Source organism: Myotis yumanensis, unplaced genomic scaffold (assembly GCF_028538775.1).
Source record: "Myotis yumanensis isolate MYYU_CA2020_CCGP unplaced genomic scaffold, mMyoYum1.0.hap1 SCAF_1, whole genome shotgun sequence".
NCBI lineage: Eukaryota > Metazoa > Chordata > Mammalia > Chiroptera > Vespertilionidae > Myotis > Myotis yumanensis.
In genome coordinates, this window is record NW_027223752.1 from 77591108 (window position 1) to 77713003 (window position 121896).

At 42.3% G+C, this 121896-nt stretch overlaps 2 protein-coding genes and 1 pseudogene across 5 annotated transcripts; all 3 read left to right on the forward strand.

The window, feature by feature from the left end:
• The first annotated feature begins 20232 nt into the window (after positions 1-20232).
• On the forward strand, positions 20233-46174 carry ARHGAP11A (Rho GTPase activating protein 11A). Its single transcript, XM_070425451.1, is given in 20 exon segments — positions 20233-21043; positions 25719-25789; positions 27587-27683; positions 28189-28442; positions 29882-30045; positions 30699-30845; positions 36777-36851; positions 37461-37628; positions 40329-40458; positions 40908-41016; positions 42817-42955; positions 43567-44060; positions 44062-44136; positions 44139-44186; positions 44188-44253; positions 44255-44431; positions 44433-44576; positions 44578-44679; positions 44681-44713; positions 44715-46174. Coding segments are annotated over 20 exon segments (3066 nt in total). The 5' UTR covers positions 20233-20914; the 3' UTR covers positions 45159-46174.
• Positions 35812-35905, forward strand: LOC139000391 (U6 spliceosomal RNA; annotated as a pseudogene).
• Positions 46175-48924: 2750 nt separating the features above from the next.
• SCG5 (secretogranin V) lies at positions 48925-109955 on the forward strand. 4 transcript variants are annotated; one of them, XM_070425463.1, is made up of 6 exons: positions 48930-49035; positions 50449-50681; positions 92703-92852; positions 97938-98050; positions 105576-105629; positions 109383-109955. In XM_070425463.1, the coding sequence occupies exons 2-6, from the start codon at positions 50456-50458 to the stop codon at positions 109476-109478; spliced, it is 639 nt and encodes a 212-aa protein (XP_070281564.1). In that variant the 5' UTR covers positions 48930-49035; positions 50449-50455; the 3' UTR covers positions 109479-109955. The 4 variants fall into 4 exon arrangements, with proteins under 4 accessions (XP_070281579.1, XP_070281588.1, XP_070281564.1 ...); XM_070425470.1 differs by having other exon boundaries at positions 97941-98050; XM_070425478.1 differs by lacking the exon at positions 105576-105629 and having other exon boundaries at positions 48925-49035.
• Positions 109956-121896: the final 11941 nt, after the last annotated feature.

The window sequence follows — 121896 nt, forward strand, 5'->3', positions numbered from 1 at the left end:
CCATTATGTGGTTCCATTGAGGTGATGCCTCCTTTAGGGCAGAGAGTACCACTCATCCTTTTTCAGTATGTGTGTGATGCTCAGACTACCTCAGACAGCACTGAATAAATGCTGGGCAATCAGTTAATTGTCTGGATCATTATATTGTGATGTGACCAGCACGTTAAGTGTGTGTCCTAGAAAAGCTTCTCTAGAAATTATCATGGCATTGAAAATAAATAGCCACTTAAAGTTATAGAAGCATAATCAGACAGGGCTAAGGCATGGCAATTCCCCAGTTGTTTCACATTGAATGTGCCCATCCATGACTGAACAGTGACAGGAAGGACAAGGAACATTAGATACCCAAGATACTCTTGTTCATGCACTTTTACAGGCTCTAAGAATGCTCTCTAAAGTAATTTCTTCGATTGTGGTTCATTAACAGCCATTAAACAATCCCCTTCTGGCCTTAATTAATGACCTTGCCTTGGAGTTAAAGAGAGAGAATGGTTATCAAGGGCATTATTTGCTCAATTACCCAAGCACCATAGATAATGTGTGGTAATGAATTGGAAGATGGAACACCCAGCCCTTCTTCAATACCACAGTATAAAACCTTGTTCTACCCTTTAAGGTGTAACATCAGTCCTTAGTAAGGGCTTGCATTCAGGGCGACCCCAAACAGAATAAGAGGATGTGATATCTTCATGTTCCTTCCAGTAGAAACACTAAAATTCCTCAGGTATGATAAGGCTTAGATTTCCAGATAATTTCAGGACCAATTACAGAGACTTCTTGTTTTTCTCCGGTTTCTACTCCTTCTCATAGTCTGCTGTTTGGGCATTTCATAGGTGACTTCATCCATAGGCTAGTCATACCCTATGTGGTATAATCAGACCTCCACTTGGAGGGCCTTGTGTTATAAAGCTACATTTTACTTTTGCTTGCTTTTAAAATCATGTTCTATTAGGCTTGGGTTGGTAACTATAAAAGAAATGCTTCTTTTTTAAAGAAAGAAGCAAAGTAGCCTTCATTAGAAAAGAGAAAAATCTGATTGTATTTGAGATAGTTGCTAAGGAGATACTTGGTGTCTTATTGGAAATAGCAAAGCTTCAGGAGTAAAGAACTAAGATGAAGAGAAGTCTATCAGAGGCAAGCACTTCGTCTCTAATAGGAAAAAAGAAATCATGGCATTTCTTGTCGATTTTCTTATGTATATCAGAGAGCTTTCTCTCTTTACTTGAACCAAGGGAAGGGAAAGCAAATCTTTCTGATTAAATCAGAAGTTATCAATAACCTGTGACTTCCTTCTGCCCGCCTATAACCAATTTTGAACTAACATTGGCTTTGGGTCCGAAAGCTATTATAGTGCAAGGGTCAATGAGTGAAGGTGGTGGTGAGGATTAGATTAAGCAGTGGATGTAAACCTCTTTGGAACTCACACCATTTTAAGTGTTCTAATGTTGTACAACTTCTTATTAAAATTATAAGGAAATTAGTGTTTAAAACTGTATGATCTATATAACAGCAGAGGCATGTAAACCTGCATTGCTAGTGCTGAGGAAAGGATCCTTACTTTGTGGTGTGCACAGTATGTGTGAAGGCTTCACTCAGAAAGTGACTCTCGAGGGAGGAGCGTTGCAGGTGGGTAAGAAGGGTGAGGACCTTAAGGGAGAATAAACAGCACTTCAGCAGTAGAGAGGCATTGAGGAAACAGAAGTTAAATCCTGCTAAAAGCAGAGAGGGCAAGCTGGGAGATGTGGCTGGAGGAGTGGATTTAGGCCAAGTCACAAATGCATTGTCTGCCAGACTGGACAAACTATGGGACCTCGAACTTGCCCTTTTGTGCTGAGGTTTGGGAAATTGCTCTCTGCCCACCTCTGTGGGTTCCCCAATCCTCAGATACCAACCTTAGCTGATTTGTTCAGACTCACTGGATTCACACTTTGGCTCATTTTCTTTGTCTGTTTCATTCCAGTTTGGCAGACACTTGTTATGGCCTGATTCTAGCTTGCTGACTGAATCTGCTCCTTTTCAGCTTAAAATAAGATTTCTAGATCATCCCCTTTCTGCATACCTTATTTCTGTATCATTCCTATCCACCTCTCCAACCAAGTGTGTATTTTGAACATTCTTTTCAGCCCTTGACACAAATTTCAAATGACTCTGCAATCCTATTTGAATAAAGGTTTTTGTGTTTTATTTTGTCTTAAAACACAATTAAATAATAATAATAATAATAATAATAATAATAATAAACTGTTCCCTTCTTTTCCCCCTGTGGTATATAATAAGAAGTATACTTGGTCTTTTTTCAGTGGTTCCTGGCACAAAGCTCCTTTGAAATTTCTTGAATGATAGAAATGTCTTTATGTCATTCATAAGGAGCCCCTTTTGAGCCCACCTGAGTTTATGCTAATGAGGGGACTTAGAGTGGGGCCTCTTAGTTCCTCAGGATGAGGCTGGTCACAAGAAAGACCAAGTGATTGCCCAGCCAGCATGGCTCAGTGATTGAGCATTGACCTATGAACCAGGAGGTCACGGTTTGATTCCTGGTCAGGGCACATGCCCAGGTTGCAGGCTCAATCCCTAATGTGGGGCATGCAGGAGGCAGTCAATCAATGATTCTCTCTCATCATAGATGTTTCTACCTCTCTCTCCCTCTCCTTTCCTCTCTGAAATCAATTAAAAGATTTATTTATTTATTTATGTATTTATGTATTTATTTATTTTTAAAGACTAAGTAATTAGAGGGCTGGAACTTCTAGCCACATCCACATACCTCTGGGGAGGGAAGGGGGATGGCTACAGTTTAAGCTCTATAAAAATTCTTGAACAGGAGTTGTTGAGCTTGCATGGTGGTGGACGTACCACATGCTGGTAAGGTAGGACACCATTTACAGAAGCTCCTACACTTGGGGTTCTTCCAGACCCCTACCTATGTACCTTTTCATCTGACTGTTCATCTGTACCTTTTATGCTATCCTTTATAATAAATTGTTAAACATAAGTAACTGTTTCTCTGAGTTCCATGAGGTAGTCTAGCAAATTAATCAAACTCAAGGAAGAGTCATAGGAACCTCCAATTTATAGCCAGTCATTCAGAAGCACATATAACAACCTGGCCTTGCGAATGCATCTGAAGTGGGGGCAGTCTTGTGGGACTGAACCTTTAACCTGTGGGATCTGATGCCATCTCCAGAGAGTGTCAGAAATGAGTTAAATTATAGGACACTCAGTCTCCAGAGGATTGGAGAACTGCTTGGTGTTGTTGGAAAACACACCTCAGACCCACCAATCAATCACATTTGGCCATTTAAGCCTGAATTACTCCTCATCAGTGTTCCCCCCGCCTCAACAGTATTGGCTTGGCAGTCCTTGAAGACAGAAAGATGAATTTGAAACCCACCAAAGTTCCTCCACTCTGATGACTTCATGGTTGTATCCCTAGATTAAATTATCTACAGCTCATAAATGCTACAAATAATGAAAGCTAAATAATATGTTTTGCAATCCTTTTCAAATTTCTGGCCTCTGTAGATCATTTTTCTGTGTTAACACTCTCTCTCTCATAGAGAGAAGGAAATGCCACTGGGATCTTCCCTGCTGCCACCCCCGGAGGCTAATGAGTGCTGATACACTGACTAGTATCAAGGCACCACCAGCCTGGGGAGCTTCCATGGGGCTCCCTCGCTCTAATGAAACAGACAGACTTTCTCACTTCAGTAGGCACTTGACATCCAAGAAACTTGACTGTAGGATTGTGGGGTGAGTTTCGTCTCCCAGTTCACATTTTATGATATCTCGGCACCTGGCTCAGTTCAAATGGTATCACCACCATTGGATGCTTGGCACAGCACTGTTCAAACTCATCCAAATTTTCTCAGTGAATCCACATATTTTCGGTTTGCAAAATGATCAAATCTTGTCTTAGTCTGTTCAAGCTACTTTAACAAAAACACCATAAGCTGGGTGGTTTAAACAGCAAACATTTATTTTTTAGTCTGGAGGCTGGGAAGTCCAGGATCAAGGTACCCGCAGATCCAGGGTCTGATGAGGCCCTTTCTTGGTTCATAAATGGCAGTCTTCTTGCTGTGTCCTCACAGGGTAGAGAGCTAGAATGAGAAGCGACAGTATTATGAACTGAATTGTTTGCCCCAAAATTTACACATTGAAGCCCTAGCCCGCAGTGTGGAAGAATGTGACTGTACTTGGAGATTAGGCTTTTAAAGAGGTGATTAAGTTAAGATGAGGACATTAGGTGGGCCCTAATGCAATCTGCCTGGAGTCCTTATAAGAATCAAGATTAGGTCACACAAAGAGACACTGGGGATGCACATGCACAGAGAACTGACCAAGTGAGGATGCAGAGAAGAGATGGACGTCTACAAACCAAGGAGAGAGGCCTCAGAAGACTTACCCTACCTATAACGTAATCTTGGACATTGAGCCTCCAGAACTGTGAGAAAATTAATTTCTGCTGTTTAAGCCACGCAGTCTGTGGTAATTCATTATGGCAGCCCTAGCAAATAAATACAGATAATAATAGACAATTGTTAACCAGCATTTGAACAAAAAAAGAGAATTTCATGAGATTAAAGTGTGTAATACAAATAAAATGGCACAGTGATCTCAAAGTTCCCCCCATACTTTCAGGGTATTTGGAGGGAAAGAGCACCCCCATCAGCCCTCTGAGAAACTGGACCTGGTTTACTGCCATTACCCAGGGGCCATCATTGAACTATTGACTGTACATTCTGGTTTTCACCTATTATAGATCAATTACTGGGTATTAATTCATTTTAGTGACTCTGAAATGTGTCCTGGTTTATATGACAAGCTATTTGGTCAACTTTATAGGGAAGCTGGGTAACCTGCCTCTCTCCATGAAATCTCTCTCAGCTGGGATCCAAACACCAAGCAACAGTTTTCCAGGATGATGTGCTGAAGGAGAAAAGGAGCCATGTGTCAGTGGCTCTATGGCAGTGATTCTCAACCTTCTGGCCCTTTAAATACAGTTCTTCATGTTGTGACCCAACCATAAAATTATTTTCGTTGCTACTTCATAACTGTAATGTTGCTACTGTTATGAATCGTAATGTAAATATCTGATATGCGGGATGGTCTTAGCCGACCCCTGTGAAAGGGTCGTTCGACCGCCAAAGGGGTCGCGACCCACAGGTTGAGAACCGCTGCTCTATGGCAAGCTCATACCAAAAACACATGAGCAAGCAAACAAATCAAAAGCTAGACTTAGTGCATTATTGTAGGCCTTTGTACCACACACAAACACACACACCATCAGCCTAAAAACCCTCCTCGGTCCCCAAGTCTAAGTGCATGGTGCTGCACCTCACATCTGACCTCTCTTCCTGCATATTGCCTCAAACGGTTTCTAAAGGATTTCAGCTTTTGTGATTTCTCCCATGAAGCCTGCTTTTAAAAGGAATTCACTGGTACTTGGTTCGTCTGCATAAATACATGTGAGCCTAGGGAAGAAACTCAGTGTAATGGACCTGCTTCCCTCAACTTCTCACCTCTGCAGCGAGGAGGAACTTCTTTCCCCCTTTCCCAAGTAAATGTACCTACAGGCAGAACTGTCAGATACAAATAAAAATGTAAAAGAGAAACTATAAAGAGAGTAGATACTAAATATTCCCACCACCAAAAAAAGTATAATTATGTGAGGTGATGAATGTGTTAATAACCTTAGTGAGGTAATCATTTTGCAATATATACATATAGTATATGCATCAAATCATTATGCTGTACACCTTAAACTCACACACTGTCCTATGTCAATTACAGCTCAATTAAGCGGGAATAGTAAAAGAGCAGCTGTAATGAGGAAGATGGCCAGCAAACAACAGTAGCTCAAGGAAAAATAAAATCTTTATATGAAATAACTGGAATCTTGGGAAGTAGCCTCCTAGATGCAATTTTTATTTTCAGCATTTCAGGTTAACACAGACTGAGTTAATGATGTTTTCCTATAGCTCCCAGGCAACTCAGAAATGGCAGGACTCAAACTGGCAGAGATGCACTTGCTGCAGATTTGGAAAGGATGAGGAGGCTGGCCTGGGGTTGTGCTCAGTCCCCCAGCTGTAGATATAGAGGGAAGTAGTACAGCATCAGGGATTGTCTATTGCACCCCAGGCACATGGCAATTTTCACAGGTCCTCTCCTTGTCAGTTTCACCAGTTTGAATCAACTGCTCAATTTCAGTGGCGAACAGGCTTTTTTATTGTAGTAACCCCAGAGGTTCAATGATGGGAAATGAGCTCTCTTAGAGTAGGAGATCATTTAGGAATCCTGAATTCCATTTCACTCCTGGTGTTTATGTTTTCCATGGGAGAGATGAAAATGTGTAGGTTCAGAAAAAGGAAATTTCTGAAACCCTAATGGGAATGTTTCAGATGTTTCCTGCTGCTTAACATATTGTTAAAGACCAGAGAATCGGCTCAAACTGAGGTCCGCTTGTCGGTTGACGAGTGATTGCTGTTTGGAGATTTTATGTCAACTTTATTAAGTCAATGAAGATCAGTACGGACATTTTGAAGTTTCACCTTCACTTTCTTCTTTAGAAACATTTTTTCTCAATGGATCCCTTTTATGGAATTACTTAATGATTTTCTCAACATTATTTAATTATTCAAAAACCTGACTCATGAATGCTTCATGAGCTTTAGCAAGTGGGGTGTGCATGTGTGTGTCTGTGTGTGTATGTGTTCAGACACATGTGTGTGTATATTTTCATGTGTTCCCTTTGGACAACTCTCTGTAAGTTTTCTCGATAACTATGTGCATTGGGGTCATAGTATTTGGACTGTAAGCTCCAAGAGGACTATTCCTAGGTCTGTTCATTTTGAACTCTATTTTTATGTGTATTTGAAACATAGCAGATAGAGATGGTGAAAGACCAACTTTATCAAAAAGGGAAATGGAATTTTTTTGTTATTCATATTATATTATAATTCATACTAGAGGCCTGGTGCATGAAATTCTGCACAGGTAGGGTCCCTAGGCCTGGCCAGTGATCAGGGCCGATCGGGGCCTTCTGGCTGCCAGCTGGGGCCTTCCTTTGTTCTGTGCCGCCTCCTGGTGTCAGCACACATCATAGTGAGTGATTGAACTCCCGAGGGGACACTTTGCATAATAGGCTTTTATATATATAGACTAGAGGCCTGGTGCACAAAAATTTGTGCACTGGCAGGGGGGTTGTCCCTCAGCCCCACTTGTGCCCTCTCACAGTCTGGGACCCCTTGGGAGATAACGACCTGCTGGCTTGGGCCCGCTCCCAGGTGGCAGAGGGCAGGCCCAATCCCTAGGTGCAGCCCCTGGGCGAGCTCAGAGCAGGGCTGATTGGGGAGTTGGGGCGCCCCCCACTTTCATGCACAGAGCAGGGTGGATCAGGAGGTTGCGATGCCACCCCCAGTCACACTCAGGGTAGGGCCGATTAGGGGGTTGGGCCGCTGCCCCCTGTCACACTCAAGGCAGGGTCGATGGGGAGGTTGCAGCGCCACCCCTGTCACGCACAGAGCAGGCCCATCAGGGGGTGGGGCTCCGTATCCTGTCACACACAGAGCAGGGCCGATCAGGGGGTTGGGGCACTTCCCCCTGTCACACTCAGGGCAGGGCCAATGGGGAGGTTTTGGCTCCACCCTGTCACACACAGAGCAGGGCCCATGGGGGGGTTGGGGCGCCACACCCTGTCACACACAGAGCAGGGCTGATCAGGGGGTTTGGGCGCTGCCCCCTGTCATGCTGCTACAGGGGCCAGGAGGCCTCACGGCTCTGCTGATCCCAGTGCCAGGAGGCCTCACAGCTCTGCTGATCCCGGTGCTGGGAGGCCTCATGGCTCCACTTGACACAGGGGCTGGGAGACCTCGCTGCTCCACTGATCCTGGTGCCTCGCTGCTCCGCTGATTCCGGTGCCAGGAGGCCTCACGGCTCTGCTGATCCCAGTGCCAGGAGGCCTCACAGCTCTGCTGATCCCAGTGCCAGGAGGCCTCGCGGCTCCACTGATCCCGGGTTCGGGAGGCCTCGTGGCTCCGCTGATCCCGGTGCTGGGAGGCATATTACCCTTTTACTATAGAGGATAGAGGCCTGGTGCACAGGTGGGGGCCGGCTGGTTTGCCCTGAAGGGTGTCCCGGATCAGAGTGGGGGCACCGCTCGGGTGCCTGGCTAGCCTGGATGAGGGGATGATGGCTATTTGCAGCTGGTCACACCCCCTTCAGGGTGGGGGTCCCCACTGGGGTGCCTGGCCAGTCTGGGTGAAAGGCTGAGGGCCGTTTTCAGGCTGGTGGGTGACTGAAGCTCCCAACCTCTCCTTTTTTCCTTTTTTTTTATTCTGGGATTTATTTACCTTCTATGGCTGTCACTGGAACTGAGAGCTGGCTTTAGCTCTGAGGCTCGGCTCCAGCTCTGAGACCTTGGCTGCTGAAAGCAGGTATCTAGGTTTGTTTGGGTTCTATAATTGAAACACTGTTGCAACTCCAGCTCGGCTGGCAGGCTGAAAGCATGGGGTTTGTTTAGCTTCTATAATTGCAACATGGTTGCTTAGAGTGCAGCTCAGAGGCCGGCAGCAGCAGGCGGGGAACCTTGGCTTCCTCCTTCACTGGAGCAAGCAAGCCTCCTGTTCCCTTCAGCTGCCTGGCTGCCGGCCGCCATCTTGGTTGGCAGTTAATTTGCATATCGCCCTGATTAGCCGATGGGAAGCATGTCGGAGGTACGGTTAATTACCATGTTTGTCTATTATTAGATAGGATTATTAATTCACATTGTCATATTCTGATATTATATTCAAATATTATATTATTTGTATTATGGAATTTTCACAGTGAAAGACATTCTATGAAGGCATTCAGGCTGATTGGACCCATAAAATCAGAAGTCATGAATGGTTAGTCTTCCTATCAAGCTCTTACCCTCCACAGCATCTATTCTATTTCAAATGCATTACCTATTGTGCTCTTATTAATTTTTTTGTGTGTGCCCTTGACCAGAATTGAAACAGGCCAACACTCTATCCACTGAGCCAAACTGGCCAAGGCTTATTAATTTTTTTATTGTGGCAAAAAGGATAACATAAAATTTACCATATTAGCCATTTTTAAGTATGTACTTAAGTAGTGTTAAATAAATTTCACATTGTTGTGCAACAGATCTCCAGAACTTTTTATACTGGTAGAAGGAAACCAGTGAAGAAGGAAAAAATGGAAATGGAAGACCATGAAAATGGGGGGAAATTAATGAAACATGACCTTGAAGTGAAAAGCTAGATCAGCTCAAAAGTGCAGATGGAGACATTAGCATCAGGCAGGTGGAGGTAAGAACAGATGGTCCAGGGCCCACATCTCTCTTATGTACATGGAATCATTCCTTCTTGCACTTTACAGCAAGTCTCAGCAAAGAAGGAATATGGATCAGAATCTTTATTCATTATTAAAATAATAGGAGAAATAAAAGTCCTATGACCTAAATTTCTACTCCTCTCTTAGCCATTTACTTATTTATTTGTTTGTTTGTTTGTTTTCTTAAATATTTTTATTGAATTCAGAGAAGAAGGGAAAGGGAGAGGGAGATAGAAACATTAATGATGAGATAGAATCATTGATCAGCTGCCTCCTGCATGCCCCACACTGGGGATCAAGCCCACAACCCTACCCTGTGCCCTGACCAGGAAAGGAAACCGTGACTTCCTGGTTCATAGGTCAACATTCAACCACCAAGCCACTCCAGCCTGGCATCTTTTAGCCAAACTACAATTAAATCTTTTGTAAAAACCAAGTTTGAATGATCCAAAAACAATAGCAGGATTCTCCTAGGTATTGCTCCTTAGGATTTTCTAGCCAAAGAGGAATCCTAGGTTCATTGATGACAGTGTTGCTAGGCAACCGACTCACTAACATTATCGACCAAAATGGCCTGACACCAGAAATAACCTTACTTTTTTTTTATGTAAAGAGTATAGAATAATGGGGGTTGCATATATTATATACTTTATTGATTTTTTACAGAGAGTCAGGGAGAGGGATAGAGTGTTAGAAACATCCATGAGAGAGAAACATCAATCAGCTGCCTCTGGCACACCCCCTACTGGGGATGTGCCCGCAACCAAGGTATATGTCCTTGACTGGAATCGAACCTGGGACCTTTCAGTCTACAGGCTGATGCTCTAGCCACTGAGCCAAATCGGTTAGGGCATTACTCTTAAGTGCAAATGTAACTCCATACTTCATTTTGCTCTCTCACCTTCCGTCATAAATTTGGCAGTCTTTATGAAAGGGAAAATTTGCCATAAAACACAAAGGATATTTGTTTCCTTAACACTAAAATTTGTTACGTCATTTAGTCCATGATGCAAAAATAGTACCTATGTCCATTTCAGAACAGAAACTGGGGAAATTCTTAAGAGTTGTTAAAGTGGTTGCATTTAAAAACACTTCTATCCATTATACAGTTGCATCATGTTTGTTGCTAGAGAAAAATAGAAAAGGTTTGCCATAGAGAGTTATAAATAGGACTTAAGTATGAACATTTTTATGAGTTTCAAGGGACTGTTTTCATGAACAAAGGGTATTTGAAGGTAATAGAGAAATACAATATTTATGCTGACATTTACTATTAAAGTTCTTGATGATAATGTGTTTTGTGTAACACTTGAGATTTATAACATTTATTGCTTACCAGTTGCCTTTTAATATATTTTTAAAATATATTTTAAAAAAATAAAATATGTTTCTATTGATTTCAGAGAAATAAAAAGTCCTATGACCTAAATTTCTACTCCTCTTTTAGCCTCTTAGCCATTTATTTATTTATTTATTTATTTATTTATTTATTTTCTTAAATATTTTTATTGAATTCAGAGAGGAAGGGAGAGGATGAGAGAGATAGAAACAACAATGTTGAGAGAGAAACATTGATTGGCTGCCTCCTGCACACCCTACACTGGGGATCGAACCCACAACCCCGGGTATGTGCCCTGACCAGGAATCAAACCATGACCTCCTGGTTCATAGGTCACTGAGCCACGCTGGAAGGGCCTTTTTAAATTTTTTTAGAATAGTATTTCTAAGATGGATTATAGTGATTGGGGGAATGAAAATAGAGCTAATATTGCTTGGGTACCACTGTAGTCTGGGAATCTTGCGTACCAGATCTCATTTATCTCCAAACCTGTGAAACAGTTATTTCCTTAGCTACTCAGTACATCTACATTTATTAATTTAGGGAGAGAGAAACCTACTGAAGTCACTCCCTGGTGTGTGGTTCAGATTCAGGACAGTCTCCTTTCCTTTTCCTATGTTTTCTGACTCAGTGAACTTTACTACTTAAACTCCCATTCTTTAAACTGACCAGGTACTCTCCAGTATTTAACGTGCCAAATGACAAGACTACAGCAATTTAGAGATGAATTTGATGTCCTTTATTCAAGAGAAAGGAATCCATTGTTAATGTGAAAAACCATTGAAACCTGTAAAGAATTTTTGTGAGTTTATTTGAGCCATATTGTCGACATATGCCGGGAAGCAGAACCTCAATCAATTGAAATAATGCTCCAGAGAATGGCAGGTTACATTTGTATTTATACATTGCAATCAAAGGAAGGGGACGTAGATGGGTTACATGAAATTCATTGGTGATAGACTAAGGAGGTGGGATAAAGCGAAGTGGGGGGGGGGGGAACCTCTGGGATAGGGTAAAAAGTGAAATGATGGACATATGCTTCTATTACATAGAAGAATACAGGATGGTTTTACATAATTAACAGTTGACAATCAACTTGATAACAATAACAATGAGGGAATGTCCTGGTGCTATTGGTTGTGCCCTGAGGGGTCTGGAAAAAAGGGAAGTTACAAGTTACCCAGTCATCTTACAGATATGTTATCGAGGCAAAAAGACAAATGGGCTCAGTAAAGATCTAAGTTGATCTTTGTCTGGGAAAATACCGGCCAAGGACATGACTACCCACCATAACCTATCTGTAGTTAAATATTTAATTTTCAGACCATCTTTTGTGGCCATTCTAGGTCTCCGAGTCTGTACAACCGTCATGCAGGCCTTCCCTGAACTAGTCAGGCTAGCATATGGCCCCTTTCGTCCACACCATGGACTGGAGGAGTGCAGTGCCTCACAAGCAATGGAGCCCTGATGGACTTGAGGCAAGAATGAGTTTTAGAGAGCATTAGAAGAGGCAACTGTGAAAATAGGGCGTGACTGACCAGGAGGCTGGGGATTTCCTTATCAGGCTAGCAGGTCCTGTTTTCTAGGGTAAGGTAAGCAGCTAAAGCCAAGTTGTAGGATTGTGATTGACAGGTGTTTTCCAAAAGTGCAGGCTGACTTGGGTTTAGATTTGTGATGTGGGCCATGCCCTTAGAGTGGCTTCCATTTTGTGGGTTCCACAATACAAATTAAATTTATCAAATTGCTTTGTTACTCCCCTTTTAGTGCTCTTATTTTTACCTTATCTTTGAAGCTCTCATCAGGCCTTCTCCAATACTCCCAAAATTCCTTGATTGCCTGGTGTGTTGACCTCTAAGGCTCTTACTAAGGCCAGTAATAAATCCATCCTATCTTATCAACTGATGACTCATTCTACAACCCTGCTGGGTCAATAGATAAGATATCAAGTCCTTCTATCAAGACTTAAAGTTCTGGGACTGGAAAATATCAATATGAATAGAAGGCCTTCAAAGTTGCTAAGCCAAGTAAGTAGCAGTGTATACAGTCTATTCGTTAAATCAAAGAAGATAGTACTACTCCTGGATTCTGTATAAAAAGCCAATGAAGATGAAATTGATGAGTGAATTTTCATGCAATGAAATCTAAAGCTGACATTTTCCTTCTCTCACCTACCAGATTAGAACTTTCCCATAGCCCTAACTGGTTTGGCTCAGTGGATAGAGAGTCAGTCTTTGGACTCAAGGGTCCCAGGTTTGATTCCGGTCAAGGGCATGTACCTTGGGTGCAGGTACATCCCCAGTAGGGAGTGTGCAGGAGGCAGCCGATCCATGTTTCTCTCTCATTGATGTTACTAACTCTCTATTCCTCTCTATAAAAAAAACAATAAAATATATTTTTTAAAAAAAGAACTTTCCCATAAGAGCACACACCTCTGTTTTCCTCTGTTAATTTAATTAAGCATGAACGCCATTAGACTGAGGCGGTTCTAATGCCGTGGCAGCCTAAGTAGGTCAACCAAAATGTAACCTTGTAAATGCCTCAAGATTATAAATCAAAATCTAAGGACAACTAATCACAAATGGCCAACTAGTCTTTCAACTGTGGCCAATCAATAATTTCCTTGCTTTGCTTCTGCCTTTTTTCCCCCGTAAAAGCCTCCCCAGCTCCTGTCAGTGGAGTGTTCTTAATCACTTCTGCTTTGGCACTACCCAATTGGAATCCATTTTACTCATATAAACTCTTAAAATGTTTTAATATGCCTCAGTGTATCTTTTAACTTCACTCTATGTAAACTATGAATTGAATGAATGTGAGGGAGAAACTTAGTGAATACTACTTTGGGTAGATATTGGAATGCTCATCTGTTGCTGATAGGTCTTCTCTGTCCTATGAGATATCTTGTTGCAAAATACACTCTCAATTGCCTCCTCAACTAGATTGTTCTTTCTCAAAGCAATGGCTTCTTCAATATCTTTGTGTATTTAATGCCTACTGCAGGAATTACTCAACATATCTCAGGTTGTTGACCACAATTGCTTTGATATATTTCCTCCAGGTAAGGAGTCATACATTCTAATCTGTAAAGTCACCTTCCTTAAAGATCTCTAGAGAAAGGTTTTGGCACATTAACTAGCATCCATCTCGAAGTAAAATAAATGGCTTCTCAAAGGTGTTGTGTGTGCATGTATGTACTTCTGGTACATTTTAAGCTGGCATTAGATTATGTCCCCAAGTAACCTCTTCATCTAAATGTGAACAAAAAAGGGGGTCTGTAGGTCATGGTGGGTAGCCACACCTGTCCCAGGCATACCTCTTTAGTAAAAAGCAAGCCCTGTCCATAGTTCTTGCGCATTGAGGTTAACACACCTTTGAGATGCTAGAAGTAATACCCCTCGAAGGCATAACCACCTTACGAAAGCACACATTCTGCCCAGCCCATGTGACTCAACTGGTTGCAGCATGGTTCCATAAACTGAAAGACTGATGGTTCGATGGTTCGATTCGATTTCTTGGTATCTCTCTCTAAAGTTACTAAACATACGTTTTTAAAAATGCATTTCACTGGAATTTAATTCTAAATGAATATTCAAAAATAGCCATGAAAATTTAAGAAAAAATGATTGTAGTATAGTAAAATTGATTTCACTGTCATTTCCAGAAACTTGGAAAATGAAACTTCACAGTTGGCAAACCTGGTTGTAAAAATGCACTGAGTTAGCGTCTTCTTCTGTAACTTCTGATCAAAAGTCAATGCCTTTGTGACCTAAAGATTTTTTTGTTTGCCTCAGTGGCAGATTGAACTGTTCATAAAATTTTAAGTGCTCACATGGATCCACTGACTAATATTAATAATAATAATAATAATAAAGCATGGATTTAAGGACTTTGCTGTTCTGTTTATTCACAAAATTTATCCTAAACTAGAAGATGTTTTGTGTTCTTCTACTCCCCTCTGCTGGTAATTTCTATGATAACTCTCTCTCTCTTTAGAAGTCAAATTGACAGAACATCAATGGTGTTTTTAAAACCATATGAGAAAAACATGTTGAAAATCATAAAAAATGTATTCAATCTTTTTCTCAAATGTAATTTTTTCAGTCTGAAATTCTAAACATTATTTTCTACAACAATTCCTTGGTCTATATAATTTGTTCCTAGTGTCCAGCTATTTTTTTTGCCTGACTTATATCTTATGCATGGTCAGAAGAATGGAGCTACAAGGAATAGAAAGAGTGTATTTGGCCTTAAAAACTGAACCCATTTATAAAATGAAATAGTACTGCACCACACCTTGTTTGTATTCATCTATTTATATCACAAAGCATTCTCATGTATGTATGTCTCATTTATTTCTCACAGCAATATCATGGTATAGGTGTGCACACTCCAAAACATAAAACTTATTTTTCCTTAAAACAAGCAAAAGGGATCACTGTGTTCAGCCTCATTTAAATTCTGAAATACACTCACTAACTTGGCCCCTTCCACTGTTGCCTTTTTTTGCCATTTTCTCTATAAACCACTCTGCTCCCCAAGTGACCCGTGTCTAATGCTATCAAGGTCTCCCTTAAGAACATAAAGTACCTGAAACAGTTATTCACAGTGTCTCATTACTCAGGATAACTTACATTTTAACAGAATATCAGACTTGGGGGTGGGTGGGTAGGGGCTAAGAGGAGGGGGGAAAAGGGTGGGGGGAACTGGGAGATATCTAAAATACTATCAACAATAAAAAATGTTTTAAAAATAAATAAAAGAAAATCAGAACAAAAGCCAAAGCAACCAGCCCCTAATAGAAAATTAGAGATTAGTGAGAAAGACATTATTAGACAGGAAGGTTTTCAGTCTAAACCAGCCGTGGGCAAACTACGTCCCGCGGGCCGGATCCAGCCCGTTTGAAATGAATAAAACTAAAAAAAAAAAAAAAAAAAAAAAGACCGTACCCTTTTATGTAATGATGTTTACTTTGAATTTATATTAGTTCACACACACACTCCATCCATGCTTTTGTTCCGGCCCTCCGGTCCAGTTTAAGAACCCATTGTGGCCCTCGAGTCAAAAAGTTTGCCCACCCCTGGTCTAAACACTCAAAAAAGTGGTGGCTTCTGAATGAAGGGTGCTTTCAAGGTCACCGGCGTCCCCCACAAGAATGGTGTTGGAATTAGCGTCGTGTGATTTAGAGGGAGCATGAATTTTGCAGCCAGGCCAATCCAAATTGGAATCTCAGCCCTGTTATTCTAACAGCTTAGGACCGTGTACAGTTTTCTTAACCTTTTAAAGCCTTTTCTTACCTGTAAAATGGAGATAGTACCACTTCCTAGGGATGCTGTAGGGATTAATGCCGGGCATGTTGTATACAATAAATACTAGTTCCCTCTGCCTCTTCCCTGGATGGAGCTGCTCAGATGGCAGAGTAATTTAATTTCTGCAGAAGGTTAGAAAGTAACACCACTAGCAATTTTAGCTGTGAGATTGTACAGGTGGGTAAGTTCTTCCCCAGGTAAATTTTCATAGGGAGTATTTCCTAGAAATAGTGCTAAACCAGGCCCCATAGCTGCTTCACTCAGAATTCCTGTAGGTATCAAGGACCCTCGTCTGGATGTGAGATATCCACTTAGCTTCAGGTTTCTCTCTGATAACGCTTTTCATGTGCTGCAAAGCCACTATCTTTAATGAAAAACCACTTCTGCTTGGTGTGGTGCAGAGGAATAGAATCAGTGTAGAGCTGTCCCTGCTGCATGGCCCATGGAAGGACAAAGACAGGTCATGCATTTGAGCCAGTCGACATCATAGACCCAGGAGGTCAGGTGCCCAACATCCTTGAGAAACCATTAACTCTCAGTTATCTATTAACCTGGTCCCATATGTGTGAAGATGTCTCACCAGCTGGGTCTATTATCACCCACCTATTGTTTCTCCTTTTGTCTCCAGGGAAGATTCCACCACAATAACAGCTCCCCATTACATCGAGTTCCATAGACACAGAATTCCATGAACACAGAAGGTAATTCAATGAATTTAAGATTACTGGTAGGGGTTAAGTGGATCTACCCCTCTTTTAATTTTGGCCATAAAAATGCACTGATGTAGTTTATTTTTCTCATCCCCTGTAAATTCTCATCAGAAGTCAAGGCACTGGTGCTTCATGTATTCTGTGGATTATAGTGATAATACTTTACTCCCATGACCTTTTCAATATTCCGTAATTTTCTCAACTGAGCCTGGAACTCTCCTTTGTTTACAGCACCACTGATGTCTGCAGAAGGCACACGGAACAAATAAACACACTAAACTCTTCAAGGGAAACTTGCAAAGATGGGGTGAGGGTCCCCATACTAGCCATGTCACCCTAGCAAGGAAATGGGGATGCTGCCCTTTTCCCTTATATTAAGTGTTTGGAAGTGAAATTCAGGAGAGAATAACTTAGTTCTAAGAAGCAGAGAGAAAGGATCACATTAGAAAGATCCTAGAACAGAGTTCTACACACACAGTACAGCACACTGGTAAAGACTTTCTTCCACTTTTCAGCATTTTATCCAGCTGTCAGAATTCCCTGAGGGCTGAGACTTTTGACTTGGTACCAGTTACAAGTACCCATAATAATAAGAATAGTTAACATCTTGAAATCTTCAATGTTCTTGGCAAAATGCTCAGAATTTCACACGAGTTATGTTATTCTCATAACAACTCTTTGAGGTGGATACTTTAATAATTTCCATTTTACAGAGGAGGCATTAAGTTAGATAACTTTCCCGTAATTAAGTAGTAGAGCTGGAATTCAAACCACGGTCATCTGACTTCATTTCCCCTAGTGTCCATAAAAATTTACCACTCAGGTTACCTGCTGCAGGGAGAATAGCTGACTGAGAGTCCCAAATGCTGGCCCTCTGGACCCACCAAGGCATTTGCTCCATGGGCTGCTCCCGGCCAATGACTGAGGGGTACTAGTGTTGGCCCATTCCTGTGGGATACAAGACTCTTCCAACATGTGACATTAAGTGACAATCTCCCCATCAGCCTGGCCAAAATTTCTTAGAACTGCTGTAGTTGAGGTTCTTTCTATCCTTCCTCCTTTCCTTCCTTCTTTTCTTCCTTCTCCCTGTTCACAGGGGTTAGACCAGCCGTGGGCAAACTACAGCCTGAGGGCCGGATCCGCCCGTTTGAAATAAATAAAACTAAAAAAAAAAAAAAAAAAAAAAAAAGACCGTACCCTTTTATGTAATGATGTTTACTTTGAATTTATATTAGTTCACACAAACACTCCATCCATGCTTTTGTTCCGGCCCTCCTGTCCACTTTAAGAACCCATTGTGGCCCTTGAGTCAAAAAGTTTGCCCACCCCTGGGTTAGACCCATTTCATGATCTAAAGATTCTCCCTACCCTACTCCTGCTTCCTCCCATTTATCCTTCACAAGCACTCCCCCCAATAAATCTCTTGCACATCTGATCTTGTCTGTGTGTCGACTTCTTGGAGAACCCAAACAACACACTACCTCTGCCTTATTCTGGAGAGCGGCATAAACCTCTCTATCCTTGTCTGCTTACTTCAAGGATCAAGCAAGAATTGCCAGTGACGTTTCAGAATGATGGACTGTCCATCCTTGAAAGGCTCTTGATGATTTCAAACTATTACTTTCCTCATACCCACGGTATTTTCTCCTTCTTTTAATGAAAACACACATACAAATATATAATCTACAACTGTGTCCAGATTTCTTAGATCAGAGGGGCCACAGAAATGTTTGGCTAAACCTTGGAGACAGTGTGAGTGCAGAGATGGGAAAGCCCAATAAGCATGAGAAGAGCAGTCCGGAAGGGTGTTCTCAATGGTTTAGGTCAGCGGTTCTCAACCTGTGGGTCGCGACTCCTTTGGGGGTCGAACGACCCTTTCACAGGGGTCACCTAAGACCATCGGAAAACACATATATAATTACATATTGTTTTTGTGATTAATCACTATGCTTTAATTATGTTCAATTTGTAACAATGAAAATACATCCTGCATATCAGATATTTACATTACGATTCATAACAGTAGCAAAATTACAGTTATGAAGTAGCAACGAAAATAATTTTATGGTTGGGGGTCACCACAACATGAGGAACTGTTTTAAAGGGTCACGGCATTAGGAAGGTTGAGAACCACTGGTTTAGGTGAACATGGTGCAGCGAGCACCAAAGCTTATTCCTCAAACACCACCAAGTGCTCTGAAATAACGAGACAGGAAATAATTCAGCAATCAAGCACTAGGACGTGCAGCCCAATTCCCTCCTTTTATTGGGAAGTTCTAATGCATAATGGTATATGAAAGGCCCCTAGAGGATCTGAGACAAAGGAACTGGTTTAAATCCCCACGTTTATTGGATGAGGTATCTGCTTTTTAACGCTGCACGGACCTAGGGGTCTGGAGTCTGTGCACATAGCCATGTTGGCATACAGGTTTCCCTGCTTGCTCTCTTCCCATATCTAGAGCCTTTTAATTTTCATTCTCTAGGTGTTTTGTGTGTTTGTTTGTTTGTTTATCTAACTGTATAAGAGCGGTAGCTGAAAGCTCTTGTTAATTGGAATCCTTCATTCATTCATTCATTCATTCATTCAAAAGGCATCAATGAGAACTTAATTCAAAGTTCTGGGCTACATTTTGTGGGAAGTAAACATGAACCTGGCTCCAGCCGTCTGAAGGGACTCAGACCTAGAGGAGGAAAGGCAAGGCGTACAAATAGATGGCTTCAAAGGAATTGAAATAATTACATCTTAGAATATGGAGAACACCCCGATGGGGTCGCTGCCGATGTCTCAGAATGGAAAGCGGTGAGGGGGCGAGGGGAGGGGGACAAGGATAAGTGCAGTCCTGTTGGTCAACAGGACAACCGAGGTTTCAGCGGTGCGTGGAGCTGGCGCCGGGTTCCTCCCCAGTCCCGGGTCCAATCCCACCCAACGCAGCTTCTGCGGCTGCCGCCTCCCGCAGATCTCGCATCCCTCCTGCACTCTATTCTCTCATGACAGGCTTTCTTCACTATATTTAACTACCTATGCGCCAAGATTTGAGCGTCACCACCAGTCCTCCCAATTGGGCCAGTTTCCGTAGCCGAAATTCCTACCAAACGCCCCTGGGTTAAGGTTACTAAACTCGGCGTTTGTGAATCCTGACTGCACTTGTCCCAATTCGGGTTCCGTAGAAGCGGTTTCTCCGTAGGGGGGCCTTCGGCCTTAGCCAAGTTAAAAAAAAAAAACCGATAAGGTGTCTATTACATTTCCCCAAATTATTGTCGCAGGAGCAGGCCAAATGTATTAAAGTAGTCTTTATAAAGTATTTTCCTCTAAAATATGGCTATGAAGGAGCTAGTGAAATTCAGATTTCTTCTCATGCTTAAAAAAATTTTTTTCCGCACACCCTTCGTAGTCTCCCCTTCGCCCGCACCTCGCTAGACAGGCAGCACCTGGCCACCCTCCGAGGTCCTGATTTTGAAAAACGGAGCGGGCCAATCAGAATGCGGAGCGCTGTTTGGCGCTGCCATTCGAGCTGGGCCGGACGTGCGGTGGGACAACCGTGGCTCGGGGCGTCCCCAGAGGCGGCGGGGCGGCGGCATGAGGAGGGCTTTTGGGCTGCAGCGAGCGCACCAGGATATGCAGGCCGAGGGCCGCGGGCGGGCTAATGGAGGGAAGGGCAGCCTGTGAGACGTGACGGTGGAGACCAGCCCGGGCGGGGACCGGGACTGGAAGGGGCGTCTGAGTAGCCGGCTGGTCCGGCGGCCGGGGGCCGGGTGGGGCGGGGACAGAGACGCACACTCCGCTGACCCTGCCGGGGCAGAAGGGGCCAGAAGTCGTCTTTACAGTTGGGAGAGAGCCGTGGGCAAAGCCAGGGTTGGAGGAAAGGGGATCTTCGGAAGTGGCCGGAAGTGGCGAGAAGGTGCTAACGGGCGTTGGTACCGGGGACCGAAAGGATCAGGGAGGAGGAAGGGAGGTCTTTGTAAGTAGCTGAAAGGGTCGTGTGACCAGGGAGAAGGTTGGCGTAAGTGAAGGAAAGGTGAGGCGTGGCCGGATCAAAGGCTTGAGGGAAGGCGGTCGGTGGACGTGGAGCGAGGAGCCGGGCAAAGCCGTGGAGGTGGCTGGCGGCCGGGGCCGCGAAGCAGCGAGGCGGAGCGCACAGCCGAGCGTGTGCCGAGCGTGGAAGGCTTGTTGGCGAGCGAGGTTCAGGACTCGGGTCCGGCCGCGGAGGGCGGGCGGCGCCTCCGGGATGTGGGATCAGCGGCTGGTGAGGTTGGCCTTGGTGCAGCAGCTTCGGGCCGCCTACGGCATTAAGGTCAAAGGTGGCCGCGGGCAGGGCGAGCGCCGGAGACGGGACTCAGCCGCCGCGGCCGTAGTGGTAAGTCCTGGGGGAGATTCCGGTTTGGGGGTGGGGGGGGGAGAGGAAGCACAGCTTGTACTGTCACTACCAGGTCATGCCAGCATGTTCCTTCTGTATGGACTCCAAAGAGAAGGTGGTTACGTGCGTCTGATTCAATGCAGGTAGCCACCGGCTGGTGTTTAAAAGAATGACATGGCTTATTCTTGGCAGGGGTTTTTGGTCACTGAGAGAAAGTTGCAGGACTTTTCAGTCTCAGCAGCTTGACATTTCCAGGTAGATAATCGGGGGGCATGTAACTGTCCCGTGCATGGTAGGATGTTTAGCAGCATCCCTGACATGTACCCACAAGTGCCAGTAGCATCTCCCAGTTGTGACAATTAAAAATATTTCCAGGTGCCTTTCCCTTTCCCCGCTTTCTCCATCGTTGTCGTCCCCCGCCCCCAACCCCCTCAGACCTGTTACCTTTGCCTCACTCTCTCCTAAGCTCCAAGGGCCCTTCATTTGCTTCTGTAACTGGTTTCCTGAGTCTAAGCAGCCCAGCTGGCTCACTTCTACTACCTCTGTCACTTTCTACATAAAATTTCTCTTATACTTGGGAAGAAAATCCCCTGCCCTCCCCTCCCCATATTGCCAGTTGATTGTATTTTGAACAAGCAGCACATGGGGAAGGAGATACATACCCTGTTGTAGAGTAAGGTTTGAAGAGAAGGGGGACCAGTACATTTTCTAAATGAATCAGTAGACGAGGAGGTCTGACAGAACATTAAAATGCGCTTCAGATAATAACCTCTATATTCACCAATTTGGGGAAAAAAATCATATTTTGACACCTAAAGCTGTTTTTTTAAATGAATAAGATGAGAATCCAGAGTGGAATGATTTAAAAAGCTGTTGATGGCCCTAGCCAGTTGGGCTCATTGGATAGAGCGTATGCCCGCAGACCGAAGGGTTCCGGGTTCGATTCCAGTCAAGGGCATGTACTTTGGTTGCAGGCTCGATACCTCGGCCGTAGGGGAGGCAGCCAGTCGAGGTGTTTCACATCCATGTTTCTGTCTCTTCCCCTCCCTTCCACTCTCTCTAAAAATCAATGGAAAAATCCTCAAGTGAGGATTAACAACAACAAAAATAAAATTACTTCTAAAAATATAATAAGAAAAAAATAAATAAATAAAAAATTAAAACTATATATAATAAGAAGCTGTTGATGATTTTGGGTGGTCAAGGTAAGGGACTTTTGAATGAGACTTATATCTACTGCATCAAGAATTTCATTGTGGACCTGACTGGTGTTCTCAGTGGTTAGAGCGACATCCCAAGCACACAAGGATCTTGGGTTTGATTCCTGGTCAAGGGCATGTTCATGGGTTGCAGGTTCCATCCCTGGCCCCAGTTGGGGGTGTGCAGGAGGCAACCATTCCATGTGTCTCCCACATGGAGGTTTATCTTTCTTTCCCTCCCCAAACCCAACCCCCCTCTCTTACACTCTTTCTAAAAATCAATGGAAAAATATTCTCTGGTGAGGATTAACAAAAAAGAAAGAAAAAGAACTTTGTGAAAAATTAAGTAAATGGAATATAAAGCATTTTATTTTTAATTTATTTGCCTAATTATATGGTACTTTCTAAGTACTTAGAACTGAAGACTGATAAAAGTAAATTTTATAACTTAATAGTTTATAATATCTGAAAGATAATAAGTTTATAATATCTGAAAGATAATAAGTTTTTGGAGAAGAAAAACTACTAACACAAATAATTTGTGTTCTGGCCAGGGGGCTCAGTTGGGTGGAATGTTGTCCCACACACCAAAGGTTGCTGATTCCATTCCCAGTCGGGAGTGTATGGAGGCAACAGGTCAATGTTTCTCTCTCTCATCTCAATAAAAATATATCTTGCAGTGAGGATTTTTTAAAAAATGATGTGTATACCTCATAAACTTTAGAGAAATTGTTTTTATATTCTTACAAAACCAACTATATTTGAGATTTTGGAAAGCCAATCTAGCTTTTAAATATTAACAAATATGTTGCCATATGAAAGAATTTGTACATGGATTTTTTTCACCGCTTAAGAAAAACTGACACCTGTCTTTAGATTCAGATAGGTCTGAGTTTGAATCCTGCTCTACCCCTACTAGATGTGTGATCTTGAACTGCTTGTTTAATTTTCCTAAGCTTCAGTTTCTACTCTATAAAGTGGGAATAATGGTATCTCTCCTTGGGCTGTCTAAAAAAAACTCTAAGATAATGGCAATAGGACTACCACAATGCCTGTCACATGCCACTTAAACTAATTTTAGTTGTTACGATAATAAATGGTCTATATCCTGATTGTCACACTAGAAACACTAATAAAATGTTCTAATAAAGAAATACAGAAGATTATAGTGTTACATGAGTGGGATCTAACAAGATAGGTAACTGAAAACTATATTTCCTTAGTTATTTGGTGTTGTTGGCCAATAATAGTTTTGAGTTTTTTAAGAAAAGAACTAGAAATCTTTTAAGGGTGGTATTATAAATGATATTCCAATACATACAGTTTAAAAAGCATGCTCTTTATTTTATGAGATCACATTTTAGCAGTTACTTATGAAGCCAAATATTGAGAATAATGAGACCTAAGGGAGGACAAGCTCCCTGAATTCTACTTATGTATGACATTTGTAGACATATAATCAGCTTCAGCATCTGATTTATTTTTGCATTTTGCTTGGTTGCACAGTATCAAGAAAATTTTGCTTTACCCAGACAAGGGGTCACCTATGTTAACTTTCTTTTTTTTTAAGTAGCTCTCTTTGAAATGGTAATCGTAGCAGCAGCAAATATTCTTTGAATGCTTGCTCTGCATCAGATTAAGACTTATGTGAGGATACTCAGGCATAGGGAATGTTAATTTGATCAAGGTCACTTGGTAAATGGAAGAGCCAGTACAGTGGGGCCTTGACTTAAGAGTTTAATTCGTTCCATGACAGAGCTCATAACTCAAATTACTCGTATGTCAAATCATAAAGTGAACGAGTGAGACACGTGATGCTGGGCTGATGTTGTGGCGTTCACTGTGACGTTCGCTGCGCCAACTAGCGGTGGGGTATCTGAAGCTGGCTCGTAACCCCAATTTTAGCTCGCAACTCAAAGCAAAAAATTGGCCGAGAGACGGCTCGTATCTCGAAAAACTCGTTAGTCAGGACACTCGTAAGTCAAGGCCCCACTGTATTTAAAATCTGGCAGTGCTCCCTCTAGTAAACAGCTTGCTCTCTTACAGCATTATACTAAATTGTCTTTTCTGTATTCTTCAATTAAATGGAGCCACATCTTTGGAAAAGTGAAATTTTGTTAGTCTGTTGAATCATGAACAATGCTGAATGGTTTCTCATTGTAAATACAAGGTTAAATAATAAATAAGATGCTCTTAAAATATAAGTGCTTCAAGAGCATTCTTGGAGAGCAGATTCATTTAAGCTACATTAACATTTTTGAGATTAGGTATACACACTTATTTAATTTTGTATAAGTAGACACATATACAGGCTTTAATTTATTTTCTTAAATCCAATGAAAAGCTACAACTTTGTTATTCAGTGACACATTTTTAAGAAGTTTGAATGTGTGCACAAAGATATGTGTACAAACATGCAAGTTAACTGACATTTACAATTTTACTCTTGGGATTTTCAAAGTAGTTAAATGAAATTTGAATTAAATGTTTGCAGAATCCCTGTTTTTGGGTAGCTCAGAAAGTAGTTTGAATAGCATTTTCCATGGAGTGTGTAAAAGATAATCAGGTCTAAAAATAACCACTTCTGGTGTAATTTTAGGAAGTACCAAATGAATGACAGGAATTACCATTATCAATTGACTTAGCCTCTTGTTCAAATTAGTATTTATAAGGTGCCAGAAGGAAGGTATAAGGTCAGTATTTTTAAGGTCACTGAAAAAACAGGTAGTATTTTTTTAAAATACATTTTTATTGATTTCAGAGAAGAAGGGAGAGGGAGAGAGAGAGAGAGAGAGAGAGAGAAACATCAGTGATGAGGCAGAATCATTAATCAGCTGCCTCCTACTGAGGATCCAGCCCACAACCAGGTCCTTGACCAGAACCAAAACCCGGGCCCTTTAGTCCGCAGGCCTAAGTTCTATCCACTGAGCCAAACCAGCTGGGGTGGAACAGGTAGTATTTTGAGGGAAACCTTAGTGTTTGGGGACAAATCTGTTTAAGAATTTCATGACTAAACACTAACAGGCTTGATTTTTCCATAATGGCTTTGGAAACCGAGGGAATTTACCACGTTGCTTGAGGGCACTGACTTTATCTTTGCCATCATTGTACTCTTAGCACCTAGCATAGGGTAGTTAATTTTTACAAAATGTACTTGAAAGAGTTGCTTTTTTTAAAGTGTTGTTATTGACTTCAGAGAGGAGGGCGGGGAGAGAGAGAGGAAACATCAATGAGAATCATTGATTGGCTGCCTCTTGCACTCCCCCTACTGAGGATTGAGCTGGCAACTAGGGCTTGTGCCCCACTGGGAATCAAACTGTGACCTTCTGGTTCATAGGTCGATACTGAACCTCTGAGCCACCAGCCGGCTCTGCTATCTTTTTTTATTTGTTGAGGTTTTAAATTTGCCCTAATGTTTAAGAAAATTTATATTATGCTTAATATTTGTGTTAGAGTAACTAAATTTGTCATTTTAGGGTAAAATATTTGGAGTACCTTTTAATGCATTGCCCCATTCTGTTGTACCAGAATATGGACACATTCCAAGGTAAGCAAAGTTTGAAATGAATAAATATTTCAAAGTGGTGTTTGAATGTTTAAAAATAAATAGTTGATTGACTCACACATTTGTTTTGAATTAACAGATGATTTCATTTCTCAGTAGTAATGTAAAAAAAAATTTACTTAAACTTTCATATATTTTAACTTTAATTTTTACTTACTCCCAGGATTGAATTTTAAGGTTTAGTAATGAGTAAATGTTAGAGAGCAAATTATTTTTGTTCTATTAAATTAGAGATTTCAGATCTATACCAGTTCTTTTGCCACAATTCTGATTATATTCAGTAATATACTGAATTACCAATACAGCTAAAATATTGATATTTTTATTTTAGAAACGTTGGGTAAAAGAATATTATGCTAAGATATTAGCGTATTTGTGAATATAAATTACATACCTTGAACTTTTTAATGTTGTTTACTATTTATAAATAATCTTTTGGACTAACTGGATCAGAAATTACTAGGTAAGTTTACATCTTAAGAAAATAGTTTAAATGCATTTAAAGAAACTGTTTTAGCTCTCTCTAATTATTTTTTCCTCTGCCCAAAGTAGGGTTCATTCTGCCTACTCTAGTCCAGTAACCTGGGTTTTTAATTGATGCATTGTCCAAAAGCACTTACTGAGCACCTTGCTACCTTAGAATCATTTTCCCTCAGATAATAGGTGTAGATTCATAATCTTCATTAAGCTTTCCACTTAGTATTTTGCTTTTTAAATAATCTGCAAAGGTTTGTTTATACGGATTTTCAACATTTAGAATTGCAAATTCTAATAATGACTACATCTTTGTCATAATTTTTTGCGTGCTAAAAGAAACAACAAACTACTCTGTCAGTTACCCTCTGCGATGTTTAGTCACTGTGCACCAATGCAACTTTTATCAATTGCTTACAGCTGATATCCATTCTAATTTATTGGTACCAGCTGTTAACTAAGCATCTAAAACTACCATTGGTTGTTAGAAATTATTCAATGTAAAAATTGAGCACACATCTTTAAATATGAAAAAGATTGTAAGGACTGGGGTGTATTTGATTTTCTGAGCGATAATGTTAGAGTGAGAAAAAAAAAACACCTTGCCTTATTTTTGGGGAAACGTAGTAAGTAGATGGTAGATATTTTAAGCTGTGTATGCTGTGCAAGATCCCACGTGGGGAGAGAATGAAGAAAAGAAGGCCTTGGAGCCTTGAGTCATCCTAGCATGTAGAGGGCTGGAAGAAAAAGAGGATCCAGAAAAGGAGTTTGAGAAGAAGCAGTCAGGGAGTCAGTAGGAAAACCAAAAGAGTGAAAAAGTATTTTTAAAATGATCTGGGAGTGGTCAAGTGTGTTATGCTGGTAGGACAAACAAGATGAAGACAATGAATTTACCATGGATTTGGCAAGGCAGAGGCCATTGGTGACTCTGAAAGCGCTTTTTTTTTTTTTTTGAGTAATGGCTATGAGAGTCTGATTGGAGAGGGTGGAGGAGAGACGTGGGATATGAAGGAAGGTAGATTAGAAGCAGTGCAAAAGACAAGTCCTGTGCTCTGAGTGAAAGCAGAGAAACGGAGGATTGAGAAGGATGTAGGTTAAGTGAGTTTACTGAAGTTGTCATGGGTAAAATGGTGGTTCCTAGAGGGAAATTTAGGAAGCAAGTGGCCTTTTATCACAGATTAAAGGGATTTGTAGCATCAGAGCTTCTGTAAGGGGTGTAGTGCCTGGTCTACTCCTGTACTTTGGCAGAATAATGGGATTTAGAAAGGTGTGTTCTGGCCACCTGAAAAGATTTCTCTGTTTCAGTTTTCTTGTTGATGCTTGCACATCTCTAGAAGAACATATTCATACAGAAGGGCTTTTTAGGAAATCAGGATCTGTTATTCGTCTAAAAGCGTTAAAGGTAAGCATATTCTTAAACTGTCATTTTTCTTTTGTGCCATATTTTTGGTGTGGTTTTGTGATTGAACTATGTAGAAGTATTACATGAATTATTGACAGAAATTGAATTTGAAAATAGCTTTTTTCATGGCAGAGGAACTTTTTTCCAAAAGAAAGTAAATCATTTCTGTAATGCTCTTCCCCCCACCCTGTTTTATTGAGGTATAATTCACCAGTACATTTAGGATGTACAACTTGATGTTTTGATTTACATATACATTGTGAAATCACCACAATCAAGCTGTTTATAAAATGCTTTGAAAGTTTAGAGTAGTTTAAAATTCATGGTCCTAGTTTCTATAAATGAAAAAAATTTTTTTTATTATTTTTAGCCTTCTGAAAAGGAGATATATTAAAATAATAGTTAAAAGAAATTTATTTTGAAAAGCTCTTGTACAAGAAAGGATAGTTTATTTGCAATATACTCCTAAGCCCCCAAACACTCAAGATTATTTTATCTATTTCAGAATAAACTGGATCATGGTGAAAGTGGCCTGTCTTCTGCACTTCCTTGTGATATTGCAGGACTTCTTAAGCAGTTTTTTAGGGAATTGCCAGAGCCCATTCTCCCAGCTGATTTACATGAAGCACTTTTCAAAGCTCAACAGTTAGGAACAGAAGAGAAGAATAAAGCTACATTGTTGCTCTCCTGTCTTATGCCTGACCACACTATTGATATATTAAGATACTTCTTTAATTTCCTCAGAAATGTTTCTCTTAGGTAAGTAGTAATTAAAAGTCTCGGGAAATGAGAATTTAATTACTCAAGTAGCTGGATTTACTCTTATAGATAATAAAATTTCATTTGGAGTGAAAACTTTTCTTGAAAGTCCTATATAACAAAACCCTAATATGCAAATCAACCAAACAGCAGAAGACTGGTCACTATGATGCACACTGACCACCAGGGGGCAGATGCCCAACGCCGGACGCTCCTGTGTTGAGTGTCTGCCCCTCGAGAGGGAGGTGACCGGTGGGGGCGGGGCCGGTGAGCAGGCGGGGCCAGGTTGCCAGGCAAGGTGGGTGCCAGCGGGGGCCCCCTGATCGCCCCGCTGGCCAGTCGCCCCGCAGATTAGCTCTGATTGTCAGCCAGGCCTTGGAACCCTACTCTGTGTATTGGGAACAGTCTCTTAGAAAAATTAAAACCTGGCAAGGCTACTCTTAACACTGAAAAAACAGGATGATGCAGCGATGACATGCATGGACTCTGGCTTGTCCATTTTGTGGTCAGCCCTGATTCTGACACTTATAACTGTGTGACAGAGCCAGTTACTTAACTTCTCTCTGCTTCAGTTCTTCCACCCACAAGATGGGGAAAATGGTACTACTGCCTCAGAACGATCATGTTATGTATTACTTTTTATAATCAGGGCAAAAAAAATGTAGCTGCCCATACAACAGCAAGATGCCTTTTACCTATATAAAAAGTATGGTCACTGGTGCATGCAGTGTCCTAGATAGTGAGGGGGATGTCCAACTGCCGGTTTAGGCCTGATCCCCACTGGTCTAAACCAGCAATCGGACAACATCCCCCAACGGTGCAGGCCGGGCAAAGGGGATGCCACCCTCCACCTCCCCCTCCTCCCCTGCATGAATTTTGTGCACCAGGCCTCTAGTATTATATATTTCCTTTCCATAAGAAGTCTATCCTGTATAATTTAAGAAACAATATACCAAATGATTTACTATGTCTTCTCTGTGATCATTATGAATGCCTGAACTGCTTATTGGTGATTGTAGGATTCTTTGTCCACTGAATGGTTTCAGATTACTGTGTTTTTAAAATATTTGTGTTTTGCTCTTCAAATTTCTCTTCTCTTTGCTGTCAATGAGCCTGCTTGTTCTAGACATACTTCCTGCCTTCTAATACTTCAGATTTTCTGTGTGTGGGTTTGAAAATCAGACATACTCAATTTGTGTGGAAAAACAAAGTGTGGGCTCTATGTTTGCATGATTTTGATGATGTGTATCTAAGCACACAGAAGCTGTGTATTTCTGGTTCTGTCTTTATTCAACCTGATCATGTAGATTGATGGATGAAAGGTAACTATATTGTGACTTGTGTTGGACTGGAAAAGTAAAAGGTCTTCAAAATATACTTAATACTTTATTTTAATTTTTATCTTTGGTGCCATCTTGTAAAACCTTTTTTTCATTTAGGTCCAGTGAGAATAAGATGGATAGCAGCAATCTTGCAGTGATATTTGCACCAAATCTTCTTCAGACAAGTGAAGTACATGAAAAGATATCTGCCAACACAGAAAAAAAGCTACGATTGCAAGCTGCAGTAGTACAGACTTTTATTGATTATGCATCAGATATTGGTAAGATGTAGTTGCATTATTAAGTAACTAGAGGCCCGGTGCATGAAATTCGTGCATGGGAGAGGGGGCCTGCACCCTCTCCAATCTGGGGCCCCTTGGGCGATGTCTGACTGCCGATTTAGGCCTGATTCCTGCAGGATTGGGCCATTCGGAAGTCAGACATCTGTCTCACCATCCGGGACCGCTGGCTCCTAACTGCTCACCTGCCTATCACCCCTAACCACTCTGCCTGCCTGCCTGATTGCCCCTAACCACTCTGCCTGCCTGTCTGATGCCCCTAACTGCTCCCCTGCCTGCCTGATCGCCCCTAACCTCTCTGCCTGCCTGATGTCCCTAATCACTTCTGCCTGCTTGCCTGATCGCCCGTAACTGCATTCCCCTGCCGGCCCGATCGCCCCTGACTGCCCTCCCCTGCTGGCCTGACCTCCCCTAACGGCCCCCGCCACCGTGGTTTTGCCCGGAAGACATCCGGTCTAATTAGCATATTACCCTTTTATTAGTATAGATGGGATTTATTTAAGTGAGGGAGATCCCAGCTTCTTCAAGTGAACTATGAAGACAACTGTTAGAAAGTTGGTATATACTATTGAAACATTTCGGGGGAGAGGGGGGCAAGTAGAGGAAAGATCTTAATTGTGAACATTTTCTTTTAGGACATGTTCCAGATTTTATCATGGAAAAGATACCACCTATGTTGGGTATTGATGGTCTCTGTGCTACTCCATCACTGGAAGGCTTTGAAGAAGGTCAATATGAAACTCCTGGTGACTATAAGAGAAAGCGAAGACAAAGTGTAGGAGGTAAGGAGCAGTGACAGTTTGTTTTAGGGAGGTGCAGCAATTTGCTTTATCTGAAATTCGCTTGAACATAAAGACGTAGAAGCTATGGTGTATGCCATTTTGGTGCTTACAGCATAGTTAGAACGGCATGACATATGCATGTGAAAAGTAAAAGTGACAGTATAATCTAATATTAAGTGCTAGATCTTCAGCACAAACCAAATGAGAAAAGTTCCCAGGGTTGTAATGGTCAGGGCTCTTCAAAGAGCCTTCTTGAAGAAAAGGTAGAATGTAAGGGGGATTGGGTGGAGGACCAGGATAATTGTATCTTACTCTAGATGAGAAGAATGCTATGAAAAAATATTTCTGTAAGAAAGAAGTAATCAGTGTCTGTAAAAAGACCAATGTGACTTGAAGTGTTCATCCTAAGGACTAGGATGATATGGTGAGCTCAATGTCAGGCTAAAGAATTAGAACATTGAGTATTAGAGAACCATTGAAGTCATAACATGATTAAAAATACGGCAGTCCTCGGGTTACATCGAACTCGACGTACATCGCCATCTCCCATTTATTAAAAAAAAAAAAAGTTCCATCATTTCGACGTATGTACATATGTACTTAGTTTTTTATTTATTTACCACAAGTAAAGGTCAGAAATTGTTATCTTTTAAATTTTTTTTTACTGTTTCAATTCATTACTGCTGTGTATGTGCTCCATGTGAGTGACGTAGGTGCTTATGTAGGTGGGTTCCGACTTACGGTGAAAATCGCATTTCGTCATGCCCTGGGAATGGATCTCCAACGTAACCCGAGGACCTACTGTATTTTAGAAAGTTATCTAGTTTGAAGAACTGAGACTTGGAGGTAGGGAGAATAGTCAGAAATGTGGGGCAATAATCCAGGTATGAGATAATGATTAGATAGGAATATGAACTAAATAATGTGGGAACATTACCAAGGAAGAAACAAAAAAACCCAGGGTTCCATTGTAGTGAAATCAATTATAATACTTTTCAGCTGCTTTTTTTAATTTAATTTTTTTAATTCTCACCTGAGGATATTTTTTCCATTTATTTTTTAGAGAGTAGAAAGGAGGGATGGAGGGGTAAGGAGAGGGAGAGATATGAGAGAGACACATCGATAGGTTGCCTCCCGCATGCATCCTGACGGGCCAGGGATTGAACCCGCAACCTAGGTACATGCCCTTGATGGGAAATAAAACCTGCCACCCTTCCGTGCGCAGGCTGATGCTCTAAAAGTGCTGAGAAACACTGGCCAGGGCCGCATCTCCTTGATGAAGAAGTCTGTGGCCATATCTCCTCCAATTATCTTGGAAAATTTCTTATCTTTTGAGTATTGGAACCAGTTGTCATTAACTACCCCATTTCTTTTAACTATTGGTTTATATAGTATTACCTTCTATTTTTTCTTTGCTTCCTGTATAAATTTCTTATGCCTTCTGCATCAGTTTCCTAGGGCTACTATAACAAAGTACAACAAACTGGGTGGCTTGAAACAAAACTTGAGTACAACTGCAGAGACCATAATTACAAATAAGGTCACATTCTCAAGTACTGGGAGTTAGGACTTAAACGTATCTTGGAGGACACAATTCAACCCATTAAACTTCTTCCTATCCCAAATGTAGCTATTTTAAGACACAGATTATCTTTATTACCCTACTTCCTTATAGTTTGTTACCTCATCTAAATAGTTTAACACTGGATCTCTATCATTCACTGTTAACTCTCAAATGTCAGTTTCAGATTCATGCAAATTATTTAATAACAATTTTCCTATTTAACCACGTCAGTTCCACATTAGTAAGGGAGGGCCTACTAGGCATTCTTCTTCTTCTTTTTTTTTTTTTTAAATACATTTCAGAGATGAAGGGAATAGGGAGAGAGATATAGAAACAGCAATGATGAGAGAGTATCATTGATCAACTGCCTCCTGCACACCCCCTACTAGGGATTGAGCCCACAACTTAGGCGTGTGCCCTTGCCTGGAATCAAACCCGGGATCCTTTAGTCCACAGGCCAACGCTCTATCCACTGAGCCAAACCAGCTAGGGCTAGGCATTATTCTTTAAAAAATAAAAGTGTAAACAGGACCCCCAACCACTGAGTCATACCAGCCAGACTAGTGTTTATTTTTTATGTTATAGTTAGCCTTCTTTCTTTTTAATACATTGTTTACGGGTAGTTTTTATCGCGCGCTAACAGGTGACGCGTGGCGTGGGCCATTTTTGCTAATTTTTTTGCGCAAATGGCAACGTTCAGTAAAATTATGATAACTTTAGTTTACGTATTTATACGTTACCCGCATTCTACCGCTAGTCTATAAAAAAACGTATTAATACGTGTCCCGAGCTCTACTTACTACCAGTCAATGTAAAATGTATAAATACGTTTCCCGCATACAATGTGTTAATATCAGACTTTGAAATGCCACAAACATCACTGTGATCTGATTTGCAGTAGCTTTAAATAATCTTTTGACTTTTTTTTTTTACTTTTTAAATTGTAGAAAAATATAACAAAATTTACCACCTTAACCATTTTAAGTGTACACTTCAGTAGTGTTCAGTACATTCACATTGTACAACCAAACTCTAGAACTTTTATTTTGCTGTTATAAGAGTTAGTTACTTATTTCTTAACTTTATGCTATATATGACAATTCTCAATAATTGTATTGCTCCAGAATCTACACAGAATTCATGAGTACACTCTTAAAATAAGTAAGAGGAATTTGGTCTATCATAATTTTCCCATTCTTGCCTGTGTATGTGAGTGTGTGGGCTCCTTGGCATTGTCTTTGTGTTAACGAATGTCTTTCATGGACACTGATGCAGCACTGAACTGATTCAATTAATATGATGCCCTGAAATCCTCTATAATAATAAAAGCATAATATGCTAATTAGACCAGATGTCCTTCTGGACGAAGCTGGAGATGCGAGGGAAGCCCAGGTCCCGGGTGCCAGAGGGAAGCAGATGCTGGCATCCAGGGGAAGGAAGGCCTACTCTTGCACGAATTTCATGCATGGGGCCTCTAGTGTATAATTAAAGGCTAATACGCAAATCGACTGAACAGCGGAACAACTGGTCGTTATGACACGCACTGACCACCAGGGGGCAGACACTCAATGTAAGAGCTGCCCCCTGGTGGTCAGTGCGCTCCCACAGGGGGAGCACCGCTCAGCCAGAAGCTGGGCTCCCAGCTGGCAAGCGCAGTGGGGTGGTCTATACTTTTAGTGTGGCCAATTATGCACCAAGGACAGTCTCAGATTATGGAGGGAACAGTTTGTCTTTCCATACTCCTGGTTTTGCTGTGCTGGTCTAATTGTGTTTATCTGCTGTGGCTGAATGTTGCTCTGTGTCTTCTGCTCTGCATCTTGTTTCTCTTCTTTTCCTTTCTTTTTTCTTTTTCCTCTCCCATATTAACCTTGTTGATCTGCCAAGGTTTCATAAAGGTTGGCTTGGTTAGCCATTGCCTGCGAGTTAGAGCATTGCCTATTTTTGGCTCTTTGAGGTTTTCAGTATTCTCCTGGTTTGTATATATTTCACTTGAGAGTGTAAGATTTCTCAATACATAAGGGCACTATAGCTGAGCTTGAATTTACTAGTAAATAACTACGTTGAGTGATATTTGCTGATTAACATATTTAAGAGACTTTTGTTTCATTAGGGGTACATTTTTGCATGAAAGTATTCCTGTTGAAGTCACAATTTCTTATATAGCTAAATCCAGTGTATATTTTTTGGCTTGTATTATTGAGAATCTCTGACTATTTGATTATGTCCTGTCTTTCCTGATATTTTTTTTCCTCTCCTTTTTTATTTGTTTATTTTTGGTTTTGCTTTGTAATACTATGCTTTCATGGTTTTCCTGCCTCTTAAGTCATTTGTTCTGTCTCATTTTTCTGGATTTTTTTCTGACCACCTCTTGAATGTTCCATTCTTTCATACTTGATCTTACTCTTTGTCCTCTATTTATTTGTTTATTTTTAAAATAGATTTGTATTGATTTCAGAGAGGAGGGAAAGAGAGATAGAAACATCAGTGATGAGAAAGAATCATTGATCAGCTGCCTCCTGCACACCCCACACTGGGGAGCAAACCCACAAGCCGGGGGACCAGGAATCAAACCGTGACCTCCTGGTTCATAGGTCTACATTCAATCACTGAGCCATGCTGGCCGGGCTTTGTCCTCTTTTTAAATGATCTCGTTCATTGTCATTTTTAAAAACTACCATTTTTGGGCTGATGATTCCCAAATCTACTTCTCCAGCCCAGATCTTTACACAAATGTATTTATATCATCTCAGTGTTTCGTAGACATGTCTAACTCTTCTTTCATAATGTCCCTTTTTTTTTGGTGGCACCATTATCTACTGACTCAGCAAGTCAGAATTTTCCCCACATCTCACTGTTCACCGAATCTTGTAACTTTGATCTCCTAAATTATTCCTGCCTTCATTTTCCACTGTTCTGTCCCTGTTCAGACCTTCATCTGCTGTCTGGCTAATTTCCACTCTTCCTTCAGGTCTCAACTATTCCTCAGGAATACCTTTGACTCCCCAGTATAAATTAGTTGTTATATTTGTACCTCAGATTATTTAACCCACTTGTCATTATGTATTTAGTATTTCCTTAGTGTACTTGTTTCCTCTCTGAGAATAAGTTCCATAAAGGCAGACTGTCTTGGTCACTGTTGTATCTCTAATCCTAGTGCAGTGCTTGACACATTATAGGAACAAATTAAATACTTGTTGAATGACTTAGTAACATACTTAGAAGAACCTTTAGCTAGTTTGCCTGCCTCCAAGGAGGCTTGCTGCCTCAGGTCTGTCTTTCACACTGCTGTCAGAGCAATTTTTCTAAAATCTGCATCAGACAGTTTTGCCTTTGGAGAAAGAAGTTCAAGTTTTTCAAAATGACACACAAGCCCTCTTCCTGATATAAAAAGAGTTATCTTATGTTCACTTCAGCAGCACCTACACTAAAAATTGGAATGATATAGAAAAGATTAGCATGACCCTTGCACAAGGATGATACAAATTTCTGAATTTTTGTGACTGTGGCAGGAAGGGTGGTGGGTGGAGGTGGAAGAGGATATGTGGGAGATAAATAATGGTGGAAAATAATAAAACAAAAGGAAGAATTAAAAACAAACAAACCACAAGATACTACTTAAAAAAGGCTTATCTCTTACCTTATCTACTGTTCACTGTTTGCTCTAGCAATACCAAACTACTGGTTTCACCCAGCCATTGTAGCTCTGGTTGAGCGTTGACCCATGAACCAAGAGGTCACCAGTTCCATTCCCAGTCAGGACGCATGCCTGGGTTGTGGGCTCCATCCCCAGTTGGGGGCGTGCAGGAGGCAGCCGATCTTTGATGTTGCTCTCTCATCAATGTTTCTATCTCTCTATTCTTCTCCCTTCCTTTCTCTCTAAAGTAAATCAATAAAAACATTTTTAAAAAGATCTGCTAGTTTCTAGTATACATAAATCTTGTGTTTACTTACATGCCTATGCATATGCTGTTCACCTTGCCTCAAATCAACACCTACTAATCCTTCAGAACACAGGCCAGGTTTTACTTACCCTGCAAAGCTTTTTCTCTTATTGCCACTTCCCCTTCCTCAACAAGTAATGCTTTCCTCTTCCATACTCTTTCCGTACATCATAAGTATTTGTTTTACATTTCATTTGGTATTGTATATCTCTTATTTTTTGAAAGAGATCAGAGTATAAGTGAAATGGAATAAAATATACCATTTAGGTTTTTTCCTATTTTGAAATAATAACCTTAAGTGACCTTAAAAACATATGTTGATACAAATGTAGATTCTAGAAGACCACAAATATCAATGTGAATTATTGGTGAAAGTTAGGTAAATGTTATAATTAATTATATGATTATATATGCCTTGCATTTCAGATTTTGTCAGTGGAGCACTAAATAAACTTAAATATAACAGAACACCCTCTGTTACACCTCAACAAGAAAGAATCAGTAAGTGATATGTATTTAATGAAAATTTCTGAGTTATTTTGGTTTAATCAAATCCAATATTTTCAGTGGAGATACTGTACTATAATACTATGCTGTGACTTGCTAATTACATTGGATATAATAAACCCAAAAGAATTTCTTTTAGTCTTTTATCTTTAATCTTCTAAATCATGCTTTTCTGTTTCTTATAAGTTAGATGTTATTGAACATGTAAGAATAACTCAATTTTATTTTTGTTTTAGAACCAGAAGTTTATGAGTATATGTGACCCTCTCCCCCCCCCCTTTTTTTAAATCTTGGTTTGCTTGTGGTTGAAATTATTTAGCCCAGTAACAGACAATTACAATTTTCTTCCCTATGTTAATATTCTTTAATGTGAATTATATGCATCTTTTAGTATATTTTGCTCAAGTTACTACAGCTTGCCTATTTTTATTTTACAGAATTAATGATATTAATTTAGTTTTATAGCATGTATTTGATAATGTGAACATATATCACTCCATTCTTTGTTTAGTCCTAAGTAATAGTTTTATAAGAATAAATTTATAAAGCTTTTTTATTTTATCAACATTGTGGGAGAAACAATAAATTGTGGGGGTTTTTCAGGCCAGCTGTCTGAATCTCCAGTGATTCTTACACCAAATGCTAAGCGCAAACTGCCAGTAGATTCTTCTCATGGTTGCTCAAGTAAGAAAAGGAAGTCCATCAAGCACAATTTTAATTTTGAGTTGTTGCCAAGTAATCTCTTCAGTACCAGTTCTACACCAGTATCAGGTAACAAATGTGATTTACATAATTGGGTTGTAAACATTAACATAAGTGCCTGTTCTGGGTAAAGTGCTATTTCATGTTAATACTGCCCTTGAGGAGCCAGAGCTTTATTTTTTATTAAACCTGAATTTTTATAAAGTCCCCTAAATTTTAAAATAGACTGATCTGTATAATTGACATGTATGTGGTTTATGGCCATGCCCATTGAAAGTTATGAGAAATAACTGGGAGGGAGAGTCTGGCTTCTGTGGATAGCATCAATGCTCAGATTTTATGTGATTGAACATACTGAATTCTACTTCTGGATCTGTAGCTATAGCTGTATTGCTGCCTTCTGTTGAGTTGAGGTTGTCCAAAGTTTGATCATCTCTGAATCCACAGTGGGGTAACTATCATGAGTTGCATGTGGATGGGGCGGGGCAGGGGGGGGGGGGGTTAGAATATAATATTTTTAATGTTTTATGCTCTAAAAGCTTTAAAAAGTTTTTTATATACTGTTTCTTGTAGCATGGCTTCCAGATCCCTTACCATCCCAGCCATTTTCTTCCAAATGAACTATAAGTTCCTAATATGGCCAATCAGAGCCTCCAGGGAATAATATAATTTAATCATGCCCATTTGAGTGCCAGACTTTTGTTAGTGTGGTCTTAGGTTGGGTTGGCTTCTTTAGCATGTGCAACAATACAGTTGGCTCAAAATAACCTATAGTCAACCCAAATGAAATGAAACCATAACTAAGTCTGAGGTCTTCCATCTCATATTTGTCTCACATTTAGTCAAAATGTGAGTAATCTCTACCTCTTTTAGATTTTTATTGGTTGGTTTCTGACAATGTTAAGAGTTCCATTTTGAATTCATTACCTGGGTTAATAGATCTTCTCAAAGGCCTCTCTTGTTTATTTAAAAAGTTTATATTTTCCTTGTTTGTTTTATTAAAAATTGAAAACAATAGCAGTTTGTTCTCTATGGTCCTTAACAGGTTCTCTTGGTTCATTAATGTGTAATAATAAGAATTTTGAGGCTATGTCTGTAGCTTTTTCAGTATTCAGAAGTTGAGGACTTCAATTTATTTCAAAGTAACTTCGGGTTTCGTTTTTTGAAATTTAAAGGCTTTTCCATTTTGGAGGACTTTTTCCAAATGGCACATGTGAAGTGTGGTTCTACCTGCCTTTGCTTATTCGCATTACTTTGTCGCCAAGGATGATCTGCTGACTCCTTTTCTCTAAACTTCCCCCAAATAAGGTTAAACATTCTTGTGTTATTGTAACATTACTATGAACCTGCTTAATCAGTGAATTTTTTAAATAAAACATTAAACAACAGTAATCCTATTATTTTAACTCACCTCTTTGTTGTTGTTAGTCCTCACCTGAAGATATTTTTCCATTGATTTTTAGATAGTGGAAGGGAAGGGGAGAGACAGAAAGAGAAACATCAATGTGAGAGACACATTGATTGGTTGCCTCCTGCACACACCCCAACCAGGGCTAGGGATAGAGCCTGCAACTGAGGTATGTGCCTTTGACCAGAATCAAACCCAGGATCCTTCAGTTCGTGAGCAAACACTTCAACCACTGACCCAAACTGGCTAGGGCTCACTTTTTTTTTTTCTCCTATCCTACTTTCTCAGGCACAATTCAATAAGTTAAATTTGCAAAATGTTTTTTTAAATGTTATAAAGGCAATATTATCTAAAGTCCATGAGTACCTATATACAATTTCTTACATATGTGATAACTTTGCATTATGCCATGTATTCTGGCTGTGCCTTCCTATGATCACTGCAGCCCTAGGATAAAGCTACCTGTGTCATATTGGATACATTATACTGTCCTCCAAAATTTTATTTAGCCAAGTGCACACACCCCAAGGTCACTGTAATGGTTGTATTATTAACTATTTTTATAACTGAAAAACACTTGGATGTCTCTGGGGACCCATGTGAATTTATCAAAACAAATAACAAGAGGGTTCACGCTTGTGGAGTATGTCTTAGGCATAATTCAAATGTAAGTCAAATGTATATGGAGCTTTATTTTATAATTATTTTACTTTTTTCCTCATTTCTTTTATAGTCAATTATAGTGTTAAAATAACTTGATCAAAATGAGCTGTTGTAACCACCAGTTTTTAGCATGGAACATGACAGTAGACAAGTGGTTAGGCATGTGTTATAGATTATTTTCTTGCTAAAAATATTAGACAAGTTATATTCAAGTCATACAGCAGTTGGCTAGCAGGTGCATACTGGATACTCAGACTCTAAATTGCTTTTCAATAGTTTATTTTTAGTAATATTTAATATTATGTATCAGATACTTTGCTGGGCATTTTATATATATTACAATAATACTTATATTTGCTATAGAAATCCATTTTCAAAGCCTCAAGTCATTAGTAAATGGTGAGACAGACTGTCTCGTAAGCTTGTCTTTCTCCAATCCGCAACAGTGCCACTCCTTTGTATTCTTAGACAGGTTTAAAACTCCAATGTGCAAGCAATGGTTAATCTGACCTTTCATTTCTACTAAAAAGAAGAAAATTGATTCTTTTTTAGTTGAGTTGGGTTATTTGGCCCCTAAAATTTTTAAGCAGAAGTGATATGATTTTTCTTGTGGCTTTAAGTCTAATCACTATTAATAATTTATATTTTGAAAAAGAAAATAAGTGTGTGTGGTATATTACATGTGATTGTTTTTATAGTTCACTTTGATACAAGCCCGGAGGTGTCATCTCAGAGTTCACTCTCTCCTATAGCCATCAGTGGACATCATTTGATCAGTACAGATGTACCACGGCGAAGTAAAAGGATTGCAAGCAAAAAAGTTTGCAGGTAATTTATCTAGGGTATTTTCATTGGATAAATATTTGATGTATATAGCTAATAAAATATTTCGTCTTTATACCAAGAATCATAATTTAAAAAAATGTTTTCTGCGTTATTAACCAGGTGCCCTTTATATATTCTCCAGAGAAAGATTCCTAATTTGAATCACTTACTTGCTTGAAATCCTACTTCAAGTTGATATGTGTAATTTTTAAATTTCTGGTTAATTTAAAAAGTTAGTTTATTCTGATGATTCTGGTATATAAGTGACTAACTCTTGTGATAGATGGAAAAATCATTTTTGCGTGCAAATACAATGTGTTCACATATGGTATCTTAAAACTGAACTGATTTTAGAAATATTATTTGCTCTGGACATTCTCAAATTTCATTTTGCAAAAGTTTCTCCAATTTTTTTTCCTATAAACTAATATTTTAAATTCCATTTTTTTTAGGGTGGAATCAGGAAAAGCAGGCTGCTTCTCTCCTAAAATCAGTCGTAAAGAAAAAGTTCGAAGATCTCTTCGTTTGAAATTTAGTCTGGGGAAAAGTAGCAAAGATGCAGTAAGTGTCTATCACCATTACATTGATGTTTATCATAGCATAATGCTGTAGATTTGACGCTGAAAGACCCTCTCAACCCTGCCTCTCCTCTAGCTACTTTCCCATTCTCTACTCCTCTTTATACCAAACTCTTAAACTTGCCTATCTCTAGTCCCTCCTTTTCCGATTCCATTGAGGCTTTCATCCTCAACACTCACAGAAAATATCCTCATGGTCACCCATGAATTCATCCTCACTCAAGCCACTAGACAAAGATCAGTCCTTGTTTGACTTGACCCACCAGCAACATTTGACCTGGCTGATCACTTGCTCCTCTTCAACGTACTTTCTTTTCTTGCTTCAAGGACACTGCTCTCATGAGTTTCTTCCTTCTTTGCTGGTTACTCTTCTAATTCCTTTGCATTGGAGTTCCCAAAGCTTCATCTTTGGACCTCTCTTTTCTTTCTCCACTCACTCAAAGGTGATCATCAATTTTAAACATCATATATTTACTTGAGACTTCCAAGTTTATATCTCCAGCCCAGAATGCTCTCCTGAACAACTTGTCTGTTTCTTAACATCTGCCTACTTGACCTCCATAGTTGGATGTCTATCCAGTAGACATCTCAAGTGTAACCTTTCCCAAATAGAGGTCTGAGATGCATTTCTTCACTGTCTCTATTTTTCCAATCCTACCCTTTCCCCAATCACACTCCTACCTGTAGTCTTCACCATCCAGTTATGGCAACTCAGTCACTTAGGCCAAACCATGCAGGCATTCTTGACTTCTCACTTTCTCTCACACACCCTGCCTACACCATTAGGAATCCTGTCTTAACTATTGCATTCCGAGTATATTGAGATCAGTTTCATCAGTACTATATTGTTAACTTTAAGTCCTGTCATCTTGAACTTGTATTACTGCAATAAGTCTCTATTAGTAGGTCAACCTGCTTCTACCTTGCTGCTGTACTCTAGCCAAAATTACCCTTTTAAAACCCAAGTTAAGTCATGCCATTTCTTGGCTCAGAACCCTCCAGTAACTCCTCATTTCACTCTGGAAAAAAATAAAAAAGCTAAGTTCTTCCATCGACAGCAACCCTGCACACGACCTGCTCCCAGCATCCTCTGAGCCCTCTTCCTGTGTACTCAGCTTCATCCACTCTTGCCTCCTTGCTGTAGGCCAAATATGCCAGACCTGGCTTCAGCCTTAGAGACTGCACTGACATTTTCCTCTCCCTGGAATGTTTTGTTCATGACTCTCACCCTCATTTTTTTTACTCACAGATCATCATCTTATGATCACTCTGTTGGAAATTATACCCCCATCTTTTACCATTTCATATCCTTCTTACCCTACTTTACTTTTCTCCATAACACTTTTCATCTTTTGTATTATATATTATACAATATAATTGACTGATTATTATTTTCTAGTCTAAATCTCTCCACCTAAAATATAAATTCCATGAAGGTAAGATTTTGGCCTTAGATTTTTTTGTTTTTCTTTTTAATTTCACTTTTGTGAATAGGCCCTGGCAAAGACTCATAATTTTTTTTTTAAGTTAATGAAGATGTGAGGCAGTTTTTTATTTTGCATTATAAAATATCAACTAAGAGCTGAGTCAAATGCTTACAGTTTTTATCATACATGCAAATGTATTTGATATAAAATTGGTACAATTTGGTACAATTTCTCAATTATATTATTTTTAATTAACTATAGAATTTTGATAATAAAAATTTATTTTGTTTTAATATTTTGAAAATTAACTGGTTTACTTTTTAACGAAAATGTTCTAATTTTTCTTTTCTGTACAGAATGGGTGTTCTGGTGTCAATAGACATGAAAATGTTGGTCGACGACTTGCAAATCAACAAAATTTAAAAAGTAGTATTGAATCTGTAAAAACAGGCCTGTTTTTTAGCCCAGATAATGACGAAAGATTAACCAAGAAAGGTAATGGTACATTTACATGATACTATTAGAGTTTTACTCAGAAAACCTACTTTAGTTGTTGTTGTTTTTTTAATATATTTTTATTGATTTCAGAGAGGAAGGTGGAGAGAGAGAGAGAGAGAGAGAGAGAGAGAGAGAAACATCAATGATGAGAGAGAATTATTGATTGGCTGCCTCCTGCATGCCTCCTACTGGGGTTTGAGCCCACAACATGGGCATATGCCCTCACCAGGAATCGAACCATAACCTCCTGGTTCATAGGTCAATGCTCAACCACTGAGCCACGCCGGCTGGACTAATTTAGTTGTTTTTAAAATAAAAGTTTTCCAACTTAATTGAGATATAATTTAATGATAAAATATATTTTAAGTAACTGTTCTGAAAATTTAAAATTCATGTTTAAATAAAAAATTTGAATTGGCATTGTGTTTTTCTGTGAACAAGTGGAGGATGCTTATAAATATGAAAGTTTGACTTTTAAAAATTCTTCTCAACAAATCTAATTTATTAGAATTAAATGCTTAGTACCTTTATTCACCGTGTATTTGGATAATAATGTAAAAACTAGGTCAAATATAAATGATTAAAAACCCTGAACTGTTTTATTTTAGGTTCAAAAAAGATCAGTAAGTCTGAGGAACATTTATTGACTCCAGAGCAACTGGATGGAACAAGTTACCGAATGTCTTGGACTGGGCCTAGCAATTCAAGTTTTCGAGAAATAGAAGCAAAAGAAGCTTCTCCAATAGAGGGAAATCTTGAGGTGGAAAACTCTTGTTTGGAGCCTGATATGGTAGAAAAGTCATCTATTAATTCATATGGACTCACCCCTTCTAATGTACACAATAAGCATAATGACAACCTATCCGGAAGCTCTCTTAGTGGGGATGAAAATAACTTGAGTACAGAGACTTTGGTGAAAATTCAGAAAGCATTTTCTGATTCTGGAAGTAAGCTTCATGCATTGATAAATCACAAGCAGTCATCAATTACTAATGTGGGGAAAGTAAAAGTAAATGAAACATCTTCTATAGCATATAGCTCAGAGGAAAATCTATTTGAAAGTAATGATTTGACTGTGATAGAATCAAATGAACACCACACTGGGTAAAAGTGAAAATAGTTTTTCAGAAAGAGACTTCTCACGACATCAAACTCAAAAATTAGATAGAAAAGCAACTATATAAAATGTTATTCAGCTAATATGAAGATGGAACATGATGATATCATTTCATTCAGATATGCCAAATGATGACTTAAACAAGCAAGAATTGCCCAGTGATGAACAGATTAAAAACACAACAGTCCCCAAAGGATAAACTAAATACTAAATTAAAGGAGGAGAATATGATTGAAGAGAACTTGTTGAAATGCCCAGTTCCTAGGGAGGATGCAGCTAACACCTCTTCCTCAGAGCAGATTACATGTGATACAACCAGCTTATCAAAACCTAGGCGTGTGACAATGGTTACACAGGCAGTCACTGGTGGTAAAGTGTGATACAAGGCTATCTGAACATTTACAAGTAACAGAACATGGAAAGGTTTCAGACCACATACAATGGTTTAATAAGCTTTCTTTAAATGAATCAAATAGGACAAAAGTTAAATCACCTCTTAAGTTTTCAGCGCACACCTGTCCGTCAGTCTGTCCGAAGAATTAATTCTTTGTTGGAGTATGACAGACAACCTGTAAGGCACAAATTGGCACATCTTGGTGATACTGGCTTCTCCTCTGGTTAAATCAGTGAGTTGTGACCAGTGCTCTTCCCTCTTGTATAGAAAGTACGTCAAACGATTCCTCAATTTCACATACCCAATCAGGTCCTAAGGAACGGAAGTCTGTTTCATGCAAACAGTCAAATGTTGATGCAGTTACAAGATCAAGCATGGAATTAACTTCTAAATCTTTCTCACAGATGAAGAGGCACCCAGACTCTATGAATGCTTCGGTTGGATCAACCAGAGTTTATAAACAAAAAGTGATATCTGATGGCCAAATTATTAGTAAGGGTCCTTTGGAGGATCTGACAAATCATGATATGTTAAGATCTGTTGTAAATAATAATACAGGCTTATCTGGGATAAATAGCAGGATCCTTAGGAAGCCGTCAGAAAGAGAAAGGGTCTGGTATAAAGGTTCTCCCAAAAATCCTATTGGAAAAGCTCAACTACTACCAACAAGTAAACCTGTAGACTTGTAATTGGTAAATGTTATACTTGTCATTAATGTAAATAAAATCAGTTGGTGATGTGCTTATTAATTTGTAGCTCAGGGTGATTGTTACATGATAGATTTTTAATTTCATTGCACAAGCAACTTGGATTCTTGTGCTTGTATAAATGACTACTTTGTTGTCCTTAATTATGGCAATGTTTAAGACTTTAATTTTATTGTGATGTTTTAAAACAGGTTACACTTTACTTTTTAAAAGATTTTGACTGGCTTTATAAGAAATTAACTTTTTAAAATTGCATGAATTTTATGTCTTAAGTGTGATGGGAAGAGTAGAATAAGTTGTGTCTATTTCCTGTTATTCCTCCTAAGTCTGATAAGGTTTCTACAAGAAATGTTTAGGATATAAAGGGAATACATAAGACTTGCAAGTCTTATTTCTTGAATTACATTAATTTTTATTGTCTTTACCCAAATCCCTAGAAATAACTTGTTTGAATAGCATCTTAATTCTTTATTCCTATTCAGGGCAAAATAATGAGGTTTCTATTGCCTATAGATGTATACAGGGTGTTCACTTAAGAATGATGGCTAAAGTAGAGCAATGCTAAAGTGTGCTTATATAGTGTGTTGCTGCAGGAATAATTGATGACTTTTAAGCCATACTATATTTTTAAAAGTAACTTGCACAAATACATTTATATCTGTTTTGTCCAATGCAGAATTTCAAATTGAGGAATAAACTTGAAAATTTTAAACAAGGTGATTTCTTATATGCACATGATTGATTCTAGACTTGAAATACTTGATGCACCTCCATATTTACCTTGGATTCTTTTGTATGTTTTTTTAATTTATTGAGGTGACATTGGTCAACATGAACATTTAAGTTTCAGGTGTGGATTTCCATGTTACAAAACCTGTATATTGCACTGTGTGCCCACTGTCTTGGAGTCTTATAGTTTGGATTCATACAAAAGCCCATGATGGCTTGTCTTGTGTGTAAATGTTATTTATTTAGCATAGATATTAAAGATAACTTCCTGAAAAATAACTTGCCTGAGATTCTAATGAAATTCAACCCAAATTGTCAAGCAAATCTATATTTATATTTTAAATTATTAGAAGTTACAAATATTTAAGGAAGGAATGTTACTATCAATAGAGGATAGTCTGTGAGTTTTAGAGGAAGGAATATGCAGACAGAATCTACCACTAGAGATAGTTTTGTAAGTCAATTCTTAGAATGCCATATTCAGATGTTGAGGCAGAATAGGACAGCATTGCACACCTACTCAGCAACCAGACTCACAGTGTGTGTATGTATGAGGCCTTTAACCCTTGCGGTCCAATGTTATTTTTGGAATTCAAACAGTCTGGTCCAAATTAATTGACGGGATTGAATGTTGAACTTTTTAATGTTCTTATTGCTCGACATTGGACCTGCTCCTAGCATTTGGTCTGTCAAGTCAGCCTCGAGGTTGGACTGAAAAGGGTTAAAGTCATCAGATGTTCGTTTCACCGAGTTCTACTTGATAGCAGTACATCTCTTTTCTTTCAAAGCTATTTCCTGTCCGTATTCATTACCTAGGAACCAACCCTTTCTCAGAACTAGTAAGTATTTGACTTATTTGAAGACTAAAAATCTGTACATATAAACATCATGTTTATCTGACATCAAAACAGGTTTGTAGTGTTTATTGGCTGTGCATTTCAGTGTTTATGGTATTTACCTAGTAGTAGAGATAGAAAGTATTCATAAACCGTGAGATATATGTTGTCTGGTTCAAAGAAATTTTTAAACTTAAAAATGCGTTAATGTCCTTTTACTAATATATTCATGGGGATGAAATTGTTGCACTGGATGACTAGTAAAAAGGCATAGGAAATTAACTGTAGAAATCATCTGAATTAGTGGTTTTTCTGAGAGATGAATCAATAATGAGAGGTTTTAAAAACAATAAAAAAACCTACCCACATGTCACGCCCATGTTAGCTGAAAGTGAATTGCTTGGAGGTATGGTAATTAGAGAAAAAGAGTCAGGAAATTTGAGTTTTAGACTTGATTTAATCTTTTTTTTTTTTTTGTCCCTCGTGCCCCCCCCCTCCCCCCTCCCCCCCCCCCCCCCCCACACACACACCCAAAATAATGTTCCCAGTGTCATGGAATATTTGATCAAATGATAAAGTTAAAAGTCAAATACTAGTTCTGAGAACCAATGTGCATTAACTTCAAAGATTATTTTAATTGTTCTTTCTTACAAGTAAAGATCTAATATTAATTTGATTATTATGAGCAGCAAACTACAGTTACATAGAACTGAATTAGGTTGCTTGGCAACATCCTATAATCACTAAGAATTTAATATAAGATTTTTTTTAGTTTATCCTCACCAAGGATATTTTTTCCATTGATTTTTTAGAGACCGATAGAGAGGGAAAGAGGGGTGAGAGAGGAAACATCAGTGTAAGAGGCACATCAATTGGCTGCCTCCTGCACACACACCCCAACTGATGCTCTAACCACGTAGCAACACCAGCCAGGGCTTAATATAGGAGTTTGATAATTGTCAGGCCCCAGGATATAGATGGTAGATGTTTTGTTTTTAAAATTTCAGATTTTATGCAACATAACACATTTTGGTGTATTTCAGTCCTAATTTCCATTCATTCACAAAAGCAGTAAATTGTAATAACTTCTCTATTTTTCCCAAGGCACAAAATGAAGATAACAACAATGTCAAAGTAAAATTCAGAGTTGAAAGAAAAAACTTCAATATGGGTGAATAATAAACTCCCAGCTTGGCCTTTGAACCTAGAACTAATAAACTATATTTGTACTGTGGATTGAGTATATCCTGAAACAAAAAGCTGGAAATGGGCATCCACGGAAGAAAAGCCTAGGAAGGAGGCTTGGCTTCAAACCAAAAGGCCATGAGTCTCAGGAATGATTTTTCCTGTCCCCCTCAGCATTGCATGAAATTGCTGTAGGTGATCATGGATTTGAGATAGGGGTAAAGAGATCTGGATTCTACACATCATCAAGTTCCTCAGTTATTCTCAGAACCCAGGTACTTTAGTCATCCCCAGTCTTGAAAAAAAAATTGCAATATTATTGTGTAGTTTTACATTTCAATTTAACAGAAGTTGCTAGCATTTTCTATTTAAGAGCCTGTTTCCCAATGAAAGGACTCCTGAAAGCACCCTGAAGATATACCCTCTAGTGGTCGGCAAACTCATTAGTCAACAGAGCCAAATATCAACAGTACAACGATTGAAATTTCTTTTGAGAGCCAAATTTTTTAAACTTAAACTCTATAGGTGGGTACATTGTTGTTAACTTAATTAGGGTACTCCTAAGGCTTAGGAAGAGCCACACTCAAGGGGCCAAAGAGCCGCGTGTGGCTCGCGAGCCGCCGTTTGCTGGCCACTGCCTACCCTATCATTGCAATCATTAAAAGTTCTTAGGACTCTTCACATTTGTTTCTCCTACCATTGTCCCCTTCCCATCTTACAGCTGAAAGGCTTAAAAACACAAAATGCCAGAAGGTGGCAGAATTAAAGATGTGCTATTGGGGCAAATTACACAGTGGCGACCTGTCACATTGTTGAGATAAGTGCGTGATGAAAAGGTGGGTTACTTCCATAAGGGGTCTATGGAGAGAGGTTCTAGGAGATGCGCTTGTGGAATGCGCGGCTTGAACGCTGTGTGGCTCCAGCTGGGAGGTGCCAGCATCTGGCTGCATTCAGCGGAGGCCTTGCTGAGCGGCCTCCACCTGCTGCGGGCGGGGCCAGGGCGGAGCCAAGATGCGGAGGGAGGTGTGACGCACCAGAGACTCCGACCGCCGCTCGCTGCCCGACCCCCAGCGAGGCCCAGACCCGCGGCAGGCTCCTCTGGCCCCTGGGTGAGTCCTGCGCTGATGCCGGACCGCCTGAGGCCCCCGCACAGACCCGAGGGTTCTTCGGGATGGGGAGTCGGGAAGGGCGTCCTGAAATCTTTGAGCTGGAGGCTGGGGGCAGACAAAGGATGGGTTGCGGGGTTAGGAGGTTCGGCTGCAAGTACGAGGGAAAGAGTACCCAAGGAGGGGATTGTGTGGTTCGTCAAATCAGACCTGTGTTGGTCGGCGTGTACAAGAAACAAAGCATCCTGCATTCGGTGCAGAGGAGGGAAGATGGAGATGGCTGGCGCCTGGCATCTGCCTCTGGCCTTTCTGTCGGAACGGCAGGTTTTGCTCGTTGGGGAACAGGTTTTGTATCCAGGGGTGGCTAGAAAAGGCCTTTTTCTATACAGAAAAAGATAGGGGTTATGAATGTTTCCATTTCAGGGGGAAATGCATAGAGAACGTAAAAAGAAAGGGGTTGCATGGCCCCTGCCGGAGCATAGGTCAGCAGCTGCAGAGGGAAGCTGCGTGAATGTTCGTCCCCTGTTCTGCAGGCCTCAGGCTCTACTGACGCCAGCATTTAGGACAGCGACTCCCCAGATTAGTTTTCTCCCTCTCGCCTGTCTGTCTTGCCTCTCATCACTCACTTGCCTAGATTCTAAGCCCAGAACCGTGAGGTAATATTGCCAACATAATAAAACAATGTAGGGGTTCTGTGCTGGCATGGCTCCAGTCCTCCTTACAGGTGTTCCCACACTTCTGCTCACAACGATCCTACAAGCCAGATGCTTTTCCATCCCCTTTTTGCAGAGAAGAAAACTGAAGATTTTGCCCCAAATCACCCGATTTTGCATGTGACAGAGCAAGCTTGCCTCATCTCCCCTTCCAGGTTGCAGGGCAGACCTGAGCGGTGTGTGTGTTTCATTCCCTCTCAGGATCTCAAATGTATCAGATATTTGCTAAGCTAAAGTGCTCCTTCCACCACTCTGGCCTTCCTGGGATTCTTTACCACCCGTGTCTTCCTAACTCCTTTCTGAAACTCCCTCCCATCCCCCCAGACTCAAGATGTCCCTCTCCCTTTCTCAAAATGGAAACAAGTTAATTTTTGTTGTTTGTTTTAGTAAGAGGAAGAGGGTGGTAGGGTGAGGGGTGCTGCACAGCTTGCAGGGAGCTGCAAAGAGGAGAAAAGACGACTGAGAACTGCCGTTCCTGGCTGACCTTCCCAAGAAGGCTCGTCAGAAGGAACTGGCTCCTTGAGCTGTTTTGTTTGTTTAACACCTTCCCACAGCAGATGTCCCAGCTGGAGTGGACATTTAAGGCAAAAGCAAACTCCTAGAATTTCCCCTCTCTAGGTGGTCCTCAAATTAGTACTTCGCATGATAGCATCATCACAGTTGCCAGCTGGCCGATGGATACAATTTGATCTGATTTCTGCAGGTTAAAAATGGCCTCCAGGATGGTCTCCACCATGCTATCCGGCCTGATGTTTTGGTTGACATTTGGGTGGACTTCAACATCTGCCTATAGCCCGCGGACCCCCGACCGGGTCTCAGAAACGGACATGCAGAGGCTGCTCCATGGCGTTATGGAGCAGCTGGGCATCGCCAGGCCACGGGTGGAGTATCCAGCTCACCAGGCCATGAATCTCGTGGGCCCACAGAGCATCGAAGGTATGTACAGTGCTCCCCACTTTGAAGTTGCCATTAGTATATGTGAAGAAACTCTGCTTCCTCTCTCCGTTTTCCCTTTCTTCTTACCCTACACAGCATATATGCATATATACATCCACATGAGAATATAGGTCCTGTGTCAGCTCTACAGAAAGACTGGCACCCAGCCCAGGTCTTCGCCCATACTGATCTCTCTGGGAAGTTGTGTTCCCAGCTGGCTGCTTATAAAAGACCTTCAAAGTGTAGGACCTGCAGGCTCCGATTTGGTTCTTAGGGATGACGTCATATAAGCCCAAAAGAGCCAAAAGAGGCACTGATGTTAAGTGTTGATGGCAGAAACTGTTCAAAAATATTTAAAACTATAACAAAATGTTAATTAACTTGTTTTAATGTGGCAAGACCATTTCTTCCCAGAAATTTTCTGTCTGGCAATGTGGTTGTAATACTTTTATTAAAAAGCAGCACTTTGTTGTTTAGTGACTTATTTACAAAGGAAATTGGAATCTAGCTCTCAGGAGAGGCCCCTTCTTTCCATGCCTTGCTTTGTGTCCTCCCTGGATCGGAATGATCTCTTTCTCTGCTGAGCTGGAGCCCTAACGCAGTAGCCTGGGTACTGTAGTAGGTTAATTGCTGGGAGTGGGTCCTAAGGAAAAATGCAAATTATTTCCCTGAGTTTTCTCAGAACACACACCCAGCAAGTGTACTCCCTGTGGATTATGATACATAATTTTACCTGAATTTTTAATTTTCTAAAAATGCTTTCTACCATGGGGTCCTGTGAATGCTGTGGATATTGTTGACATACAATTCTCGTTTCTGGCTTGTTGCCCATAGTTTGAAGCCATTGAGTAATACTAACTCTGTGGAGTTCTTGTCTATTTAGGCTGACATTTAAATTGTGGAATGGATTGACATGGATGATGTGAATCAATAAGCATAGCAACCTAGCGAAGGGCTTGAATCATAAAGGGCTTCATGCCATCTGTCGCTTCGAGCACCCCTATACCTTTCAGACCAGCTCTTTGGAGACAGTAAATATGTGCCCTTTTAGTGCAGTAAGTGCTAGGTTAGTCACCCAGCCGTTGTCATGGAGAAGGCTTTCTGAGTTTCTATTAATACCTGAGGCCTGATCATCGATGTAGAAAAACAGCGGCTTCTTGGCATCAAAAGCCTGTGTGAATCTTGAGCCTCATTTTCTCCCCTGGATAGCCAGCTATTTAGCAGCCAATATATGCCAGGCGCTGGGCAGGAGACCGGGGCAGTTCTGCCCTAAAGATTCACTTTTGGGGGCTGGGAGGAGGATAGGTTATCACGATACATCATGGCATGTGTTTTGTAGATGAACAGATAAGCTGCTGCCTTGGAAGCAGAGAATAGTAGTTTATTCTGCTTGGAAGTGGATTGGGTTGTCTGTAAGGAAATGCTTCTTTGAAGAAGCAACATTTGACCTGGGTTTTGAAGTTTGAGTAGGAGTTCATCCAGGAATGGCAAGTGAAAAGGCATGGAGATTTGAAAGAACATGGATTAGGACAATTCAAAATTAATCATTCTGTTTCTCTTATTAACCTTGGGGCAATGTGAGGTCATAGCCATGTTAGGTTCCCCCTAACAGCGTCTGTGCAAGGGATGAATATCGGCTGGTGTTTTGGTATTCTATTACTGCTCCAAATTATCACCTGAACACAATAGCCACTTATTATCTTGTGGTTCCCACTGCTCAGGAGTGAGACATGGGTTTGCTGGGCTGCCTCTGTTCAGAGTCCTAGAGGCTGAAGTGAAGGTATTGACCAGAGCTGCAGTCTTGGCTGGAGCTCATGTCCCCTTCCAAGCTCTGTAAGATTGTTGGCAGAATCCAGTTTCCTGCTGTTGTGGGACTGAGGCCCCCTTTTTCTTGCTGACTGTTGGCTGGGGTCCCTATCCGTTCCAAGAGGCGACCCTCAAGTTGTAAGCTGCATGGTGACCCTCTCACAATGTGGCTTACTTCCTCAGAGGGAGACTATGCCTTTAATCTAATTATAACATAATTTAATTATGGGAGTGACTGCCATCCCCTTTGTCATTTTTAAAAAATCTTTATTGTTGAAACTATTACATATGTCCTCTTTTTCCCCCATCATCACCTTTGTCATTTAACTAGGAATCGATATCCCATTTTATTCACAGCCCACCCCCCCCTCAACACACACACCACAATCAAAGGCAGAGGATTCTGTAAGCAGGTACACCAGTGGGTGGGCATCTTGGGAGTCATTTCAGAATTAAAAAGGAATTGAAATAAAAAGGCTGGATGTTTCCCAGCCCTGAGCCTTGCCATTAATTCATTGGGTATCTAATAATTATTCAAATGAGTGTAGTACTGTTTCAACTCTTCTATTTATTTGCCTTGTTTCTGTTCAGACATTCACTCATGCTAATTCCCAGGCTTCTGACAGATACATGGAATATCTTTTATATCCCTTCCAACATCTATTTTAGGATTTTATTGTGAAGGAGCCAGTTAGAAAAGTATCTTTTCTAATTTTAATAGAACCATATACATCAGTGATGGCGAACCTATGATATGCGTGTCAGAGGTGACACGCGAACTCATTTTTTTGGTTGATTTTTCTTTGTTAAATGGCATTTAAATATATAAAATAAATATCAAAAATATAAGTCTTTGTTTTACTATGGTTGCAAATATTAAAAAATTTCTATATGTGACACGGCACCAGAGTTAAGTTAGGGTTTTTCAAAATGCTGACACTCTGAGCTCAAAAGGTTCGCCACCACTGGTATACATAATGCATGTATTCTGGTGTGAATTTTAACATACATTTAACATAGACTATTACCAAGGATACCTGGCTTTAAATATTTATTAGTGATGTGAACTTAAGCAAATTATTTAACTTCTCTGAGCTTTTATTTAGCTTGGGGGTAGGACTTGGGGAAGCAAAAGTAAAGTTTTAGCATCCATGACTGCTTACTGGGAAATCATTTCTAAATGAATCATCCTCACTTTAGATGACAATTACTGGATCTTGAGTTCCTTGCAGGCAGGGCTGTTCATTGTCTAGTCCATAGCACATAGAAGACAGTTTCCTCTTATTTTGTCTACTCCAATTAATTCACTGTATGATCCTTAATCTCATTATTGAAGATGCATATTATCCCTCAAATGTAGTATTATAAACAAACCTTTTAGTATAGCAAATAGTATCAGTATAAATTGCCATTAGTCACCGAGGTCATATATCCCATGAAAAAAATATTTCCTCCTTAATCCATGTCCCTTCCGGTTACTGCAACATTGCCTGCTCCCCTTCACAGCGACCTTTTGACACATACTGCCTGTACTGCCTCCCCTCCCAGTTCTCTCCTAGTGCATTGTAGCCCACTGTTCCCACACTCCTTTGTCAAGTATCTCTTCTTTTTTAAAACCAGTTATTTATTGAGTTTTATTTATCTTTATTGTTGAAAGTCTTACAGATGTCCCCTTTTCTCCCAATGACCCCCTCCATCCCACACCCCACACCCCACACCCCAAGGAGTATTTCTTGACTGCCAGGCATGCTTTTCGGTACTGAGGAAATAAACACGAACCTCAGAGATTTGGCAGGGCAGAGGAGACATAGCCCTTAAATAAGCAAATAAGTAAAATATAGAATAAATCAAATGGTTATAAGTGCTATAAAAATATAAAGCAGAGGAGGGGGTGGAGGAGATGACTTAAAATAGGGGTGGGGGACTCCTCACTGGGAAGGTGAGCAAAAATCGGGGAGTTGGGAGTGAGCTGTGTGAGATATGGAAGGAGACACTCCAGGCAGAGGAAGCTGCATGTGCAAGACAGGAGCCCCGAGGAGGCCGTAGTTGCTGGAGACCAGAACTCAGGGGAGACTTGATTGCATAGGGTCTTACAGTCCTATGTGGGATGGGCCTTCCTTTAGAAAGGATCGCTCTGAGGGCTGTACTGAAAATATCCCTGTAGGGAGGAGGTCTGGGGTCAGGCCTTGAGTCAGGAGGCTATTGGAAGATCCAGGTGAGGGATGTACTGGCCTAATAGCTAGCAACTCGGTGAGGCATGTTCCATTCTGGGTATATTTTGAAGTTAAGCCAACAGGATTTGCTGGTGGGTTGCAGGTAGGAACTGAAAGAAAGAGAAGAGTCAGGGTGACACCAGGATTTTGGCCTGAGGGACTGGAAAGGGGCAAACTGAGGAAATTCAGGGGGAGCCCGCTACGTGAGCAATTCAAAGACAGAAAGGGAAAATGGAGTATATGACATTCTGAGCTAAGGTGAGGCGAGGTGCCTCAGGGCTTCAGAGCGTCAGGGCAGGACGGTAAGGACAGAAGTTCGGTAACTAGTAGTTTGCTGTGCCATACAGATGGGCAAAAAAGGTTATCTCTGATCATCTCTTATCATGGGCAGGGCCCCTAATTCAAATTCTTCTATGTGATTAAGGGGGCTGGGCAGAAGTTTCTCTTGAGCCTACAGTCTCTGTTGCCATTAGCTCAAGATAATCTGCAAACCACAGAGGCATATCCTGGGGTGACTCATTTGGAATCCCTGCAGTACTCAGTAAGACTGAATATATGAAATCAGGGGAAAATAAATATATCTAGAGGCAATAAGTATGTAAATACTATTTGACATCTGGAACTGTTGAGACATTTTTCCTTTTAGTTCAAGGAAAATATTCCATTTCTATTCTGTTTTTTAAAATAAAGCTACCTAGAAAGTTTTGCCAAGAGCTCCGTGATATTTGCTTGCTTACTTTGACTGTGACCCATCACCATGGCGCAGCATTTGTGCCCTTCATACAGCTACCCATTGAGAAACAGGAAGGACTATTTGCAATTCTGGAACTAAACCAGCAGGGGGCCAACTAGGCCCAAAGTATATCACAGGATTCCTGCCACCCGGTAGCCAGCCTCCTGGTTGTTACTTGCTTGCTCTAAGGCAGTGGTTCTCAACCTTCCTAATGCCACGACCCTTTAATACAGTTCCTCATGTTGTGGTGACCCCCAATTTCATTGTTACAAATTGAGCATAGTGATTAATCACAAAAACAATATGTAATTATATATGTGTTTTCGGATGGTCTTAGGCAACCCCTGTGAAAGGGTCGTTTGACCCCCAAAGGGGTCGCGACCCACAGGTTGAGAACCTCTGCTCTAAGGTGTTCTGAGGAGGAAGCATTTACCAAAAACATCCAGAGAGGACTAGGGGTTATTTTTTATTTCTCCATAGGCACCTTACACATGACTTGGTAAGGAGCATTTTTTTTGAAATGTAAAACAACACAAAATAAAGACAAACAGGGAGCAACGTGGTGTTTTATAGAGGGAAAAAAATGTGCTTTAAGAGCAAAGAGATCTGGGGTTGAGTCTTGGCCATGCTAGTTGCTAGCTTTGGGTGAGCTTGGCAACTTTCCGGAGCTTTACCTTATCTATAAAGTGGGCTTCCAGCCCACGCTCTCACAGCAATGAGTGGGTGCTGTTAGTAGTAACTGAACTGTGGGCCCGCCACCTCTCACTTTGGAGGTTATCCACAGTACATGTTTAATCATTTTTTAAAAATATATTTTTATTGATTTCAGAGAGGAAGGGAGAGGGAGAGGGAGAGAGAAAGAGAAACATCCATGATGAGAGAGAATCATCGGTCAGCAGCCTCCTGCACGCCCTCCACTGGGGATCAAGCCTGCAACCTGAGCATGTGCCCTGACCCAGAAAGGAATCTGGACCTCCTGGTTCATAGGTCAACGCTGAACTGAGCCACACTGGCCGGGCAGTGCATTTTCAGTCTTTCCCCTGACACTGGTTTGATGACTCCTCCGGTTAGCCATACAGTTCACATGTGCTTCAGTGCACCTGTACTGCAGCAGTGCCTCTTCCCTGTAGCTGCTCATTGGTCCCTGTGGCACAGCTAATGGTGGTTGTATTATTATCCCCAGAAACGAGTAAAGCCGCTGGGGCCCCAGGGATTGATTCAGAGAGCAGTTGCTATGGGATAGAGACTCTTGGGAGGCAGAACTGGCTCTGCCGAGGTTGGTCTTTGATGAATCCAGTCTGAAATGTGCTTGTCTTCAGAGTATTAACAGCCTCAGGTAAAAGCAGTTCTTTCCTTCGTGCCACTGGCTCATTTTTGTCACTAATCTAGGCCACCTGAGATCTAGCTCTGCGGTAACACCAGGCATCGAACCACTGAGACAGAAATTTAGGAATATAGGCATTTGATGGTTTCAAATAATTTTAAATCTATACAGTCAGTTCTCTGTATCCATGGGTTCCACATCCACAGATTCAACCAACCCATGGATTAAAAATATTTTCTCAAACTGTTATGTTGTTGCCAATGTGTACTATGTAGTTAGGCCTATGAAGGTTGTGTCTGCACTGAACATGGACAGACCTTTTTCTTGTCATTATTCCCTAAACCAAGCATGTCAAATTCAAAGGCTAACACAGGCCAAATAAATGAAGCATGTAGCCCGTGGGCTGTGAGTTTGACATGCTTGCCCTAAACAATACAGAACAACAACTATTTGTATAGCATTTACATTGTATTAGGTATTATAAGTAATCTAGAGGTGGTTTGAAGTATATGGGCGGATGCGTGCTGGTTACATGCAAGTACTACACTTTATATAAGGGACTTGAACATCCACCGAGTTTGAGCATCCACGGGAGTCCTGGAACCAATTCCTCATGGAGACTGAGGGAACGCTGTATTGCCAAACATAAAAATACCAAAATTCTTTTTTTATAACACTGACTTTTGGGACTCAATTATTTTATTTCAAAACAAGGAGAACTGAAATTATTTCCTTAATAAATACAAGTGGAGAAAGAGTCCTTTGTAAGATAAAGCCTATTTGAAGGGGTGGATGCTAAGAAGTCTCTACTTAGCCAGCCTTTGGCCTTGGTGAAGGAGCTGCAGTGCCTCCAGTTTGCCACAGGGGGGCAACAGTGCTTCCCTTTTGAAGGTCGGAGGGTGGAGAGATTGCAACTTGTTTCTGGCTGGCCTCTCCCTGCAGTTGAAGGAAGGAGTAGGGCTGACTCTTGCCCCAGGTATCCGGACTAAAATCTGTGTCTGGGCTGTCCCCATCCCGAGGAACCAATGAGAGCTGTGGGTTTAAGAGCTATCTTTGCGTGGGCCAGGGCCTCCAGTTTGCCCATGCCCTTTGGGGTTCTGTTGAGCCCATCCTGAACTCAAACCCTTAAAGCAAAGTCCCTGGATGATTTCCAGTTTTCTTTCTTGGGAAGTTGTACAGATGGTGATAAGAAATTGAAAAGGGATAGCAGGAGGTCTGGGTTGTTTTTCTGGGAGGAGGCAGAATAGGGGGATGAAATGATGACTTGTTTTGTGTTGTGTTTAAGGTACTGGGGCACCCAGGTGTGGGGATCCAGAGAGCACTGAGATATACAGATACAGGGGCGATGCCTGGGAGGAGGGAGAGGTCTGGGAGTCATCCCCATGCTGGTGGTGGCTGAGGCTACAGGGATGGACGAGGTGACCCTGCTGAGTACCAGGAAGGGGAGCAGAGCACCCAAGAAAAAGGCCTGGAAGACTCGGTGCATGGGACCAGGTAGGAGAATCTGGAAAGAAAGACTGGGAATAAATGAGAACCAGAGAGTTGAAGTGCAAAGAAAACAAGGAAAGAGTTTCAGGAGGGGGCAGTGGTCACCATTGTCCAAATCAGCAGAGAGGTCACGTGAAATAAGAACCACTGGGGGTGACGTGCTCACTGGGTGTAGCCACACGGAAGGTACTGGGGGCTTGGATGAGACTGAAAGCCCTGGGGGGCGGTGGGGCAGAGGTCACACGGCAGGAGACAGAGAAAACAAGATGTAAAAGTCTGTTACCTGAGTCTCCAGGTCAGGAGGAAAAGATAATAATAGTTTCAGGAGGCTGGGGTGGGGGTGGGGGGGTGGGAAGGAGGAGAGGATGATGTAGAGATGAAGAAGGTTTTGTTTAGGTTTTGCTTTAGAGAGTTAAACTTGACTAAGTGCTCATTGGCAAGAACCAGTGGGGAGGGAGAGTTGGAGATGTGGGATGAGGAGCAGTTGAGAAAGTGGAAGAAGTTCCTGAGGAGATGCGAGGGGATCAGCCCCGAGCACAGGCCTGGCGTTTTCCAACACTGACAACGAAGGAGAGGCAGAAAGATGTGTCTGGATGCAGTCAAATTCAGAGGTTTGTGCCTTAGTATTTGCAGACACACACTATATATATTTTAAAAAATATTTTTATTGGTTTCAGAGAGGAAGGGAGAGGGAGAGAGAGATATATAAACATGAATGATGAGAGAGAATCATTAATTGGCTGCCTCCTGCACACCCCCCACTTGGGATGAAGCCCGAAAAACCTGGGCATGTGCCCTGACAGGGAATTGAACCATGACCTCCTGGTTCATAGGTCAGTGCTCAACCACTGGCCTGGAGACAGGCTATATTCTTTTTTTTTTTTTTTTTTTTTTTTTTAACTATTTTAAATATATTTTATTGATTTTTTTACAGAGAGGAAGGGAGAGGGATAGAGAGTTAGAAACATCGATGAGAGAGAAATATCGATCAGCTGCCTCCTGCACACCCCCTACTGGGGATGTGCCCGCAACCAAGGTACATGCCCTTGACTGGAATCGAACCTGGGACCTTTGAGTCCACAGGCTGACGCTCTATCCACTGAGCCAGACCGATTAGGGAAGGCTATATTCTTTCAAGCTACCTGCTCAGAATTAAAATATGAATGAAATGCAGTCAGCCTCACAAATCTCTGTTCTTTTGTATGCATATCATATAACTTATCTATGTTTTTTGATATTTTAAAATTTCAGACAACTGATTTTAACTTTTTATGAATGTAATTTAACTATTAGTTATTTGCTAATTATATTATAAATAACATTACATAACTCCTAGATATCTTGTAAAATGTAATCCAAGTTGAAAAATCTACAGTGTCATCTTTGTCTACTTTTAACTTCTTAGCAATAAATGGTTTAGTGAGACATAAACCAAGAACAAAAATGGAAAATAATCTTAATAATCTTAGTGTACATTTTAAGTGACTTTGCAACAGTCCTATATAATAAAAGGCTAATATGCAAATAGACCAAACAGCGGAACAACCGAACAACTAGTTGCTATGATGTGCGCTGACCACCAGGGGGTGCGCGTGGAGCATGGTGGGTGTTGGCAGCAGGCGGCAGAGTGCAGAACATGGTGGTTACTGAAAATTCTTTACTTCTGTGCACTGCGGTCCCAACCGGCTCTTGCACCTGCTGCCGGCACTGGCCTCGCTCACACCCACTGCCAGCGGCAGAGCCACTGCTCACACCCACTCCCGGCACTTGACGCTGTTCCCGCTCAGCACCATCAGCGGGTGCGAGTGGTGGCTGCCACCCCCATCACCCCTGAGGGCTTCTCCACCTCCCCCTGCTCCTGAGGGGTGATCTGGGCAGCAGCTGCCGCTTGTACCTTCTGACAGTGCTGGCTCTGTTAGCACCCACTGCTGGCAGCAGCCCCAATCGCTCTGCACCATCAGCGGGTGCTAGCAGGGCCGGCACCATCAGCGCATGGGAGTGGCGGCAGCAGCGGAGAGAGCGGGGCTGCCAGCAGACAGGGGACCGGGGTCCACAGTGGGAGGGGCCGGGTGGGGGTGCGGAGGATGAGCCAAGACCCACCCCTGTGCCCACCGCAGTCTCATGGCCCACAGTTCCTTTCAAGGTGCACGAATTCGTGCACTGGGCCCCTAGTACAATATAAAATATGAGTACAGTCTTACTGTGTGCACAAATGTGAAGTAATGTGAACCCCACAAAGTAACAATTGTCAAGAGTCACAATTTCAATGTAGGAGGCTTAGTTAGTAATTATCAACAGTGCTTATTGCCTTTTAGCGGGTAAGCAGAAATGACTATCATCCTCAGTCAGGGTTGTTTTTAAATTATGTGAAAATTGAATGATGTAAGGTCTTCAGTTCATCTCTTAAATAACACGTGACTGTCTCATAATGGCAGAGAGGTACACAGAAAACCAGCACAGTCACTGAAATTACATTTACTGTGTAGCACCTGCTAATGGCTCTGCCAGGGATCTGACTCCAGGACAAGCTTGTGAAGTGCCCGTTTCCCTGCAGGCTGAAGCGTGGGTGTCTGAGCCTCAGTGTGTTATACAGAAGTCAGTAGAATCTAGATGTGCTTGTCAGGTTTCTCCAGAGAAACAACAATCTACACATATACATACACATACATCAAACTACATATATACATATATACATATCAATATTTAGAAATAAATCTATATATACACACATATTTATATATGTGGGCTGACATGTATAAGATTGGACATGTATATATCTAAAAATCATGAAGTCCATTGCCTTTAGGAGCACAGATACAAACAGATTGGTGGTATGTCTTAGGCCTGGAGGCAGAATCCCTTTTTCCTTGGGGACCGTGTTTTCCCTGAAGGCCTTCAACAGGTCGGATGAGGCTCACCCACATTGTGGAAGATAATCTGCTTTACTCAGTGTCTTCTGATTAAGTGTTGGTCGCATCTAGAAGATACCTTCACAGCAACACCTAGACTGGGGTCTGGCCAAGCACCTGGCACTGTAACCTGGCCCGGCTGACACACATAATTAACATCACACCAGAGTGGATGAGTAACGTCATACAGTGGCCTCGTGCCACTATTTTCCAAGGAAAATGATTCTCATCCCCATGGAGACAGTGCAGTGCTTTTGAAACCTCGCTATTGATTCTGGATCTCAGAGTGTCTTCGTGCACAGGGTCATGCTCCCCCACAAGTTTCTTGCCACAGATTTGGAAAGAGAAGCTCAGAGAAGTGACTTGTAGGGACGCGGCCAGTCTCTGCACGTGGGCTCAGAGCCCTGGGTTTTCTTCTGTTCTGACCAGCACAGTGTGCTGCCTCTGAGGCCAGTGGATTAAAGGGACAGACGTGGACAGGGTTGGTCTTAGACCAAATTGTGAAATCAGCTTATTTTTGTTGTTGTTAATCCTCACCCAAGAATATTTTTCCATTGATTCTTAGAGAAATTGGGAGGGCGGGGTAGAGACAGAAACAGGGGACTCATGGTCAGGCAGGAAGAAGTGGGAAGGGATATACTTTTTAGCCATACGTGTGCGTGCAGGGCGGTAATGGGGAGGGGCGGTGGCAGCGAGGAAGCTGGGAATTTGAAGGATGTCACCAGTTTCTGAACCTAAAAGCATCTAGGGACAGGAGCACATGGTCTGTAAGACTTAGAGCCCCAGGGCCTCCAGGGAAGCGACTGCCTCGCACAGCCTGTCCCTGTGCTGTAGTGCCCACAACGCCCCTCTCTCCTTGCAGGCTCGCAGGCTGCCTGGATGTGGATGTGCTGGGGGCGGCGGTGGCAGTGGGCGCAGGGTGCGCGGGACAGTCCTCTCTCTGTCGGCCATAAACTCGCACATTTGGCACCAGCACGGCTGGGACCCCAGGGGCTGGGGGTGGGTGTTTCTTCAGTCACTAGCATTAACGACATCAGACATGACGTGGGTTCATTTGCACACATCTGGTTGTGAGTTCCCAGGGGGTCGGATACTGGCTCCAGGCTCTGTAGGCTACACTCGCATGGACAGTGGGAAGCAAACTTGGCGCTGCATTTGGCCTGAACAGGGCAGCGTGGGGGTTCTCCAGGGTCCAGACGCCCATGGCGATGGCCCTTCCCACGGGCACTCCCGGCAGGCCCAGGGCGCCACGGCCCTCTCCCCCCGGAGGTGGCAGGTAGTCCACGCACCCCTCTGCCCTGCAGAGGCTGGTGCCTTCCTGATGCCCTCCTGCTGGTGCAGCACCCCTCAGGCCTGTGCCAACCAGCCCCTGGCACGTTTCCCTCCCAGCAGCAGGGACTGTGGACCTGCCGGGGACTTTTCCTTTGCCAAAAGCTACCAAAGGCGCCTGTCGTTGTCTGAACTGAACCTGTGGGTCTTTCTCCTGTCTTTTTCTTTCTTTTCTTCTTCTTTTATTTATTTATTTATTTATTTATTTATTTATTATTTTTTAAAATATACTTTATTGATTTTTCACAGAGAGGAAGGGAGAGAGATAGTTAGAAACATCGATGAGAAAGAAACATCGATCAGCTGCCTCCTGCACATCGCCTACTGGGGATGTGCCCGCAACCCAGGTACATGCCCTTGACCGGAATCGAACCTGGGACCTTTCAGTCCGCAGGCCGACGCTCTATCCGCTGAGCCAAACCAGTCTCGGCATCTTCTTCTTTTTTTTAAAATCCTTAAGCAGATGATGGGAGGGAGCACTGTTCAGTTTGTCCAGACTCTGAGTAGTCCTTGGTCACTGGAGTGTGCAAAACTATGGCAGCCACGCAGGTGCTACTGCCTGGAAACGTCTCTGAAGGGAGGAGGGTCAGAGAGGCTTCTGGCGGCAGCATGCATTGCACTGACTTGGGAAGGATCTCTCCCCGCCCCCCGGGCCACCCCCCCCCCCCCCCCCCCCCCCACCTCACTGTCAGTGAAGAGAGGTCTTGGCGGCAGTAGGTTCTCATTTAACTAGGTCTGTCTCCAGCGCCCTGGAGCCTGGTCAGCGCCTCTGGTTCTTTATGGGCAGTTTTGGTGCCGGTGGGTCTGGGCTGTGACAGGCAAGACGCCACTGCTACAGAGAGTGGTCAGCTCAGGAGATCCAGGCCTGTGACCCGAGTGTAATGACCAGTCCAAGTGCAGCCCTCTCCGCGTGCAGCCTGCCTCCCTCCCCTGCCTCAGTGTGTTCCCCTCTCCTGCACGGGCCTGGCTCCAATTCAGGCACAGGGGCTGCGAGGGCACTGGTGGGACGCCGCCGCTCCCCGTGGGGCCCACTGTTCTCACGTGGAAGCAGTTGGGAATGAGGGCAGGCTGGGGCTAGAGTTTTGCTCTCTCTAGATCGTTACTATTTTCTGTGAGCAGATTTATAAACAGTGGAGGGGAAAGTGTGGGAAACCCAACTGGATGGATGAGCGCCAAGTCAATCCTGTGTGGCTTTGGCCGCTGGTGAGCGATGCAGGCAGGACACCTATGCTCACGTCCTCTGGTTCCCTGCCCCCACCTCCCCAAGCAGCCTTTCAACCGCAGGGTGCACCCAGATGGGCAGGACAGATCACCTCTGTTAGCCCAGTACTCAGAGCATTTGCCTTCCCGAGTGCTGGGCTGTCACTATTGTAGACCCTGATTCATTTTTCATCCTATCAACCTGAATATTAAAGTTCTAGAACCTGGAGGAGCATATCAAAGCTTACTTGACTCCAAGATTATATTTGAAGTGAGTAATTAAGATGTAATTAAAAGATTAGAAAGCACTGTTTTATAATACCTATCCTCCCCCTCCCCTCAAGAAAGAATAGTAGTGTTCTTTCTTTAAATGTGGCTCTAGGAGAAGGGAACTGATATTTATTTTGTAAATATTATGTGCCAGGCAATATATACATGGTTATTTTGTCCTCAGAAATGCTGTGGGATGGTTCCCTTTTACAAGGGAAAGTTGAGGCCCAGGGTTGTCCAGTTGGGGAGATAGGATCTAGATTTGGATCGTGTGTGTGACTATAGAGCAGGGTTTTCTCTCTCAGCACCCTGGACACTGAGCTGAAGAACTCTCTGTCTAGAGGCTCTTCCTTGGTCTCTGCCCGCTTGGTGCCAGGAGAATAACCAGAAATGTCTCCAGATGCTGTCAGATGTCCTCTGTGTGGCCACATCGCCCCCCTGTGGAAAATGACTGTTCTGCAGGCTTTATTTTTCCTGTCACTGCACATTTGGAAGGAAATGTGAAGTTACCTATAAAAGGACTATAGGTGGTATGGATTACTTCTGTGTGTAGTATTTTTTCTCATTCATTCTCTCTCTCTCTCTCTCTCTCTCTCTCTCTCTCTCTCTCTTTCTCTCTCTCTCTCTCTCTCTCTCTCTCTCTCTCTATATATATATGCAAAGTGCCCCCTCGGGAGTTTGACCAGGAGACAGGGAGTTCAATCGCTTACTATGATGTGTGCTGACCACCAGGGGGCGACCAGCTGCGGGGAGGGGGGAGGGCACTGAGGGAGCGGCGGCGTCCCACCAGTGCCCTCGCAGCCCCTGTGCCTGAATTGGAGCCAGGCCCGTGCAGGAGAGGGGAACACACTGAGGCAGGGGAGGGAGGCAGGCTGCACGCGGAGAGGGCTGCACTTGGACTGGTCATTACACTCGGGTCACAGGCCTGGATCTCCTGAGCTGACCACTCTCTGTAGCAGTGGCGTCTTGCCTGTCACAGCCCAGACCCACCGGCACCAAAACTGCCCATAAAGAACCAGAGGCGCTGACCAGGCTCCAGGGCGCTGGAGACAGACCTAGTTAAATGAGAACCTACTGCCGCCAAGACCTCTCTTCACTGACAGTGGGGTGGGGGTGGGGGGTGTCCGGCGGGGGGGAGATCCTTCCCAAGTCAGTGCAATGCATGCTGCCGCCAGAAGCCTCTCTGACCCTCCTCCCTTCAGAGACGTTTCCAGGCAGTAGCACCTGCGTGGCTGCCATAGTTTTGCACACTCCAGTGACCAAGGACTACTCAGAGTCTGGACAAACTGAACAGTGCTCCCTCCCATCATCTGCTTAAGGATTTTAAAAAAAAGAAGAAGATGCCGAGACTGGTTTGGCTCAGCAGATAGAGCGTCGGCCTGCAGACTCAAGGGTCCCAGGTTCGATTCTGGTCAAGGGCATGTACCTTGGCTGCAGGCACATCCCCAGTAAGGGGGCATGCAGGAGGCAGCTGATCGATGTTTCTCTCTCATTAATGTTTCTAACTTTCTATCTCTCTCCCTTCCTCTCTGTAAAAAATCAATAAAATATATTTTTTAAAAAAAGAAAGAAAGAAAACACCAAATGTCAAAAGTGGATATTTCTAGGGGATGTGATTATAGGCTCCGTTCCCTACACACTGTCACAGCACTTCCTGTAAATGTTGGGCCAATGGGGCTGCTCTCTCCATCTGTTCATAAGAATCTTGTCTCTCCTGCTAACTATGAGTTTCACCTTTTAAGAAATGTCTTCATTTAGCAGGCAAAAAATGGCATTTCATTGTTTTAATTTGATTATCAACAAAGTGGCCGTCTTTCCATCTGTTATCTGCCTGTTGCTGTTCTGCTTCTCTGAAATAATGAGTTGGATTGCCCTTTTAGTAGCTCTAATTGTGTCCACCCACTTTATGATTTGCTATTTCTCTTTTTCACAGCACAGGCTTATAGGCAGTAGAGGGAGACCTTGGGCAAGAGTTAGGGGAAAGAGATGGAAGGGGGTGCTTGTATATAAATTGGAGATGAACTAAACTAGAATTAATTGACCCCTAAAGTTGGAAGAGGATAAGAGGGGAGAATGGCTCCTGTTTGAGGTGCACCAATGGTGAGAGGAGGTAGTGCAGAAATATCTGGTCATGAATTTCCCAGGATGGCCACCAGGTGGTGCCACCAGCCCAGGGTGAATTGGTTTCTCTGGTCTTGGAAGGCAGGGTATTAGTGGTCAAAAGGTGAGTGAGGTGATAAGGGGCTGAGTGCCACCACACATATAGGACATTTACTAGTTGGGCATTTGTAACTGACCTGTCAATGTTCACAAGTTAGCATGGTGTGTGTGGAGGGAGGAAGGGCGGGGGGCGGGGAAGGAGGTTAGGGCTGGTTTAAAAAAATATATAATAGTTTTATTAAAATATAATTCACATATTAAACACTTAAAGTCTACAATGTTTTTTTTTATTATATTCGCACCACTACAATAAATTTGAGAACCCCATTCCCCTTAGCCATCACAACCCCCCCAACCTTTATCCCCTTACACTACCCCCAGTTCCCTTTCCCCAGACCCTGACCACACTCATCTCCTTTCTGCCTCAATGACTTTGCCTACTCTGGACATTTCATGTAAATGGAATCATTCAATAGATGGTTGGATTTGGGTTGTTACTTGCCCCAGGCAAGACGCATCAGGGCAGTTGGATAGACTATTCCAAGCGCTGTGACGTTTTCAGGCTTCTTAGGACAGAGAAAACTACCTAGAACAGCGATTACCTGACCTGATAATCAGGATGACCCGGGAAGCTGTCAGAATTAAAGATTCCTAGCCCCAGTCTCTCCAGGAATTTAAATTTTGAAGTTCTGGAGAGTCACTGTTTGGGACCTTGGTCCCACTCCCCAGGGATTTCTGATCATCGTCTAGCTATCAGCCAAGTTATGGAGAAAAGGGAACCTGGTGTTGGACGGAGGCAGGCGAAGCGCCTGGCCTTCCCCTGGAGACGGGCTTTGTCAGCTGCGGCTTCAAACCTAGGGCCGCTCGTGGGGAAGGCGCTCTGCCACGTGGACCTGCTGCGACGCTGGCTCATGTCACAGTGTCCTCTTTGACTCAGGTGACAGCGGTGCATATTTGAAGGCCGTCAAACCAATGGCAGCAGGCAGGCTCATTTCCTGTTCGCCTGGCAAACCTCTGCAACATGGTATAGCGGGAAGAACTCGGAGTTAGGAGCCTGATGCCTGCCGGAATATTCTACTGAGTACTCCCAGGGCTGTGTGAGCACCCGGCGAGAGCGGGTGTGAGAGGCGGCCCGCTGCACAAATTAGGGCGTTGGAATCACGGACAAGATGGCACCGTGGAGAGCTTCTTCCCTCCCTGCCTCCTTTCCCAGGAGAGAAGACTGTGGTCCCAGAGGGGAAGTTCCTCGCTGAAGTCATAGACCAGCAGTTGCTAGTGCAGTCAGGCCAGGGCCAGGGTCAGACCATCTGCCTCCTCTTTCCTGCCGCGCCTCACTCTTCAACGTCTCTTCCATTTGGGACCCGAGGAATCCTATCCAATCACCTTTCATTCTTAGAAGTTAGGAAGTGCAGGCCTAATTGGTCTGTGGTTACCGAGCTGGTTGATTTATATTTGCTTTGGATGAGTAGGAGTTAAAATAATGACAGAAGAAAAATCCAAGATTGCATTTATAGGTGGCTTTTCAGAACAGCCCAGAGCAGATCCAAGTTTTGTGAGGCCAGAAGCTTAGGCAATTTGGAAACCCTCTTTAAGAAGAAGAATACAAAATTACAAATGCAGAATTAGGTCCAGGGCCTTGGAAGCAGTCTATGCAAATGAGGGGCCTTGAATCTTAAGCATCATTCACGTTGCTGTAAATCCACCTCTGGGAACAGTAATCCCAAAAGTCCTAGTCATGCATGTTCCGCTAGATTCTTTCATGTGTATAAATACCATGTGTCCTGCCGAGAACCATTTAGTCATCTCCAGTTGCACGAATGGAGGCCATTCTGTTGACAAATATGTATCAAGTATCTGCTCCACGTACAGAACACGGATGGGACCCGGAGAGGTAAGGAAGCAATGGTTTAATCAAGTGCGTGATCATGGGCACTGACACCAGTCATCCTCCCCACTCTGGTCTGGGCCAGCGATGCCGAAGGGAGCCAGCCTCTCTGTGTGTCTCCGGTTTTGGTCTCACAGAATCTTCTTCCTCTCACAGTCCTCCCTCTCTCAAACGGGGAATGGACATCAAATGAGTAAGACCCTGTGGGGTTTCTGGATGAAAAAAAATGTCAAGGTTTAAGTAATATATTAGCGGTTATGCCCCTCCTACCTTCCCCAAGTCATTTTAAATCGCTGCTTTGAAATGAATTAAAAGTACATTTATTCATCAGGAACACTTTCCCCCAAAATGTGCCTAATACTACTGAAATCATTAGAATAACATGAATCATTTCTATACATATTCTCAAGAAATTAATTTTATTTCCATTTTGGTAGGACAACATCTTCACTCAATTCTCTTCATTTAAACACTCACATTAGCGTTAACTCCTGTATTTAACAACAACAACAAAAGCCACGTTTCTGCCACTTTTTAGAAGGTAACATGAGGTAGGGATATATCTAGTTTAGTGGAGGGTGCTTTGCTGTTTGCTTTTGTTTTGTATTGTTACATGCCATTTTATTGAATTCCTGTGGAGAAGTGAGGAGTCAGACCTATGAGGGTGTAAGTCCCTTGAGGTAAAACCAAGCAGTGTTTTGTGTCTTATCAAAATTTCCCTTCCCATTGGAGGGAGAAATGGCTGAACCCTCCATGTCATCCTAATAAATGCATGTTGGTTTTTGTTGTTTGTTTGTTGTTTTGAATTTTGAGAGTTTTCATTTGAAGGTAAATCTTAATGTCATTAAAGTCACAAATATGCTAATTTAAATACCCAATTCTATGTATCTAAAACACACATGGCAAACATACAAATATCCATTCTCTCTGCATGTCAGAGCCAACCAAACGCATGTTGTTTTTCATGGCAGTTTTACTGGCCTCCGGAGCCCAGCCTTCTGCAGCATTGTAGCGCGAAGGGGCATAGAACCCTCCGGAGAGGTTAGCAGCATCTCCCGGAAGCGCAGTGGGAAGGGTCCCGAGCTGGTGGTTGGGGGCAGCCGGGATGTCATAAGCAATCCCATCGCTCGTGTGTCCCTCCCTGCTGGAATCCTGGATTTCAAACATCCTCACAAGCTCTTCCTCGGTAATTCCAAAACTCTGAACAAATCAACCGTAAGAAGAAAAAATAAACAAATATGCAGAGGAGCTGAAAGATATTTAGGATGTGGTTTTAATTAACATTTTTAAGTTTTCCTTCTCAAAATCTTATATAACCCATTAAATATGAAAAAACCAAACCTCTAAGTAGGAAAGTGGTCAAGGCCATTGCCATTAGAGATGTTGAATTGTATAATAAACAGATAGCTTATTTGTTTTTCTTCTACGTAACACCAAGGGAGTTGAGGCATTGCTGTAGCTTTAAAACACTGACCGGCTGTCTGTTGAATTAGGCGTATGTTGGGATATACCACATAAGATGCAGATACATCCTCCATCAGCCTGTGAGACAGTGAACCTGCTTGCTGTTGTACAGCTTCTAATAAAGGAGCTACCGGAGAAACACACCCCGTGGGCACTCCACTCCCCACACTGCCCGCGGTGGGTTGGAGCCATCTGGCGGCTGCCTGCAGTGTCGTTACCTTGTGACCACCCTGTTTGCCAACTATCCAGGGCCGTTTACCTCTGTTCCCGCTCTGCGGGCCCTTTGGCTATTTCTCTGTTTATTGACACCTGAATCCAAGGGGGAAAAAATGAACATGTAGTAAGTACTACGTTTGTACCAGTTAATCTTCTCAAGGAGGTATTATTATCACCTCGTCTTACAGAGAAGGAAATTAATAGTCAAAGAGGCCAGACAACTTGTCCAGGATCGCATAAGTAGGAAGCTTGTGCATTGTAAACTGGCTGCCACTGAATGTTTGCCAGATTCCTGCAGAAAGCCTTCCAAGGACTATGTTATTTTATCTGTCCTCATACCAACCCCTTAAGATTGGCATTACTCATACCCTCGTTTTATAGATGACGTCATACAGCTAGTATGCTGGAGCCAAGATTCAAACTCCAGCACTCAGACGGCAGAGCCTGCACTCGCGCTCACCGGGCCAAGCCTCCTCCATGTACTTGGGCTGTCCCATAGGGAGACCAGCCACACGTGGCCACTGGACACTTGAAATGTGGCCGATGGGCTCTACGTGTAAACTACACATCAGGTTTTGAAGGAAATACAAAGAAAAGAAAAAGGATGTGAAGTATCTCATCATTCATTTTTTAATATTAATTGCATGTTAAAATTAGAATAATTTAAATATATGGGAGTAAATAATATAAATTCTTTTATGTCCCCCACTTCTTTTTATTTTTTAAATTACTAGACAATTTAAAATTCCCGGTGTGGCTCAAGGAGCAGACTCAGCGGGCACCAGAGCCCTGCTGAAGGAAGGCCTGCTCTGTGGATTGGGCCCCTGCACAGCTGATCCTCCGCTGTGGTTGCAGCCAGTCCTCAGGGCTGCCAGTGGGCCTGGGGGACAATCCCACCCATTGTTGTAGTTGAGCCGCAATGAAGGCTCAGCTGCAACAGGAGGGTGTACCAAGCCCACCAGGAGTGCCCGGCGTGGGTGACTGGGGAGGCTGTGCCACTGGACCTTCCAGGATACATACCTCATTAGGCCACCCTATCAAGCTGGGGAGACAGGGAGGTTCCACTGCGTACAGGGAGGCGACCAAAAAGAGGAGTCAGAGAAACGTCCCAAATGAAAAACAGAACAAAACTCCAGAAAAAGAACTAAACAAAATGGAGATGATCTACTAGATGCAGAGTTCAAAACACTGCTTATAAGGAAGCTCAATGAACTTAGGGGAAGAGTAGATGAACTTAGAACTTCAACAGCATTCAAAGGAACATGAAAGCCATAAAAAGAACCAGTCAGAAATGAAGGATATACCAACTGAAATAAAGAAGAATTTACATTGCCCTGGCCAGTGCGCTCAGTGGTTAGAGAGTCAGCCCACGCACTGAAGGGTCACAGGTTTGATTCCTAGTCAAGGGCAGGTACCTCTCGGTTTCATGTTCGATCCCTGGCCTAGTCGGGGCACATGTGAGGGGCAACCAAACGATGTGTCTCTCTCACATTATGTTTCTCTCTCTCCTCCTCCTTCCCTCCCTTCCATTCTATCTAAAAGCAATGGGAAAATACCCTTGGGTGAGGATTAACAACAACAACAAAAAGAATAATTTATAGGGAATCAACAACCTAGAATCAAAACAGTGATTTGGAATATAAGGAAACAAAAGATACCCAATCAAAATAGCAAAAAGAAAAAAGAATTAAAAAAAAAATAAGGATAGTTTAAGGAGCCTCTGGGACAACTTTAAGCATACCAACATTTGCATCATGGGCGTGCCTGAAGGAGAAGAGAGTGAGAGCAATAAATTGAAAACCTATTTGAAAAATAATGATGGAAAACTTCCCTAGCTTAGTGAAGGAAAGAGAGATACAAGTCCAGAAAGCACAGAGTCTCAAACAAGATGAATCCCAAAAAGCCCATACCAAGATACATCATAATTAAAATGCAAAAGGTTAAAGATAAAGAGAGAATCTTAAAAGCGGTTAGTTACCTACCAGGGAGCTCCTATAAAACTGTCAGCTGATTTCTCAATAGAAACTTTGCAGGCCAGAAGGGAGTGGCAAGAAATATTGAAAGTGATGAAAAGCAAGGATCTACAACCAAGATTACTCTATTCAATAAAGCTATCATTAGAATTGAAGCTAAGGAGTTCATTACCACCAAGCCAGTATTATATAAAATGTTAAAGGGTCTTCTTTAAGAAGAAGAAAAAACTAGATTAAATATATGAGCAATAAAATGGCATTAAATACATGTCTATCAACAATTGAATTTTAAAAACACAAAATAAATGAACAAGCAGAATAGAAACAGACTCTTAGATACAGAGAACATTTTGAAAAATTGCCAGATAGGAGGGGAGTTGGGGGTTGGGTGACAAAGGTAAAGGGATTAAGAAGTACAAATTGGTTGTTACAGAATAGTCATGGGATGTAAAGTACAGCATAGGGGATATAGTCAATAGTATCCTAATAACTGTATATTAGATGTCAGATGGGTACAAGATTTATTGGGGAGATCACTGAATACGTTATATAATGTCTAATTACTGGGGTGTACACCTGAAACTAATGTAATATTCTATGTTAACTGTAATTAAAAACAAAAAACAAATTTACCTGTGTGGCTCACATTATATTTCCCCCTCTCTTTCTCTCTCAATCTCTTATTTGGTTATTTATTGATTTAAAAAAAATTTTAAATTATTTTTCTTTTCTTTTTAAATTAAATCTTTATTGTTCAGATTATTACATTTGTTCCTCTTTTTTTCCCCCCCATAACTTCCCTCCTCACAGTTCCCACCCCACCCTCCTCCCTCACTCCCCACCCACTGTCCTCATCCATAGGTACACGATTTTTGTCCAGTCTCTTCCTGCATCTCCCACACCCCTTTTCCCCCCAAGAATAGTCAGTCCATTCCCTTTCTATGTCCCTGATTCTATTATAATCACCAGTTCATACTGTTCATCAGATTATCTATTCACTTGATTCTTAGATTCACTTGTTGATAGATGCATATTTGTTGTTCATAATTTGTATCTTTACCTTTTTCTTCTTCTTCCTCTTCTTAAAGGATACCTTTCAGCATTTCATATAATACTGGTTTGGTGGTGATGAACTCCTTTAGCTTTTCCTTATCTGTGAAGCTCTTTATCTGATCTTCAGTTCTGAATGATAGCTTTGCTGGATAAAGTAATCTTGGTTGTAGGTTCTTGCTATTCATCACTTTGAATATTTCTTGCCACTCCCTTCTGGCCTGCAAAGTTTCTGTTGAGAAATCAGCTGACAGCCATATGGGTACTCCCTTGTAGGTAATTGGCAGTCTTTCTCTTGCTGCTTTTAAGATTCTCTCTTTGTCTTTTGCTCTTGGCATTTTAATTATGATGTGTCTTGGTGTGGTCCTCTTTGGATTCCTTTTGTTTGGGGTTCTCTGCGCTTCCTGGACTTGTAAGTCTATTTCTTTCACCAGGTAGGGGAAGTTTTCTGTCATTATTTCTTCAAATAGGTTTTCAATATCTTGCTCTCTCTCATCTTCTGGCACCCCTATAATTCTGATGTTGGTACGCTTGAAGCTGTCCCAGAGGCTCCTTACACTGTCTTCGTATTTTTGGATTCTTTTTTCATTTTGCTTTTCTGGTTGGGTGTTTTTTGCTTCTTCGCATTTCAAATCTTTGACTTGATTCTTGCGCTCCTCTGGTCTGCTGTTGGGAGTCTGTATAATATTCTTTATTTCAGTCAGTGTATGCTTAACTTCTAGTTGATTCTTTATCACAACATCGAGGGTCTCCTTAGATTTCTTGAGGCTCTCACTATATTTATCGGCGGTCTCACCAGTCTTTTCGAGGTCCTTACTAAATTTATCGGCGGCTTCTAGACAGTTCTTGAGAGACCTTAAAAGTGTGGTTTTGAACTCTATATCCTCCATTTCTGATATTTGTGTCCTGTTTGTCTCCGCATTTTTTTTTTAAATATATTTTATTGATTTTTTACAGAGAGGAAGGGAGAGAGATAGAGAGTTAGAAACATCGATGAGAGAGAAACATCGATCAGCTGCCTCCTGCACATCTCCTACTGGGGATGTGCCCGCAACCCAGGTACGTGCCCTTGACCGGAATCGAACCTGGGACCTTTCAGTCCGCAGGCCGACGCTCTATCCACTGAGCCAAACCGGTTTCGGCTGTCTCCGCATTTTTTATGCTTTCTTGGGCACCCCCTAGTGGTCTTTGTGCACAGTCTTGTTGTAGTTAAGCCTTGATTGTTGTAGGTAATACTTGGGAGGGGGAGGGGGGCGGGGATTTAACCTCCAGGCCAACTGGCTGTGAGAATCAGCTGTGTCTGCAGTGGGAGAATTTCTGTCCTCTACGGAGGTGCTAATCTAGCCTTTGCCTGAGGCTATCCGGCAAATGCCTCTGTGCAGGGCTTGGGCGGGGCAGGTCCCATGAGATCGACAGGGCGGGCAGAGCGAGCAGTTATGGCTGCTCTCAGTCCAGTCCCCAGAGGCTCTGCTTCTCAGTGTCCCAGCAACTGCTGCAAACCTCGGAGAGAAAGCTGCCCTCGAGTTCCGACCGATGCCAGACAGTCCCACTTCTCCCGTATGAGTCTGGGTCCCTAGAGACTCGCCCAGATCTGGAGCTCAGAGTCTGAGACTCCCTCCTGATTGAAACAGACAACTGCGCCCTCAGCCGCCAGCCCGCTCCGCACGCACCTCCGCACCTTAGAATTTGACTTCTGCACTGCGCCTCCTCTGAGTCTTGGTATGCTTTTCTCTTTCCTTCTAGTTATAGAATTTCCCCTCAGCCAGCCTTCCTGTGGTTCTGGGTGATGTCCATTCCATCTTTTAGTTGTATTTTTGAAGTGGTTGTGCGAGGCAGCAAACTCTGGTGTTTACCTATGCCGCCATCTTGGTTCTCCAATTATTTTTCAATTACAGTTGACATTCAACTGTATTAGTTTCAGGTGTACAATATAGTGGTTAGACATTCATATAACTTATAATGAAGTGATTCCATCCCCCCAAGGAGTCTAGTACCCATCTGCCATCATACAGAGTTATTACAACATTATTGACTGCATTCTCTGTGCTGTACTCACATTATATTTGTATATTTCATGGAGAGGCTGTGAAATTTACTCAGGCCACCATTATTTCTCATCTGTAGTTCTAGTTGAAATTTTGGTTGTAGATGGGTGGGGAGGTTGAAGCCATTAAAAAGAAATCCCAGGCAGAGATTACATGGGTACCTATGACAGGAAGAAGTTGGGAATATTTGTGTGGGATGGGAAAGCTAGAAAACCAAACCAGAAATTTGCAGAGGAATTAGTCTGAGCAAACCCCTCACCCCAAACACCACATGCCCTCCCCTCCTGAGTCTGGAATTAAAAAAAAAAGAAAGGTAATAACTGCTAGCAACTCAGAAACAGAAAAGAATGTCCTACAAGATCACTGTTTGTCCAAAACAAATGTTTATGCTAGCTGTTTATAACAGACATGTCCTTATTTACAGCAGCTTTGGATGGAGAAAGGGGAAGTAGGGGGCCGATAATTGATGCAGGTAGGAATTTGAAGGCCACGTGAGAACGGCCCAGAAGGCCATCCCTGACCCACATCCAGTCCCTTGTCTTAACCTACAGAAGGGTGAAGGGGACTGCCAGGTGAAATCATTGCATCCCCGAGCTATGTACTCCCAGTACAGGCCAGGGTGCTGCTCCCCTGCCAGGGAAGAACCTGAGATAGGAGAGGACACCAAGCCAGTTGATAGATGGGGGCTCTGGGCTGGCACTGCTCTGCCAGGCCCTGCCACCTCCCTTCTCCACTGTCCTGAATGGGCCCATCAGGGCCTCCGCTGCCCCTTTGGCACACCTCCTCCTCCGCAGCCTGTGTCCCCTGGGAAGCCCAGGCTGGCTGGGAGAGGTCAGCCTTCACAGAAACCACTGAAAGGCCTTGAGTCTGGGCAGAGACCTCTGCCATTATCATGCTTGGTGTCGAAGTCATCTCTCTGCTCACTCCTTCATTTTATCCCAATTTCCTAGGCGTCTGCGGGTCTCCTGTATTATTTTCTTTTGTGTTGGAAGCTGTCTCCTTGGACACTTCTTCACTAATCCATTTACGTGGCTCTGGTTTGGGCTCCGATGTCCCACTGACGTTGGTCTCTGCCTGCCTACAGGAGCCTCAAGGCCATGGCCCCGCCTCCTGATCTGAGAACTTGGCATATCCTGCTCCTATCATTAGCAGGCGCACCAGGGGGCCTGGACTTCCTGGTAGTGAAGTCACTACTTTAAGTTAAAAGAGTTATTCCACACTTTGTGCAGCGTAGGATTGTCTAACCATCATGCTGCACAGCAGAAACCCATACAAAAGAATACTGAATGTAATCTGTAATTTAAAAATAAAATCATTATACCAGAGATTCTCTAAAAGGCAAATATAGATAGTATACGGGAGCAGAGTACACATGTTAGTCCTCCCTATCCTGTTAGGAGAGAACCTCACCAAAGGAAAGACACGCTGGACTGGCCGCGTCTATGAGAATAGAGATGTGGGGTGAAGGCTCTAGACAGAGGACACCGTCCATGAGTGAAGTTTCAGAAAGGAGGATATAGCTGGGGACTTTAAATAACTGAACTAGGTGACAGAGGGTTCAAGTTTATAATTTGACGTTTCCACAGTTTTGTCCATGAGCTCACCTAATCCCAACCCCCACCAAAATTTTGTTCTATGTCCCATTATTTTTTTTAACAGTAATTGATAACTCCCTCTGACTCTCATTTTAGTCATAATTTCATCAAGAATCATAGAATAAAGTTTTTAAAGGACCCTGAATGGTCCTTAACCTCAATACAAAAATGGACGTGGCCTTCGTAATAAATTGCCAAATAGAAGCTTCGTTTCAGGCATCCAATAAAGTTACACGAAGGGGCTGAAAGTGCCAGTGCAAATTAGCTATTAAAATTATTTTTTCAAAACCTACGAAATTCACAGCCATCCTAAAAATGCCACATTTTCAAATCAATGGATTTTATTTTAATTTGGGGGGGAGGGGTGGTGTATATGTGTAAGGGAGGGGCTGGGCTTGCGGTGGCTGCAGGAACATCAGTTAAATTCACAGAATAAAATTTGAACTTTTGCAAATGAGTAAACAGCCAAAACAAACACCATTTTGGGGGAAAAAATACACATTTTCTTCTTTTGGAAAAGCAAGCAGTGCCTAAGCAAAATACCTTAAAAGTGAACTAAAAAGCTTTTCTAAAATAAACAACTCTGCTTGTGATCCTAAATTGGGACCATATGTAGATGGGCAAGCCACAAACGCAGCGCACTCCGCGCTGTCTCTGCCTTCGCCGTTTGCGTGCCTCCGAGTAGATGATGATAATGTTGCCTTTGGTCCCCAAGGACCCTGAGCTTTTCAGATCCTAGTATGAGGGGGAAGCAGAAGAAAGAGAAGTAATGAAAACAAATGCCTTTCAAGACAAAATATCTGAACAATGAGTTTTATTTTGCTCCTCTGCCAGCAGGCTCAACTCAGTTCAGACCTCTCCTGCACGTATAGGATGGGGCCGGCGAAGTGCCGTGTGGCTGCCGGTGATGCGGGCGTTGGGAAGACCCTGTGCCAGACCAGGCTGCACTCAGCATTAGGAGTCCGGAGCAGCCCCCTTCCCTGTGAACAAGCCAATTCAGCACAGATAGAATCATTCCTTTGTTTTTCTCAATTACCACACGCTGTGTGCTTTGGGGTCACTTGTCATGGGTTTCGAGAATGAGGATATTGCAACACAAGTCCTCACCATTCTAAACAGCGTCAACTAAGTTCTGTTACTAGGGAAGAGGAGAGTCAAGGCCACAACATCGTCTCTAATGGTAAACCACCTTATGCTCATTTTCTCATCCCAGGACACGTACTTCTGTCCCCTTAGAGCTCCCGGGGTCTCTTCCACTGAGCTGGTACCTCCAGCAGATATGAGTGGATGTGGGTGTGTTTAGACCCTGTAAGTGGACGGCAGATCCTTGAGAGAGGGGTTATGCCGCCTGGTGAGGATGGGAGATGCCTTCCCTTTAAAAACATGGGTAGAATGAGTGCAATGATTAATTCAGTTATTTTGTGCTGAGGAGATACTACTGCTCATACAAAGCTCAGCTATCTTGAGCCCCTGTGGCTCACTGCCCCAAACACAGGACTGTGGGCACAGAATGAAGAATACGTAGGATCACTCATCTGGGCTCTGTCCATTGTGCTGTGAGGAAATGTGGATTGGATAATAAAAGCAGCTCACATTGTGGAGTTCTTACGATATACATACCCGGAGCTGAGCTGAGCATTGTACGTATAATCTTACTCGATCCTTTCACAAGCTGACTATCTCCAAGTTATAAAGAAAAACATTGAGCTCCAAAGAGATTGGGATGCTGTCAGGTTCATGGCAGAGTGTGGACTTGAACCGAGGTCCCTAGCACCAGGCAGCGATAAGAGCGTCTGTGTATAAAGGTTATCTCTTGTCTGTGGGTCCTCAGTAAATGAAAATGTAGTTGCTTTCCAGAACTCTGAATTTTGGGACTCTCATATTTCTCACCAGAAGTTTTCAAAGCGAAAAAAGGTCTTAATACACAGAGTTGAATTTGAAGATGGACAAGTACAAAAACGACGAGTTCTTCTTGTTTCTTCTTTTTAGCTCATTTAAATGACTTGGGTTGAAGGAAGGATGTTAGACATCTACGATGTTAAAATGCCACCCTTCAGTTGGCCATGTCTTCCAGTAAGGGCTCACGAGCAAGGGCTCATTTGTTTGTCTTGCTCCAGCCCCTTCTCCTGCCTCCTTGCTCCAGGCAGACAGCTGTACTGGGAAGGAGAAACCCAAGGTATGGATTGTGCAGGTGACAGATTGGTCCTCTGACCTTTGAGGAGAGAGCCACTTTCTGTGGAAGTGTATGTGTTTACCTCAAGTCGTGGAAAAAAACAAAACTTTTCGGGGCCAGCCAGACCTGCTCCGGTAAGGCCCTCAGGACTTCCTGGGACTTGGGGTTTCCCATCGTCCCCTCGCGCCCACCTGACCGCGTCCTGCCTCAGCCCCTCCCATCCCCACTCCGCAGCCTCTGCACCAGACGTCAGACTCCTCATCTGCCCACTGCAGTCTCCCCTCCGTCTCCCCACTTTCTTTCCTCGTTTCCTCAGGCTGTCAGGAGTCCCCAGGGAAAAACCAAAGGGGGCAGCATCAGTTAGAATAACCCGACTGCTTCAGTCTCCCAGACGTTAACAAAAGGAAAACAGGTCATTGCTTTATAAATGATGTATCGAGGCGTGCCGGAGGAATGAAGGCAGAGACCACAGTGTATTTTTAGCGTCTGCTGTTTGTGGTAACTGCTGGATCCCTTCCCTTCAGCTGAATGGCTGGTATTCAGGAGAGTGTGCCCACTCCCTGCCAGACTCTCCTCACGGAGCTCCTTTTTATGAGGTGGGTGCCTGGCTCCTTGGCACCAGGCTGCCCCATCACAATTCTCCTTTATTGCCCAGCCCTGATGCCCAGTTGCGTGGTTCCACGGGCAGCCCCAGCGGGGCCACGGGCAGGGGTGGGGTATGGATGAGACTGCTGGCTGCGAGCTGCTCAGGGTGTTACCAGACTGTGAGGTGGAGTGTGCAGGGCAGGGGTTGTGTCTGGATGCTCGAAACCGGCCATTTTCAACTGGCGAGCTGCAAGAATTTTTAAAACATGCAATACCTGACTATTTAGTCGGGGGCACTGACCCCTTTTCCCTTAGATTGTCAAATAAATGACAACAGCTAACACAACCATAGCTGTCCGGTGTGAATGAGTCTAAATTATACCTATTTATATTGTCAGATTGGTAAAAAATAGGATATGTTTTTTGGTGTGCTGCAGAATCTTAGTCATTAGTTTATGTGTGCCATGAGATGGAAAAGGTTGAAAATCGCTGCTCAAAACCTTCTGGCATGAGGCTGGCACTCAGTCACAAAGGAACCACAGCAGAGAGAACCACGGCTAGCTCCCCATCTCAGCGTCATGGCCATCCCACTGGTGCCTGGCTCGAGTGGGTGTTGGCCCACCCCCAGGTCACTGACATTCTAGATCCTGAGTGAGCTAGGAAATCTGAGGAGCCCCTTGCTCTGACAGGTCATTCTACCAACGATCGCTCCAGAGCTGGAGCTAATCTAATCACTGGAAGGTGGAAACCCGGTGGAGAGGCTAAGGATGGGCTTCCCACCACCTGTGGGGCTCTCCGGGTACCATCGTGGAGGGAAGCAGTGCTGGGGTCCCCAGTCTCACCAGGTTGCTGAGTGGGTTTAGGCAAGTAACCCAACCCCAGCACTCACTTTCCACTTACAACTGTGAGTGGTAATTCTTGTCCTACTGACCTCATTAAAACATTTTTAATAAGGCTGTAAAAGTACTTTGAAACTTTGGAAACCATATTACAAAAAGGAGGGAAGTGGTGTGGGCCCCATTTATTTTCTTTCTTTCCGACCAACCTTCTATCAAAACCGTCTCCACCAGCCCCAGCCGGGAGGGGCTCTTGCGTTATCGTAAATAACATCACTTGTGCCCTGAGAGATTGCCTTCCTGAGGGAGGTATTTACCTGCAGGTCCCACAGAATTGGTTTGAAGGAGACAGGGTGCTTGTAGTGGGATCCTTTTCTTGTGAAATGTTGAAGTGCCTCTTCAATTAGAGTAAACCTTAAACAAAAGAACTTTGACTTGGCTATAGTTTCCTTATCTGATACCTCAGTGGTATTTTTTTTCCTTTTTGCACCAGCTATTTATTTATTTATTTATTTAATTGGGATGATATTAGTTAATAAAATTATGTAGGTTTCAATTGTTCTATTACATGATACATTATTTGAATATTGCCTTGTGTTTACCACCAAAAGTCAAATCTCTCTGTCACCATGTTTTTGACCCCCTTTATCCATTCCTGCTTCCTCTCCACCCCTCTTCCCTCTGGTAACCACTACACTGTTGTCTGTGTTCATGAGTTTTTGTTCATCTTGTTTGTTCATTTGTTGCTTCCAGTTTTATATCCCGCATGTGAGTGAAATCATATGGTTCTTGACTTTTTCTGTCTGGCTTATTTAGCTTAGTATGCTGTTCTCAAGATCCATCCATGTTGTCGCAAATGGTGCTATTTCTTCCTTTCTTAGGACTGAGTAGTATTCCATTGTGTATATGTACCATACCTTCTTTATACAATCCTCTGTTGAAGGACACTTTGGTTGTTTTCGTATCTTGGCCACCATGAATAAAGCTGTGATGAACATAGGGGTGCATATATAATTTCAAATAAATGTTTTCATATTTTGGGGGTAGATACTCAGAAGGGGGGTTGCTGGGTCATATGGTAATTCTATTGTTAATTTTTTGAGAAATTTCCATTCTGTTTTCCACAGTGGCTATACCAGTTTTCATTCCCAATAGCAGTGAATGAGGGTTCCTTTTTCTCCACAACCTCTCCAACATATACTATTATTTCTCTTATTGATAATGGGCATTCTAACAGGTATGAGATGGTTTTAAAAAGCCTCTCAGCAGCCACACTGGATGTCGCAGACTCTATGAACCTAGATGGTCACTGCAAGATCTCTCTCAGAGCTAATTTAATCTTATATATAATAATAGATATTATAGTGCATGAAATTCATCCCTCAGCCTGGCCTGGTGCATGAAATTCGTCCCTCAGCCTGGCCTGCATCCTCTCCAATCTGGGACCCCCTTGGACATCCCTCTCGCAATCTGGGACCGCTGACTCCTAACCACTCACATGCCTGCCTGCCTGATTGCTCCTAACCACTCTGCCTGCCTGCCTGATTGCCCCTAACTGCCTTTGCCTCGGCCGGCCACCACCGTGGCTTTGTCCGGAAGGACGTCCAGAAGACATCCAGTCTATCTGGTCTAATTAGCACATTACCCTTTTATTAGTATAGATGAGGAAGTCTGGCTCTCTAGTTTTCCAGCCCTTTGCTACTGAAAGTAGTTTGTGAACCAATAGCATTAGCATAATCTGGGAGCTTGTTAGAAATGCAGATCCTCAAGCCCCACCCCTCAGCTGTTCACTCAGAATCTGCATTGTGATTCATGTGTACAGTAAAGTAAATTAGAAGACTTGATTTGCAGGGCCTAAGCCCACTCTCAGTTTATTCATGTATGGACTGTACTTCACTATGGAAAGGACTTGGAATGGTTAACATTAGTAACTTACAAGGGAGGAAGAGACAACAAACTTTAAAAGCCATAGAAGCCTGGACTATTTAATGTAGTTGTGCCACTGAATGCAGTTTAATGCTCAGTGAGAACACACTGCTACAGCACTATTAAGAAGAGGAAAGGTCATATTCCAAAGCCACTGCTTATTTACCTAAAATTCATAGTGAAAAATGTCCTTTAATGTGGTTAAATAAATGAATATTGATGTTTCAGAGGACGTGTTAGTGATCTGGATAATTTATGAAAAATCATCTTCTCCAGTGAGGAAATAAGTGAGATATTACTTTAATTGGAAACCTCAGTTCACTCAGATTTTGTTTTTTATACAGTACATTGGGGGGGGGGGTGGTTAAAATGACATCAAGATAAGGTATTATATCAGAGATTTATTCTACAAACAAACAGCTAAATAAAACCCAACCAGTACAACAAAATTATAAAATTTGGGGCATCAGTATGTATTCAATTTCATATTTGCATTTACTATATACTGGCAACTGATCTTCAAAGTTACTAAGGTAGGAAAATGGATTTGAAACTGAAAGGAATTTTTAATTAAAAAGGTAGTGCCCCTTTCTGAACAAGGTAGTATTGGAAGTACTGAACCCCAGTTGGTAGTCCATTGGAGTCTTGCTGTGAGCTGCCAGGTGGAGATCTAACAAGTTCATGAGTGGGAAAACATGGAGCAGAGGTTGACCAGATAGCCAACTGAAACCAAGCTCAACCATCCACGTGGATCACCATGCAGAGGAGCAAGAATCTAGGCACAAAACAGGACATGGCAACATAGAAAAGGGCTGAAAGCTGTTTTCCAAGATGTGGAAAAGAGCCTCAGTAGATTTCTAGGAAGTGTCCCAATGCAGGCCAAGAAGGAGATTTAAGAGCCCTGACCCAGATCAGACCAACTCAGGTCTCCTTCTCTTTCTTCCTCACTCCCTGCCCTGCATTGCCTCTGAATATGAGAGCTGACTGGCACTTTATTGCCAAAACAATGCAAAGAACACCCATCAATAATTTGATATCTAGAGCTTAGAAATAAACAGCTGCCTGGTACCAATTTTATTAAATGAAGCAAATTTATATAAACAAAACTGGGCTTAAAACTTATTTGGCAAGAATTAAATATTTTCTGTTTATTCTGGAGACATTTTTGGAGTGCCATGGCTGTGATGGAAACAGATAATGCATCATCACAGGGTAGAATTAATTAATTCTGACATAATTTTAAAGATGTAGTAAAAGATCCTATCTTTACCAATGGCATTATTTTCCCAAATCAGAGAGCCTCTAAACCTTGAGACCTCTGGAACTCTTAACTCATTTCTCCCTTGTGCACTGTTTGAAATATCTAATATTTCTACTCATGTTGTGACCACCCTAACCCCAATCCTTGTTTCTTTGTCCCTGAGTTTCAGCAATAGCCTTATGGCAGGTTTTCCTGACTTTCCTCCAACATCCCTTTGCATAAGTGGTCTTCAGAAGAACACTTGAATACATTGGTTTTGAGCAGGTTTACAGGGGTTTAAAAACAAAACAAAACTCTGCAAGTGATTCTGATGTGCACCCCTAGATGGGAACAAGGACTTTAAACTGCTGCTAAATTAATGTTCTACACATTGCTCTCTTGCCCAGAGAGCTTTGGTTGATGTTTACCACTATATAAATTCATACTTTTTGGCTTGGCATTGGCCTTCTCCCCTCCTGTCCAGCTCCTCCCGTCCCCAGCAGTGCTCGGCACTGATGTTCAGACATTTCATGCCCACTCCCACCTCTGGGCCCTCAGTGAGATTTTTCCTTTGCCACCTGTAAGCATGGATTCTGTCTTTCCTGATTCAATTCGTGTCACCTCTTCCTTGGGTTTCCCTGGAGGATTCTTGCTTCCTAAATTTCTACATCATTTATAGTCTATACCATAATGAGTTATATTGGAGAATATGTCTTATCACATACCATTGGCTTATTTTGTTAGCCTGGAGTAACCAATGAGAATGAAGAACCAACTAGAGAGCAGGAACCATGTCTTTCACATTTTTATCTTCTATGGCACCTAATATAATCATCACTATGTTGCTTCTTGGAGGAAGTCCTCCATGTCTTAGATCTGGTTTAGATGTTTCTCCTCCACACACCTGTGACATCTTGCTGTATTCCAGTTATTTTTATGTTATGTATTATAAGTGCATCACAACTCTGCATTTTACTTGTTTGTCTCTTTGCATATCCCCTTTAGACTAAACACTATGAGAGTAGGGCTCACATTAATCTGGTTCATCATTGACCCCCCTAACACATAGTCCAGGGCTTGATATATGCTCAATACATATTATTTAGACTAACAGAAAAAGTAATTATTTAAAGATATGTGTTTGGTTGACACTGGGACAAATGGAACGAATGCCATCCATAGCATCATAACGTTTTGGTTGACTTGGCTGCAGATGTAATAGATCAGCAAATCTAAACAATATAATGAATAAGCTAACTAGCATTTGGTTGCATACTCAACTATATAATTTTCTGATATATAATTGATAATGAGCTTATCAACTCATTATAATTACCAAATTATTTTCTGTACATGGTTGCTTTTCTGGCCTATAACATTCAAGGTCCTGGAGAGTGAAGGATAGATAGCATCTGTTGCTTCTACATGTCTCCCATAGTTCCTACCTCAGTGAGTGTTTCTTGATTCGATGTCATAAACTGTAGTTTTTAAAGAGCCTGTGTTATAGTGTATTTACCTGGTGCTAAACATCTGTTGCCTCCTAACAAGTGCTGCATTCATTTTAATGGCACTGGTGCACAGAGGTAAACAGAGCCTTGGCAGGCCTTCCATAAAGGAAACTGTGTTTGCTTCCTTCATTAATTACTAATGGAGCATTAAGACATGCATTCTCCTTTGTGCCAAGTTGGATAATTCCTGGCACTGAAGGCTAGGGTGCTTTCAAAAGTTGAGACATGTATTGACACACCGGGGAGCATGCCCGATGGCAAGCACAGTGGTGGCTATATTGCCAAGATTGTACAAGGCTTCAAATAAATCAATACCAGGTGTACTGATCTGTCTGTCCAACCTTTTGCAGGTCTTGGGTTAATGTGGGATAATAAATATGAATCAACAGACTATCTCTGAAGGCAGCCACCACAGTATGAATCTGACAAACCATCAGAAAGGTGAAAAATAAAAGGACCATCAAAGATTTACCAAACACTGAGAGTGCAATGCTAATAGAAGAAATATGAAACACAACATGAGTTGTCAGTTTTTACTTAACGTCAATTAGTGACAACTGAAATGAAAATTTATATTCTGGGCCATGTTGACTAGCATAACATCAAAATGCTAAAGTGAAAAGAGAATTAAATAAGAGATTGACAGACACTTATTGGTAGATAAGTATAGACTGGTAGATACTTATTGGTGGCTATTGGTAGATTTTACATATAACCATCAGATTATGATAATTTAAACAGATAAAATGTAAATAAGGATGTAAAAGAATATAATTGAATAATTGACTATATTTAGACATTTATGGACTCTGTAAAAATCCATCATATTTTAAATATTTACATGAAAAATTTACAAAAATAATACTTTTTTTAAATGCAGAAAATCTGCAGGCTACTCTCATCACAAAGCAATGAGATATAATATAACGTAAATGTAAATAAAAACACCATATGGTGCTGTATATATTTGGGGGCTAGAGGAATTTGTAATTAAAGGAGGTAAGATTATCCTTTTAAGGATGAACTTTAATAAAACATAATAAATTAAGACAGAGTGACACAAAGTCACTTCAGAGAGACAATAGAATTTACAGGACACTAAGATCTAGCCATGATCCTATTAAATCATTAACCTTTCTGAAGAAAAACATATGTCAATCTAAAGTGGAGCTGGCCCTAGCTTGTTTGGCTCAGTGGACAGAACACCGGCCTGCAGACTGAAGGGTCCCAGGTTCAATTCCTATCGAGGGCACAGGCCAAGGTTGCAGACTCAATCCCTAGTAGGGGATGTGCAAGAGGCAGTTGATTCTCTCTCATCATTGATATTATCTTTCTCTCTCTCTCTCTCTCTCTCTCTCTCTCTCATCATTGATGTTTCTATCTCTCTCTCCTTCTCCCTTTCTCTCTGAAATCAATAAAAATATTAAAAAGTAAAAAAATAAATAAAGTGGAGCTGGTTCAGCCAAAAATGGAAAGAGAAAGAGAAAGAGAAAGAGAAAGAGAAAGAAAGAAAGAAAGAAAGAAAGAAAGAAAGAAAGAAAGAAAGAAAGAAAGAAACAAAGAAAGAAACAAAGAAAGAAACAAAGAAAGAAAGAAACAAAGAAAGAAAGAAAGAAAGAAAGAAAGAAAGAAAGAAAGAAAGAAAGAAAGGAAGAAAGAAAGAAAGACAAGTGTCAGAAGGCACAGCTGGGCAGGGCTCGGGCTCATCCGAGGAGGAGGGAGCCTCATCCAGCTGCTGGAATTAAATAATATGACAGATTGACAAGACCATCCTCTCGTGGAGGTTAAGTGGAGCTATTGTAGCCTGATTTGGGTTCTACTTTCAGGCACTCCTTTTGGTTTTTATTTTGTCCTTTGTGTACAGGTCTATGTACAAGATGGTTGTGTAGTAAGGGGGCTGGGAGTGCGGGGCCTCTGTACCCCACTAAAGTTAATAAATAGAAATTCATTCCAAGAAATGACTTGCTCTTGTACTGGAAGAGTAAGGTTCCTGTGCCTTATAGTATATTAAGGGTACAAGAAAAGAATTTGTACTTAAAAGTAAAGCAGTTTACACAATGTATATTGTTCTTATTTATTGCTGTGATTGGTGCTCAGAGCAGATTTTTCTATGTATGGAGCATGTAAGTATTTGTTGAAGGAATGAACTAAGTGGGGAAGGACAGAATTACTTAAATTCTGGTGGGATAATTGGTTAGGTATTTAATATGCACTAAAACACAGAGCTTGTGGACAAAAGAATTAACTTTAAAATAGAAAAGCTAAAAGAAATTTCCAAATGTTGGTAGTACTTCTACCCTCTGTTTAGGGAGGCAGAATATAAATTATTTACTCTTTCTGGCTTACTGGCCTGTATCATTTAATTAATTTCTTTTTAATATTTCTCTTCTCCTTCTTATTACATACACAACCTTTATAAATGTCATACTTTCAAATTAGCCTTTAAGCCTTCTTTCTATGTCCTTTAAAAATGTATAACCATGCCTCAGACCTTCTACTCAGTATTTCCTTATTCTTAGAAAACTCAATCCTTTAATGATTACTATAAAGTAAACAGCCAGTATTTCTTAGATTACTAAGAACTGCTTCCTTATGTAATTCCAAGTATATTTTATCAGTCTAATTTAGTATTGGAAGGGTTAAAGGGAATAAAACAGGACAGAGAAACACTTACTGTGCTTAGTAGCAGCTTGTGGCCTTGAGCCCAGCATAGTTCAGATAAGTAAAAATCAACAAAAACTATCTCTCCCTTCTTTGCCTGCCGATGCCCCCCCCCTTTCTGCATTAACCATTTACTCTGTCCTTAGCTGCTCTCTCTCCTAGATTTTTCCTTCTTTACTCTAATCCCCAGAGGCTCAAATCCTTCTCCTCTTTCACCACTTTTGACCTCTCTGACTATCCCCCTGTCCCCCAGCCTAGGGCTCCTCCATCTCAGCAGGCTGAGAGCTTACTACCCTATCTAGCAAATCCTACTGCCACTACCCCATCTCACACTCGCTCCGGAGCAGTTTTCAGCTCTCTTCCTCCCCCAGTCAGAGTAGATGCTGTCCCCAACAGAGACCTACTGTAAATCTATCAGGAAGGGCAGGCAGGTCGAAGGTCTCAGGACCACATAATAAAAATCTGGCAGTCCCTCTCCCTCACCCTACACAGGCCATGAGAAAATGTACTAATCTTGACCCAACAAGCCTTTGTTTAAACTTCTTTGGGTTGCAACCTTATACCTTTAAATTAACCCTAGACTTCTAAAATTTTAACCTAACAGAGCAAAATTATACATCAGGGAAAAACAATTAAAAGTTCTCTACTGTCTTCCCTCTAAAGCGGGGTTTGCCCTATCTTTAAACAAATTAAACAACAGAACAAATACTCTCATGTGTACAGCCAGACAGCACAGAGTAGCTTTCGCTTCACACAGACTCTCACACATTCATACACCAGATAGTCCGAGTTTTTGACTTCTACCAGATATTTACCCAGAGTTTAAACAGTCCACCTGATTCCTGATTAATTTGCCTGAGGAAGTCGTTGACTTCCGGGGAGGTGATCAAGCTCCCCTTCCACTCACTTGGAGTGGGCCTGAATAATTAACGGGGGTGGCGTAGTCCTCTCCGCATCTCTTGAAGTCCTGAAAATTCTCAAGAAAACATTGTAAGGGGGTCAACAAAGATGACTGACCCTGACCCATTTTGACAAAGACAAAGACAACAAAGAACAAAGACAAAACAAACCAGACAAATGCAACCTAAGGTTGCCCAGACCAGGACCCCCAGACGCCGTTACATCCGGGCGGTCGGACTCCGAGGTTCCACTGCGTCCAGCTCTCTTTTGCGTCCTAAAGGGAGCGTTCCACAGACAGATACCAGCTTCTTACCTCCCCGCTGGAGGTCCAGGTGGCTCGTCGTTTTTGGGTTGCAGTTTTGGGAGGAAAACACTTCGCCTCCCTGGGACCCGGGACGGAGACTGGAATGTCCTCTCCTGGGGCGTCCGGGGTGTCCACCAGCAACTTGGCTGGAGTGGATTGCACTGGGGCCTCCAAATGTAATGGGGCGACCCGTGGAGACAACCACCAGGGTCTCAGATCAAGATTTAGGAGCCTTTATTAAGCTGGCCAGCGACTACAGTTACAGTACCCTGCCGAAGCAGTTCCAACTACAGGAGCTACAGCGCTTTTATTTGCAAAACCCACAAAGTTAGTTATAAAGCCTTGTTTACACTATTTGTTCCCGACACAGTACAGCATCAGTACAGTGACCACCTTCCTATCTATGTGTTCTAGGAACAGAGAGCACAGCGTGACCCACCTGGCCGAAGTGCCAGGACATCCCTATCTATGTGTTTTAGGAACAGAGAACACAGAGTGCCCCGCCTGGCCAAAGCACCCGATATGCAGCCCAGCACACTGAGAACTCGGTTGTCTTTTTCAATCGGGAGGGAAACACAAGCTCCCTACTGCTCTGAACTCCAGTTCCGGGCAAGTCTCTGGGGACCCAGACTCATACGGGGAGAAACTGGACTGTCTGGCATCAGGCAGAACTCGAGGGCGGCTTTCTCTCAGAGGTGCTTGCAGCAATTACCACGGGACACTGAGACCCAGGGCCACTTAGGGAAGGGCTGAGGATAAGCCATAGCTATTTGCTCTGCCCTGTTGATTCCCTGAGACTTCACCCCACCCAAGCTGTGCACAGAAGCTTTTGCATATGAATGGCCTGGCCCTTTGCAATCTAAAATTACCTACCAAACTGCAGCTGGGTCAGAGAGACCCAGAACACCCAAAAGAAGGCCCAAGGCCCCACAGCAGCTTGCATTGCTTCACAGCTGGGCCTCATCTGGGCACCTCCAAACCCCAAACAAAGAAGAGGAATCTCTCCATAGCTCCTGCTGGGTAGCCTCAGGCAGAGGCTAAATTAGCACCTCCTTAGAGATCCAAGAGCCAGTGTACCCAGTGGTCAGAGTGGGACCATCCAATTACAACTCCTCATATCCATAAGGGACACACTCAGGGGGCAGACTCAGTGAGCACCAAAGCCCCACTGAAGCCAGTCTTGCCCCATAAGGGTGTCTCCAGCACAGAAGTTCTCCCACCGTAGACACAGCTGAATCTCACAGCCAATTGGCCTGGAGGTCAATTCCTTCCACTGATACCAGTAACAATCAAGGCTTAACTACAACAAGACTGTGCACAAAGCCCACAAAGGGGTGCACCAACAGTGTCTACCTCAGGTAATTGGGGAGGCTGAGCCACTGGGCCCTATAGGACACCTAGCACAGAAAGCCACTCTATCAGCACAGGGAAGCATAAAAAATGCGGAGACAAAGAAACAGGTCACAAATGACAGAAATGGAGGAAAGCAAACTACTGGATATAGAGTTCAAAACCACACTTATAAGGTTTTTCAAGAATTTTCTAGAAACCGCCGATAAATTTAGTGAGACCCTCGATAAATCTAGTGAGACCCTCGAGGATATGAAAAAGGAACAACTAGAGATTAAGCATATACTGACTGAAATAAAGAATATTATACAGAGTTCCAACAGCAGACTAGAGGATTGCAAGAATCAAGTCAGAGATTTGAAATACGAAGAAGCAAAAAAACACCCAACCGGAAAAACAAAAAGAAAAAAGAATCCAAAAATATGAAGACAGTGTAAGGAACCTCTGGGACAACTTCAAGCGTACCAACATCAGAATTATCGGGGTGCCAGAAGACGAGAGAAAGCAAGATATTGAAAACCTATTTGAAGAAATAATGACAGAAAACTTCCCCTACCTGGTGAAAGAAATAGACTTACAAGTCCAGGAAGTGCAGAGAACCCCAAACAAAAGGAATCCAAAGAGGACCACACCAAGATACATCATAATTAAAATGTCAAGAGCAAAAGACAAAGAGAGAATCTTAAAAGCAGCAAGAGAAAGAAAATCAGTTACCTACAAGGGAGTACCCATACGACTGTCAGCTGATTTCTCAATAGAAACTATGCAGGCCAGAAGAAGGTGGCAAGAAATATTCAAAGTGATGAATAGCAAGAACCTACAACCAAGATTACTTTACCCAGCAAAGCTGTCATTCAGAATTGAAGGTCAGATAAAGAGCTTCACAGACAAGGAAAAGCTAAAGGAGTTCATCACCACCAAACCAGTATTATATGAAATGCTGAAAGGTATTCTTTAAGAAGAGGAAGAAGAAGAAAAAGGTAAAGATACAAATTATGAACAACAAATACATATCTATCAACAAGTGAATCTAAAAATCAAGTAAATAAAAAATCTGATGAGCAGAATAAACTGGTGAATATAATAGAATCAGGGGCATAGAAAGGGAGTGGACTGACAATTCTCAGGGGGAAACGGGTGTGGGGATACAGGAAGAGACTGGACAAAAATCGTACACCTATGGATGAGGACGACGGGGGGGAGGGGGGAAAGAGCAGAGGGTGGGGTGGGAACCGGGTGGAGGGGAGCTATGTGGGGAAAAAAGAGGAACAACTGTAATAATCTGAACAATAAAGATTTAATTTAAAAAATCAATAAAAACATTTTAAATAAATTTAAAAAATAAAATGGGGATGACACTAATAGTAATAACTATTTCATATGATTGTTATGCAAATTAAATAAGATAATGCCTGTGAAGTGCTTAGCAAGAAGAGGAACACACAATAAATAGTTTTGAAGTAAAGAAAAAAGAAAATATCACCATAATATCCAGAATTCAGAGCCAGACAACATGGGGAAACCTTTGCAGAAAATGTGACATCCAATGGCCTGATATCTTTATTATGTAAAATGTTCATACATATTTATATTGGAAATACTAAAGTTCCAAGGGCATGAACAGACAACTCACAAAAAAGAAATGAAAACTAGTAATAAGCACATGGAAAGATGTTTGACTGACCCAGTCATCAAAGACATTACAAATAAAAAGTACTTTTTCTAAGAGCCTTTTAAATTAGCAAAGAAAACATAAAAATTATTTGTATAAAACCCAGTGCTGATAAGGATGCTGTAGAAGTGATAGTCTCATATTTTGTTGAAGATACTTTATAAATTGTGCCTCCTTTTTTTTCTTTTCTTTTACAAAACTTATTACCCATTTATTTGATATTGCTAGGGTTGAAACCAGTGCATGCAAATCAATGTTCTTTTCCAATAAAAAGAATTTGTTAACCCACTATTACCTTTAGAATCATTATAATAAAAACCCTACCTGAAAAGGGTAATACAAAAGAGATCTTCAAGGTCTCCAAACATTTGTACCTCCTTTTTGGGAGAGCAGTTTGGCAATATAACACAAGGAGCCATAAAAGTCTTTATAGCCTTTGACCTAGTATTTTGACTTGTGGAAATCAATCCCGAGGAAGTTTAATCCAAAACATGGAAAAAATGAACTGCCTAAGAGTAAATTGGGAAACACTAACTGTCCCACGCAGGGGAATGATTGATACGCTGTGGTAGAACCACTGGATAGAAAGCTGCATAGCCATTCATAATGATGGGAGTAGAGACTGTGCAGCCACATGGGAAGATGCTTGTGTTTTAATATTAAGTAAAAAATGAATAAACATTTATGTATAAAAATATATGCAGAGGAGAAATGATTAAAGTAAATATAGTGAATGTGAAGTGGTTGATCTAGAATGGCAGTGACTTTTTTCTTTATCTACCCTTTTGGGTTAGGGTTGTCATTCAGCCTGTTCTCACCTTTCTTTTCCCCCACCTTCCCTCATCCAGGCCACAAGCTCCATGCCCAAGCTTCTGAAGCCCTACCCGCCTGAGTCAGTGCTGCTCAACTTCCGACTGGTCCAAGAAGCCCTCCCCATCACATCAGTGAAATGAAACTCCCCCTTTTCTATGCTTCCATATTCTAGAACGTATACAATGCACTTTGTGTAGAAAAGATATATGTATAGGATGTGTCTGTTTCTACAACTAAATTTTAAAAATTTTACTAGAGGCAGGAATTGCTTGGTTCTTTTTCTCTCCCCCCACACAGAGCGCAGAGCATTGCATGTGTGGCATGGCTGGTTAAATATTCGTTAAAATGAATGTAATTGCACTGAAATGAACTACTTCTGATTCCCCCCGGCAGGTGGAGCTCATGAAGGTCTGCAGCACTTGGGTCCTTTTGGCAACATCCCAAACATTGTGGCAGAGTTGACTGGTGACAACATTCCCAAGGACTTCAGTGAGGATCAGGGCTACCCTGACCCTCCAAATCCTTGTCCTGTTGGAAAAACAGGTAAGGGACTTGTCCTTTGGTTCCCATGTATGGCAGTGGCTTTGAGAGGAAATGAAACATTCTAAGATCAGCTACAAATATTGTGAGAAATGGTATTTCTAGTCCAATGAGCCCTCATGTATTTGTAGGTAGATTACAAAGGAAATTTTATTCGAGAATACATTTCTTGGTGAGTTCTGATATTCAGATACACCCACATAGGACTTCCTTGCTAAGGCTTTACATTCTGTCTGTCTCTCTCTCTTTGAAATGGAAACTGAGGCTCTTTTCTGCATGGAGAATGCTCCCCTCCCTTCTATGATGTAACGGCTGCCCATGGTTTGTGTCTTTGGAACTGGCTACTTAGTTCGTGGATTACCCATGCCATTTGTTTTCCTTACTTCTCTTGACAATCGACATTCCAACTACATCTCAGCTAGTTAACATCCATCCTGAGATGTTTCCTTAGGGGCCAGGAGGTGGAATGAGAGTGAGGGGGTTCATAAGATAAGACGTTGGCTAAGGAAGAAAATTGAAAATTTCCTTGCTACTTGTATGTTCTTGCCACATTACTATTTCCTAATGCCAAAGAGAACGACTGGTGAATGAGCTACACTTATGCTGGACTTTGAGCAGCTTACCTTGGTGGTTAAAACAAGTGGCTCTAGACTCGGATTACCTGAATTCAAACCCAAGGTCAAAATATGTGACCTTGAACAAGTTAATTAACCACGTTGCACTCTAGTTTCCTCATTTGCAAAATGGGGTTGTTGTGGGAATTAAATGAAATTACTCATGTGAAGCACTTGGCATAGCACCTAGCACAGGGTAAGAATCATTAATGGCATTCTGATTGTAATTAGCTTGGCCACTAGTAAGTAATGCATCTCTCTCCGTGGGCTTGTGCTAACTTTTAGCCCCAAAGTAGTCTTTTTCTCCAAGCCTAATAAGAGTAGTTGGTACTTATTATCCTTACTTTATAGGCACAGAAACTGAAGCTTAGAGAGTAACATGCCCAACACTATCTATGTAGCAAGTAGCTGAGTCAAGACTCAAATCTAGGTCTACCTGATTCAGTGCCCTGCACCCAAACACCATGACAAATTGCCTCGGTTTGAAAATTGTGTCAGCATTGGCCCTCAGCTTTTCTTAAACACAATGCAAGTTTTGTCTGGAAGACGCCGTCTCTGGAAGATACTCCTCTTTTCATTTAGGGTGAGGTCTCTGTTTTTCATGGGAACCTCCATCCTGGGATGGAGCAGCCAAAGTAGTTGGATATGGCCCAGAAGTGGGGACACTGGCTCAAGGCTGCAGGATAACCCGACTCACTGCACAGAGCCAAACGCTCCTGCTGCATTTTACTTGCTTGTTGGGCTTTGGAGGGTAGGAAGAGAGAGCAGTTTAGAGTTTGAAGACCAACAGTCCCCACAGGGATTTGCTTAAGTGGACAGTGCAGTGGTTCTTCAGGGGTGGTTCCAGGATCTGCAGCATCAGCATTACCTGGAAACTTATTAGGAATGCAAACTTTTTAAAAAAATAATTCTTTATTGTTGAAACTATTACATATGTCCCCTTCCCCCCTCCCCATTGGCCCCCTTCAACCCTCCCCCGCCCCCCGCCCTAGGCCTTCACCACCCTATTGTCTATGTCCATGGGTGATGCATATATGCAAACAAGGTCTTAGGGTGATTACCTCCCACCCACCCACCCACCCTCCCCCGCCTTCACTCAGAGATTCCGCACTCTGTTCCATGCTTCCATGTCTCTAGATCCACTCTGTTCATCTGTTTATTTTGTTACTTAGATTCCACATAGGAGTGAGATCATGTGATACTTGATTTTCTCTGACTGATTTATTTCACTTAGCATGATACTCTCCAGGTCCCTCCATGCTGTCTCAAAGGGTAAGAGATCCTTCTTTTTTACTGCTGCATAGTATTCCATGGTATAAATATACCACAGCTTTTCTATCCACTCATCTACTGATAGACATTTGGGTTGTTTCCAGTTCTTAGCTATTGTAAATTGTGTTGCTATGAACATAGAGGTACATACATTCTTTCTGATTGGTGCTTTGGGTTTCTTAGGATATATTCTTAGAAGTGGGATCACTGGGTCAAATGGCAGTTCCATATTTAATTTTTTGAGGAAACTCCATACTGCTTTCCATAGTGGCTGCACCGGTCTGCAAGGAATGAAAACTTTAAGCCTTACCCCAGATCTATTGGATCAGAAACTCAGGGTTAGGACCCAGGGATCTGTGTTTGAACCTGCCTTCCATGTGATTCTGGTGCATACTAAGTTTGAGAACTACTATTAAAGGAGGATGGAAAGAGAAGCAGACTTACAGCCAAGAGATCTGAGTTCTAGTGTTCACTATAGTGCTCTCGTTTCTTCCCAGGGCCTCAGGCTTTTCACTGTGAAAATGAAGACATAGTCAATGCCTTTAAAAAACAGGCAATGTAGGTTATCCTGACAAAAGAAAAATACAGATCTATGTAATGAAGCACTTAGGAGCTCTGAGAATAGCTATTAGGTGGGCTGATCTTCCCCTCCCTTGCCATGCTCTCTGAAGCAAGCCCCCCTCCCAGACCCTTTCTTGTCACAATTTACCTGCCATTTCCTTCGTTATCTCTCTGTTTCTCGGTCTTTGTTCTACCATAATTTGCATTCTAGAAAGGAAATCACTTGTAGATGTGGCCATTATTTGTAAGAAGTTGCTTGAGATACGCCTCACTGAGAATCGTGACACCACACCATTGAGCAATCCAAGAATAACACGTCTTCCCCTCCCGTGCCATGCTCTCTGAAGCAAGCCCCCCTCACCATGGACAGAGCAGCAGGACCCAGAGAGTCCATCCTCAGGGATAGGATGTGAATTCCAGGGCACATTATCAGGCCCAAGACACATTTGATTCCCAGGACAGGACTTCATCTGGGCCCTCGGAGGTACTGGCGAAACAATTATGAACAGGTTGCAAAGCTGCTTTATGCAGACGGCCAGAATTCTCTTCATTTGCTCTCCTTTCCCTATGTGTCAATTGCTCTAGATCCATGGTCAGCAAACTGCAGCTCGCGAGCCACATGCGGGTCTTTGGCCCCTTGAGTGTGGCTCTTCCTAAGCCTTAGGGGTACCCTAATTAAGTTAATAACAATGTACCTACCTATATAGTTTAAGTTTAAAAAATGTGGCTCTCAAAAGAAATTTCAATCGTTGTACTGTTGATATTTGGCTCTGTTGACTAATGAGTTTGCCGATCACTGCTCTAGATGAAGAAATTAGATAAATAGTTCCGTGAAAAATGGGGAGCCGCATTAGGGATTTGTTCAGGTGCTTGACTTCCACCAGAGCTGATGCTGCTAAGAGCTGAGAGACTGGAGCTTAAAGCTGCCGGAAGGTGTCAGAGCAGTCTCAGGGGACTAGACTACCATTGTCTTTGCTGGTTCATTCTCCCTGTGCAAAGGGACTCTTTCTTCCCCTAGCCCAGTGGTTCTCAACCTTCTGGCCCTTTAAATACAGTTCCTCATGTTGTGACCCAACCATAAAATTATTTTCGTAGCTACTTCATAACTGTAATGTTGCTACTGTTGTGAATCGTAATGTAAATATCTGATATGCGGATGGTCTTAGGCGACCCCTGTGAAAGGGTCGTTTGACTGCCAAAGGGGTCGCGACCCACAGGTTGAGAACCGCTGCCCTAGCCCTACACAGAATTCACAATCCATCCCCTGCCCCCTGTTTAAACCATTGTCTATAGCACCTTAGAGACAGAAAGAAAAAAAAAAGACTTACAAAGCATGGTTTCTAGTAATGACAGGGTATATGTAATAGCGGCAGCGAAGAGGAATAACATTTCATGGGTTGGAATAGAAGACATGCTTTATTTCAAAGAGCAGTCATAGTATAAACTGTCATTTAAAGCGAAGTGGTGGGGAAGGAATTAAAACAAAGCGAACCTAGTATGTGCCAAATGCTCTGTGTACAATCATCTCTACTTCTCACAGCAGCCTGTAAGGTACGTATGTGATTATTCCCACCTGACAGATGAGTAAATGGACTTAGAGAGACTAGGTTAACTTAGTTCCTTTAGTTTCCAAGGAACTAAACCGATCTGTCACTTATGAGCTAGGATTTGAACCTCAAGCTCTGCTCTGTCTGATTTCAAAGTTTACCCCATTACCCCCATAACACACAACCGCAGGTACTGTCTAGTGATTGTTGTTCTTGTATCATGTATGTTCTCCAAGAGCTGAAAGTGTTGCTAAAGAACTCACCCAAGGGAAAACAGAGTGAGTCATGTGGAAGGGAAGTGTATTAGTTAAGGAAATACTTGCTGTTATAACAGATAAAGCAGATAGTGTCTTAACACAATAGGAGTTTATTTCTCACTCCTATGAAGTCCTGCCAGAGATGGTGAGGGTGTGGTGGAGAGGGTGGGGTGGGAGGTTCAGCAACAAGACTGCCATCTTTCATCTTTGTTTTTCCATCACCATGTATTCTACCTATTCCCCTCCACCTCACCCACCCCTCTCCCCACCGCAATCACCACACTGTGGTCTGTGTCCATGAGTTCTTTCTCTCTTTTTCTCTTTTTTGCTCAATCCCTCTACCACCCCTGACACCTGCCCCCCACCCGAGCTGTCTGCCTGCTCTCTATGAGTCTGCCTCTATTTTGCTTGTTAGTGCAGTTTGTTTATTAAATTCTACATAGTTGCCCTGATTGGCTACATGTATAAAGCAGAACAACAAGGTGGGCATGGGACTATATAGGAGGTTCGGATGGGGTAGGCCTGGAAATGGAATATATCATTTCTGCCCACGTCCCATTGGCCCAAACTCAGGCCTACAGCACCGCCCTATTGCAAAGCACGGCTGGGAAGTTGGCTGTGTGCAGAGGGGAAAGGGAAAGTGGGTTTGGTGGTCAGCCAAACAGTCTCAGCCACAGGTACGAGCATTTGGGATGAACAAATCCCAGAGGAAAAGTGACTTAGAGTGACTGATGTGAATACAGTCTGACCTTTGGGTGTCTGGTTGTTTTTAATAAATTATCTTTTGGAATAACGATAAATGCCTTGGCCGTTCCTCAAACCCTTTGCTGTTTGCAGCAGATGATGGATGTTTAGAACACACCCCCGACACAGCGGAGTTCAGTCGAGAATTCCAGTTGCACCAGCACCTGTATGATCCCGAACATGATTACCCAGGCTTGGGCAAGTGGGTAAGTCCAATCTTAGTTACTAGTGGGTTTATACTCTGCTGCTCTGAAGATACCGATGGGAGAGATGAGCAATATAGGTGGGGAGAGAGAAGAAAAAATGTTTAGTGGCTGATTTTTTAGAAATCTCTGGTTGAGAGGGACTTTAAGTAGTTCTAGTCCAAACCACACTCTAGGCCACAATATTCCAACCAATCTGAAGAGTGGATGACCTGAACCCATCTTATTAGCTATAGGCTGCAGAGGCTTCCACTGCAGTCCACCCCATACATACTAAAGTGTCACCAGTGTTTCATGCAGCTCTTATAGGAAATATATGATTGTTTTTAAAAAAGGATACTGAAAAAATTTGCAAATTTTATCTCTAGAGTAGGGTAATGACCGCTACAGAACTAAGGAAAAACGATGCCAGAAGCTTAGAAACAGATGTATGTAATTCTGAGTTAAGGAAAGAAAAAAAAATGTGCAGCCGTGAGCTTGCTGTCAATACCAGGCAAGGATCTATAATTGCCAGTTAAGGAAATTGTTTATAAGCACTTGGAAAGAGAAAGCACGACCATTTGGCACAGGTTTGCTAAAAACAAGTTTTGTCAAACTAATTGTATTCTACTTGCCAGCATTAGTCACTGACTTGCCAGCTCGATGAGGGAAATGAAGTGAGCGTGGTGCACTTGGACTTCAGCAAAGTATTTGATGAGATCGTTCATGAAGTCCTATTGGGAGCAGTGGGGAGACATAGCCCAGGCAAGAGAACGTCCCCAAAGGGGAGCTTGTTAAAGGGTCCACGTCAACAGGGAGAGAGATTTCACATGGCATCCTGCATGTCCACATTTTAATAAATGTTTCTAATTTAAAAAGTATAGAAGGTGTAATTATCAGATTCTCAAAGGATGACACAAAGTTGGAAGGGCTTGCACAAAGTGACATTTGGGATTCAAGATGGTGAAGGCAGGCTGGGACAATGGGCCAAAGGAGATCCCAGTTGAATGGGGATATATCTGTGTCCCTGTGGTTGGGCCCATGTAGTTGGATGCTGAAGCCATGTGAGAAAAGTGGAAAAATACTAGGGAGTGTTAGTTCACATGTCAGTAGGTAGTCAATACATCTGTGGAATGAGTGAATGAGCAGCTATTCCTAACTTCCTAAGCCCTTCTAAAGCTATCAATCCCTTCTCAGCTCATTACTGGCAGCTGACCTTGCTTCGACTTTACTAGGAATTTTGTAGTCTCAGGACTAAACGCTCTCCCTTCCTTTTACACCGTTTTAGAGAAAGATGTCCCTGCTCGTTAACCGTTTTCATCATCTTGCTTTAACATTGCACTGAGTTGATTCAACATGCAACCTTCAAATGCACACATTTCCTGTCTTAAAACAACAAATCAATAACACCTCCTAAGTTGATCTTGCTTCTTGCAATATGCATCATTTTATTTCTCTTCTTTTTCATAAGCAGTTCTGTTAGGGAGACTTGGCATGGGGAGCCATGCTGCAGCCTACTAGAAGAGTTTGAATATGTTGAATTAAATTGGCAAACATCTATAGGTTCTTAAATAGGAGACTGGAATTATGAAAAGCTTCTATAAAGGAACTTATTCTGGTAGCAGAAGGTATGAAAGCTAGGAAAAAAGGAAGTCATTCCAGCTCTGAAAGCTGTGAATTCAAGTGAAAGTCCCCAACATGATGAGGCTCTACGACATTTCCAAGGGGGCTGACAACCTAACATCGGTGTGTGGCATAAATACTAGTATAGCATGAGGAGGAAAGATGAGATAGGTCAGGCTTATATGAAGTGGATGGTATGAACTTTCCCTCTGAGGGAATCTTAAAAAGAAAGGAGGAAAGAAAAGAGGGAAGTGGGAAGGGAAGAAGGGAGCAGAGAGAGGGAGGGAGAGAGTAGAAGACCACAGAGAATCACAGAGGAATCACAAGAAATGGGCAAAAGTATTGCCAAACAGAAGCCAGGGCAGGTTCAACAAAGATTAATTGGAAGATATTACGCTTGCTTCATTCCAGGCACCGTGCTAGGTGCTCAATATGCAATAGTCATCAAGACACGGTATTGGTCTTCATAGAGCTTATAGTCTTCTGGTTGAGAAGAACTGCATGAAAATAAAATGAACACAACCTAGCATTGTTCAGACACTATGTTTAATATTTTTACTGAATTATCACATTCAGTAAAATGCTCTAGTTCTGCCATGAGCACCGGGTACAGTTACTAGGAAAGATGGAAGATAAGGGTAGAGGAAGATCCGGGACTGAGGACTCATGGCCAATTGTACAATACCCATTGAGGAAGTCAAAGTTGCTAAAAAGGGCAGCATGGAGGTGTAAGGTGAGAAGGTAGCCTGCATAACTGGCAGGCTGGAAAAGAGAAAAAGGAAGCAAGGGGGAGACTGGGAGAAGTCTGACTGAGGGCAGAGATCCCAACTGGGGAAGCGGGAGAAATGGAAACTTCTCTCTTGCCAACTTTCCTTGCCTCTTCTTAAAAACCTTTAGAGTTCTCTCACCAAGTTCCACTCACTCTCAGTGCTCCAGTAAGAGGCCAGCCACCACCCTTCATCCTCTTTGCATCCTTCTCTAAATACCAATTTGTTTTCTCAGTCATTCCTAGTCATTGTGTGCATCGGAGCTCAAACAAACAAGTTAGTACTAAATGAAAAGGGAAGTACTCTTACAGATCAATGACCAAGGAGCAATGTTTATAAACCTTTTATCAGCTATAATTATGTGTTTGTTTAAACTTAAGTTTTCCTCATTTAATTTCTCATTACCACCTAGCAGTAAAATATGGTTTGTTTGATCTTCACATGGAAGTGTGAATTGAGTATGTCTTGCTTTTCTAAACTGGGGTCTACAAGCCTTCGTAGTGTATATATAGAATGATGGCCTCAAGCTTGTCTTAAGCTCAACAATCCTTCAAGTTAACAAAATAATTATCTTTTCCATGAAACTGCATGCAAGACCTGATTCCTTATTTGCTAATAATGTTTCTCTGTTTTTGACATTAGCTGGAGCCGAACTGGGTCTTTAGCAGTGATTCACATATAAATATAAGTGTCTGTCTTGTTTCCTGCATTTTTATCTTTGTTAATGCATCAAGACACATTTATGAAATGTACATCATATGCCTTCCAGGCCTGTGTTAGGTGATTGGAATACAAAGATGAATGGTAATTGCCTTTTGTAATACACAGATAGATAGTAATATTTATTGAGCACATATTATATACCAGACACTATATTAAATATTTTACTGAATTATCTCATTCAAGCTGCCCATTCCTATTACTCTCATTTTACAGATGAGAAAATACAGGCTTAGGGAATTTGAATAGGCTGCCTAATACCACAGAGCTGATGATTGGCAGAGCTGGGATTTGAACCAAACTGACTCCAGGGGTTCTTTAAAAATTGGATAAGTCCTTTACCTTTTCCATGGCTCAGAATGTGTCCTGTACATGATCCTATCAAGGCCTATCTAGGACTGGTTGCCTTTCAGACAGTGAGTGTACCCACAACATTGAGTGGCTATGACCAAAGGCAGGCTGCTATAGATGCCAGTCACTCCCCTTCACACATTAATCACAAAGTGTTACCCAGGAAAATGTTGTCTTGACAGCAAATATTTTTCCTATCAGAGTGCTTATCACATCTTTTCATTGGCAGCATGGACAACTAGGGGCTCTTCCTTGCACGGAAGCAGCTGATCATGGCCAGAGCCTGAGCCGAGGGAGAAATGAGAGGCCAGGACCCTCTTAACCTTTCATAACCTCAGCAATGTCTGAAGAATTGAATGTTCTTCAGCTGGTGTTCATCGCATTTCCCGTGTGATCAGACTGGAGTTATGCCTTTCTATTTTAGTGTTTTATGCCAGGAAGCACGTGATGCCCGTTAGTCTCACCTGGTTAACGTAGTGTCTGCCAGCTTTCTCCCGTGTAAAATCACCAGTTTCCCTTTTGGAATTAATAATTGACCTGCGGAAGGATACTTTGGGACTGTGTAAATATGCTGTCTCCATTAAACTTTTAACCAACAATTTTAGTACCCATTGATGACCCTCACCAGAATCAGTGAAAACTATGGTCATTTTAATGGCAATTTTCTTACTCTGTTATTTTTATGCACTTATTGGTTGGCATTCTAGTCTAAGCAAGGGTTTTCCTTGCTTTGTTTATTTACTTAAAATTGTGTGTATTTAATATCAATATTAAATATTTGATGCTCGTTATTTACTTTGGTGTACAGACTGTCCTGGATGCAGCCAGTGGGAGTCTCTGTGTGCTGGTTTTTCTTTCTTCTGACATGTCCCATCATTGTTTTTGAGCATTTCCTAACTTTCTGGCCCAATTAGATATCCCAAATTCATTCATCCTTGTGCTTTCCCTGCCCTACCCCTGGAAACAGACATTCCATCAAGAAGCCTCCCTGGTTCCATTTAGGAATGGAATTTGAAACCAACATCTGGGCAGCTGCCCAAAATCTTGATAGCACAATGGAAAGCCCTCTTTATGAACTCGAACTTGCTACTCACATGGGAAGCAGGCTCACCACTCACCCCTCCCCACCCGCCAATAAGGATGGGTGTCAGGAAAGGGGGATGGTTTCTTCTTAGAAGTCTGCTACCCACACGATACCTGCCAGTCCCTGCCCTTGGATCCATACAAAGCGGGGCTGATCGCCGCACTCCAGCACTTCCATGCAGAGGTGGGACAGCACCATCCTGCTAACCCTAACCCTAGTCCTCAGGGAAACACAGGGACCGTCTTTGAGAGGAAGACTTGCCAGCCTTCTGCACTTCCTTTTGAATGAAGGCTCTTATGGGCATAATTTGGCCCAAGACCTTCTAAAGTAGAGTAATAAACGATGCTGCTTCCACCCTGCTGGTGGCACTGTGGAGCTCCTCCACACTGATTGGCTGTCTTATATGATGGTACCAGCTCTCAGGTCCCTGCACAGTCCCTCCCATGCTCAGGCAGCTGAACACAGAGGTGCACATGAAGATGCTCCTATCCTCACTCCTTTCCCCCAGCCCCCTTCCCCAGCTCAGGCACAAACTCCCAGGATATTCTTTTGTTTTATTTTTCCTTTCTTTATTGATTAAGGTATTACATATGTGTCCTTATCCCCCGCCCGCCCCCTCCACCCCCCGCCTTGCTCATGCCCTTACCCCCCTGGTGTCTGTGTCCATTGGTTATGCTTATATGCTGCATACAAGTCCTTTGGTCAATCTCTCCCCCTCACCCCCACCCTCCCCTACCTTCCCTCTGAGGTTTGAGCACCTGATCGATGCTTCTCTGTCTCTGGATCTGTTTTTGTTCACAGTTTATGTTGTTCGTTATAATCCATAAATGAGTGAGATCATGTGATATTTATCTTTCTCTGACTGGCTTATTTCGTTTAGCATAATGCTCTCCAGTTCCATCCATGCTGTTGCAAATGGTAGGAGTTCCTTCCTTTTTACAGCAGCGTAGTATTCCATCGTGTAGATGTGCCACTGTATTTTAATCCACTCATCTGCTGATGGGCACTTAAGCTGTTTCCAATTCTTAGCTATTGTAAATTGTGCTGCTATGAACATAGGGGTGCATATATTCTTCCTGATTGGTGTTTCTAGTTTCTTGGGATATATTCCTAGAAGTGGGATCACTGGGTCAAATGGGAGTTCCATTTTTAGTTTTTTGAGGAAAGTCTATACTGTTCTCCACAGTGGCTGCACCAGTCTGCATTCCCACCAGCAGTGCACGAGGGTTCCTTTTTCTCTGCACAGGATATTCTCTGTGCATCAGGAATTGTTACATCCCAGAAAGGCAACACCGGTCAACAGCCTCACAGCGATATTACTCATTCCTCCAGTAAATGACCATGTTCCCCCTTTCTCCATATATGTATATGTGTATGTGTATATGTATGTGTATGTGTATGTGTATGTGTATATGTATATGTATATTTTAAGTTGAGGTAACATTGGTTTATAACATGATATAAGTTTCAGGTGTATAACATTATAACTCAATATTGTATACACTATAGTGTGCTCTCCATCAAGAGTCTAATTTCCATCCTTCACCATACATTTGACCTCCTGACCCCCTTTACCCATTTGCCCTCCTTCTACCCCCCTTTTCCTCTAGTCACCACCAATCAGCTATTTGCCTCTATGAGTTTGCTTATGATTTGTTGTTGTTTTTTTTCATATTCCACATATGTGTGAAATCACATGGTATTAGTCTTTCTTTGCCTGATTTATTTCCTTTAGCACAATCCCCTCTAGGTCCATCCATGTTGTCGAAAACGGCAAGACTGCATCTGATATTAAACCGATCAGTCCCCAAGGGAGCATGAGATGGAGGCCATGGCCAGGATGGCCTTTGGCAGCCAGGGGTCCCTCCCTCCCTGGTGCGGCCTCCCTGCATAGTTGAGGTTGGGCAAGAAATACACATTGTAAATTGCGGGTGAGGTAGATTTTAATGAACATGAAAATTACGAAGCTCATTCTTGGCATGTGTCATTTTCATTTCCAAATCCACCATAAAAAAATTCTTTCTATCCAGACAGTTCTGAGGATACAAGTGCTGTATAAACTTGTTCCTTACCAAAACTCTGTCATCTCCTTTGAAAAAAAAAAAATCAATGTGAGGGTATTTTATTTAGAGTACGATGAATCACCTTTTTTATACCTTCGTTCCCTTCTGATTAAAAACAAAAAACAAAACCCACGAGTAAAGCCCCCCAGCTTCCCTCCTCCCCTTGTGCCTCCAGGTTACGTGTCTGTCTTTTGTGATCCCGACAGAAGGGAAATCTGTTGAGCACGTGTCCGATAGTCTAGAGCTCATTCCAGCCCCTGTGTGTTTGAAATATAGCAATATGTGGAAACACTTATACAAACTGTGGTAACAGATCCCGTCCCCCTCCCCCGCGCCCCCCGCAACATAACTTTCCTTCTGCCAAGAAGTTTTTTTTTGGCAGTTTTTAAAAGGCTCACTCTATTAAAATTGTTATAGGCCAAATGGTTTTCCGATCGTCTTGACTGGGTGCACAGACTAAAGCCACGGGAGGAAAGGCTGCCGAAGTCGGAGTTCCATTTATTTACCTAGAGGATTGTTATTCATGGGCGGGCACCGCTCTAGAGAACAGTTTATGTGTACAGCTCATAAAAAGGGAGTTAGGCCCAAAAGTAAAGTGACACAACATTGTTTGCTTTGAACAAAGGCTGTTCACAGTGAGGAGATGGGTTTCCAGCGCGCTTGGGTGTGATCGTGCCGTATTTCCCGTTTATGGGATGTTGATGACAGGGAGGTGCCTCGGGGCATTGCAGAGACCTTTACCCAGAGCTGCACAACCACCAGCGTCCCCCTCGTGGTCTAGCTTTCTGATGCGACCTTCCTTTCATCTAGTTTCTTTTTTTCCATCTAGTTTTGTTTCCAAAATATGGTATGCAAATATCCAGGGGACACACCAAGTGTTGTTAAGATCGAGGCTCACCAAATCTGATCCATGTATTTGTTGTCCCTTCTTCCCACTCTAGAACAAGAAGCTCCTGTATGAGAAGATGAAGGCAGGACAGAGACGAAAGCGGAGGGTAACGCACAGCGGGCTGGTGGTGGCTGGGATGCCCGGAGCTTTCTGAGTGGGGCATGGACAAGCTGTAACCTGCAGTTGTTGGGATGGAGCCGTCCTGGGAGGGCAGAACAGTGGTCTGTGTGACCAGGCCACGCCCACAAAGTCCGCCTTGGTTTCTGGGATGGCTTTCTCAAGCTTTCGTACCTGGTTTTTAGTGCAAAGCCAAGTTTTGTGGTGATTCCATCAGCTCCACTGTACACAGGAAACGTGTGTTGCATCTCTTGCCCGGGTGTACGTGAGGATGTGTCTTTCCTCAGAGGGTCTGTAGGCCACTGGGAGACTGTTCACATATCTGCATCAATTACATAAACGCACTAGACAGGGACAAGGAAGTGATGAAAGGCGTGCTCCAGGCAACAATGCTGAAGGAATGTGGGGACAAAAGATGAGAAGAACAAACCTCATTCTTCCCACATGCCTTTTTTCTTGGCCTACCCAGATTGATGTAAACATCAACTAGATCGATTATATTGGTTTGCTGACCTCTGAATCTACCAACCATCCCAGGGCTGCCCAGGGTGGGACTTTGGTCTGGATGTGTCATACTGAGCCGCTGTGGTGTTGCCTCGTGTAAAGCTGTTGAATTAGCGCTGGGTTTCTCACGCATTTGATGGCACCATGATTCAATCAGTGATCATTGTCCATTCAGATAATCTACTGGAACCTTCCTACACAGGAATGCCCGGCCACCTGCCACCATTCTCTGATCATCAGGAGAAAAAGTTAAAATCCTAGTATTACATAGCTAAGTGCTACCAGAGAGTAGCCATCTTTGTTAAAATATACAAAGCAAACCATGTACCCAAGGCCACTGACTGGTTATTTAGAATAATAAGTGCTGGGATCCTGGTGAAATGTGGGACTCTGGACAGTGGTCATGGCGGCTGTGCTGAGAGGTTTGCCGAGTCCAGTCAGAGTGCTTAGCAGGTGGGGAGGTGGGTTTTGTTTTTTTTTAATTCAGTATTAATTCTCAGGACCCTGCAACAGAGATTCCCAAACCCCTATGCTACCTGACAAAACACAGAAATCCCATGGCCAGTTTTCTATGCTAGATGCAGTTTTGATGTCTGGAAACAGATCTTTGGGAGAGTTAACAGAGTTAATAGGGGTTTTTCTCAGGTGATTACAGTGTCCAGTGGCAGATGGTGGCAGGAAGGGTATGAAGGGTGTTAGTGGGCTTGAGAGAACATCAATAAATTCTATTCCAGGAGCTCAGAATACACATAATTTACCAGCAAAATAGCTTAAATATCTCTCCATGGCGCAACAAGGACATTTCCAAATAAGACCAATCATGGGCCCAAAATGAATAACTTAGCCTTTAGCTTTAATTGTCTCTGCTTCTTGGCTCACTATTCCTTCTGCCCTGACTTGAGTAATGACTGTGGGTCACGGTTTAGGTTCAGTAATGAAACCAGGATTATCAAAATCAGAATTCTGGCTAGGACACATATTATAAAGGTTTTACTTTGGCCTCAACTTCCTCCTCGTAGGAAAGGCTTAGAATTTGTGAAAATATGGGTCGCTGTGACCCAGAGGTATCAAGTTCTTTCTATTCTCGGGCATCTACAAAGACCCAAGCTCATGCCACAAACCGTGAGCCTCTCAGGACTGTTGGGGAAATAGAACTCTCCTCCCCTGTCATCATGCCTCAGATGGTGTTCCCATCTTGACTGAAGACTCTACCACCTCAAATGCATGAATCAATAGAAATTATGGGCTTCCCTTTGGGAAAGGCTTTCTCCAATGAAGCTCAGTATTTGCTGTGGGTTTCCAGAGGACATGGAAAGTAGGGATTCAATCCCACTGGTTCTTCAGTTGTGTAACTGAATAATGTTCACTTTGTAACCTGGCTAGTCTCTCACCCAAAGCTGAAGATAAATCTATAAGTGTCTTAAGTTCTCCAGAGGATAATTAAAACCAAGTATCATTATTATTACTCTTAAGTTAGGATTCAATGCTAATAGTTAAACATTCATCAACAAAGTTCAACTGATTGCTCCTTTTACTTCTTCGTTAATTTACTCCCCCTTCCCTCCATTCTTTGCCATGTTCTGGGTCTGGTCTGAAGGACTATCTCCCATAAAACACCCTCACCAAGAGGATTCTCCTCAAAGTTACAACGGAGCCCCAGGTGGTTTTATGAAACTTTCCATACTTGCTCATTTTCAATTGAATTCCTACTTGCTTCATGAGTAAAAGGTTAATTCACCTTTAAATGACTTCGCAAATTTTTTAACTCTGAAGATGTATCTTGTTAATATTTGAGGTTTACTATTTGTTTTATTTACTAGTAAAGAGCTATCAACCTTGTATTCCACTGTTGATTAAACACAAAAATCTACTTTCCTTTTTTAATGTAGTAGAATTTTCAGAATAAATATTACTAAAAATCACTCAAGAGATTTATGATATGAATATGCTTTTTCAGTTCACATTTGCTCTACCTTCCAAAGATCTTGATATAATTCTTTGGGATAGGCTAGGGCCATTCTAGCTGACAACCTTCTTGTTATAGAAAAAATGTTAGTTATTTTAAATATTTTAAAGATGTCTTCCTGGCATCTTTTGTGACATGACACTTTTCAGATCTCTGAGGACATTGCATATTTTAAAATTCTCAGCTGGTTTGTGATGCATTTCTTCAGGGTGAGTGGGACTGGCATGCTTCATTACCCATTGGAATGTGGAAAGGACATTTACAAATACTAAACTCAGTCCCAATCCATCTCTTTGGAGAATGTCTGCTCACCCTTCAAAAGTCACAGCAGACCTGTGAACTCTGCCCATTCATCCCTGGGGACTCTGTATGCAGCGGGATTGCTGATCATCTGCAACTACAGCTTCTTTCCTGTATTTTTGTTCAGTCATTGGAAGGTGACTTCAATAACCAATATTTCAAAACTTTTGAAATTTTTTTTCTACTTGCTAAAGGCTATGTTGTAAAGCTGCAATTACTAATTCAAATCCAAACCTCAAAAAAAATATGTATTAAAGAGGGAATGGAAAAACCTTGACTCATTCAGAATACCAACAGATAAAAGAGATTTCAGACCATGGAGTCTTGAGTCAAAAATAATGGAGCCTTCCACATGACTTCCTCCCTTTTTTCTTCAGCTTTTCCATTTGACTGAGGGAAGGTGGAAATGATTACCGAGCCGCTGCCGAATCCTCTTTAGGAGAATGCTGGCATGGAAGAGCCAGCATTATAGGATGATCTATGACTAGTCTGCAAATCGAATTTCACCTTGGCCCTGCTTGGTGATCTTTAGAACCTTCGTCTTGTAAAATAATTTAATGATTTAATGCATTTCAGATTCTCTCTCCCCCCTATTAAGGCCATAGAATAATAATTCTCTTTCATAATGGGCTTGTGTATCTAAGTTAATAGTGAGAGCCTATTCGCTGGTTAATTCCAAATCTTTGTGCCAAGCAAAGGAGGGGGGGCCACAATGCATCCAATAAGGACTTGATAGCTGCATGAAAGACACAATGAGACACATCTATCAGACAACGTTTCTCCTCCCACTGAGATGTGGGTTAGTTCACTGGAGTAATTATTTGTTACCTTATAGTTAACCCAATAGACCAGAAATGATCTCATCCACCTATTTTGTGAGGTGTCTCTATCGATGTTCAGGTATAATACCAAGCCATATATATATATATATATATATATATATATATATATATATATAATTTTTTTTTTCAGAGTGTCAACCCATATCTACAAGGACAGAGACTGGACAACGTTGTTGCAAAGAAATCGGTCCCCCATTTTTCAGAAGAGGATAAGGACCCAGAGTAAAGTGAAGATGCTGGGGGGACACCCACACCCGCCGTCAGGCCTTGGTATTGCTTATGTGCACCTGTTATTAGAGCCCCTGTGAATGTCAAAATGCTTATAATTTAGTCCAGTGTGGATGAAAAGCAGCTTTACCTTGCTATTGCATTGTCCTTCACTGATAGCTCCGCTTTCTGCTAAATGCAAGCTTTTTTAAAAAATTTATTTATGAGGATCTGAAATGAGCATTAAAATGAAAGTGTGTATGTCAATAACAATGAAAAGCAGGACTGTGAATGGAATGTCAGATTTCTTGCCGTTTGGAATGCTGCTTTGGCTGCACTATTTGGGCCCAGTCTGTAAAACGCTGGCATTTGGTTTTGATGATGTCGCTCACCCAGCCCGTGGGCGTTGTTACACACCAATAGAGAAGGTTGTACTCGGAGGAGGGCCTGACACATCTCAGTGGGCTGCATCTTAATAAATGTGCGTTGTGTGCAAGCATTGGCATAGGAAGGTTGTTGTTTTTTCATTTAGACCATTATGAAAACAATGTCTTTGCTTACTAGGACAAACTCATGAATAGGAATGTATCTGATCTTAACAATAATACTGTGAGGCAAATGGGGCTGCATTATTATCCCCATTTTACAGATGGTGGGACTGAGACTCAGAGCTTCCACGGAAAGCTGAAAGTGGCACAGACAGTACCTAATGACTAAGGTCTTCTGATTTTGAGTTATTTTTGTTTATTAAGTAAATAATGGGTTTCTGTCATGTGCCAGGCACAGGGCTGGGCTCTGGGGGTGCATCAGCGGCCCGATCTGACACTGCTGAGACCCTCGGGCAGCAGATCATACCATCTTGGTCTCGACGTGTCTCCAGGGGCACTGAGGACGTTGGCCAGCTCCACTGTGGTGCTGGAGTCCTGTGCTGCCTGTTTGTGAAGAGGTGTGCACTTTCCTTCCAGCCGAACTCTCCCGGGTCAGAAAAGCAATTCAGTGGACGGCTGGCAGGGATCAGTTCACGGGGGAGATGGTTCCCGTGCCTTTTACAGCTCCTCAGTCTAAAGCAGACAACAATTTCAGGCTTTGGTAGCATTGGCCTCAATTTCTTTGTCTATAAAAGGGAGGAAGCACTCAGCGAGAAAGATCATCCTTGATTTAATTTTAATAAGTGCACATTTATGTCAGGGCCTTGTCTAATAGAAATAGCTTGCCCGTATTTAGTTACCATGTGAGTCTGTTATTGGGGCTTATAAAAATCAAGAAAGGTATTGGCAGCTTTTTCATAGCAGGAGGCACTTTTCCAAGAGTTTCTGCAAGCAGTTTCTCCACCTCCCACAGCTTGAAGCACCCTCGCCACCTGCTTTCAAAGACAGTTCAAGTTCCCTCACTGGAGATGCGGAGGGCTGCGAGGGTCTACCCTATGTGTTCTGGGTTTTGTAGGTATTTCAGTTACATCTCATGCCAGTTCCAGCTCTCAGGCCAACCACAGACATCTCTTTCGCTAAGATTAGAGAGAAGGAAGGAAAAATGGCTAAAGGAAGATGTTTTGTGACCATGAGGAAAAGAGTGGAGGTGAAGCAGGAGGAGGTGAGGTCAGACGCGTTCCTGCCCTGCCCTGGTCTCTGAACAGCACAATGGGTTTCCCTGGCTCCCATGTCAGCTGACTCCTGGCTGCGTTTAGTGTGAGGTCACCGAGGGCAGAGTGGAAGGTGAGTGAATGGGAGAAAGCAAGGTAATCCTCAGGAGCCGCATCTCTGAGGCTCCTGTCTCTGTCAGGTGAGCCTGGCTCCAGGCTCCAGGCTCTAGTCATGCTGCCCGCCTCCTGGTCCCTACAGCCCAAGGAAGCCGTGGCTCCTGTCATATTATCCTCTCTGTGTTATTTCACTAGCCCCTGGAGCCTCCTTCATCACATGTGTAACCAATATTTTATATTAAATTCCTTCTGTTTGAAATTCTCTGTACCTGCCACAGACTCACAGGTGATCTTAAGGTGTCCCTGCCTTGGCACAGGTGCATGAGGGCTCAGAAAGCCCACACCCACGTTTCAGAAGAGGCGGATGGCATGGGAAATGAAGATGGTGGGGGCCTAGGATGTTGCGTGGGGTTGGATTGGATGCTGTAGCAGCTCTGGTTCAGAGCCTGGTTAATTCCACATCTATGAAAGCCCCCATTTCTGGACTCTAATTATCTCATCACTGCAAAATTAAAGCAAAGCAAAACAAAACAAAATAGGTACTGCCCTTCCTCCGACACTAAGAACTGCATGCTGCTTAGCTAAACCTCACCTGGAGCCCTTTTCTAGTGACAGTGCTGGGAGTCAGTGAACATCTACTTAAGGGGAAAAGACTACCCATCGGAGCATCGAACTGCAAGGGGCTCCTGGTGGGCTACTGGGTTCCTCGTTGCTGTGCAATCAACACGAACTCTCCATAAATGTTCATGTTTTCAATCATCATTCAAGCACATACCTGGCAGATGGTCCAGAATCTTCTTACTTAGGGGCCCTGTAAACAATTATCAAAGGCCCCCAGGGGACTTCATCAGTCTGAATTGGGAGTAGGGTGGGCTGGGATCACTGGGGCCTGGGCAGCCACCTTTGACATCCCTTGCTACCACACAGTCTTGTTGGTGAAGCTTTTTCTTGTCTAATGCCTAGACACTTACCTAGGGCGGGCGGGGGGGGGGGGGGGGGGGGTGGTGGCAGACTCAGGCTCCAAAACAGCTGACATGGGCTCCAGAATTGGGCTATGAAGTTAAAACTTGCTTATTTCCCAGTTAGAGCTGCTTTCTAGAGTATAAGCCAGCTCCAGGGTCCTGTGGAGCTGCTCTAACACGTGCCTCCTCCCATCTCCCCTGCCCTCTCTCCAAGCACCACTCAGAAACAGACCAGCTCTAGTTAGACCCTTTGTGAGGACACTAGGACCTTCCCATGCTGTACTTGGATCATCAAGAATAACCAGTGGCCCTTCTCCCAGGAACATTACTCATTTTTGTCTCTGCTCCAGATGGTCTTCCACTCCCCTACACACAGAAGAGGCTGGCAGGTGAAGTAGCCCTTTCACTGGGCACCCAGTTAAACCTCTGCAGAGGGCATTTGTGCACCTACAAGTAGGAGGATAGCAAATATTCTAAGGTTCTGTGATTCGCTCACAAACAATGCATGAGTCAGGACTGAGCCAGATGGAGAGACAAATGATTTATGAGTCCAAGGAGCCCACAGTACAGAGAGGCCGACAGGGAGACAGGAGTCATGGCAGAATCTGGGCAGGTGTAGTGAGGACTCAGCAGCTAACCCAGGGTGGGTGGGTCAGGAAAGGGAGCCAGAAGGTCACACCCAAGCTGAGGCTTAAAAAGTTTTTCAAACTCAGGAGGGAGAATGGGAGGCAGAATGTTTCAAGCAAAGGAATCCATGTACAAAACTATGGAGAGAGAGAGAGGAGAGAGAGAGAGAGAGAGAGAGAGAGAGCTAGCAGGACATGGAAGTGCCCAGTCTGGTGATGGTTTTATTTTTTTTTATTTATTATTATTTTTTAAAATATATTTTATTGATTTTTTACAGAGAGGAAGGGAGAGAGATAGAGAGTTAGAAACATCGATGAGAGAGAGACATCGATCAGCTGCCTCCTGCACATCTCCTACTGGGGATGTGCCCGCAACCCAGGTACATGCCCTTGACCGGAATCGAACCTGGGACCTTTCAGTCCGCAGGCCGACGCTCTATCCACTGAGCCAAACCGGTTTCGGCCTGGTGATGGTTTTAACAAGAGGGAAACACGTTTTGGAAAACGAAGAGGTAAGTCCAGCAAAGAAGGCAGAAATCATGCCAATAAGAGCCAGGGCCAAGTGGGGCCACACGAAAGTATGTGGATTTTATCCTGAAGGCTGGGAAATCCCAAGAGGATTTCATATAGGAAGGGCAATTATCAAGTTCATATTTTAGACAGGTCCCTGGTGACAGTGTGCAGACCACACCAAAGGCTGTTCAAGTTCATAATCTGGAAGAGAAAGAATAGGAGGAGGAGCCCTAGCCAGTTTGGCTCAGTGGATAGAGTGTCAGCCTGGGGACTGAAGGGGTCCCAGGTTCAATTCCAGTCAAGGACACATGCCTGGGTTGTAGGGCTTGATCCCCAATAGGGGGTGTGCAGGAGGCAGCCGATCAATGATTCCCTCTCATCATTGATGATTCTATCTCTCTCTCCTCCTCCCTTCCTCTCTAAAATCAATTAAAATAAAATAACAGGAATAAGAATTTTATGCAATTAAAAAAAAAAGAATTGGAGGAGGGGGCAAGGAAATGAGAAATGCAGATATTTTAGGGCACATAGACATTCCAGGTCCTGTGAGTCCTGAGAGCTACTTGTAAAGCCAGGTGGTCTCAGTGCTGGGTGCGTGTACAATCTCCATCTCATTATGTCAGAGTATTTAAGGTTAATTCCAGGAGGAAAAGAACTCCAACATATTGGGTAGATATTCTTCTTAGCAACTTTCACCTAGCAATGCAGTTCAGTCAGAGGTCACTCTTTCCCCTAATTAGGTATCCCTGATTCTCTTATTACCCTACTCTGTGTTCCCGTGGGACCTCACATACACTTCTGTACAGACCCTGGAACAGGGCATAATAATAAGAGTTACTATGTGTGTAGAACAGGTTCTATAGACCTGGTTCATTTAATCCTCGCTCCGTACTAGATAAAGCCACTGAGGCTGAGAGGTTACCTGACTTAACCAAGACTCCACAACTAGTAAGTAGCAGAGTTGGGACTTGAACTTAACTCTCTTGATCTCCACAGTTGATAACCCTGTACCCGAAGCTTATTCACTTATGTGTCTCCCTGGCTCTACTGGGTTATACATTGCTCCAGGCCATGGACTATGTCTCATTTCTCTTTCTATCCTGGTACCTTGCCTAGGGTCTGACAAAGGCAATTAACTGCTTGCTGAATGAATGAACATTATGGAACGTTTTAAGACGCCAGGAAAGACTCATTATCTTAGACCATGTGTAAAGAAGAAAGAGTGGTATTATTTCTTATGTTGGTAGGGTTCACAGATTGACTTGAAGTTGTGTATATGATACCCAGGTCCTTTTATAACTAGCCAGTAAAACTCTCTTCCTCCCGTTTTCCCTGAGGCACTGCCTGAATGTTGACAGTTCAGGAAGTGTCAAGGCACACAGTTCCAGCCAAATTCTTCAATTTGCTGCACTCCAAGGATGGCTCCACATGACCTATTTATTAAGGAAATAGACTAAACCACGCAGTGGTTCTACTTACCCTGAGGGCAGATCTGTGGGAAGACTCCTCATTGGGTTAGGCCATGGGCTTTCATCTGCCAGTGCTCCTCTGACCATAGGACTATCCAGTCGGTATGTGGGTGGCACACAGGGCATATGCCAGGCTTTAGCTTTATCAAGTGCTATGGCAACAGCCTGGGAATTAGAACAGAGAGACCTTGGCAAACATTGGCCAATCAACGGGAAGCTTGCTCAGGCTCATTATTCACGAGATCCACTGAAAGGGAGACCTATGTAAAGAGGCTAACTTCTTGAAAAGGTAACATTCCCTAAAACCTCCTGGGGACTGGCTTTTACCAGCAGCCTGAGCACAGCAGTATTCTGGTACTTGCTCTCCACAACCTGCTTCTAAAGGAAAAAGAGACTCTACCAAGACTTTGTAACTTTCAGGCTGCTCTCCCCAGTTTGGTGAGTTCATTGTAGATGAATCAGAAACATATGGATCAAATTTCCTCCTAAATACACATGGGTTTGGCAATTAAAAGAAAATGTGTGTAATATAGCAGATTTGGTGGCCACCAGCTCTGTGAGAAGGCAGGGGCCACTAAAAATTATCGTAACTACTTAGTAAAAAATATATATATATATTTTTTGGTTAAAAGTACCCAAGGATATTTTTCTATTGATTTTTAGAGAGCGTGGAGGGGGAGAGACAGAGAGAGGAACATGGATGTGAGAGAAACACATCAATTGATTGCCTTCAGCACGAGCCCCGACCAAGGCCAGGATTCAGCCTGCAACAGAGGTACATGCCCTTCATCGGAATCAAACCCAGAACATTTCAGCCTGAAAGCTGACGCTCTCTCCGCTGAGCCAAACAGGCTAGGGCTTAGTAAAAAAGATTTGATTGCTAATGGGCACAGAAGAAAGGATGGAGAAAACTAGCAAGAGAATCATGGGTGTTACACGTTGGCTCCTGAAGTCTGTAAGCAAAGGCAAGGCGTTTGCAAAGATTCTAAAAGAAATGTGTCCTTGAATTTGGGTTTAGAAACATTAACTTATGATTTGTGAAGAAAGACTGTTTTAGAAAAAAGCTGCTACAGGATGGGATGAGACAGACTCAAAAGGCCATCCTCATAGACTGAAGGTTCTATTGTTTGATTAAATTAATTTCATCAAACAATAAGCCATTTCTCTCAACATAAATCAAAAATATATTCACAGGAAACAAAAATATTTGGAATTGCTTTGTAAAATATATTTGTTATTGCAGACACAGAGTCATGCAGAGTGAGAAACATCTTAATAAAACCCAATAGCAGCTCTAGTGTTTCATCCCCAAGTAGGCCATCATATGAATTTTCATCTGCTGGAGTCATTTTCCTTGCTAGGACTCATCACAATATTATTCATTTTTTATTTCAGAAATAATTTATCACAGAACTATTTTTAAGTGCCAAATTCTGAGGCATGCTATGGGAGTCTCATACAAAGACGCACAAGATACAGACTTCCCTCATGTAGTTTATAGCAAAATAAATAAACAAATTTTCAGCAATTTGTGCACGATTATTATGTATTTAATCCTGTACCATCACAGTTCAGCAGGGACCAGTTAGGCACAAAATTTCTGATTAGATTTGCATTTGACCCTGAGTGCTGCTACTTACAAGCTATGGGACCAAATTATTTCATTTCACGGAATTTTAGTTCTTTCATTTGACAAATGAGAAAGGTAATATCTACTTTATCAAATTGGTGTGAGAATAAACTCCCTGAAATACAGCACTTGTATTAAACCTTTGATGCCAAAGTCACAATTAGCCAGGTTACAGTGCAAGAAGCAAGTTCTTTACTCTGGATATTTTTAGATGAAGGTGATATAAAACAAGGAATTGGGTGCTCATTAAATTATTTGAAGATATAGAGGAGCAGGAGGTGGGGTCCCATAGCTAGACTTAATCAGTTCACAGCTGGGATCCAGAGGTCAGGAAGTGGGTGCCACTGCCACCACCACACGGCTAGGACTGATGCATGACACTCCCAAAGCCATCGTTCTGACACAGACATGCTGAGTGCCTACAGCTACTGCCTTTCACAGGCGAAACTGCAGCAGAAAAAATTCTTCTCTTTTCTCTTCCACCTTCAGAGTCTTGTGGGAGTGCACTATTTAGTGTTCTATTTTGTTTCCAGAATCTTAGTTTCCAGTTTCCAGAGAGTCAGCTAATGTAATTTTTAGCTTTCCAGCCTCTTCAATACAAGAAGGCACACAGAAAGTGAGGGGAATAGATAATGTGTGCCAGTTGACCACATCCAATATTGAAAGTATTTACCACAGTGTTAACATATGATAAGATCTTCAATGTTAACTATCTTTTTTTTTTGCAGTTCAATTTATTTACTTTTACAACTTATAATTCATTCCATAGTCTTCTTTGTTGGTATAACAGCTTTATTAGTTCAAATCAAGACATCACATGTTCTAGCGGCTAGAATCTAGCCCATCATGATGGTGCAACATTTAGCTCTTCTTTGTAGCTGGAACTCAGTAATTTGTTTCATTCCATTCCAATGATTCTTCAGACAATGTCATGGACTCCAGTCCCTCCTGGGTGGTCATAAATGATTTCAAAGTCCTGCTTTCTCATCAACAGGCTAATCAGAGGGATGTTCTCATATTCACCATACTTATTGTTGTTGATCTTACTGCTGCTGGGCCAGACAAGTCCGGGATACAAAGAGCTCACTGACAACCAGGTTGCCCTGCATGCCTCACGATAAAACCTTTCTTTAGAACTCTAACTTCTTCACAGAACCAGTCTACCTCACATGCTTCATCTGCCAACTCACAGTTGTCTGAATTGTCGGGAAGCACAATGTTTAAGGTAACATTTTTGTTCAAATACACCGTCTTTCAATTTAAGAATACACCCCTGGTTTGGTTTAACTTCCAGTTCCTGGACTTTTTCCTTGATCCCTTTGTTGTGTGGTCTGGTGACGACTCTTCATTTACTGAGGACATTTGCTCAGGGGACTTCTCTAGCTCTGGATCTTACCACCAGTTCACATCATACTGGATGGCTTCATTGACTTCATTAGACTGAGCCAACCAGGTAGCCGAAGAAACATTCCCCTGCGGGGGAGCTGTCCCTCTCTCCCACTTCTTCGTACACTTTCTCTGGGGAGCATCTTCAACCTCATGAGGGCTATCCCTACTTTCACATGAATCCTGTGAAATCCATTGTGTTGCACCTGCTGAAGCTCAGTTTGAGTCCTCTTGGTTCTCATTTTCCCCCCATAGCTACGGTGGTGCTGGAATTTTGCTGGATTATAACACACAGGGAATTTAGGTCTTCAGTTAGGTGTAGTGGGCAAAGGGGTTTGGAGAATGAGGAAGCTTGAATATTCATTGGGCACAACTGAACATGGAAATACAGATTTCCATTTCTGAATGGATTCTAGGCAGACTTCTGATACCAAAAACTTGGGTAAGGCTGCTGGGCCACACCATCCATGTAATAGAAGGGCCTGGTTATTTTTTTCAGAATGTGTGTTTTCTTTTGAAGATTTCATCTTCTAGGCTGCTCTCATTCCAAGTCTGCGACTGGGAGGGTAAATGGCGGCATGCCGACCCGACCTCCTTGTGGCCGGCCCCCTGCAACCCGGAGCGTCTATGGTCAACTGTCATTATTAATAGATATGCTCTTTAAGCCAGCATCCAGAAACGATTATTCTTACAAGTGAAAGGAGTCCACATCATATTTTCCTCCTCCATTTTGTCAAAAGTATATGATCAGGGAATTGATATTTTCTATATAGAAGTAGCCAAAGCACAGGTAAGGTGAATGCTCCGGCGAGGGTAAAAGTAGAGCCCATTGTACTGATCTCAGTTTAGCCATCCACTCACTATTTTATAATAGCTCCACAGAAGAGAGTGTGGCCAAATGATAGACTGTAGAATTTTAAAGGTGACTTTTTTTTTTTTTTTACAAACTTCCTGTTTGATAATATAAGAAATTGTGTTCTAAAGATAGTGATTGCAGCAAAGACGTACATCAAACTCAAGCTTTCTCATCAGAACTGACATGGGAACTGTTTTTCCTCTAAAGTGAGCATGTCAGACTCAAAGGCTAACACGGGCCAAATAAACGAGGCATGTGGCCAGCGGGCCGTGAGTTTGACATGCTTGCTCTAGAGCAGTGGTTCTCAACCTTGGCTGCACATTAGAATCACCTGGGAATCTTTTTAAAATCCTCGGATGAGGCCCAGAAATCAGGATTTTAAAAAAGATTCCCAGGTGATTCTAATGTGCAGCCAAGGTTGAGAACCACTGCTTTAGAGGGAAAATGGTCTGGATGAAAACGGTAAAGATGAAGGTATTTTCTTTTTCTCTAAACTTTGGCTCTTTTTTTGTTGTCGTTGTTGATTTGGGGATTGGGTTCTAAGCTTATTTCTCCTCCACAGCTTTTGGGAGCTTCCCGGTTGACTGCTGCTATGTAGAGTGTCTGGGGTGGGCGGGGGGGCGGGGGGGGGCGGCGGGGGGAATAATGCATCATGTTTAGATGGCACCAGTTATTTTTTTTAAAAAATAAGATTACTTGCAATTAGTTTATCATGCCCCAGAAAACTCTGAGAGGCTGGCATATGAGAGAGGAATTTATTTTTATTGTAAAAGCAAATGAACTTAGAAAGTGAAAGGGGTCAATGGAAGAGCCAGAAAGAGAATGAAGAGATGCCCAGCATGCTATTTTCCACCCGGCCAACAGCCCATGAGAACTATTCCAAGTCACTTTTTACATATGCCTTGACTGTTGAAGCATCAAAGATGTCCTCAATAGATTCACAACTCAAACCACATTGCAGTATTTTTTTAATAAAGAGGATTGAAAATGTGAGTGCAGTATTTCTTCTGTTTTTGCAAATGGATGCGTTCAATGCAAAACACTGCCAGCAGCTAACCCTATATTGGTTAATATGCTCAGACCCACTGGGCACACAACAAGCAAAACCATCGCATTCCTCAGTGAAGTATGATCAGACGCTCTCACATGGAGTGTGCCTCCCGCCTCACATCATAAGAGAAGGGGCTTTTTTTGGATACATTTTGTCAACACCAAAAAGTGTAAACAGCTTTTTCAAGAAGCCGGAGTGTTTTCCTCCTGATTCACTCTGGATGCCTACAAGTGTTTCCTTTTAAGTTAAAGCATTTTACAAATTGTTCCTACTGAACCAATTTACATATTTTATCATTACTATTTTTAATAAGTAAGTTTTAAAATTTTTTTTATTGATTTTTAGAGAGAGAGAGAGGAAGGGAGAGGGAGAGAAACATTGGTGCAAGAGCGAAGCATCCATTGGCTGCCTCCTGCACCGCCCTCCCCCACCGGGGATCCAGCCTGCCCCTACCAGGAAACAGCCACCTTTAGGTGCACAGGACGATGCCCAATCAACTGAGCCACACCAGCCAGGGCAATAAGTAACTTGTTTTTAAAATAAAAATGTATTTCACATTGTTTCAAACTTTCTGAGATGCTTGGGAAGAAAGAGACAGAGTTCATTTAAAACACTCTTGTTTATGATAGATAAAACCACAAACTTTTGTGATGTTAACCAACTCAGAGAAAGAGAATCTGAACTTCAGAGTATTTTGTGTTTGGAGAGAAGACACACCAAGGAGAATGGGCTCATTTCAATTCCATATATTATAGGAAGGAAAAGATCAAGGAAGAGCTGGTCTTAAAACTGTCAAAATATGAGAATTTGATGGGAAGAAAGAAGGAAAACAGAGCAGTTGGAAATGTAAAGATAAAAGAGTTGGATCCAGACATGTCTATGTAATTTCCCAGAAATGGAAACTGCACTGGCAGCTTGGAAAGAGATATCGAGAAACAATATGCATTAAACGATGAGCGTTTCTTGCAGCAATGAACTTGGAAGGCTCTTAGAACACATGGCATAATGGTCTTGTGATTCATCTACATATGGCCTTATCCTTGGTGACTGACAAAGGGAGAAATAAAGTTTCATAAGGAATTAAACACAGAAGAGGAAGCTAAACGCTATTTCAGAGAAAAGACTCTGGGAAGCTTCCCGGTCACCAGCAGAATATTAACTCGCTCGTTCTATTAAATACATAGAGGGACGGATCACATGCAAAATTCCCTCGAATGCTGCAGCGGCTCTGAGATGTAGGTGCCATTTCTTCTGCTTTCCCAATAGTCCAGGAGTCGATTTGTCTGGGTTGCTTAGGTGGTTGAGCTTCCCACTACACCAGGGATTCCCAATCCTGGCTGCTGGTCAGAACCCTCTGGTGAGCTTTGTAAAAATACAGACTCTGGGGCCCAGGCTTGGGGAATTCTGTTTTAGTCCTCTGGAGCAAGCTCTGAAAATCACATTAAAAAAAAATTCCCCTGATGCACCGTCAGTTAGAGGGAACAATGCCCACAGCTGCAATCAGAGATGGCATGAGAATGGGTGAAAATAGACCAGGAGAGAAGGGGTAGAAGAAAAGAACACCATGGCTGTGTGAGCAGCCTGAAAAACTGCACAAGTAAGCTCACACAATTCTACCAGAACTGGCGCCACCAGAATTTATTTCTAAGACCCCAGACCTTCCTGACCAGCCCACTTCCTCCAAGAAGTATCAGATACGCCTGTGGTTTGGAATCGTGCTTTCAGAAGCCACAATAATCATGGTAAAATTCTGTTGCTACACCCTGTTTCCTCAGGATGACTTAGGATGAGCTACTTGGGCCTTCACCAATAACTAGTGAAGGAAGAGGCTTTGATACCCTGAATGTATACTTGACTAGTTATTTGACCCTGTTTCAAAAAAAAAAAAAAAAAAAGAGTAAAAAAGAAAATCAGTGGCAAAACATGCACCATTCCTGGCCACATATGCAAATATTCTTCTCTTATTCAGTATGGCTTTCCTCTTTTGTGCCCTATTTCGCCAGGCTAAGAAAACAAAAATATCTGCCAACAACAAAATCTTTAAGGTCTCCCAGAAACACAAGGGGAAGTGGTGAATAGTAATTTCTCCTGACATTTTACCATGATATTTTTTTTAGTGGAGTGGCTGCTATCCTATCTGGCAGGCCATAAAGCTGACTTCTCTGGGGTCTTGGTATTGTTGTCTCATGATTGGTTTCACAAGGCAAGTTCCTAAGGCTGCGCCACTAGGACTGGCTGTCCCTCGGCG

Excerpts from the sequence above, each read along its gene's own strand:
- SCG5 (XM_070425463.1), top strand. The coding sequence starts at position 50,456 with ATGGCCTCCAGGATGGTCTCCACCATGCTATCCGGCCTGATGTTTTGG. Across the intron at positions 50,682-92,702 it reads GGGCCCACAGAGCATCGAAG|GTGGAGCTCATGAAGGTCTG; the intron begins GTATGTACAGTG and ends TCCCCCCGGCAG. Across the intron at positions 92,853-97,937 it reads TTGTCCTGTTGGAAAAACAG|CAGATGATGGATGTTTAGAA; the intron begins GTAAGGGACTTG and ends TGCTGTTTGCAG.